The 121544-nt window shown below is 33.1% G+C and overlaps 3 protein-coding genes across 3 annotated transcripts; 2 read left to right on the forward strand and 1 right to left on the reverse strand.

Annotated features, from left to right (window-relative positions):
- Positions 1 to 13333: 13333 nt before the first annotated feature.
- On the reverse strand, positions 13334 to 48030 carry LOC140449858 (torsin-1A-like). The gene is made up of 5 exons (XM_072543241.1): positions 47717 to 48030; positions 47402 to 47661; positions 31807 to 32107; positions 27599 to 27746; positions 13334 to 13472 (listed from the first exon to the last, which is right to left on the reverse strand). The coding sequence occupies exons 1-5, from the start codon at positions 47850 to 47852 to the stop codon at positions 13337 to 13339; spliced, it is 981 nt and encodes a 326-aa protein (XP_072399342.1). The 5' UTR covers positions 47853 to 48030; the 3' UTR covers positions 13334 to 13336.
- A 425-nt stretch (positions 48031 to 48455) lies between these two features.
- Positions 48456 to 98041, forward strand: Rab11 (RAS oncogene family member Rab11). The gene is made up of 5 exons (XM_072543244.1): positions 48456 to 48776; positions 49015 to 49136; positions 80420 to 80768; positions 84502 to 84681; positions 95934 to 98041. The coding sequence occupies exons 1-4, from the start codon at positions 48737 to 48739 to the stop codon at positions 84636 to 84638; spliced, it is 648 nt and encodes a 215-aa protein (XP_072399345.1). The 5' UTR covers positions 48456 to 48736; the 3' UTR covers positions 84639 to 84681; positions 95934 to 98041.
- An 8113-nt stretch (positions 98042 to 106154) lies between these two features.
- Positions 106155 to 110254, forward strand: LOC140449862 (uncharacterized). The gene is made up of 2 exons (XM_072543246.1): positions 106155 to 106513; positions 108945 to 110254. The coding sequence occupies exons 1-2, from the start codon at positions 106279 to 106281 to the stop codon at positions 109841 to 109843; spliced, it is 1134 nt and encodes a 377-aa protein (XP_072399347.1). The 5' UTR covers positions 106155 to 106278; the 3' UTR covers positions 109844 to 110254.
- The last annotated feature ends 11290 nt before the right edge of the window (positions 110255 to 121544 follow it).

A 121544-nucleotide genomic window follows, 5' to 3' on the forward strand; every position in this document is an offset into this window, starting at 1 on the left:
AATTTAAAATGCTACAAGAAAATAGCTTCAGAACAATATTGGAAGACACGTTTCTAAATCAACATGTCACCGAGAGGCCCACAAATTAGGATTTGGTTCTTACAATGTAAGTTTTATAGTTGAAAAAATTGGTACGAATCGTTTTTAATAAATTTCATTTTATTTTAGGCTAAGGAAAAGCCACTTTTAACATTACAACAAAAGAAAAGACTAAGATGGTCAAATACAAATCCGACGAGGAGTGAGACAGGGTTGCGTCTTATCACCGCTACTCTTTAATTTGTATTCGGAGTCTATATTCAGAGAAGCATTAGACGAGGTAAAAGGCGGAATTAAGATTAACGGAATCAGCATAGACAACATCAGATATGCTGATGATACCGTCTTAATAGCAAGCAACGCACAAGAACTACAAAATATAATAAATGCGGTAGTTCACCACAGCGAAATGTTCGGTTTACATCTAAACGTTTCCAAAACTAAAACTTTAGTATTTTCAAAGACACCAATAAACGTACAGGTGTATGCCAAGGGTCAAATAATAGAACAGGTAAATTCCATAAAATATTTGGGAACAAATATCAATAGTCAGTGTAATCCAAAAAAAGAAATCCTGTCAAGAATCGAACAAGCAAGGAAAACATTCATGAGCATTAAAACATTTTTTACAAGATCAGACCTTAGTCTACAGCTTAGAATCCGAATGATCAGATGTTACGTTTTTTCTGTCTTACTGTATGGCTGTGAAAGTTGGACAATGGACTCCGAAGTAGAAAAAAGAATAGATGCCTTTGAGATGTATATATACAGACGAATGTTGAGGATTCCATGGGTACAAAGAGTTACTAATGTTGAGGTACTTCGTCGCATGTGTAAACAAAAAGAATTACTAAGAATAATCAAAGAGAGGAAAATGCAATACTTGGGTCATGTGCTGAGAGGCGAAAGATATGAATTACTTCAAGTTATACTGGAAGGAAAAGTACAGGGCAAAAGATCAGTAGGAAGACGCCAGAACTCGTGGCTGAAAGACCTGAGGAGATTGTTCGACCGCTCATCCGCAGAGATCTTTCGCGCAGCAGTTTCCAAAACTACAATTGCCATTTGGATCGCCAACCTTCGAAAGGAGACGGCGCAATGAGAAGAAGAAGATGGTCAAAAGAGCATAAAGATTGGACTCAGTCTCCAGGCGATTCAATATAATGAAGTGATGAGTCCAGATTTGAAGTGTGTGTTGGAGACAGTAGGAGTCGCGTCATTCGTAGGAAAAATGAACCTTCCTATCACGACTGTCTAAAGATAAAAGTCAAATTTCCTGCATCTGTGATGATCTGGGGCAGCATGTCGTCTAAAGGTGTAGGAAAGTTACATTTTATCGATGGGATTGTAAATACGGACAAACATTTGAATATTTTAGAAGAATCTCTTTTACCGATTGTGGAACACCGTTTACATCAGCAGAAGATCTTGTCTTTCAACAGGACGGCGCAAGTTGCCATACCTCAAAAAAGAAATTAAAATGGATTGAAGACCATGGCATACCACTTCTGCAATGGGTATTTAACAGTCCCGACTTGTCCCCGATAGACTTTGTGGCGCGAAATGAAAAAAGCTTTGACAAAACATCCTGCCAGGTCCTTCAACGAATTGAAGGAAAAATTGCAAGAAATATGGGATTCGTTTACATTAGAATTTTGTCAGAACTGGTTAAAAACTATGCCTCGAAGAATTGTGGATGTCATTAAAAATAAAGCGGTTGTAACTCAATGGTAAACTTTCACATTTTTTTTTTGTTATTATTCCATATTCTATGCGTTTTTTTTTAAATTTATTATTATTCTGTTTAATCAATAGTTTTCATTACCTACGTTATAAAATATTTTCTATAAATAGGAAATTCAAAAATGTTGTTCGATGCATTAAAACTTCCAAAATTTACGTTGAGCTTTAATTTTTGTTCTCTAAAATTGAATATTCTTATTAATCTAACGTTGGGCCAACTGATATGGAAAGGGGCAGGTATAGGGAGCGCTATAGCTTAATTATTTTATAACACAAAAGTTGCCCCTAATTCAAAGCAATAAATACGGGGTTGAAACACTTCTTAAGCAATTATTTTTATTCCTTCATATAAATATAATCGGCAGACCATTTAAAATTAGATCTCCATCTTTTTAGAAAAAAGTTCTAACCCTGTAAATTTTATATAAATTTAAGAATTGTTATCAACAATTAAACGTATCTCAAAAAGGAATTGACCCATCGGATCAGGAAGTCTCATTCGATTTGTATTTAAAAGAGCTCCAATATAATGCTTTTTGCATAAAAACAGTTATTAACAAGTTATTTCAAAAATTAAAAATTCCCATTTTTGGACTTTTAATCGTTAATTCAAATTAACGTTTTTTTAAGTAAAAAAAACGTTAATTTTGCATAAACTATTGGGTCAAATTTATTGTAGCATAGCTAAAATTAAAGCTTGTTCTTATATACTTTCATTCAACATTCAGCGGATACTGGAATGGAGACCAGGAGATGATGCCTACCGAAGCAGAGGTCGTCTACCAACCCGTTGGATTGACGATCTGAAACATTGTCATACGAAATAGGTTCAACTTGAAACGACGTTTACTCAAAATTTGCTTTTTGTCACTATAAAGTTTGATGAATCTATTCGCATAGTCAAAAATGTATTATCTGAAAATAAGTCAGCGAGTCGTCACCATGGACACTGAGTGGCACATACGTGGTATCTCCATATAAGAGAAGCTATGGTGCAGTGAATAATAAATTCTGTAATAGTGATCTTGGAATTCCGGAGACTGATGCCCTGGAAGTCCCAAGTAATTAAGAGCGTAGGCGTAAAACTTCGGGCCAATGCTTTTTAAATGCATTCGTTTTTTTTCGAATCCTGAGAAAACTAATAAGTATTTATGAAACATTTAAACGCAGATTGAAAGATTACATTATTACTGAGGGCCGTTTACGATAAAAACGTCAACGACCCACCTTTACTCGTTACCTCGGTCCCCAAGTGTGATTCGGTGCTTTGACCACGCGAGACGAGACGTTGCCAAATAATTTTGTATGAAGGTTTTTTATTGCGGCGTCATATGCAGTTTATTATTTTTATTGGGAATAAGGCACAATGTGACTTTAAAATAAGCTTATTTTGATGTTTAGATTTTTAACACGGAAATCGTACTTAAAATACGAAACATTAATAAATTTTATTTATATAAAACGATTTCCGAAGTGGAAATCAAAATGTTATATTACACTTATATATTACACTTATACCTATTCCCAATAAAAAACAGTAAGCTGCCATTTAAATCCATTTCGCCCAAATTTGATTATCTTAGAACATTGTTCAAATGCTAAAAAGACAACAGGTCAAATAAAACCAATAAGTTTGGCAACGTTGAACTTCCCCTTTTTTATTATATCCACTCATGCATGTTCGGCGATATAAAGGGCGGACCTAATATACCTCTCTCTTTTTAAACAGGTGTTTCTCACTCCATCTCACGTAAGGTCCATACCGACCATAAACTTTTACTTATACTGTATATATATATATATATATATATATATATATATATATATATATATATACATATAAATAAATCTACTATCTACAAGTGAAGAAGACATAGAAGATCTACAGATTGATGACAACGTAACAATCAAAGGAAAGGATAAATTCAAATTTAAGATTCAGATTAAAAACAGAGGAAGAAATTACACAAAGATTAGGACAAACAAGAACAGCAATCCGACAACTTAACTCAGTATGGTGGGATAGACACCTAAATATGAAGACAAAAACGCAGATTTATAAAACATTAGTGCGAAGTATTATGACATGTGGGGCCGAAAATTGGATCATAAACAAGAAAAACAGCAGTAAGATAATAGCAACAGAGATGGAATGCCTGCGAAGATGCTGCAGAGTAACAAGAATGGATAGGAGAAGTAATGACGAAATAAAGCAAAGAACATCAATAGAAACAGACATACTAACATATATAGAACAAAAAAGACTAAAGTGGTATGGACATGTAAGAAGAGCTAGCGACAGCAGATGGATAAAAAGAATAACCGAATGGAGCCCCATAGGAAGGAGGAAAAGAGGACGACCCCGAAAATCCTGGAGGAACGAAGTAGACGACGCCATGAGTAAGAGAGGACTAAACGATGGAGAATGGAACAACAGAGAGAGATGGAAACGGTTGAGCGAGGGAAGGCGATATATATATATATATATATATATATATATATATATATATATATATATATATATATATATATAAATAAATATTGAATTAAGTTTCCGCGGGAAGTCTATGTGATTTCTGTAGGACTTCCGCGTTGAATAATTTTCATCATAATCATTCTCAGCATATTCTACCAATTATGGTGTAGCCTCCTTTACATATTCATTCTTCATATCTGCCCACGATTGTCTAAAATTCGATTTTCTATGCCATGTTGTACCGGCTTGTTTCCTTGTTCCCATCTTAAATTTGGACCTCTTCTTGGTCTCTTGACGCCTCTTGGATACCACAGTGTAATTCTAATGGACCACCTATTGTCAGTTCTTATCGATAAATGTCCCGCCAACTGCCATTTTAAAGATTTAATTCTATGAATTACATCAATAACCTTGGTTTTATGTCTGACCCATTCTATTCTTTTTCGATCTCTCTTTGTTATACCTAGCATACATCGCTCCATATATTATATCGTTCTTTAGTGTCCAAGTTTCGCAGCCGTATGTCACGATTGGTAGTATACACTGATCGAATGCTTTTTTCTTTAGATGGATTGGCATATTCGATTTGAATATAACTGAATTTCTACCAAAAGATGTCTAAGCTAGTTTCACTCTTCTGTTGATTTCTGGAAGTAAGGAGCCAGATTTATGTATTAATTGTCCCGGGTATACATACTCGTCTACTGTTTTAAATGCAGTGTTGTTTATTATTACATCTTTTACATCCACTAGCTCGTTGTACATGGTTTTTGTTTTTGTCAACTTCATTTTTAGGCCAACTTCATTGCTAGCTGCATTTAAGTCGCTTATAAGTTATTGTAGTTCTTCAGGATTATTAGTAATCAGAACGATGTCGTCTGCAAATCTTAGATGGCTGAGGTATTCTCCATCAGTGGATATTCCTTTGTTCTGCCAGTTCACTTTGCTGAATATATTTACTTACCGCGAAAGCCATTCCAAACAGATTATTTATATAAATGCATACGTATACATAGAGTAAAGATATAATGATAGATTAAAAAAAGATATAGATATTTACAAAAAAAGCTTTATAATACAATTTATGTGGTTTCCCAGAAGATAATGATAAATTTAAAACATACTAACCTCTCAACTTCCGCGTTTACAACCAAAAGTATTTATAAAATTTTTTTATAATATATATTTTTATAATAAAAAAGTATTTACAAAAAGTATTTATAAAAATTACACTAATTTCAAGGAAAATACTTGTGCTTTGGTCGATAGAATCTTTACATTCTAAAAATCAAGAAATCAATAAAGATGTAAGAAATGATAGAAATGAAAAGTTTTTAAAGTAATTATAGTAAAAAAATTCTTAAGCTGTTTCTTGGTAATGCCTAAATTTTTTCAAATATCTTTGTGGAACAAACCATAAATTATAAAGTTTGAAAATAACTGTTCGAGACTTATAAATGAATAAAACACAATAATAAAAAAAATATCAAAAAATATGGCGTATCCTAAACGGTATGTAAAATGTTTGTAAAAAGGTAAGGACAAAATTTAACTTGGTACAATGTGTCTCAGAACTAATTAGAAAAACATATAGGTTGAGCCAAAATAATGTTTTAATGATCTTCAAAGAGATCCAAACTCAAAATAATCTTAAGGTAGTGATTAAACAAAAAATCGTCAGCTCACGGGCACACCAGTGGAATAAAACAAATCTAAGCTGCACGAAGTTTAACTTAACTTAGTTTGGCGCAAAATGTCATCTATAAACAGGAAAAAAACTGGTACACTGGCGTCATTGGTACAGTTCTTTTTCTTCTTCTTTTGGCATCATAACCCTGGATGGGTCTTTGCCTGTCTGGCTATGTCCTTCCATTCAGATCACTCTTGGGCCTTTCTCCTCCATTGTCTTATATTCATGGTTTTCAGGTTGTCTTCCAACCATCTCTTCCTGGGTCTTCCTTTTCTCCGCTTTCCACTGTAACATCTTCTTTGTCGTTTTCGCGTCTTCTTGTCGCTGAACATGTCCCAGCCATGACACTCTTTGACTTTTCACAAATCTTACAATGTCACACCCTTCATTCAGTTCATTAACCTCGTCGTTTGTCCTGATTCTCCATGTGGCGTCTTTCTCTTGCCCCGGGCCATATACTTTTCTCAGTATCTTTCTCTCGAATGTCCTGAGTTGGACCTCCTCTTTTTTAATCATTACCCAGGTTTCACAACCATAGGTTACTACGGGTCTAACCAAAGTTGTATTGATACTAATTTTCATTCTTTTGTCTAATAATTTCGATGTCATCAATCTTTTATTAGCATAGTATGTACGATTTCCACTGGAAATACGTGCATTAATTTTGCTACTTACGGAATTCTTCTGATTGATTTCTTCTTCCTACTTTATAAATAGGCAAAATGCCTGTTTTCGGTTTTTTAGCCTCAATTGACGTTGTCTGACCATCTTTTCCTCGGTCGTCCCAATGATCTTCCATTTGGCGATTTGTCTGTTGCTATTCGTACTATTCTAGTTTCTGTCATTCTTTCGATGTGTTGATTCCATTCCACTTTTCTTCTTTTGGTCCACGCGTTTATTTCCTCTATAACACATCTCGCTCGTATTTCCTTACTTCTTACTCTGTCTCTTAGAGTTTGGTTTGTTATTTTCGTAAGACTTTCATTTCTGTTGTTTCCAGCAGTCTTTGTGTTTTCGCCGTATCTGCTCTTGTTTCCGCTGTGTACGTCATTATCGGTCTTATTGTTGATTTATATATCCTGGTTTTCGTTTCCGTTGTGAGGTATTTGTTTCTCCAGATTGTGTTGTTGAGACATCCTGCTGCTCTGTTTGCCATGTTCACTTGTTTTTGTACTTCTTCTTCCACTTTTCCGTAGCTTGACAGTTTTATTCCCAAGTATTCAGTTTCCATTACTTGTTCTATTATTTTGTTATTTACGACTAGTTTACATCGTCTCGGTTCCGCTGATATCACTATCGCTTTAGTTTTCTCTGTTGAGATCTCCATGTTGCATATGAGCGCCGTATCTTTGAAATCTTTAATTAATCTTTGTAGGTCATCTTCATTTTCGGCTGTTATTATGGCGTCGTCGACGTAGCATATTATCCTTATTTTCTTTTCTCCCATTCTATATCCTCTTCTTTTTTTAAATTTCTTTATGATTTTATCCATTATCAGATTAAATATTAATGGGCTCAGCGAATCTCCTTGTCTAATGCCAGTTTCATATTTGATAGGTTGCGATAGTTTTCCTTTACATCTTACCATAGTTATGTTATCTTTATATATAATATGATTGATTTCTGTGCCCAGATATGTGAAGGCATCCACACGTTCAATAGTATAGTTGTCTATTGCTATATTATTTTCATTCTTAGGTGTTCTTTTGATGTTCATGTACTTAGTTTTTGTTTCGTTTATTTTTCCTCTTTTTTGTGCTTCAGGATCAATTTCCTTGAACGTTTCCATTAGTCGTGTCTTGCTTCTACTAATAATGGCGACATCGTCTGCATATGCAGTAATTTGTACTGTTTTGGTGTTTATATGGACGGTTACATTGGTTTTTCTGATGACTTTTTCAAGAACCTGGTTGAACAGCATGGTTGAAAGTGCGTCTCCCTGTTTCACCCTCATGTTGATGCCAAATAGGCGAAACAGTTCTCCATCTATTCTATCTGCGGCTTTTGAACCCTGCAACGTCATTTTTATGAGGCTGATATATTTTTTTGGTATACCTAGATTTCGGAGGTCTTCCAGCATTTTGTCTCTTTTCACACTATCAGAAGCTTGTTTAAAGTCTATATACATATTATATAGTTCTATGTCGTATTCATAAGCTTTCTCTTGTATTGTTCTAAGTATGAATATGTTGTCTGTAGTGGCTCTATTTGGTCTGAATCCATTTTGATAATCACCAATTATATTTTCGAAGTATTCTGACAATCTAGTGTAGATAATGCCAGAAAGGATTTTGTATATTACATTTAGCAATGTAATTGGTCTGTAATTCTGGCATTTCCTCTTATCTTCTTTTTTATATATTGGCTGTATAAGACCAACTGCCCATTCCTCCCGCATTTGCTCCTTGGTCCATACCAACTATCAGGCAATGGATTCTTTCCCAGAGTTCGGGTCCTCCATATTTCAACAATTCTATTGAAACTCCGTCCGTTCCTGGGGTTTTACTGTTTTTTAGTTTCTTTATTATTTGAACTCTTCATAACTCGGATTTTCAATGTGCTGCTCCGCCGTAAAATATATTGTTTCGTTTTGATCATTTCCATTGTCTGCATTTAGACATTTAGGTACAGTAGTACTGTAGACTATCGCGAAGTTTCATACTATGTTTTGTGTATTTTTAAAATTTAATTAACATTTTTAAAATTCAATAAATAAATTTTATTATTTATTTATTAATTTTATAGATTTCAATATTGATATTTACATGTTGTATAACGACTCTCCTCGTAACGTAAATGGACTCTTCCAAATGCCTACTGTGACAGCTATTTCGTAAAAAGCCATATTTAATATGTGCTACTTTAGAAATCTTTCCCAAAATATAGATATGAAAATTCAACTTAAATGTTTTACTAATAACACTGTTTTTCACATTTCAATCTTCTTCTTCTTCTTCTTCTTAGCCTTCTGTCGTCCATGTTTGGACACAGGCCTCTCCCAACTCCTTCCATCGGTCTCTATCCTGAGCAACATATTTCCAATTTGTTCCGGCTATTCTTTTAATGTCATCAACCCATCTCATCTGTGGTCTTCCTCTCGGTCGTTTACTTTCGTAAGGTCTCCAATGTTGTATTGTAGTATTCCAACGTTGGTCTTTTTGTCTAGCAGTGTGGCCCGCGAAGCAACATTTAAATTTGGCAATTTTCGTTGCTATGTCCTCGACTTTTGTTTTGGATCTTACCCAGTCGTTCCTTTTTTTATCTGACAGTCGTATACCTAACATTGCTCTTTCCATTGTTCTTTCTGTTGTGGCTAGTTTATTCATGTTTGCCTTGGTTAGGGTCCAGGTTTGACATCCATATGTCATGATAGTAAGGATGCATTGGTTGAACACTTTGCTCCTCAAGTATTGGGGTATTTTGCGGTTCTTAAGTATCTAACTAAGTTTCCCAAATCCTGTCTATGCTAGTCTTGCTCTTCTACTAATTTCCGCACTTTGGTTCTCTTTGTCAAGTCTCAGGATTTGGCCTAGGTAGATATATCACAATTTAATATAATAGTCGAAATGATAATTTTAAAAATCCGACATATTTATATGAAATTATTTTAAAATGAGAAGTGTCATAAAAATTTAAACAGATGATTCAATATTTTTATTAATTGGATGTCATTTATTACTATTCCAAAATCGTTACGAATCGAATTTTAGTATCGATCTTTTATTTTTTTATTTGTTTTACGACATCTTTTATTGACGCCAAGAAGTCGCCACTCCTGTCGATTCCTGGCAACTTCCCTCCATCTTCTGAACCTTAGAATCTCTAGGTCTTGAACATCATCAATCCATCTCCTTCGTGGTCGTCCCCTACTTCTTGTGCCCTCTGGTTTTGAAAATGTTAATCTCTTCGTGTATTCGTGATCTGACGTCCTAGAAATGTGTAAAGCCCATTTATGTTTGCACTTTAACGAATTTCACAATATCTGGATCGGTGTATAACTGAGATAGTGTATCTTCGATGCCATAGCCCATTTTCATTTACGGTCCCAAAAATATTTCCAAGAACTTTTCTCTCAAAAATACCAAGAAGTCTTTCATCATTTTGAGAGAAGGTCCACGTTTCAGTCCCATATATCAAAACCGGTCTTATTAAAGTCTTGTATATATTGAGTTTTACTGCACGTTTTATATTTTTATTTTTTAAATGTTTCTGGAGACCGTGAACTCTGTTTGCTATTGCTATGCGTCTTTTTATTTCGTCGCTTGTCATGTTTGTTGCGTTTACTAGCGATCCAAGATATGTGAATTCTTTGACTTGTTTTAAGGTATGGTTGTTTGAATTTTCTGTTGGATATTTCCGGGTTTTTTAGAAACCAACATATATTTGGTTTTTTCCTCATTTACCACAACTCCTAATTCACTTGCCGCCTCCGCAAGCCTTGTAAAACAATGCACCATGTCTCTCATACTTCTGCCCACTATAACTATATCGTCATCATTCTAATATTTAATTGTCTGATTGCCTTTTCCAAGACAATATGAAAGAAGAGACACGCCAGCGCGTCCCCCTATCTTAGACCATTATTAATGTCAAAGAACTTTTCCTTCAATTCTAACGAATAGCTTACGTTTTGCATTGTTAGTTGGATCAACTGAACTAACTTAGGTGGGATCCCAAAGTCTATCATTGCATTATATAACGCAGTTCTTTTCACACTATCATCGGCTGCTTTGAAGTCTTGTTTATTCTAATGACTTTTCTAGAATCTGCCTATGTGCTTGAATTTGATGTGTAGTTGACTTTCCAGCAGTAAATCCGCATTGATATTGACCAACAATATCCTTTGTAAAATGTGAAAATAAAAAGTCTTTCGAACAATACATCTCCGAAGATTTTATACGCTGATGCTAACAAAATAATGCCTCTATAGTTCTTACACTCCAGTTGATCACCCTTTTTATGCAACGGACATATTATTCCCTTTAGCCACTCTTCTGGTACCAATTCATTCTGCCATATAAGTAGTATTAGTTTATGGATTGCTGCAAAAAGTTGATCCCACTTTTTTTATACATTTCCAGATTTCATCGATTCCTGGGGCTTTATTGTCTTTGAGTTTTAGGATGGCATTTGAGACTTCTTCTCTTATTGGGTCTTCACTGTGTAGTTGACGTTGTAGATTTTGTTGATTGTCTATATTGTAACCTCCTTCAATATCGTTTATATTTAGATGTTCGCTGAAATGTTGTGCCCATCTGTTAAGAACTGAGTTTTTATCATGTAGAATTTCACCGGTAGTATCTTTACAATTTTTTAATCGTGGTTTAAATTCTCGACGGCTATTATTTAAGGATTTGTAGTATTTCCTCGTTTAATTTTTATCGAATAAGTTGCCACTGATATTCCTGTTAATAAAAACAGCGAATAACAGCTTCCATTGTAGGTAGTGTTTTGTAATCGATCATACACCTTCCAGATAATTTGTTTTTTCTCTTGTGAGACGGGTCTATGACGTGGATGTCGTGAACTTATGCCACTGGGTATGTCTATTTTTATTCTATGAAAAACTAATGAAATATACGGCAAATCGTCTTTGTTTAGCCTAATATTTTGTCTTATTCACAATAAACATTTAATTAACAAATTAAGTACAAAAAATATTAAGATCGAACACAAATTTAACAGCCGATACTATTATTATTAACAGTGATTTTTTATGCAGTTTTTAATTTAAACCTGATGAAACGAATTGATGGAGAGTAGTTAATCGATGTGAAGACCGATATTTCGTGATGCTATTTGAGATGCCGTCTCGTGGCGCTTCTTTCGTCTTCTGAGACTTCTTTGCCTCAGCATTTTACTATAGAGAAAAAGTAATATAATGCCAGTATAGAAGCTTCGCTTCAAAAAAATTCTGCCCCAAGAAATCTCTGCTTGGGGCGGTTGAGTGTGTACTAATATTAAAAATAAAAACGAATATAAAATTCTAACTTTTTTGAAGCCTAGATCTCGTAAACGAGAGCTTGTATTAAACATTATTTTGACCCAATCTATATGCACCAGATTTTGACTATTAGTCTCGGGACACGCCCTGTTCGCTATGTGCAAGTTCCGAAGCGACACCTACTGGCATAAATCAGTCAAGGTGTTAACACTATTAATATTTTAGTCTTGTATTATCTGCAAATAGAGTGACTTAAACTTGTTTATTTCATACAATGATTATTGTAATATGTGTAAAAATTCTTAAGTTTTACTTTTTACGTTTAAATTTGATTATTTGACATTTAAGATTGAGGTTATGAGGTAATTAAAAGGTATGACCAGGAAAGATCATAGGTAAGAGAAACGTTGGCCGCAGGAGGATTTCCTGGCTTAGAAACCTTCGAGACTAGTATAATTGCAGCTCAATATACCTCTTCAGAGTAGCTGCAAATAAAGTATGACCAGAAAAGATCATAGGTAAGAGAAACGTTGGCCAAAGGAGGATTTCCTGGCTTAGAAACCTTCGAGACTAGTATAATTGCAGCTCAATACACTTCTTCAGATTAGCTGCAAATAAAGTATGACCGGGAAAGATCATAGGTAAGAGAAACGTTGGCCGAAGGAGGATTTCTTGACGTAGAAACCTTCGAGACTAGTATAATTGCAGCTCAATACACCTCTTCAGAGTAGCTGCAAATAAAGTATGACCAGGAAAGATCATAGCTAAGAGAAACGTTGGCCGAAGGAGGATTTCCTGGCTTAGAAACCTTCGAGACTAGTATAATTGCAGCTCAATACACCTCTTCAGAGTAGCTGCAAATAAAGTATGACCAGGAAAAATCATAGCTAAGAGAAACGTTGGCCGAAGGAGGATTTCCTGGCTTAAAAACCTTCGAGACTAGTATAACTGCAGCTCAATACACCTCTTCCGAGTAGCTGCAAAATAAAGTATGGCCAGGAAAGATCATAGGTAAGAGAAACTTTGGCCGAAGGAGGATTTCCTGGCTTAGAAACCTTCGAGACTAGTATAACTGCAGCTCAATACACTTCTTCAGATTAGCTGCAAATAAAGTATGACCGGGAAAGATCATAGGTAAGAGAAACGTTGGCCGAAGGAGGATTTCTTGACGTAGAAACCTTCGAGACTAGTATAATTGCAGCTCAATACACCTCTTCAGAGTAGCTGCAAATAAAGTACTATAACCCACCACGGATAAGACAAGGAATCACAAAAAGAAGATTTCAAGCGTCACCTTACTAAATTATTTTTTTGTTCACGATAAATTAAGTAAATCTGGAGTAACATATGACAAACTATATAGATAGCACCCGTTAGTGATAAGTAGTTCGTTCGAAATTAGTATTTTTGTTATTTAAGCTATGTGTTGTTCTTGATTTCGTTCTTATAATTCATATCTCAACCTATCTGCATATTTTTGGATCACTAGTTTGCTAACTTTTGCGCTGATTCTTTTACATCCAGTCTTCGAAAATAAATTGACACCCTCTGGTCCCCAATCGATGAATGTCATTATTTCCCTGAAAACAAAAAAATTGTACAATACAATCGATTAAAGGCTATAGCGAGATAAGATGGTAAAAACTTCACTCGGCTGTATTCTTAATTGAGACTGAGCACTAGAAAGTACAGCTGGTTCCTAAAAAAACTGATACGACTCTTAGTAAGATTTGATAATTTTGAGCAGTGTATTTGATTGGTCTGACATTATATTATATTTATTATGACAGACAAATAATAAAATAAACAAACAAACAACAAACAATTGATTACATATGTTTATTCATATTTTGAAATAATTATTAAGGTCTAAAGTTTGATATTATTTTGAATTCCTGCATTTTATAAAGAGTATATAAATGATAGTTTTTACATAAAATAGGGTTGTTGTTATTATTTTTATTATTATTAAGGAATAAAACAAACGACTTAACCCAACAATATATTAAAGCAAGAATTGTAACCAAATTGAAAGATAACTGGGCACTATCAGAGGCAGCAAAACATTTTAACATAAGCAGAACCACAGTTTTTCTATTAATAAAAAATTGAGGGAACAAGAAACTGTCTAAAGAAAGCGAGGATCTGGAAGACCAAAACTATACTAAATTTAGCTATGTAAAAATAAAATTAATATCTTGTAATATCTCCATCAGCATTGATAACAGCTTGTAGTCTTAGGTCCATCTGCGTGAAGGGAACTATGACATTGTCGTCTTTAGAGAGCTCTTCCCAAACCTGTTGTATACCGTGTCACAGCTATTCAGCATTTTGAGGTATAAAATAAGCCGGTAAACAATTTTATAATAACCCCCCACACATTCTCGATTGGGTTTAAATCTGGGCTGTAGCTGGGCCATGGTAAGGTTTCGATGTTGTTATTCTGGAGCCACTGGTTTATTATATTTGCAGTGTGAACAGGACAATTATCTTGTTAAAGGATAAAATTATTTGGGAAGCATGGTGTTTTCTAGAATATTCAGATGTCTGTCTAACAAACCTGCCATCAATCATCATCATCAGTGGCATTACAGCTCGTTATGAGCCAAAGTCTTCTTCAGAACAATCATCCATTCGCCCCTGTCTCTGTCAATTCTTCTCCATGTTTTAACTCCGATGTATTTTAGATCGTCCTCTATGTTATCTTGATATCTAAGTTTTGGTCTTACTCTGACTCGTCTTCTAACTGGTCCTCTTCGGTTGAAAATTTTTCTGATCGTTGCATCTTCATCTCGCCTAATTACATGTCCTATCCATCCTAACCTGCCATCAATACGCCATACCATTCCCATTCCTCTAGATAAAATCCATCCTCATACATTGGCGCTAAAATGACCAGCTGCTCAATATCTATCAACATATAGAGGATTAAATCTATTATTATCTGGTCTATACACTCCAATTTTGCCCTTTTTAGAAGATTAAAAAATTTTCTCGTCTGTAAATATTACCCTGTCCCAAAAATCTTGATTTTGTAGCTGATGGTTTAAAGCAAATATAAGTCTTGATTGCTTCTGTTGTGGTGTAAGAGCTTGTTTTTTGCTGCAGTTCTAAACCTAAGACGCGATGCTTTAATTCTGTGCCAAGTTGTTGTCTTCCTTCCCGGAAACTGTGACATATTTCTTGCAGTTTTCGCATCTTAAAAAGGATTTTCTTCTAATCTCTTCAAAAGCGTACGATCTTCATGAGCGGTAGATATTTTTATGTTCCAGAACCTTGCTTTCTTTCGAGAGTTTCTTGTTCTCTCCATCTTTTATTAATATTAAAAACTGTTGTTAGGCTTACATTAAAATGGTTCGCTACGGCAGATAGTGATCAACCATCTTCTAATTTCGTTACAATTCTTGCTTTTAGTTCTTTGCTAGCATGTGGAGCCATTTTTTGAGGTTGAACAGAATAAGTTATCTGACAACTTTTAAGATTTGGCAGTGACAGTGACAGTATTAAATAATAAGTATTTATCCTTTAAAATACACCGCTCAATTTTCTACAAAATACGCTTCAAGAATCGTATCAGTTTCTTTTAGAAACCAGCTATAGTTGAGCTCATACAAATTTTATTGAACATTGATTTCGCGCGCGTAATTGACATTTAAAATCGACGGTCTCTTCAAGCGTTGTTTGTGGGAGAGCAGTTCATTCTACAGAAAAAATGCTTATAAGCATTTTTGTTTAAAATTTTATGAGCTACATTTTTTATTTGAAATATTTTTTCTACGGTGTACAGATTCTTGGTAAATCCATTTTTTGTGTTTTTACCTCCCTTCGAGGGTAAGGGTACCCGGAGGTAAAAGTGGTAACCTTTTTAACATCTTTTTTGGGGTCCCGAAATTCATATTCTCGCCAAAATTTACCTTGATCGTATGATTTTTAGAGGTTCAGTGGCGTTTTCGTCTTTGACGACTGGAGTATTTATAAATTAAGTTAAGGTAATTGAAAATGACCTTAAAGTCAATAGTTTAATACGCTAAAGTATTAAAAAAAGGCGGTACTGTAGACTAGCAGAAAATAAGTAATTTTATTATTTTTGATAAAAAGATTTGAAAAAGTGTGGTACTTGGAGAGTGCCGACAAAAGTGAATACCAACTTCTTTATTATTAGGTGAATTACTGTATGTAGGTTAATGAAATTTTATGTCTGTTTTGAAATAATTAGGCATTAATACAAAATAATAATGAAAATGTTAATGATGAATAAATTCTATGGGTATTATATGTAACATTTTGAAAATTACTAAAATCATTAAACATAATTTTTAAACAAAAAAAAAAAAGATTTTTTAAATTTAAAAGAACTATGTGTAATGTTATTATAAAAACATATTAACAATTCTGTAATAAACAGACATAAAATTTCATTAACCCACATAGTAATAACGCGCTATAGGAAGTACTCACTTCTGTCGACAGTTTTTTTTTTCATACAACTAAGAATTGTATATTCATCATTGGCACACATATGGGTAATGGTCTCAATTAAAAAAAAAATGGTATGCTACTGTGATATTTCAAGCTAAAAATCATTTTTAAATTTTTCATTTATTTTATGACAAAAAATTTTTCTTCTTTTATTTTTCATATGGGGCGCCATTTTTATGCAAAAAAAATAAAACATCTTAACGCTTACTTTTCATTTCTTTAATACATTTTCAAGAAATATCTATTACAACAATACTAAACTTTAACTCCGCCTGCAGTTTTGTTGGGTGGATCGAGTAGCTCGACAGAACTGTTGCCGCTCCTAAGCCCGGATAAAGGAGGAGGGGGTGTAAAGCCAGGTTAGCACTATTTTAATAGACTTTAAAACCATACAGCTCATAGAAACAGGATTATACCTCTGAATAAGAATGATTTGATTACGACGACTAACGCGAGAAAGAGGACAACGAATTTACAGAAAACGAGAAATATACTTCGCATCGATACTTGGAACGTAAAGTCTCTAAACACAAGAGAGTAGGAAATTACAAAAGAGCTTGTAGAAAAAAATATAGACATATGTGTACTACAAAAGACGAAGAGAAAAGGAAAGGGTCAAATTATGTTAGATGACATTTACAGTGGTGTTGCGAAAGAAACCAGAGCCAAAGAAGGAGTCGCCCTGTTAGTACACAGAAAATTTTTACACCAAATACAAAAATGTAAATAAACCTCTGAAAGAATAGTAAGTGTAAAAGTTAAACTGGATGTCAAACCTCTGAATGTGATAAAAATCTATGCACCAGAGAACAACAGAGATACCACCACAAGGGAAAACTTCTACCAACACCTTCAGACTGTAATAAACGAGACCGCAAATGATAAATGTGTAATCATTATAAGTGATTTTAACGCCCGTGTTGACAATGATAAAGTTCCAGGAATAAAACAGCGATATAATGAAAATATCAGAAATGAAAACTGAGACCTTCTGACGGACCACTGCAGCATAAACGAGATACGTATTAATAATACATTTTTCCCTCGCAAAGAACAATACAAATACATTTTTGAAAACAGCAAAGGACAAATATCTATGATAGACTATATTCTGTCGAATAGAGATTTACAGCCCTCTCAAATTTTGTATGTAAGACCACTAACATCAGCAGAAATAGACAGCGATCATAAATTGGTATTGTGCAAAATCCGAATGAAAACACATATATGTGACAACAAAACACCAGAATAAGCAGAATGGAGGAGACCCGTGTCGTCAAAATAGCAAGAGATAATAAAAGAGGAAGAAGAAGACGAATAATAATACTAAACCAGAACGTTCTATGGCTCAGAGAACTATTGATCAAAGCTACCTCTCCGGAAAGTTTCAGTTAATCTAACTGAAGCACCCATATATAAGTAAATAAGAAATACACTCAGAATATATGCACGAATATGACAAACAATGAGACTAAGAGTTGAATCTTATGTCATATTTCAGAGGGTTGTTTTGAACACTTTTTTGTAGTCTATTTAAAATTTTATTAGTGGTACTTTTTGTTATTATTCTGGTTTAATGTTATTATATTAGATAGTTCTTGAGAATGTATTAAAGAAATAAAAAAATATATGTTCAAATGTTTTATTTTTTTGCATAAAAACGGCACCTCATGTGCAAAAAAAAGAAGCAAGATTTTTGTCATAAATTAAACAAAGACATTAAAAATGATTTTTAATTTGAAGTATCTCAGAGGCGTACCATTTATTTCTTAAAAAAAATTGAGACCATTACCCGTATGCGCGCTAATGATAAATATAAAATCTCTTATTGTATGTCAAAAAGTGCGCAATGATCAACATTTAAAACTCACCAAATTTCATTTGCATATCGCAAACGGTTTCAGAGCAATAAATTGTTAATTTGTAAGAAAAATTTTGACACCCCATATATCAGAAAACGAAGCATTTACGAGCATATGTTTATACAGCAAACTGTCATTATTTTTCATGCAGAATCGCTCCTTGAAGTTTGTTGTACTTATTCACTAACACCCTATATACTAATAATATCAACTCAATACTACGACTAGGTAACTCAAATACAACTCTTCTGAGAAAAACGCTTTTACAGATTATTGCAAAATTTGAATTCTTCTCTAGCCTAAAATTGACATAATATTAAAGCTATATTCCGTTTTTAACATTCTTACCTTCTTTACTCACTATCCATGAGGTTTAATAATGAATATATTTTCCAAGATTAGGAATATCAGGAGAAAAGTTAGAAGAGTCCCAGTTATCTAGTTGTTGCATACGTATGCTTTATACCAAAATCCCAGTTATTTACTTATTGTACTATACATTTTGTCCTTGTTCTTGTTTAAAAATAGCAACATTAGAACTAGTTAAAGTTATTTATTTATTTCTTATGTTCAAATTACATACTGTTATACATAAAAAATAAAAAAGCACCTACTAACATTTAAAAAAATAAATTATTTACCTACTTTAACTACTTTATAAAGGATAATATTGATATGAAACAATTTGAAATTTCTGAAGAGGCACAAATAGATAACTTCTTCAAGAATCACCTTCATAGTCTGGTGTAAAATAACCTGCAGGAATCTCCCAAAGCAGGTGATTTCATAGAAAATAATGACATCGGATCTTTATATTTTTGTACTGACATTGGAATCGGTTGTTGGTGCAAAAGGTTCCAAGGGCGATTGAATTGAAGAACGGATCCATTTGGTTAAATTCAAATGTCTAAAACGTTCATCAGAAAATGATTCTTTGAACTCCATAATGAACGGCTGCTAAAGCACAGCATATCCATTTTCATCGTTTTTCTGAATAGTTATGTGATCCTTTACAGATTTTTTAAAATTTTTTATGCCTGATTGATCCAAATCATGAACAAGATAATGTTTGTCTCCTTTTCTTCTTACTTCCCGAGCAATTTGCTTCCATCTTCAGGCCATAAGGCTTTCCCTACATGTTTGAATTATGTATTAATTGCAGAGTAAATAGAATCACGTTCCGTCTCACTGTGCATAGAAACTAAGAACTTGACTTCCACATCTGTCACTAAAAAAGGTGATACAGATTGTTATATATGGTAGTGATTTAACAAATATAAATTGCACTGGCTATTTCATAACTTGCTCGGGATCCTTGAGTCTCATTCCAAATGAAACAATCTCCTTGTTTACTGACAAATGGGGAAGTTGTAGTTAGCAAGCCTACGTTTATAAAAGAGTGCATTATTTGTTGGATCAGAGGCTACTAATAAAACTTGCTGTAGATCCAAATTTACACTTATGTGTGCTCCATTAGAAAATTCAGCATGAACTCGATCTATTTTTCTGGTTCTAGCTTGATCCTTAAGAAAGAGATGAGCTTCATAATCTACTTTCAGCAACGATTTCTCATTAGTGGTTGCAATTATATAATGAGAACAAACACGATACTGATCTTTTTTAGGATAATGAAAACCTAGATTAAAATTTTCATTAAAAATTTGTCTATACATTGCCAAGCTAACTTTCTCTTCAGCTCTTAAATCACACAACTCACAATAAGGTCTATATATCAGGGTAATATTTAAAGATTAATCAAGATAATGCCGTTCAATAGATTATCGAAAACAATAGGAATGCACAGTAGGAAAGCCTTCAATATGTGACTTAACATTTTCCAAAACTGTCCAATCAGTTATTTTTTTTCACGTGATTTCCCCTGTTATCACTCTCTGTTGTATTTTTAGATGTTCGCTTTTTTATGGCAATATCAATTAATACATTCTTAATTCCTAGTGTATTTATAAACATCGTCTTAGTACAATCTTTAATCCTTCATTACTCTTCGGAGAAAAAATGTTACTGAAAGGTTTCATTTAATCACATAATCTGCCAGTACATAGTAACCTTGGAAAATTCTCGTTCTGTCCAATTCAGTTAGTTTACTAATTCAGTTAGTTTACTATAACACTGGTTTTGACAGTTGGTGGGACAAGCCGGTTTCATAGTTACTTCGGGAATACTTTTATTTCTTGAAGAAACATAAGTTTTCCCTCTGGCATGTTCCTCTTTACGCAGATTTTGTTCCCATTTATCGAGAACACAACGTCGCATTCGTGGACGATTAGTTACTTCAGGAAATATTTGCATGTCATCTAGAACAATGTTACTTTTATTACTACATTTTGTTGATGAAAGCATGTTGTCAATTTCATCATTAGATGACTTTTCTTCTTCAGCAGGAAAATATTTTGAAAAAAAAGGTTCTGCCACAGCTTCAATGTTATTTGAATCATGGTCCTCAGTTAAGCCACCTGACTTAATTTAAAACTAAAATTTAAATAGTAGCATTTTCATTTTAATCTACACTTTTCATTTTTACAAGACAAAAATTATTCGCTATAATTTTTAATTGAAGCAACACTATACCTTGCCTAAACAATTGTAACACATTGTGAATAATTGAAAATATAGATTTGTACATATCATTCGTAAGTATTGCAGAACAATTTGCATTACCGCTGTGAACTACAAAATCACGTTATAGCTACATTATTAATTTTGCACTCACATTTTCGAAACAAATTAGTCCTTAAAATATTCAACGGACGAAATCTTCGTCAATGGTGACAACTCAATAGTAGTACTTTTCAAGTGAACTTACTTACGTGTTATAACTCGGTAAGTGTAGTTGCATAGTTGTTGCTGCTAACAGCTTACGCATTGAAATGTGCAACAAGTACAGTATTGTGCGAATTAATGTGAATAGAGATCGAAATTCAGTTTTCATAAAGTTGGCACACCTGCTGTGCCTATTCTGTCAACTGTTTTGTCAAAAAAACATCAAAACCTCATTAGTATATTGTTCAAAACACGTGCTTTGTGTTTTATATCATAATTATATTTTGTTGTATCTCGGGTTATGTGCAAGTTGGTGTTGTTTTCATTGATTTAACTGTGCAATCAGGTTTAACTTTTTAATATATATATATATATATATATATATATATATATATAAATCTTACCATCATTGCTGCATCATTTTATTATAGGTATGTTTGTGCGTCCACTCGAAAAATTGAAATATATCTAAATTTTAAACTGTTGTTGACTATCTTGCAACAATGGCTACTTCGGTGTCAACTCAGTTTTCTATATACTTTAAGAATAAAGAAGATGATTTTTACTTTCACTAAGATAGCAGTTTTGCATCCACATATTTTGCCATCGTTGGAACGTCCCAATATACCATATTATAGCACCCCGACATTTCTGTGTCCGCAACGGGTATTTTTGTTCATAGGAAAGCTGTTCCTGCATCCGCAACGTTGCCATTATCAAATACCTCGGTTGAGTTTATTATTCATTTTGATGTGATCCTAAATACTATTTGTACTCTGTTAGAAAATATGTCTGCGTAGAATATGCCAACTTATATTTTCAAGGTTGTCTGCTAGATAATGAGTAGCATCATTTTGTAAATGAAGGAAAGTACAGTACTCCATAATGACAAATCGAAAAGAAATCGTAAATCAGGAAAAACTGATATAGTGTTATTCATGACTCACAGGAATATCACTAATTTAAAATGAGAATTAAAGATATTAAAGAAAGAATTAAAGAAAAAGAAAAACTGAAAAAAAAATATTCTACTAAATAAAACCTAATATGTCAGAAAGTGATAGTTTTGAATATTAGGTTAATCAAAATATGCAGCAAATACTAACGCACTATACAGAATGTCCCTAATTTTCTAAGCAGATTTCAGTATTGCATGATATAATAATATTTTAATAATGGTGTCAAAACTAATGAATTTATTATAAAAATTCCAAAATACTCAAATAAGATATAATGTAAATTATGTTGCATCGGAAAACCTTTTTAATAAAACTTATTAACAATTATCAGTGTTGCAACTTTTGAAATAAAAGTAGAGTATCAAAAATAAAAAGTGAGAGAATAGAAACGTTCCTGTTTACCTAGAAAAGTTTCAGACCAAAGTTATTAGCTACATTCAGAACTGAATTGTTTATAAATAACATTTTTTTTATTATTAATTAGTTTTGAAGTAATGATGCTGTTTCAAAAACATATTTTTCCACTATTTGTAACATTAAAAAATATCTTAAATATAATATATTAGGCATAATATTAATCTTATAACTTTTATTATATATATATTTTAAATTTGAAATTTTTGAGATTTGAAAAAATCGTATAATATGAAAAAACATTTAATTTCCTTTTTTGGATGATAGAAAATGGTGCTTGTAATGGCATCGACATTTTTTAAACAACAAATCCCATTTTTTGTAACAAAATTCGAAAAAGCATATTATTTATATACTCAAACCAATATTAAATATAAATCATACAGTATAATTTTTGAGAAAAATGTAGTTGAAAGTTTTTTCGTTCTAATGATTACTTCAAAGTAGGTGAATATCTCAAAAAACATTATAAGTAGCAAACAGTTGTAACTGTGGTGATTATTTTTTTTAAACAATTTTTGATAAGACAAAAATTTAAAAAACGTTTCGGTATATTACGATTATTTCAAAATTGATTCAGATGAGACTGAATATTATTAATTAAAGATTAAGCTCTGAAACTCTGAAGATTGTTAACAATAGTAAACTAATACAAAATACATTATATTGAATAAAATACACTGAAAACAAAAAATAATTTCGAATGTGCTATAAGCACAGAAGTAAGAATAAATCGTAAACTAGTGGCAGGCATTAATGTATCTCGTGATTGTCAGCCCAGTGTAAAATTGCATCACAAATTAACTCAACCGGTAAATGTTTCGTATAAAAACTTTAATTTGGAGTCATGTTTTATTGCCAAAAATATTTGTATTTCTGGATTTAAGTTCTTCACACTCTCTTTTTTTTGGTGGTGTCTTGTTTCTTATGTGATCTGTAAAGATTTTTTTTGCAATTTCTTTTTGGTCTAAAGTCCATGGCACAAGAGTATGACTTTTTTTGTTGATAGTAGGGACATTTTTAGGTTCGACTTAAACTAACTCACTAGCATCTAATTCGACATCACTTGTTTCGTCATAACATCCTCCATGTTTAAGTTTATTTCATCTAAAGTCTTGCCTTTATATCACCCTGCTTCTCCTTTTTCCATCAGCATTAAGAGCTTGAAAATGTTTGCCGTTTTATATACGTCATCGGGAAATCTATACACCTGCTTATGTACGCCATTAATGTGATCCATAAAAGTTGTTAGTTGTTCGATATCATTCGGCGACATGTTGAAGATTTGGGTGGCTAAATGTTTGCATAATCTCGTCGATGTAATGGTACCAGGATTTTTTACTCCACTCATTTTGACATATGTTTCCTTAACTTTATAACCGGTCATCGGATTATTTGTACCGATTTTCGGGAACAAATATATATTTGAATCACCAACAAAGTTTTTTCTTCAATTTGTCAAAACACCTGTGTGTTCTTGTAGGCCAATGCTGAAGAGCACAGGAACACCCCTTCCTCGTTTGTCACGAATCAGAACTCTTTTGAATTTAGTTGGCAATGTTTTTCAGTATGTGTTATGGCTTCTGAAAACTCTTCATATGTTTGATGAGTACTTCTTTCAGAATAAACGTGAAGTGGCATGCGCTCCATTTCGCCAAAATCGTTAACTTGTTCCATTTCTTAATATTTAAATCTGCAGTAGCAACGGTTGATATCTCAAACTTCCAAGCATCCTCCTGTATCTGCTTAAAAGTTTTAAAATTTGACGCTGCTTTAGCTGTTGTCAACGTGGAAATATGATATTTTCGTTTCAGAATAAGCAATATGGCGATATCACAGCATTGTTTTAAAGAAGTTTGAATGTTCATTGTAATGTAGGATAAGCAAAAACTTTCCTGACTGCATCACATTTTGCTACTTTTTTAGTAGCGTCAACAAATAAATCGAACTATACTGGCTGAAGTGCATCATATAAATTTTTGATTATTGGTTGTAAAGTGTGTATTTCTATCAACGATTTAGTAAGCTCTCTCATTTTTCTCTGTGAGTTTTTAAATAGCGAGCTCGGAATTTACAAATCAATAAATCTTTCTTTGCCACTAAAGAAACTTTCCTTAACTGAGGATCTACTAATAAATGTTTAACAAATACGCACAAAAATACATCGAAAAACACTAGCGTAATGCGTAGAAGACACTTTTTTTTTTATTTTGTGGGGCTGTGCTATTATCACTGCATCAGTAGTAATCGTGAATGTACACCAACCTATCATTTTATTCTTCAGAGATGTTCCTTTAGTGATTTCATGATTTAGTATGGACCATTCATCTTTTAGCAGATTTAAAATTCTCTTGTTGATATGTTCAGTTTTCAGCCTATAGATTAATTGATACTGTATAAAGCAAACTCAATAAAACAATCTTTGTGTTAAATTAAGTAACGTAAATAAATCCATTTAAACTTGTGCATTCGTGTTTAAATTAAATATAAATAATTGTATAAAAATACACATTTTAGAAGTATTTAATTTTGTTCCGAAGGGATTGTTTAATTATCGTATTTTGTTCAATTCTCTACTCATAAAATAAAAGCTAACTTCTAACACCTATCTATTAAAATGTTAAAAAATCTAATGTTGACCCGTCGTGTACCTGACATCGCTTCAAGGTGGGTGGGTTATGCGACTTTCATCATCAGGTTTATCATGCACAAAAAGATATTAGTATCTAGTTTTTGAAAAACGTCTAAAAATCTGTCCCTGTATTTAAATTTATCTCTAATTAACCACCCCGAATCTGAATTTGTTCTTTTACAATATCGAAAGGTTTTTCGAATAAAAGTTGTTCGCAAGGTCAGCCCCAGCCGTGCACATGTCGGAAATATACAGTCTTAAAAAATCACAAAAAACAAAAGTACGAGAGTAAAGTACCACAACTTCTAGATGAATGTTGCTGTAAACATTTTCAAATGATGCATTTTAGTAAAAAGCTTAAATATGAAATTTCATCAAAGTAATATCGTAAAAATAATATATTTACAACTTAAACTCTATTACCTACATGTTACTGTTATTCCAATGCAAAACATCTATATATTTGATGGTATTTCAGACGGTTAGCAATGTTGCCAAATTGAAATGACGCAGAATAATCGAGAGAATGAAAATAATATACACCAATGAATTATACTCCATTGTTTCATGCGCCTCCTGAAGGAGATATCGTGAACTAATATATACACAAATATTTCATGCTAACACCATTGTTACGTCACTTAAAATCCTTAATATATTTGTTGCTATAACTCAGAACTATATGCAAGTTTGTCACATTCCTTGTTTGGATTACGAGTGTCTTCTGATGTCAGTTAGAAGAAATTGGTTACGACCATTTTTGAAATATAAGCGATTGTAATACTGCGTCCGTATATTGACGCAACAATGCGGCGGATGCAGCATTACATGCAAAAACATAAATGTAAGGACGCATCAATGTCTGGAGGATCTATATATATATATATATATATATATATATATATATATATATATATATATATATATATATATATATATATAATCACTCTTAGGAAAAGAGAAAGGATCATAACACTTAAAGAGCATACACCAATGACTCAGAAGGACATTGCAAAGGAGTGTTGTGTAAGTTTGGATACAGTAAACAAAATAACTAAACAAAAAAAGGAAACAGGGTCAGTTGCAGTGCAGCGGAAAGGAAAATGTGGAAGAAAACGGAAGACTACTTCTCGAGATGAAGCCTTTCTTTTGCGCGATAGCAAACTTCATCCCAGAAAAACAAGTTATAATCTCCAGCAAGATTTAGAAAAGGCTGGAATAAAAATTCACGACTCAACGGTACGCAGACGTCTCTTAGAAGGAGGGAGAAGAGCCGTGAGACCGCAGAAGAAACAACTTCTGACAGCGCCTATGATGAAAAAAAGACTAAATTGGGCAAAAAAATACGCTCATTGGAGTGCAGAAGGTTGGAGAAAAGTGTTATTTTCTGATGAGGCCCACTTCCTAGTGCAGGACCAGCAATCAAAATTCGTACGAAAGGCAGCCAATGACTCACTTTCAGCTAGCCATATTAACCAAACAGTTAAACATCCCACCAAAAAAATGTTCTGGGGCTGTGTTTCATACTCAGGAACTGGCAGTCTTATTCCTATTGAAGGTATGATGAACAGTGAAAAGTACAAAGCCATGCTAGGGCAACGCTTAGCTATAGAGCTTGACAAAGTACAGGCCGAAGAGACTGCAATTTTTCAACAAGATTCAGCTCCGTGCCATGTATCGAAGGTTATGATGAAATACTTCACGGATAATAATACTACCCTTCTTGATTGGCCTGGGAATTCACCTGACCTTAATCCTATTGAAAATTTGTGGGCAATATGTAAGGCTAAACTGCAAAAATTTGACTGTACGACAAAAACAAAAATGGTGGAAGCAGTGATTAAGGTGTGGTTTAGAGATGAAGCAATCACGAACAATTGCAAAAAACTTGTGGATTCCATGCCTAGAAGACTCCAGGAAGTCATAAAAGTAAAAGGGAGACATATTAAATACTAATTAATGAAAAAAATCTCATTTAAGTGCATTTAAATTTAACTTTGGCCTAAATAAATCATATTTACAAATTAATTCTGTTTGTTCACATTAATTCGCACAATACTGTAGATAACTTTAGATATCGAGTTGTAGTATTAAAGAAAGAATGATTTATAAAGTTATCTACGTTTGAAAGTTAGTTATATTGACTCAAAGGGTGCTTTGTAAATTGTCTGGTTGTAATATAACATGAAGACGATATATTTACATCTATTCTTAAACTTATCTCAAAAATGAAAATTTTCGAGTTATCTAGTTGTAGTATTGAGGTGACGTTATACAAATATGAATATTTAAGTGGACTAAAAATAGACACTTTGAACCTTTATAACTCACAAACAATTCATTTCTGGCTCTTGGGACAAAGAGAACTTCTGATCAGCATGACCAAAGCTACCTGTCTGCAAAGTTTCAGTCAATTTAACTGAAACAACTTTTGCATAAGAAAAGTGCCGAGCTTCTGTATTATTTGAAAAAAATTCGTCCTTATTTTTTAATTATACAAATCAACTTTGTAATAAACAAATATAATTCGTAAACTAATTAATATTTTAAGGGTATCGCAACCAACTAGTTCCACTTACTTTATATCCTCTTCAGTGGGATTTAGAATCCCTCGTTCTCTATATTGATCTTTGATACATTCTGTAACATGCGCTTCTTGCATAGGTAAAAATGGTATGTAATGATCGATTAAATTACTTTTTACGACATCTGAAAATTGAAAGCCGCCTACAAAGGAAATATTTATATATTAATTAATATATTGATTAATAGTCAAGAATACAATGTGCATGGTTGCAAGTGATCCCTTGCATCTAAGTTAGTTATTAGAGTAAACTAATAATATATTAAGTACATATATTATTCACTCTCAGGTGACCGTTAAGTAGCATCTCAATAATGTAATACAGATCGTTAGGATATTAATATATTTTCATCGCAGGAATTACAGTGGAATTTGGATAATACGGCCTCGGTAGTTCCGCCATCTCGGTTGTAACGTCAATTTTTAATAGGTTCGGCCAAAAACTATTCGATAACATTATCAAAAACTCGGTTTTATCGGCTATAATAAAGTAAGCCTCGTCTAAAGCGTCATAAAATTTTACAGTAGGTTGTCGTTTTTTATTTTATGAAGAATAAAGGCTTTGCGGCATTGTTCCTTCCAAGAATGTGAGAAAGCCCGATTATCCCTTCTATGTACAGTTATGTGACCTTGACAGTTCTATGTTTTCTCATTTATCAGTGCCATCTTAATAGGCAAATTTTCTGTTTCAGAACAGTCCGTTTAAGAAATTTTCGTTACCGAGAAATTGTGTTTATTGAAGAGTGAAATTTAGTAAGTAACTTTTTATTTTTTAATATAGCAAGTTGTAGTACTAAAAGGAAGGCTTTGTCTATTAACTGTCTAATTGCATTCGTGGTGATGTAGATTCAGCTTTACTCAAATGGTTCAAGAAGTGTCGCAGTTCTGATATTCCTGTGTCCGGGCTACTTTTAAAGGAGAAAACTACAGAGTTCGGAAAACTGTTTGGTGAAGATTTCACATGCTCTCACGGCTGGCTAGATCAGTTTAAAGCCCGGCATTCAATTTCCTTCGCGAAAATTGTTGGAGAGGCAAAATGTGTGGACGAGAACGTGACAGGTAATTGGTTACATTGCTAAAGTGGCGTGCCCTCCAAGTATAAAAACCTGGCAGGACCCTGGGCTACCTATCTTTCGACATACGCCCGTAGTGAAACCTCTGCCCCTACGAGTCCGACACCAAAGTGAAGGTGCCACGCCACGCATACCAAAAACGTCCCGTGGGTTACCCCGTAGGGTTACCACGACACGTCCACTATACACGTCCCGTGGGGGCTCCACCTTCCCCGTAGTACCTGTGTTGTGAGTACCTTGCCTACCCGTTATTCCCACACCACGGGCGGATAGGTTCGGCAGGCGGAGGAATTTCCACCTCACGCGTAGACAGGTCGCCGCCGAGGATCTCTCCTCTACCACTCTTGGATCTCCCGGTGGGTACGTGCCGGGGCACCCACACCACGCCTGACCAAGGTCAGGAGAGGTATATACGGGCCCAGCTCGTTCAACCTCACCAGGCTCTTTTGAAATGGGAGTAGAGTGGTCCCACGAGAGTCTCGTCTCGGATACTAGGAATGTAGACCGGTGACCGTGTCGCCGAAGCGACCGTGTGCGTTTCTACCAACCCGACACCTCAAGCGACGGCTCTCCACCTCCCGATTCCTACCCATTAGTCGCCTCTTACGACAGGCAGGGCTTTCTGACCCCGGCCGTATTCTTATCTCGGAGGGAGGGTAATTGGTTACAAAACACATGGTCACAACTAAGGCAACCATACAAGGATGAAGATATCTTCAATGGCGATGAAACTAGTGTCTTTTACAAATTAACGCCAGAAAAAACTTTAAATTTCAAAAATCAAAAATGTGTCGATGAAAAGCTTTCAAAACAAAGAGTCATGGTTTTTGTTTATTCAAACATGACAGGTACAGAGAAAAGAAAGCTTTTGGTTATTGAGAAAACACAACCAACAAAAAAACGTGGATGACTTCTGCTATTTTTGAAGAAGAATTGAGAAAGTGGGACAAGAAACTTTCTTCAAAAAAAAAAAGAAAAATTCTTCTCTTGGTTAACAACTATGCAGCAGATCTCAAGCTTAATTTAACCCATAGCAATCTAGTTTTCTTACCAGCCAACTGCACGAGTGTCTTGCAGCCTATGGACCAAGGAGTCATAAGAAGTGTAAAGTACCATTATCGGAAACAACTTTTGAAAAGAATGATTTTTTGTATGGGCAATGGGGAACCCGTGAACATTACCATCCTTGATGCAGTTCAGTTTTTAGACAATGCGTGGAGTACGGTTACGTCAGTGACAATTTATAAGTGCTTTCGTCAAGCTAAATTGACTGTAGTTTCTCCCAATGTTCAGGATATTGACGAAGATGACGAAAAGTGTGGATACAAAAATTTAATGTAAACCAGAGACTTTGGAACTGATCTTGATTCCTATGTATATTTCAGTAGACGATCAGGTAGAAACATATCAAGTTTTAAGTGATAAAGAAATGTGGAACAAGTGCAAAATGTGGCAATGGATGTTGATGAATATAATGAAGAAGAAGATTGCGTTGATTGTCCTAAAATTCAAGAAGCAATGAGACGAGCTGAGAACATTTCCAGGTTTTATCAGTTCAAAGAGGCATCCACAACTACCAAAGAAGGAGCTAAGATTATTAAGGACACTACAGAAAAAAAATTTATTTTTCGGAAAGGATTGTACAGAAGAAAATAACTGACTTTTTTCAGCCGTAAAGAACTTTTTCATAAAAAATGTAAGTTTCATATACATGATATGTTTTATTTCTTAATTTTTTATCCTAAATGCAGCTGTAATAATAAATAATGCTGTAATAAAATTTTGCCTCGTTAAAATTTCATTTTTTCTACTTCTTTTATAATGTAACTCTGATATAGCGTCATTTTTTACTGGACCCTTCAATGACGCTATAACCAAGTTCCATTACATACAAATATAAAGCACAACAATAAAAAATGACAAATCTGTATTACAAAATTAGTTATGGTATATACAGATCATGCAAAATATATATTCAGGGATTCTACAGTATTCACTGCCTTCCCTCGCTCAACCGTTTCCATCTCTCTCTGTTGTCCCATTCTCCATCGTTTAGGCCTCTCTTACTCAGGGCGTCGACTACTTCGTTCCTCCAGGATTTTCGGGGTCGTCCTCTTTTCCTCCTTCCTATGGGGCTACATTCGGTTATTATTTTTATCCATCTGCTGCCGCTAGTTCTTCTTACATGTCCATACCACTTTAGCCCTTTTTGTTCTATATATGTTAATATGTCTGTTTCTCTTGATGTTCTTTGCTTTATTTCGTCATTACTTCTCCTATCCATTCTTGTTACTCTGCAGCATCTTCGGAGGCATTCCATCTCTGTTGCTACTATCTTACTGCTGTTTTTCTTGTTTATGATCCAATTTTCAGCCCCATATGTCATAATACTTCGCACTAATGTTTTATAAATCTGTGTTTTTGTTTTCATATTTAGGTGTCTATCCCACCATGCTGAGTTAAGTTGTCGGATTGTTGTTCTTGTTTGTCCTAATCTTTGTGTAATTTCTTCCTCTGTTGTTGCCTTTTTCGTGATTATTCTTCTTCTCATTGCGCCGTCTCCTTTCGAAGGTTGGCGATCTAAATGACAATTGTAGTTTTTTCGTGATTATAAACCCCAAGTATTTGAATTTATCCTTTCCTTTGATTGTTACGTTATCATCAATCTGTATATCTTCTATATCTTCTTCACTTGTAGATAGGTACTCTGTTTTCGCGAGGTTAATATCTAGGCCAGCCTTGGTATATTCTTCTTGTAGTTTCTTCATCATGTAGCTGAGGTCGTCTTGATTTTGTGCAATCACTACTTGATCGTCAGCAAAGCTTAACGTATATCATGCAAGATAACTGTTATAAAGTAATCTATTGACCTTTTAAATAAATGAACACTGACACATTTTCTATCTTCTTGAATGGACAAGGCATTTGACTTTTCTTATGGTAAACAACATTGACAGATTGAAAATTCATCGTGTGGTTTAGCAACAATAAATTTTAGATGATTTTATAAGATTTTAGAGTTGGTCTTGGTTTCATAAAGATAAAATTTTTTCATCAAAATCACTTTTTTGTGATTTTACACTAAGTTAATGATAACTTTTACAAATACAAAATTAGAGCCTCAACTTACCTTTCTCAGTAAATGCTCCCCTCATGACTAAAGTCTCAAAGTCTGATAGTTTCATGCTTTCTCGTTGTTTACCAGAGTTCCACAAATCTAAATAGTGTTGATTTATTATATTGGAACCGGTATTTGACAAGAATATGAATATTGTTTGAGTATAATCTACTCCTTCAACAAGTCCTTTATGATCTAGTATTGGTTTGATAGCATTTAGAAGATCTGTGGGCATCTTATCAACCTCATCAAAAATAAATAGCTGTCTATTACAAGATGACACATTTCCTTTTATCCAATGGTATAAATCCCTCTAAAACAGTGGTAATATTTTTGTTTCTTTGTGGTATTATCATATATATTTTTTTTATTTATTTAAGAGAACAACACAAATATACATAAAACATTACAAATACAAATTGGTTCATTAAACAAAAAAAAAAGGAACAAATCGACACAACAGCTACACAGAATAATACAAAAATATTTTAGTAACAATACAAAAAATATAAAAAAAATAAATCACCAGTTACAATAGTTGCTTTACGCTTTGTCTACAGAAATTCCCAGAAGAACATACTGATAAATCAAGGTCTATTTTATTCCAATTTACAATTTCAGAGTATATATTATAATCATCGGCTGTATGCAATAGTGGCTTAACTCAAAAATTGACAAAATTGAGTTAACATCACCAGAGGGCTTGAAAAAGCCTTATTTATGACCTACAAAACTGACATAATAATACTAGCAAAAATATCCGCTAGAAGTCACTAGTGTCGCTATGACATGTCCGTTGAGATAAATTGTTTCTTGCAGTACTGACCCTTTTTAGTTTCGCACCAGAGAGAAAACACTACAAAAAAAAACAATAATAACGCACAAAGATAGTTCGTAGCTCAACAAACTCGTGGACAATCGCAACGTACAGCGTGGGCCCAGTTGCCTTAAGTGGACAAACTCTATGTTGTCATATATTTGTATATATTTTTCAATATTATAGTATATATAATAGGCATTGTACTAATTACCTATGACTTTTTGTTTCAGGTAACCTACAAAAAAAATCAAAAAAATACACAAAAAACGGCCTCGGCCACCAAAAAAATTAAAATTGCCCCGACAAAGCAAGCCGACAATAAAAATTAACAAAAACCACAAATCCCGGGCACGTATGGTCCAACCCCTTGAGCACCAAGTCTCCGAACTGAGCCTAGCTCAGAGCGGAGACTTGAGGCCCAAGTAAGCAATTTTTAGATAACAGGACAAGCCACATTAAGATAACAGGACCATAGCGACAATGCGCTGTTCTGAGTTTGATTTCGGTTAGGAAACCATGTTGGAGTTCTATTACCCAGGACTCCCACATGAAGAGAATTTGGCTGATAGTTGTGCCCCTATCGCGCATCAGAGTTCTATAGGGGGGAAAGGTATGGTCTGAAGCATTGGAGCTTGGTGGAGTGACTCCTGTTTTTCCTCGAGTTAATACACCTCGCTCCAATGAATTTTTACACCCGAACGTAATTCTTAGGGGTGAACATGTCTCATAGGCTGGGTTTAATTAAATTGCTTGCTTGCTTGCCCCTTTTTAGTTGTGTAGTAGAAATCGATATCAAGTTTCCATGCAATGCCGGCACTTTTGAGTTGCGTCACTATAGCAGACAATGTTAGATATTTTCAAACTGTATCAGCGAGAATTTTGGAGTTGTGTCACAATCAATAAAAGGAATAAATTTATTGTTTTAAAAATGTCAGATCCAAAGGGTTATCATAAAAGAAGTCAATTAATCATCTCGAGCAGGAGTACCTAACGTAAATAATAATATCAATATTATTTTAATGTATAATTCCAAATAATCGATTTAGTAGAAAAATTTAAACGATTTTTTGTTGACATCTACCGGTTTAAACAATAAATAAACTGGTGATCGGTCCAACATGAAGAACGTTACTTCTGAATGCATCGATGCAGAGGAGCAAATAGGTAAAGTCTATCTCAATGTTTATCGTCTTGAATTTTACCTCATTACTGTCTTATCTCCATCTAGGTATTTTATGACAGGGCGTCAGAGGCGGACTCCAAGTAAAAATAATAATATAGCAATTTCTTTTCGAGACATCTATTTTATTGTAAAGAAAATTACATTTATTTACTAGTATTTTAAAACTTATATTCAATACTGAGTGATAACAATAAGATATTTAAACTACACTGTAAAAGTTAAAAATTAATGATTATTAAATATCTATATTGTTATTCTAATACTTATTTATATTCGAAACATAACAATACGAGATTGAAACTTAATTAATAATAATTATTATTCTGTGTTATTATTCTAAGATTAATCTGTTTCACTGTCGGAGTCATCATTTAGATTAATCAGAATGGGCTGTATATTAAAACTTTGCGTAGACAAATAAGACTGTTCAACTTTTACAATATGCTGTACTGAATTTTTCCAGCTTTCAACCGATATATTATTTATAACAGTTTTAATCAACTCTATGACAGTCGCACTCAGGGTGAGAAACATTTTCCGCTCTTACCTTTGCTTTTACTTGGTGCCACATATGTTCAATGGGGTTGAATACACAATGGTATGGAGGAAGACGTAACACAGTGTGTCCCATCTGTTCTGCTAAGTTGTCACATACATATTGCTTTTTATGTTGACCAACCAATGCACCCTCAGACTGAGAGTTTTGTCTACGCTGATGACCTTGGTATAGCCGTAAAGGGGAAAACATTCACACAAGTAGAGTCGACAATGGAAGAGGCTTTAAACATGATGTCAACTTACTACAAACAAAACTCATTAAAGCCAAACCCTACTAAAACCCAAGTATGTGCATTCCATCTCAACAACCAACTGGCGCATGTAAAGCTGAATGTTTCTTGGGAGAGACAACGCTTGAAACATACTGATAGGCCCAAATATCTTGGAGTAGTACTAGACCGGTCACTAACGTATAAATTCCACTGTCAGAACACAAGACAAAAGGTTTCTACGAGAAACAACCTTCTCCGGAAACTTGTAGGGAGCAAGTGGGGTGCAAACCCCCAGGTCTTGAGGACAACAGCTGAGGCCTTATGTTTCTCAACAGGGGAATATGCTTGTCCCGTCTGGGGTAGATCTAGACACGCCCAACAAGTCACCACGGCGTTAAATGAAACATGCAGAATAATTACCGGTTGTATGAAGCCTACCCCCCTACCCCTACTGTACCGGGTAGCTGGATTCTCATCACCAGATGACCGTAGATGCGCCTCACAATATGTAGAGAAGTTCAGGCAAACTTTCGATGAAAGGCACCAATTATACGGGTTTGACGAACCACCAGGAATCAGCCGACTTAAATCAAGGAAAAGGTTTATGAGAAATCTCAGCGTCGAACCACCCGAACTGTTCCCCCTACATCCAGAACGACCTAATGGAATGAACCTGGACTGGATAACCTGGCGGACACTGAATCGCATACGCACAGGTGTTGCCCCTGTAAAACAGAACCTCATTAAATGGGGCATCAAGACAGACAGCGACGCACTTTGTGAATGTGGGGAAATACAGAACGTGGAGCACCTGAGAGTATGCAGACTTTGCCCATCATAGTGCACCCTCGATGATTTATGGCTCGCAAATACAAAGGGTGTAGACGTAGCCCCATATTGGGCAGAAAAACTGTAGTCGGATCCAGACACGAAAAAGTAAGTAAAGTAATTGCTTTTTAATAGTAAAAGTATTTAACACTTCCAGTAGTTGCTCTTTCTTGTAACTAAATTCAGAATAAATATTAGAATATTATTCAGAATAAAGAAGAAAGATAGTTCAACACGTTTTTGTATTGACTACCGACAGCTCAATGCGGTAACTAAAAAAGATAGTTCTAAAAGATATTCTATTCTTTGCCCAGAATAGACGATACTTTGGATACACTTTCTGGTTCTCGTTGTAGTAGACATGGAGCCAGCTGATCGCGAAAAAACCGCATTCTCGATAGGATCAGGGCTTTGGCAGTTCACTGTTATGCCCTTTGGTTTATGTAATGCCCCGGTCACAATTGAAAGATTCATGGAGGCAATTTTAAGAGGTCTAACATGGAAAACATGCCTGGTTTATTTGGATGATGTAATTGTAGTTGGAAGATCCTTCGATGAACATGCCAATAATCTGGACAGAAGTCATTCAACGATTGCGGGCAGCAAATTTGAAGTTAAGTCCAAAGAAATGTCGCTTGTTTCGACGAGAAGTGAAGTACTTGGGACATGTTGTAGCAAGTAATGGTGTAACAACTGATCCTGAAAAACTTGCAGCAATTAAGGATTGGTCAGTAACAAGAGATAAACACGAAATTAGAAGTTTTCTTGGCCTATGTACATATTACCAACGTTTTGTCAAAGGATTTGCCAACATCTCCAAGCCATTAACAAAATTGACAGAAGAAGGTAAAGAACACAGATCACCTACCTCTAGATGCTTCACGACAATACTTTAGTTAGATATGAAATTCAGCGCTCCAAGAGATTTGTATCGGAACTAATTCAAGCAGGAAATTACGCGGGAATTTCAAAATTTAATTTTGGTGGGAAAATTTATATAAAGCTTAAAATATTTAAATATAATTTGGTATTTAAAAAAAAAATTGCATTTAAAATTTTAAAATGTGCAAATTATTTTTAAATTAAAATATACACGATACCATTTACGAAAAAATAATTTATTTATTTATTTAATACATATAAAACAACTTTGTACATACATAAATTTAGAATACAATAGAAATATGCTTTATTACTACTGAGAATTATACAATTTTATGGACAAAGCTTACAAAAAGTCAGAAAAATAACAACAAAATTTAAATCGTAAATATCACAAAATAAAAGATAATAAAATACACAAATTGCAAAATTTAAATAAATTGCAAATTGCATAGTTTTAGTTGCTGCATGTGATACTGAAATATATATTTATACAAATACTTTAGTTACTTGTACATAGATTGTAGATTGTGCATCTCTACTTGTTGAAGAACTTTTAACTAAAATAAAAAGTTAATATAATAATTTATACCATGATTCACTTCAAATAAAATAATTTTTATTAATTACTTTTTACATACTTTTTATTAATTACAGGGTTACTTACTTTCTGTTACATTTGCTTCCGCGTACAACATTGAAATACTTCTGGGATGTAGATTAGAGCAGGAATCTAAAATCAATCAGCTATTTGTTCTCGGGAATTGCATTTTGGTACAAGCTATGACTCCTTGTAAAAGCAAACTTATCTTCAAAGTGGCTGTGGCATATTCGTTTTGTTTTAAAAACTGTAGTGGAATTGTGGAATTCATCATATCAAAATTAGGATTATTTAAAACACTAAGCCACTTCCTAAATCGTATAATCTCTTTAGCAGAATTTGGAAAGGCATGTCTAATTGTTGACGCATTGATACATTGTAGGATACAACATTTATTGTGAAAAACTATATTTAACTAATTATTATTGATCTGCAAAATACTATTTGAAGTCCAGGAACATTTAAAACACAAACTAATTTGAGGTTGATGCTAACAATAACCCAGAGATATTAAACCAAGTTTAGTTTGATTTTTTTGCAATAATAACCATTAAATCAAACAATTTAGACGAATAATAACCATCCGAAATCTGATTATATTGACGCTAATCAGCTACTGACAATTTGCGATTGACAGTTATAATTTTTAGTTTGGTTCTAAACCTAAACTGCAGAGTATAGACTATAGACAGAGTATAGCGACATCTTAAGATTTGTATCGGTACTACAAATGACATTTAGTTTAGTTTGACCTTGAGCTACCTGCGTGAAATGTCTAGTTATTAGTGGTCTGTGGTAAAGAATATACATGGAGCGAAGAGTGTCAAAGAGCTTTCAAATGGCTCTGACCAGCGCACCGATTTTAAGCTACCCTAGACATGCAGGAAAATTTGTGTTGGACACCGATGCAAGCAACAGTGCAATAGGAGCTGTTCTCTCCCAAATCCAAGATGGGCAGGGGAAAGTCATCGCTTACTTTAGCAAAGTCTTGTCGAAACCAAAAAGAAACTATTGCGTTACCAGGAGAGAATTGCTAGGCGTAGTAAAGGCTTGCGAGCATTTCCATAAATACTTGTATGGCAGAAAGTTTCTTCTTCGCACGGATCAGGCTGCTCTAAAATGGCTCCTACAATTCCGTAATCCAGAGGGCCAGATGGTTAGAACGATTACAAGAATATGATTACGAGATCGAACACAGAGCTGGAAGAGTTCATTTAAATGCTGATGCCCTTTCGAGACGGCCGTGCAGTGCAAATTGTAATCACTGTCTTAAATTAGAAGAACGTATTTGCCCCGTGAGACGAACCACCGCCATTAATGATCAATGGCAGCCTCAACAGCTACAAGACGCTCAAGCAGATGATCCATGTGACTATTGGATTGGATGCGTCGAAGTGAAAGACCTTCTTGACAAGACATTAGTGCATGTAGTCCGGAAGTCAAGTGTTACTGGAGCCAGTGGAATTGCCTAGTGCTGAAAGATCATCTTCTGTATAGAACCTTTGAGAAAGATGATGGTACAGAAACTAAGCTTCAGTTGATTGTACCTAAAAGTAAAGTGTCAGAAGTATTGCGTCAGTTGCATGACGGTGTATCAGGTGGACACTTTGGTATTACGAAGACTCTTACGAAGGGCGAAACTTCGAGTCAACCCTTTTCCAAAACGTTTGTAAATTGATTGGTGTCAATAAGACCAGAACGACACCCCTGCATCCTCAATCAGATGGAATGGTCGAGAGAATGAACCGAACAATGGGTAAACACCTGTCCAAGGTTGTATCAGAACATCAAAGAGATTGGGACCAGCACATTCATTTATTCCTAATGGCCTACCGCTCGGCCGTAAATGAAACTACAGGCCAGACTCCAACCTGCCTGATGTTAGGTCGTGAAGTTCGTTTGCCTTGCGACCTAGAGTTTGGCTGCAGACCTTCCGAAGAACATGTTGCAAGCGAAGATTATGTCGACCGCCTGAAGTTAAGAATGAACAACATTCATGAACTTGCCCGACAACACATCTAGTTAGCCAGTGACAGAATGAAAGATCAATATGATTCTCGATGCAAGAATAAAAGCTATGAAGTAGGTGATCTTCTTTGGCTTTATAATCTACAACGTCGTCGTGGCTTGTCTCCTAAACTGCAAAGAAAATGGGAGGGTCCGTATAAAATTAAAAAGAGAATAAATGACGTAATATACCGAATTAAGAGGTTGCCGAAAGGTAAACGAAAAGTAGTTCACATAAATCGTCTTGCACCTTATGCTGGCTCAAATGAAACGGAAGAAGCCCGAACCCTTCAATATGAGATCAAAGATGACCGGCGACCAAGCTTTAATTTATGTCAAATTACGCAGAGAGAAAGAGTGCTAGATTTGGCGTGATCTCAGAAGTTCAGCAGAATCTTTTTAGTGTTCCGCATAACGTCTCTCTGGCAAACTGTGTTGCCCAAGATCTTAGACGACTAAAGGAATCTCATCCGTATTTTATAAGAAGTTCGGTCGTTTAGACACGTTAAAAAATCAGCAGCCTAAAGTTGGGAAAGTACTGAGATTAGAAGATGGTCCTCGATCTTTGCTGTATATGGTGACCAGGAAGTCGTATACAGACAGAGCAACCTACGAGGATATATGGCGTGCTCTAACTAATTTGAAGAAAATCGTCTGCAATTACGACATCAAGAATTTGGCATTACTCAAGATAGGCCATGAACTAGATAATCTGGATTGGAAGATTGTCAGAAGCATGCTTGAAGTGATCTTCCGAGAAACCGGCGTAAAAATTACTGTGTGTTGCATTAATCCGAAGAGATCGTGCCCTTCAAAGACAGTAGACTACTGTTATTTCTTTCTGGGGGGTTCATGCAGAGCTGGAGAGTCCTGTAGATTCCGCCATCCTGGGCCTACATATAGAGTTGCTGATCGGGACGCTCAAATCTAAGAGGGGAGCAGTGTTACGAACATGGATTCGGCGTGGCCCGTGTAACGGTTGCATCTCGAAAACGACTAGAACTTTCCGTCGACATCGAGTGCGAGAGAGAACAACCAGTCACGTAGGCGAATTAGAGGTGGGACTACTTTGGATTATTCTAGAATAATACTTTTGGCATATATATGTCACGATGTTATGAGTTAGTTAGTTGATAAGATAGTTTCGTGCTGTAAACTTATAAATAAATATATTTATATAAATTCGAACCGCTCGTTTTATTTAAAAACGCTACAATATTATATATCTTCATTATTGACATAGTAAATTAAACCAGCAATGTGTTTGCATATTTCGCTTTTTAAAAATTGGAATGCTTTTCATATGATTTTTCTACTTTTATGCATATATATATATATATATATATATATATATATATATATATATATATATATATATTTTAAATTTAAATAACCCAGTTCTTAATACTATATCCATTTCATACATAAACTGGAAAAATATAATTATTAATAATTGTCAATTTCGTATGTATTTATCACATGTTTAACCTCAAATCGGGACGTCCAAAACTGTCAAATAAAGGCGGTAGGTGTCGCGTCAGTCAGAATAATAACCACCATAAGGAGAAAAACTAAAGTCGGGAACTAAAAATACTTGACAAAGAGAATGTAACTAACTTACAAAAAGTTGCTTATTTTGACCTACAAGCTGCTCTACCAAGACACCAAAAGGAGACGTTTTCAATTTTTATTATAAATCTAAGCTAAGTTCACATATTTTTCTATGTGTGAACTTCAGAAAAAGAGACTGGGAAATGTGCACAGCTATGTTTGGCACAAAGAAGGCAGCAAAGGTGCCATATAAATTGGTTTGTGCCTGCTGATGTATTTGGAACAAATGTCTATAAAAACCAATTCTGACGATTTGAAATTCATATTTTACTCAGACAATAATTGTGGTGGATAAGGAAAAAACAAGTACCTAATTTTAATGTATCCGTACGCTGTAATTCATTTCAAAATTTCTTCTATAACTTATCGTTATTTAGTTGTCGGCCACACTCAAAATGAGGATGACAGCTGCCGCTCTTTAATAGAAAGAAATATCACTAAAGCTTTAAAAGGAGGACCTATTTATCTACCGACTCATTACACTGTACTAATACGAACTGCTCGTTGCAAACAACCATTTGAAGTACACGAATTATGTCGTAATGACATAATTTTTTTGACATGAAAAAGTTAAATACTAAAACAACAACAATTTTCAATGAAGATGTCCAAGAAAATACTTCTCATTTCAACGGTATTTGTGAAATTCATGAAAAAAAAGCTCTGGTACTCACTACTATTGTAAAACTTCATTTGCACAAGAGGAGTACAGATCAGAAGAAAAAACAAGACAAGATTTAGAAAGCATAGATACTATAGAACTAGCAAAGGCTTACACTTGAAGCCTGCCAATAACTGAAAAGAAAAAAGACCTTACTAGCCTTTGTGAAGACAAGAGTGTTAGACCAACTTCACGCTGATTTCTACCCACATTTAAAACTTTGTTAATCATAACTTTTCCTATTATCATCAATATATACTTTTTTCCGTTCTTCTTATAGTTGTTAATAAACACATTTTCTCATTCAAGTAACTTGTATTCTTTATTGAACCTTTATTTCAGTTGATAGGAATAACAAAAAAATGCCAGTTTTGACTTTGCCTTAATAATTAGCTTGAAAGGCAAAATGTTGATGTGCAATAGTTAAACAACTCAAAATAAGGGTTGAATTTAAAAGTCTGTGTTAAAATTCATAAAAGGCTACCTAACGCTCTCCCAAATATACCAAAATTTATTTTTTTCAAAAAACCCAATCAATGTAGTAAAACAAATAAGTCAAAATTATTGGCACACAAACTTTAAACCCCTGTTTTGAAAAATTACCAGTTTTTATGTTGTGCTAGTATTGCATACAGCCGACGATATGATTACTTAAAACTGTAAAAGCCAGTGTAGTTTAAAACTTAAATACTTAATACATTTATTTTGAACTTTTTCGAGGTTTACAATATGGGTTTCATATGTGGCTAACCAAAAAACTAAGCAATACTCAAGAACAAATCTAACTAGAGAAATATAAATCAGTCTAATGGAATCAACTTTATGCAAACATAATTTAATAGAAGTTCGTACTATGAAACCTAATATATCAAATGTTTGATTGTTAACATTTAACATATTAAAAATGAGCACAGAAATTTAATTTATAATCTAACTGAAAACCTAATCTCTCAAATTTGATACAGTTTAAGTGTTTACAAGTATTTTATTTAACAAGATGAAAAATTGTTCACCTTGACAATAAAGAATCTATTTGAAAGGGAGGTGGTAAACCAGTTTAAAAACAAACCAGTAATTCCTAATTCCAATTTTCCCATCAGGGCAATATGATTAACTTTATCAAACACCCTAGAAAATCCATATAAATTTACATATATGTAAGAACATTCAACTATAGTTGGGCCGAACAGATAGAATTATCACGTGAACGCCATGCGCTGGTTACCAGTTGCAGTTCTCAACGTCACAAGTTCGATTTACACTAGGTCAAGAAGAGATATACAATTATCGCAGTAAATGCGGTAAAACTCATACATAATATACATATTGAAAACTTAATTGTATTTGTCACTGTAATAATGGAGTTATAATATTTATAATTTATTATTGATTATGTAGTATGAATAGTGTGACCAACTAGTCAGAAAAATCATCAAATTTAAATTTCTGTGTTTTAATTATCATCTTCTGAGAAGACGATTCAAAAACAATTTGTGTATACTCATGAATCATCTGTGTTACGAGGCATGCTGCATACAACGATGTAGTGATTGCTGATCAATGTTTTTTTTTCGCAGCCCTTCTCTGCGTTTAACTCCTCAGATGCTTTTTTATATGTCCGAACCATGCCAATTTTTTCTCTTTGATTGACTCGAGTATCGGTTTGATTTTGAGTCTTTCTCTTATTTCTTCATTTCTGATTCTATCAGTTCTCTTTACTCCTATCGTTCTTCTGAGGTATTTCATCTCTGCTGCCTGAATTCTGCTCTGATGTCTTTTGTTTAATATCCAATTTTCTGCTCCATATGTCACTGTAGGTCTATATATTGTTTTGTATATTGTCATCTTGGTCTTTGTTGATATTTCTTTGTTATTGAGGAATCCTCTATTTAGTGCTTGGAATAGTTTTCCTGTGTTTTCCATTCTGTTGTTAAGATCATCCTCGATGTCTCCTTTGTTGTTGATTACTGTTCCTAAGTATTTGTATGAATTTGTCTGTATTATTTTTTGTTGGTCTATCATTACTTCTATTTGATCTTCCGTCCCTTGTTTCCTTGATATTTTCATTATTTGAGTATTCTCTTTGTTTATGTTTAAGTTGTATTTGCTTGCTTCTAGGTTCCATTTCTCTAAGTTGTATTTCAGTTTTTCTGCAGTTTCCGCAATTAATACTATGTCGTCTGCAAATATACACATCTCAGCATTTATCATTTGCATTCTGTTCCAACCGATGCAGTATTTCTTGAATATTTTCTTACATTCTTTCACTATCTCATCTATTACATTTATGAATAGCACTGGGCTGAGACTTCCCCATTGTCTAACTCCTTGGGTTGTTTCAAATGGTTCTGACTGTATATTTAACATTCTTACTGTATTTGTTGTTTTCATGTATATACTTTTTGTTGCTTCTATCAGTTCTTCACTTACTTGTTTCTTCTTTAGGCTTTCCCATATATCTTTTCTTTTGACTGAGTCGAATGCTTTTTCCATGTCTATAAAGCTCAGATGTATTTCTTTATTTTTCTTTAAGGCTTTTTCTATTACTTGTTGCATGGTGAATATATGGTCTTGTGTGTTGTGTCCTTTCCTGAATCTACTTTGTACATCCTCTAATTTATGTTCTATTTCTTTTCTAATTTTCCTTTCTATTATGGTTTCGTATACTTTTGCTGCTACACATAGTAGTGATATACCTCTATAGTTCCTACAGTCTCTTGTGTTTCCTTTCTTGTATATAGGTATAATTACTGCATTTGTCCATTCTCTGGGTATTACTTTTCTCTTCCATATTAGGTTATATATGTATAACAATTTTTCTTTTGCTTTTACTCCTATATATTTCATCATTTCTGGTGCTACTTCATCGCTTCCTGGTGCTTTTCCAAACTTTATCTTTCTTATTGCTTCTTCCAGTTCTTCTTTTTCTATAGTTTCTGGATTTTCCGTGTTTCTCATGGATACTCTCCTGTTGTGGCTTTCCTTCTCCATTGTATTCGCTTGATTTCGATTCAGTATCAGCTGAAAATGTTCCCTCCATCTTTCCATTATTGTCTTATCGTCGTTTATTATTATTCCTTCCTTGTTCATTATTTGTTTCAGTTTCGTTTCTTTGTTGCTTCTTAGGATTTTCAGTGTTCTGTAAAATAATTTTACGTTTTCTGTGCTGTTTTCTTCCATTTTTTCCCCGAATTTTTCCCAACTTTTCTTTTTCTCTTTCTTAACTATGTCTTTAACTTTTGTTCTTTGTCTCTTATAATTTTCATATTTTTATTGTGTTTTGTCTTGGATGTATTCTTTCCATAGTTTCTTCTTTTCTTTTATTTCTCTTTTCACTTCATCGTTCCGCCAAGATGTTCGTTTCCCTCTGTTGTTATTTCTTGTGGTTCCACATATTGATTTAGCTGTTTTTATCATCGCATTTTTAAAGTTTCCTCATTCTTCTTCTATTGTTTCTGTTATTTCATGTTCATTGTCCATCTCTTTCTCTAGTCCTTCTGAGTATCTTATTCTCGTTGTTTCTTCCCTTAGTTTATAAATTTTTATTATTTCTTTGTGTTTTCTGTTTATGTTCTCATTTCTTTTTATTTCTTTTCTTTTGAATGTGGTTTCTAGTAGATAGTGGTCACTACCAATTTCATAACTTCTTTTTACCCTTACGTCTCTTATCCAATTCTTCTCTGTTTTTTGCACTATAGTATAGTCTATAATTGATTGTTCGTCTCTTGATATCTTGTGTATCCTTTTATGTTGGAAGTGTGTGTTCATAATCACCAGGTTATTGTCTAGACAGAATTCGAGTAGTAATTTTCCATTTTTGTTTAGTTTGTCTTCCCCATAAGGTCCGATGACATTGTTCCATTTTTCTGTTTCTTTCCCCACTCTACTGTTCATGTCTCCTGTGATCACAATTTTCTCTGTACAATCATTTATCACTTCTTGTAATTTGTCCCAGAATTCATTCTTTTCGTTTTTTGTTGTGTCTTCATCTGGTCCATAACATATGATTAGGTTTGTATTGGTTTCCTCTGTATCCATATCTATGTCTACTCTTAGTATACGTTCGTTGTAATATATCCAATTTTTTATTTTGTTGATACTCTCCTTCTTTATCATGCACGCTACTCCTGCCTGAGCTCTCTTCGTTTCTTCCACTCCACTGTATATTAGTAACATTCCGTTTTCTAATATTATTGATCCTTTTCCTTTTTTCTTTGTCTCTGTTATAGCTACTATTTCAATGTTCTCATCTCTAATTTCTTCCCCCAGTTCTATTTCCTTCCCATTTATACCTCTCACATTCCATGATGCCATTTTCCAAATTTTTTTGTTCTTTTCTGTGTTTAAGTTGTACTTCAATTTGTTTTTACTTCCGTTTGTGTTATTATCTTTAGATCTGCTCATGTCCCTGTTCTGTGCCTGTTTTGTTTCTCGGTCCGTCATTGTGTTTTCTTCAGCTAGTTTTTTGAACCAGTTGGTTCTGTATTGTATGTTATCTTTTCTATCTGGCTTGTTTTTTGATTCCATTTCCACTTAATGCCTTCAATAACTATGAAACCATATCCAATTTTTGTCCTTTTCCCATTAGTCTTTTCATCTGCTGCTATCTTCCTAAGATTTCTTTGTATCTCTATCTCTTTTAATGTTAGGTCACATTCTATATATACTCTATGTTGCTTATAGTTTATTAGTTTACCCTTGGCTTTCAGTATTTTCATTTTATCTTCGAATTTTTTACATTCGATAACACACATTGTTTCATTTATCTTTTGTACCTTATTTATTTTTGATTTTACTCCCATTTTTGTTTATATGAAGTTCTCCAGTTGCTCTGCTTCTATTGTGTCTATTGGTAAGCCTCTCATTATTAGGTTATTTTTCTTCTTTTCTTTCTGACATGCTTCCAAGGCTATTTCTATTTTATCTATTTTTTGTTTCATCGTTGTCATTTCTTTCTTTAGATTTTCATTTTCTCTTATTATTTCTTTCATTTGCAATTTGTATTCACTATTTTCCTTCCTAATTTCTTTTAGTTCCTCAATCATATTACCCATTGTATTTTTTATCTCTTCCAGGTCCCTGTTTTTCTTTTTATTATCGCTTGCTATTTGTCTCATTAGTTCCATCATTTCGTTCTGGCTGCTGGTTTCATTCGTTGTTGGTTTCGACCTGTCTGGCGTTCGGCTCACTTTTCTGCTCCTGCTAAATATGTCTATCTCCTCTTTGCTTTTTCTTTTACCATCTTCATCAACTTTACCATCCGCCATCTTTCTTCTTATTCAAATAATTAAAGTATTTATAAATATTATAAGTAACGGTTACGGATCTCGACAAGCGCTGCGCCTACCTCTACAGTTAAATCTTAGCAATTATTCTCGATCCTAACCAGTTTCGACTTCTACCACTTGTAACTACAAAATACAATCAATATCAAAACAGCAAATAAATTCAGCCTTTATAATTCTGTATAGTTTTACCGAAACCTGAATAACAGACCTATTGTTTTTGTTGATAATTATTATTGTTTATCGTTCTTAATCACCCGTCCAGCGCAAAAAGCTCAACTTGTTTCGACCACTCAGAAGTTTCACTTTTATCCGTAGGGCAATTAAAACTAACTATTAATTTAATACAGTTCAAAATCAGATAACTGATTATTTACTTACATAAAGGTTCTTTTTAAATACACTTTACACTAATTTGCATGCAGATTACACTCAAAACCACCCAAAATTGGAATTTAATTTCGGAGCGACACTACATACGTCCAACTAGTCTGACCGCGTGTTTATCTCTCCATCCATATTTAAAACAAATGATAATCTAACGCAAACTGATTTTATTTAATATGGTGCGTTGTGTACATGGCTTCTCCCGTTCGATTTCAAACGAATGTATGTCTGCAGGCAGCCAATCACAACTATGCAACTCTCCGACACTCAGTGATCACGCGATCTTGGAATTCTATCTGTTCAGCGGCCCAACTTCAGTTGATTTATCCTTGTGAAAACCAAATTGTTTATCAATTATAGTGTATTTAAACAATGAAGTCATGTATTTTGTAATAATACCATCAAAAAGGTTTGGAATATAACTAAGGCACAGTGGCAGCTGAGTTAAATTAGACATTAAAATATTTCTGGTGTTTCATTTCAATGAAGAATGCAGCCTACTTAACCACTGGAAGTTTCTCCCTTTACATTTTTAACTTATGCTATAAAAAATAATAAAAATACATACATACTTTATATTCATATACTCTTGAAGTTTCTGGAAAGTGTAGTCTTCCAATGAAAGTATGAACAAAATTGCTTTTAATGCCATGCTTGTACAAACTCTCTGCAATGAATGAAGAAACATAATTTTTCCCACTTCCAGCCCAACCATGAAAACTTATGGTTAAAGGTTTATCTGGTTTAAAATATAAATGACTTTGAATAGCATCTATAGCAGATTCAGCTAAATGTTGTCCATATACTTTTCTTTTAAATGTAGCTCTTAATCCTATAAATTGCAGAATAATACATAAAAAATCATAGCGAAGAATGTCTGTACTTACTTTGTATATCATCTATTATATCATCTTTATTACAACACTCTCCAAACCAACAAATAGGATTCCATATTATTGGATGTACTACTTGGATACAGAATGTGAATATAAGGAATAAATAAGTTACTTTGGATACGGCCATAACAACAAATTAATAAAAAACTATAAAAGCTTTATTTTATATGGTTAAAAAGTCAGATCCAACCTAACGGGTTAGTTTTGCAAACTACAGAATTCAATTCAATATAATTAAACAAAAACAAAACAACCTGCTGTGACAATGTGACAACGTGCCCTCAGAAATCAGCTGTCGACAGCTGGATCACAAATTGGTATTTCACACAGAATCTACTAGATAGGCAACATTGAATTCATACAATATGCAACAATTTAATAGAAGCTGGTAATTTTAACTCACAGGTGATTGATATCAATGCACAAGACTATTTATATCAACGTTAATTTATGGACCAATATTATAAAGCAAATGGAAAGATCATGTAAATTTTAATTAGTCCTATTTTGTAAGTTTGAGACCATTTTCTTGTCGGCTTAAACATTTTGTTGCCGTATTGTTTTTAAAATATTTCCTTACTATTTAAAATTATAAAATATCCAATGACAGCAATTAATTTTTACTCCTTTTATTTTTAATTCTATTTTATTTTAGTTCCGCATTTATCAAACTGATGTCACTGGAAGATACCAAGATGACAATTTTAGCGCATGCGTTTAATAAAATTATATTAAGTTGACGTTTCTTGTCAAAGGGGCGTACAAATTATCAACAAAACAGACGCCATTTTGCTAAAATTGAAATATCCAACAAAGTAGAAAGAGATTTGAAATAAATCTAAAACATCCAAGCTTTTTTTGGGAACGTATCGGAAGTAATGTGTCTGTGATAAATAGTAAAAATTATTAAAGCGATATTTTCGTCAAAACTGATATGTATTAAATTTATCTTTTGTGTTATTAAAGGGAGTTAAACGTAACTAAAGAAGAAAAACTATTAGTGATTTAAACATGAGTACGAAAGATGATGAATACGATTATTTATTTAAAGGTAAAGTAATAGCAATTCCGTATTTTTGTTGTTAAAGTTCAGCTAGTTACAAAAAAAGAAAAAAATTGACATGTCATCAAATCAGAGGTCAAGTTGTTTCCATAAAATGACAGCAAAAATATACAGACAAATTAAAATTCCTATGAGTCTCAAGAAATCAATAATTCTCAAAATAGTTCAGTCATAATTTAAAAATTATTTTTTGATCACTTAATTGGAACATAACTTTTGTTTTTAGTTGTCCTTATTGGAGATTCTGGCGTAGGAAAAAGTAACTTATTGTCACGATTTACTAGAAATGAATTCAATTTGGAGTCTAAATCTACTATAGGTGTCGAATTTGCTACCAGAAGCATACAGGTATGTACTTTACTTTATTTCCAAATTGATTCCTTTATTAGTCATACCTTTTATTTGCATTGCATTAATCATGAGTCAAAATCAAGTAATAGATTTTAATGATGGTTTGGTGATCCAAAAGTTTATATTTTTAATGAAACAGTTATAGATTTTAGAGATGACTATGCATGTATAAAATTATTGCTCTGTATGCACAAAAGTTGCCAGCTGACCTCTTACATGTGTGATCTGTATATAAAGTAGTATTTTGTAGAACACAGTTGGTATTTAACACATTTTATACATTTGTAAGGATTGCTAATGAGTTCAAACATGTTTTAACTGTTTATTGCACTTTATAAATATTTTATATATGTTTAGAATAATTAGTCTTAATCCAACTACAATTTAGGATTTATGCAAGTTGAAATTTAAAGCCTTAGTCATTATTTATCCACATTTTGTTTTTAATATCACTGTTTTCTTTTTGCTTTGTAGAATGCCAAATACATTTACTTAACATTTTTTTAAGTTGTTTGACTAAATTGATTCTGCTTCTTATCCATATAGCACAACACCTGATTTTCATATATAGGTCCCTTCTTTCTTTATCATTTGAACTTTATCTATTTTCTTCTTAGATAAACCAATTTTTGTTCTTTGTCTATTTATGAACTGTTAGTGTAAGAATTTCTGGAAATTTAATCGTCAGCAAAATTTAATGTTCCATTGAAGAAAAATGTGCTAAAATAAAATATTCATTAACGGAGAGATACATAACAAAGTGAACATTTTGAATAAAGTAGCATTGTCATAAGTTTATCAAAGCATAAAAACATACCATTTAAATTACCCAAAGTCTGAGGAGCTACATATGCTGCTGTCTTCATCTGGATTTATTATTATGGGTTTGATATGGTTCTCGATTATATTATCCAACTTCCACATTTTGGACTCAACTCTTTGTTGTCTTTGTTGAACATGTTACAAACATTTCTGCCACGTAGTTGGACTAATATTATTTATTGCATCCAAAAAAAATATTTTTCATATCTGCAAATTTAAAAGTAGTGTTTTTTACTGCTACATAATTTTTTACTTCTGCCCAGGTGAGCTCAATTGGATTGAGCTCACAATGGTATGGGGGCAGCCTTAACACTACTTTGTTTTGGCTTTTTGCCATCTCATCAATGATATATTTATTATATTGTCCCTTATGTTCCTTAACAATAGCCAGAAATTGCACTTTTAACATGGGAGTCCTCAACCCTATATTTTTTATTTCAGCCATGCTTGGATGTCAGCTTTTCTCAGATTTTTTTCAATGAGTCAATACTTTTTGAGTTATTTGTGAGTAAATATGTTCATTTTTGTTTGTTCAACCAAAAAAATAGCAAATAACTCAAAAAGTAAGTATTTTATGGAAAACAATTCTTAGCAAAAATTTTGCTTATAAAATAGCAAAAAAAGGTGTACATATAAAGCCAGAAGCACATTTGTACCTAATGAAAAATGGGTTATTATTTGTCAAATTCCAAATCGAATATTTCAGTGTGAAAGAATAAAAAAAAGACAAGCAATTTCCCTGATAGCGAGTTTTCCCCTTCATTTTTTTGATATTTTTCGTTGAAATATTCGATTTGAAATTTGAATTACTTTTCAATAGCTACAACTCTACTTTTACTGAGTCTACAGACTTCATATAGGTATAAGTACATCATTTCTTTTTTAACTTTTTTATAAGCTATATTTTTGCTAAGAATATGTTTTTTGATAAAATGCTTACTTTTTGAGCTATTTGTGGAAAACCGTCTAAAAACATGGTTTTTTTTATTGAAAAATGATCATATTCACTCGAAAATAACTCAATAAGTATTGATTTTGTGCAAAAACTGTATAAAATAAAAGTTGCTTAGAATTAGTCAGTTTATTCAATTTTGGACTTAATTTGAACACATGTTTTTTCACTCCCGAGAAGGGGTGATACTCACCCCATGGCAAAAGCACACATCAGCACAATATCACTTTTTTCTTTGCTGTTAGCTATGTATATGCCAAATTTCATGTCAATCCAAACGGTTCTTTAATATTTACAGCAAAAACCTGAAATAAATGTTTTTTTGAAACATCAATAAATTAAATTATTGGTTTCTCTTACCTTTATCAAAGTGATTACTGCAAGCTATTTTTATGTTTGATTAACAAATAATTTGTTTTCGGATACTAAAAGTTCACTACACACTATAAAACTTAATACTAATCACTTAAACTAAACTCTAAAAAATAACATGACCAGTAAATAACAACAATAACTACTACTTTTATTTAAGATACTTTTTGGTTCATTTAAAATTTACTTTTACTTTAGATACTTCTTAAAAGTATCTAGTATCCTTTATCTTTAAAAGTATCTTTAGATACTAAAAGTATCTTTAGATACTAAAAGTATCTTAGATACAAAAAAGTATCTTAGATACAAAAAGTATCTTAGATACAAAAAAGTATCTTAGATACTTACTCAGGACCTGAGAAATAGATACTTTTCATGATCCGAGAAGCTTCGACCTGTCGCGCCGGCCATAGCGGTAGAGACGATGTGTATTGTTCTTTGCATCCCGCCCGCCGGCCCGCAGCATTATCAGAGATACTGCTCAGAGATACTGATCTAAATTATTTAGCAGAATTATGTCAAATACTAAAACCGTTTGCTTTGGCACTTGACATTCTTCAAGGCGAACAAAATATGTACTACGGTTTCCTTCTACCATCAATCATAAGCTTGTTTGTTAAAATTGAAAAGCTTAAAACCAATAAGTTTAAATATGTGGAACCTATTTTGAACGCTCTGACAGTATCTTTAAACTCCAGATATGAAAAACTTCTTAAGTTGACTAACCAATCTACAATAATTGCTGCAGTTACTAATCCTTTATTTAAAACACGTTGGCTTACTGCATTTCGAGGAATCAGGAATATCGAAAATGACCTTAGTGAAATTAAGGATTTGGTAATTACAGAAGCTATAAAAATTATGAAGTAAAATGAGGAACAATTAAAACAATTTGATGTAAGTACAAATAACATTACTACTGTAATGAAAAGTAACAAAATGCAAAATGACTTCTTTGAATTTGATATTAACTCTGAATACTCTGATCTTCAAACATAAAACGAAAACACTGGCTATACTGATTTAGATATAAACGACAAGCTGAGCTGCAACTATTACAATATTTGGCCGATTCTGAAACCAACATACAAATGTTAAAAAAATATAATATTATAGAACAATTATTTAAAAAGTTCAATACGCCATTACCTTCTTCTGCAGCTGTTGAAAGAATGTTTTCTTTTGCAACTTTTATTAATTTACCCCGACGTCATGCCTTGTCTGATCATACTTTTGAAAATTTAGTTTTACTAAAAGCTAGTGGTTATAATAACTAGTTATTAGCTACCAAAATGTTGCTATTTTTTATATCCTATCCTATTGTGTTTAAAAATTTAATTATGTTGAATGTTCTGTTTTTAATGCATAATGCATCTTATGCTGTTCTTAACACACGAATTTATGTTTATTTTATATTGTTTTGAAAATTTAATGTTGGATTTTTGTTTTCAATACATAGTTATTAGTTTGTAATAACTTAACATCTTTTATTTCCTATCTACCCCAAAGCCCAAAGTATACCATTTCAAAGTACCTGCTGGCTGAAACTAAAATTGTATGATAATTTAAAGGGTTAAAATGATGTTTTTAAAACAAAAGTATCGACAATCTACTGTAGAGTAGTAGAGTACCAAGCACCTTATTATACCCTAAAAGTATCTTAGTTACTACAAAAGTATCTAAGTATCTTAGATACTAGAAAAACATCTAAGTATCTTTGATACATAAAAGTATCTTACATACTTAAAAGTATCTTAGATACTCAAAAGTATCTTAGATACTTGAAAGTATCTAAGATATTTTTACTCTAAATACTTTTTCGGTATTTTGTATCTTTAGCTACTTTCACAAAAAAGTATCTTAGTATCTTAAGATACTTTTTGCCTCAAGTATCTTAAAAGTATCTAGATACTTTTAAAAAGTATCTTTTACAGCTCTGAGAAACAGAAAAAATTTTCAATGTTCATTTTTTCAATTTCCCATTAAAATTGTCATTTTGGGAGAAGTTTTTTTCTTGACATTTGTTATTTAAGAAAAGGTTGCATACTGCTTTAGATTAAGCCACATTAATTGTGGCTTAATCCAATATAATCATAATATGCGGCAATAGTAATTTCTTACAATTTGCTGATACCATAGTTGGTCCATGTAATTTTCAAGAAGAAAGATTGTTTAAAATAATAACAATAATTGTGTACTAAAAACACACTATCCAAAAGGTTATCATTTTTAAAAATCACAACAGCAGCATCTATAAATATGAGCTATATATAAACTGTTTCCTTATTATTGTTTTTGTATATTAATGTTTCTGATAAAACGATTCTTTCTGTATGAACTATCTATTCAATTTATCTTGTTAGGTTTTGTAGTATTTATTAAACTTAAGACTTATTAAAAATATGTATACAAAATGACTGTCCATTTTTTTTGCACATTTTTGCATTAACAATGCATTTTTAAATTATTCTGTGATGATTGATTGAAAGAAACATTGCAAAGTACGCAAATATTGAGATTATGAAAATTTTACTTTTGGATTATAAAATCATATGCAAAATGTTTGAATGTTGAATGTTCACCCATTATTATTGTCAGTGGTATGAAAGTTATCCAAGCTTTTTGTCATATGGAAATAAACATAGGCTTTTATAATATCAGTCAGATTAACTCTATTATTTATTTATCGGTCTTAGCCCACTTTTAGATACAATTATAAAAATTTACAACCTCAATAGCAATACTAAGTATGCAATAATTTATACATAAAGAAAATACACTAATTAATTCAACTGTTCATTTGTTCAGCACAAAAATATTGTCACTGGTTACAAATAATTCAAAACCTAAACAAATTTCATAAATACAAAATAAAATCTAAAATTTATCTTATACTAAAGGACTTGGCTATATGTAGTTTCAACACACTTCTAACATGCTGAAAGTTATGTTAAAAAGTTCAAGATTATCTGCATGTAGGTTTGCAATATATGACACTCTAGATATACAGTGTGTCCGTAAAGTATGGAATAAATTCGGTATTTCCTAAATGAAAAGCCATTTTACAATAAAATTTCTTTATACAAGGTGATACACATTACAGTGATGAGGTCATCGGCTCTTTTTTTAAATGTAACACCCTGTATTTTAGGACATTTTTAGATCGATAAAAATGAGCTGATTCCAAAAAAGTATAATACTCAGGTCTAATGGATATAATTTGAAAGATAAATGCGCTTAGAAAATAAATTATTTATTATCAAATGCAAAAAAGTAGCCTACTTCTAGTGTTTCTTAAACTGTAATTATTTTTAGTAACGTTCAATAAAAATTAAGTAGTACAATAATTGTATTAATTCGTGAATGTTCTGTATTATTGCTTAGAATTAATTTTAAGTAGAAATGAATTTGAGTGTAAAGCAAATAATTGAAATATTCATGATGATTGGGTATGGAGACAAATTGCGAACTCAGATGGAAGTGTGTAATTTATTTAATGATAAATATCCAGAAATACCCATCACGCAGTCAACAGTAAGTAAGATTGAAAATAAATTTCAAGAAACTGGTACGGTTGAAAATGCATGCAAATCAGGTGGTTCCTCTGTAAATTAAGGTTAGTAGTGATCTCAATGTTTGCAACACAATGGTACACAAAGTACGTAAAAGTAAGTAAAGTAAGTAAAATGCACAGTTGTACAGGAATTAAACGAGGATGGTCCAGATAAAAGAATACAATTTTGCGAAATAATGATGGATAACAGCTTCCGAAACCCTCTATTGGTTCAAAATATTATTTTTTCTGATGAGGCTACATTTAAATTAAATGGCGAGGTCAACCGTCAGAATTGTAGATACTGTGCAAAAGAAAACTCCAACTGGATGCGGGAACATCATACACAATACCCGCAAAAGGTAAATGCATGGACTGACATTGCAAGAAATAAAATCATTGGACCCTACTATTTCGAAGGTAATTTAAACGGACCAGTATACCTTCAGTTTTAAAGTGGGTATCTCGTACCTACTTTAGTTAATTTATTCTCCAGTACAATTAATCTTGGAGGTTTTGATAAAAGTTTATGGTTTCAACAGGATGATGCGCCTCCGCATTATGCTTTAGATGTTCGAAGGTACCTAAACGAAAGTTTATAAAACGAATCCTGCAAATATTGGAGACTTAAAAACAAGAATTCGTAAAGAAATAAATAATATTTCTCAAGAAAGCATAAACAAGGTTCTACAAGAATTTGTACAACGTTTGGGTTACTGTCAAATACAACAAGGGTTACAATTCGAACATTTAAGATTAAGTCATGTATTAATTACTGGATTACTTTCAAGTCATTTATTATAATTTATTAATATTATAAATCAATAAAAATTAATTTTCTAAGCGCATATCTTTCAAATTATATCCGTTAGACCCCCCGTATTATACTTTTTTGGAATCAGCTCATTTTTATCGATCTAAAAATGTCCTAAAATACAGGGTGTTACATTTAAAAAAAGAGCCGATGACGTCATCACTGTGATGTGTATCACCTTGTATAATGAAATTTTATTGTAAAATGTAGAACATTAAATTTAAAAATCGACGTGTTTTAGATGTTTTTAAAAAGGCTTTTTATTTAGGAAATATCGAATTTATTCCATACTTTACAGACACACTGTATAGAGTACATTAAGTTTTAAATTAGATATACACCATATAAATGGCAACATTGCGCGCCATCGACTTTCTATGAACCTGCTTCGTTGACCCGTTGCCAATTATTTGTCATTATTAATGGTTGTTTAAAGCGTTAACAGCGTAGATCTTTAATGTAGTATTGTAAACAACATGTCTGTTTATATGCCCACAAAACAAGTTCAAATAATAAAATGGTTTTATAGAGTAATTCTGGACAAAAGTGTGTAGATTTATTTTCTGTGTTTTTTTAAAGGAGACCAATTCCTTGCTTACAGTAAATTCATAATATTGTTAAAAATTTAAGAGTTGTTATCGCCTTAAAAATTGCAGAAAATGTCACTCTCAAAAAGTGTCACCACGAAAGTGATAAATTGGGATACTGTTCAGCCGTAGAAGATCAAATATTTGAATCGTTTCTGTAGGACATAAAGAATTATTTCTTATTTTATTAGGAATTATTTTCTATTTTCAATAAGAGTATATTTTTTGTTTTATCTTTTTAAAGAAATCCTTTTTATTTTTAATTTAACCACAAAAAATTGTTCACATTATTAAAAACATATACAAATGCACTGCTTTGTAAAGGTCAGTGGATTTTTATCGAATTTATAGTTTATGGACTCTAAGAAAATCCGGCCCATTAAAGAGAGATGCAGGGACTGCTTTGCGTCAGTTTTCTCTGTCGCACTGGGGTAACAATGCTTTATTACAACGCCCAGTCTATTTGTATTATACACTCAGGTGCAAAAAAATCGATCCATGGGTATTATTTGCTGAAAAAAGAAAACGTTTGAAGATGTTAGTTTTAAATCAGGTATATAATTATGTATGTAAAAGTATATGTTAGATTAAAATAATTTTTACAGATTATCCAAAAAAATCATTTATTTATAGAGACATACGCCAAAACTCAAAAATACAAGAATATTCAAAACTGTCTGAAATTAAGAAAAACATTGATAATAAATCAATATCTAGTGTTTCCCCCTCGGGCCCTTATAACAGCCTGTACACGTCTAGGCATTGGGATAATCATTATTAACCTCTGGATATCAAATTGATCCAATTGGTCCCATATTTCTTGAAGAGCCGCTGTAAGTTCAGCCAAGTTATTTGGACGGGGTACTCGTGCTCGAAGACGTCTTCCCATCATATCCCATAGATGTTCTATGGGATTGAGATCGGGACTGCAAGCTGGTCAGTTCGTACGGACAATTCCCACCTCCTCTATATATTGGTTGACGATTCTAGCACGGTGAGGACGTGCGTTGTCGTCCATCAAAATAAAATTAGGTCCAATGAAAGGAGCAAAAGGTGTCACATGCTGATCTAAAATACTTGTTATTATCTTGCAGCAGTTATAGAACCTCTATCTACAATAACTAAATCAGTATGGGCTTCTGAACTGATACCAGCCCAAACCATAACGGAGCCCCCCCGATAACTTATTCTTTCCGCAATATAACATTGAAAATATCGCTCTCCGTGTCTTCTGCAAACCCTTTCTCCTCCGCCTGGTGACCTTAGACAAAATCTGGACTCATCTGAGAACAATACATTGCTCCAACCTGCATCACTCCAGTTTTCATGTTCTCTTGCAAAAGCAAGGCGAGCTCTGCGATATTCTATGGATAGTATTGGAGATAGGGCTGGCTCGACTAACACCCAACATTTCAGCTGCATAATATTGGCTACCACCATCTTGAACTAAAGTCACCGCCCTTGCAGCATCTGTCGGAGTTAGAGACTTTTAGGAAGGATAATTATATAAAAATATAACACGTTTTGAAAATAAAATCACTACACTAGTATGGTTGTTGAATTAAAAACAACATTCAATACATATCTACTTGCTTCAGACCCTTTTTGACAAAAACCTGAAATACCAATTTGTTTTAAGAAATATAAAAAGCAATATTAAAAATATTATTTTATTTCTCGTATACGAGGGTACACCTAAATTTACATACGTAATTTAATGTCTCTAAAATTATACAACTTCAAATAAATAAGGAATGTATCGATTTTTTTGCACCTGAGTGTATGTCTATGTCTCATAGTGTACCAGTAGTATGAGTTTTTCCTACCTATAAGAGCTTATTAGAGAGATCATAACTGTTATAGTAATTATCCATAAAAATATGATGACCTTTATCATCCAACAAAGTAAATCTTCACTTTTTCCAGAGTAAATATTTAGATTTAGCATGTAGCTGTACAGACAGAATAAAATTGTATGCCATATTTTGCTTTCTTCTTTTATATAGTGCCTAATGCTGTGTCGTCTACTAAAAAGCAAAAGTGATTTGTTGAGAGACAAATTTTCTTTGGGGACATATGTACTAAAATTATTCAACAATTTTTACATTAGTAGTCTAACTTATATTAGCTTATCTTAACGACCCTCAGGATTTTCATATTCATATGAACAACTAAAACACCTTGAGATTTGTTCAAGTCACCTTCTAGAGAGTAAACAATGAAAAGCAGGCTTGTAGTACAAAGGAACCATATAGCCAGGAACTGATTAGTTTCTTCTCTTATTTCTTTTTTATCTTCACATCTAAAATTTTTTCTGTGGATATGATTAGTTGTTCGTAGTAGCTCACCATAAACATTCATTCATTTATTATCAGATTTGTTACATCCCAATCACATAGCGTCGGCTTAGTGACACAAAAATGTAAAAAAAAACTTTTTTGTTCCGAATTATTAATCTTAGGAATGTATTATTTACGGTAATACAGTCATACGTTACAATGGATAAATTGTGTTTTCAAAATATCAACAATTAGATAAAGTAGCGGAGATGCATTTTTGTGTTCCTAACTGAAAAGTCTATTATTATAGAGACTTATGTATGTATCATTTTATTTAAGAAAAGCTTAATCTTAATCCTATTACAAAGTCATTTGTATTTGAGTAATATCGATAAATTTCGGGAGATGAACATACTGAGTGGCAGGTATAATAATTAAAAGTACAATAAATTAAAATTAATTAATCTCTACCTGGTCCGAAAACTTAACCACGCCATTTAAATACAAATGACTTTGTAGTAGGATTAAGAGTAAGCTTTTCTAAAATAAAATGGTACCTACTTGTAATTCTTTGTTGCTGTAGCATTTTAATCTAATTTCACAACTGAGGTTTACCCAATTTACTAATAATAATAATAAAAATAATAATCATAATTCATTTTATTATAACTTTATATTGTTCTGAAGCTAATTTCTTGTGTCATTAAATACTATTTAAACGTCTCGATGGGAATAACCACAATATATTTATTAAAAAAAGAAACATAAAATGTTTCGACAACGATTTCTAAATTAGAAGTCTAAACGCCAATAAAGTTTGTTTTTTTAATAAATATATTGTGGTTATTCCCATCAATAAATTTAAATATGTCGATCACTTTGCACATCTGGTTGATTAACCTTATTGATGGTGAGCAACGACTTATAGAAGAGATGATACTGGGAAGGAATAGTGCCTTTATTGCACAGCTCTTCTAAATCCTTATATTTTTCCTCTTTTATTGGCCCTTTTCCTTCATATGCCGTTATTAAGTTTGGCAAGGAAAATTTTCATTTTCCTTGTGAGAGGGTACCACATACCAGCAGAGTTGCCACAGACTTTCTGGAAACTGAAGATGTCACTGTTCTGACCTGGCCTGCCTGATCGCCTCATATTAATCCCATTGAGCATGTGTGGAACCTCATTAAAAGAAAGATTAGAGCTCAAAGGGATAATCCAGGTAATGCGGATCAGCTCATTCAAGCCGCTCTAGAAGAATGGGCAAACTTACCTCAAGAACAAGTTGACGATTTGATTAGAAGCATTCCCCGTCGGATTAAAGCTCGTATTAGAGCTAGAGGTGGCAACACTGACTATTAAAGTGAACAACAAGACTGTATCTTTCTTTAGTCAACCATTGCAATGTTTTAATTTGTTCGTGTTTTTTTTTGCGTTTTTGTTAATTTCAAGCATTTGTAACATTTTTTTAATATTGTTCTGAAGCTATTTTCTTGTGGCATTTTAAAGTAATTACTATTTAAATGGGAATAAGCCACAATTAAAGGTTAAAGTACGTTTATTGACGTTTCAATTTCAATTTTGATTTCCGAAGTGGAAATTGAAACGTCAATAAACCTTTAACCTTTAATTGTGGCTTATTCCCATTTAAATAGTAATTACTGTAACATTTTTTGATTGCTTTTTTTTTGATAGTAATTAAACTGGTTTAGTATAAAATGTAGTTCATTTTCCATTAAAAAAAATTTAGTAATACTTTTCAAAGTCGGAAATACTGGGTGATTCCATATAAGTTTGGTTGTGTGTATCTATAAATCCATTAATTCCCCATCATCTACAGTTCTTGAGTCAAATTGAGTTTTCTCAATTCCAGTTAAAATACTTTTTCGAAATGTCTTATTAAATAATTGTTCTGATTTGCTCCGTAAATCATCCCTTTATAAAATAGAATATAATTTTTTCCGATATATTATATATTATTATAAAAGTTTATTATTTTTCACTGCGTATGTACGGTTGTATAATATATTCACTAATTGTTTATTTTACATTGATATTTACGCTTTGTTGAACTATTATTTATATAAACAAAAACAATTTGAACATTTTTGAATTCTTATTAGTATTTATATTCAATGGGCTACATAAAAGTTATTTTTTATTTCACATTGTTTATTGAAATAGAAATAATTAAAACAACTCACTGAATGGTTGCCTTGTGTCTATTTATAGGGTCATAAATACTGCCACCTTCATCAATAATAAGTGTACCAATTGACTCGACAGAATAACTCAATTATGATTAAAATTGGACCCGATATAAAGTGTCCATTCATAGAGTTTGTACTCTTAGATCGTAATAAATATATTATATGGGTATATGCAGTCGTCTGATGTTACTGAATTCATTGATTTACATCATTTCTTCTACTAATACAATCCCACGTGTTACTGATAAAACTATGACGCCCGAGAACTACCAATTTGTTTTAATTTGCATAACTAAGGTAATTAATCATAAATCTACAGCAATATCGACAAGTATTTATCAACGACATTGACACTATTGTTTCAATTATAAAGTAGCCATCAGGTCCTTCTTAAAATAGTTTCTTTGCCTGTCTGTGTGACTCTTGGAAGAAAAGTTATCCAGTCTTGAAACTTGGTACATAGGTTCCTCTTGGTCCAAATATAGTTTCATAAACTTCTTCTTCTTCCTACTTTATAAATAGACAAAATGCCTCTTTTACTTCGGTTTTTAGCCTCAATTGACGTTGTCTGACCATCTTTTCCTCGGTCGTCCCAATGATCTTCTTCCATTTGGCGATTTGTCTCTTGCTATGCGTACTATTCTATTTTCTGTCATTCTTTCGATGTGTTGATTCCATTCCACTTTTCTTCTTTTGGTCCACGCGTTTATTTCCTCTATACCACATCTCGCTCGTATTTCCTCACTTTTTACTCTGTCTCTTAGAGTTTGGTTTGATATTTTTCGTAAGACTTTCATTTCTGTTGTTTCCAGTAGTCTTTGTGTTTTCGCCGTATCTGCTCTTGTTTCCGCTGTGTACGTCATTATCGGATCTATTGTTGATTTATATATCCTGGTTTTCGTTTCCGTTGTGAGGTATTTGTTTCTCCAGATTGTGTTGTTGAGACATCCTGCTGCTCTGTTTGCCATGTTCACTTGTTTTTTTACTTCTTCTTCCACTTTTCCGTAGCTTGACAGTTTTATTCCCAAGTATTCAGTTTCCATCACTTGTTCTATTATTTTGTTATTTACGACTGGTTTACATCTTCTCGGTTCCGCTGATATCACTATCGCTTTAGTTTTCTCTGTTGAGATCTCCATGTTGTATATGAGCGCCGTATAAACAAAGTTATAAACATAGTTTATAAACCATAAACAAAGTTATAAATAAGATGTGATTATATGCAGTTATGCAAGGGTAGCGGGTACTAACTCCTTGGGAGTCCCTTGGATTCGATTGGATAGTTATATCAATCCCTGCTCTCCGCAGATTCCAGGAGCTTCTTGACCCGGGAAGCTAGTATCTGTTAAGGGTCCCTTGTCCAGGGTCACGGATGAAGTCCAGAACGGCATCCAAGGCGTCGAGAATATTTTTGGTACGTCGAAGATGGCGGAGTTGCCAACCCCTGATTATAGGGATAGTATAAGATCACAAACCTAGAAGCGTCTGACCCAGAGCGGTCGGCCTCAAACAGCGTCGGTACTCACAATGAGCGGCTGAATTAAAAACTCAACAACCCGCCTTGTCAGCGTGGTGTTTTAAGGCAAATACCTCCCAACAAAATGTCAGATTTTAAAACAAAAACGGATGTACCCTAGATGAGTATAGCGAGAAATCGAAAGTCTCACACTGATCAGTCTGTCCCAAGGATTCTAGAGGGACAAAAAACTGACGACGCGAAAGACGAAAAAACCTTTAACACTCTTTATCTGTACCTACAATGCCAGAACATTATTATCTGAAGAAAAAGTCATCGAAATGAAAATCGAGATGTCAAAAGTAAAATGAGATATCATTGGAGTCAGTGAAGTAAGGCGACATGGAGAAAACCTGACAGCACTAAAATTAGGGCGAATATTTTACAGTATAGGTAGTGAAACCGAATCAATCGGGGGAGTCGGTTTCTTTATACACAAAAGACTTGCAGATAACATAGTAATTACAAGAAGCGTATCCACAAGAGTAGCCTATTTAATTGTAAAGATAAACCGAAGGTATAAGATAAAGATTATTCAAGTATATGCTCCAACAACGGACCATCCAGATAACCAGATTGAAGAATTCTACGATGATATCTCAACACTGAAAGAAACACCAACATACTACACAATTATATGCGATGACTTTAACGCAAAGATCGGTGTAAAGTAGGATGAACAGGAAACAGCACTAGGTACATTTGGATCCAAAGGCTGAAACGAGCGTGGACAAACACTACTAGAATTTCTATTACAACAAAATCTATACCAGATGAATAGTTTCTTCTCTAATAAGACCACAGAAGATGAACGTGAAAAGCCCTGATGACAAGATCAGAAACGAGATAGACTACATAATCAGTGACAAAAAACGTATATTCAACGATGTCACAGTTTAAAGCTTTCATTTTGTTGAATTTACCTCAATGTGCTTAAACGTTGTGTGGATTTATAGCATTTTGCTCCATATGAATGGATTTATTTCGTTGTACTTAACCATTGGTTGGATTTATACCATTTGCTAAATAAGTAAATACCTAAATGTCGAAAATAAACCACCAGTATACGAAAATACTATTATTTATTAATAAAACAAAGTTTCTGAAATATGCAGGCCTCTATGATATTCTAGACAATCACATTCCATTTCATCGCCTTTATTAGCGGTGTCATCTTCTCGGTTTTGTAGAATGTTCTTATATCATTTAAGGACTTCTTCTTCCCACGTATTTCTTAATTCTTGTAGCAGTAAATGTTTTAACGGTTTTTTTTTCTTTTCTTTTAGTGGTCTTCCTAATCTCGCGTCAACTGTGAGTCTTTTGCAACGTTTTAGGAAGTTAAGAGTTACTTTCAAACCTAAAGTGTTCAAAGCAAGTAATGGTTATTGGTGAATAATGATTTTTCTTCAATATAATTCTTTTAACATATCATATTCCATCAATTTTATTTAATTATGATTGCAATTGTTTAACATCATACAGAATCCAATCAGATGAAAGGCTTTTTACAGCTCCAAAAGAGCGGTACATTTCTTCATATTCTTCAGTTGTTTTTAAAGAAGCACATTTTCTTAAGGTTTTTTCAACGCGCCCAAATACTCTTGTCAGCTTGTAGCAAGCTGTGACCTCTAACAGGGAATGTAAGATGAATTTCAGTTACGTTTTCAGGCGATTTTTTCTTCAGCCAATAAGAGAGGGCATGGATAACATGGGCGTTTTTATTTTGCGCTCCACATCCGTCAGAAAATAAACGATTTTTGGTTTATTTTTAAGATTTAATAAATCTAGATGACAAAGTAAAGCAGATGATACTTCCTTCGATCCTTGTCCAGCCATACATTCTGTCCATGTGTAGAATAGGGACTTTTAGCGTGCATTTCGACACAGCACAAAACGTAAAAACTCTATATATATAATTTCGGTTTACAACGTTCTTCGACGTCTTCCGATTTCCAATCTCCATCTCATTCTATCGTTCCATAGATCGTCTTCCAGTTCTCTTTCTCTGATTTCTTTATCAACTCCTTCTCTCCAACTTCTTCTAGGCCTTCCTGGTCTTCGCCTACCTCTTGGTTGCCATTCAAGAATTTGTCTTGGTATTCTATTCTCCGGCATTCTCCTTACGTGTCCGTACCATCTGAGTTGTGTCGTTTTGATGTCATCAACAATATTATGTGTAACCCCCATGATTTCTCGGACTCTCTCGTTTGTTATTCTGTCGCGTCTGGAGATTCCCGCCGAGCGGCGCCAGAAGTCCATTTCTGTTGCTCTAAGCATTTTCTCTGATCTGTCTTTTAGGGGCCACACTTCGCATCCATATGTTGTGATACTTTTTATTATGGTGTTGTATATTCTTCTTTTGTTGTCTTTAGAGATGTTTTTATCCCACAGTACGCTGTTTAGTAAGGCTATACCTTTCCTTCCCTGTGTATTTCGTTCCTTAATGGCTGCATCTAATTTTCCGTCTTGAGTGATTTTTACTCCTAGGTATTTGTAGTTATCACATATTTTGATCTCTTGATTTTCCTCTACGAGAAGGTTATGTTGATCTCCTCCGATACTCATGTACTCAGTTTTTTCCATATTCACTTCCAAACCCCACTCTGTAAACTCTTCTAATAGTTTTCTCATCATGTAACTAAGGTCTTCAGAGTCCTGTGCGATTATGACCTGGTCATCTGCAAAGCACAGAGTGTACAAAGTTAAGTCTATTAGTGGTATGCCCATATTCGTACATTTTTTCTTCCATTTGTTGAGTGCTGCTTCGAGGTATATTTTGAATAATGTTGGGGATATACAGCATCCTTGTCTTAGTCCTTTAGTCACTTTGAATCCCGGTGTTATCAGATTTCCTGTTTTAATTCTTGTTGTTTGTTGGTAGTACAACGTTTTTACTGCTTCAATCAATTCTATATTTATATTTGTTTTCCCCAGTGCCTCCCATAATTTATCAAGCGGGATATTATCATATGCTTTCCTAAGGTCTACGAACGTCAGATGGACTTCTTGGCCACGAGCAACTTTCTTTTCAATTATCTGAGTAATAGAGAAGACATGGTCTATTGTAGATCGACCTGCACGAAAACCAGCCTGTTCTTCGGCTTCCATATCTTGGTATTCTTCTTCTATTCGATTTTTTATTATTTTCCCATATATTCTGCTAATACTACTAGTAACTGCAATTCCTCTATAGTTTTCAGGTTTCGATTTATCTCCCTTTTTATGGATGGTGCTCATATGCGATTCTTTCCATTCCTCAGGTATTTCATGTTTATTTATGCATTCCTGGAAAAGTTGTCGTAGTCGTTGAATTAGTATTTTGGGTCCATGTTTAATGAGTTCCGGAGCTACATTTCCGGGGCCAGGTGATTTGCCATTCTTTAGATGTCTGCATACGGTTTCGACTTCTCTCTCATTTATTCTGATTGGTGACCCTATCAGCCTGACGCCTTGTAAACCATAGTTCTCTATCTGTTTGAAGGGCTCTCTTGTCTCTGTTAGTAAATCTTTAAAGTATTCTTCCCAAGTTTGCGGTGATATGGACTGGATAATATCTCTTTTTTTGTTGTTTCTTAAATTTTTTAACAGTTTCCAGCTTTCTGAACTTTGGCTTCCACCAATGTATGTATTTATCATGGTGCACTTTTTTTCCCAGGATTCATTTTTTTTTTGGCAAATTTTTCTTCTGACCATCGCTTGCATTCTTTTGTATTCGATTCTGTCTTCCACATTTTTTGTGTTCAGATATTTTTGATACAATTTTCTTTTCTGTGTTATTTCCTGCGAAATATCTTGATCCCACCAATATGGTTTTTGTTGTCCGATCTTTTCATATCGCCCTAGTGCTTCTAGGGCAGCGGCGTGTATACATTCTTTGATGGTTTTGTATAACTGATTAACGTTCCTGGTATTATCTTCCGTTTCAATTAGTTTTTGTTCCAGTCTACGTTTATATAGTTTTCTAACACTTTCTTGGTGTAAACTATTCAAATTGTATCGTACTTCTTGTACTTGCTCCTTTGTATGGTTATCTTGCGGCGTTTTCTGTTCTCTTTTATGTGGGAATGAAATATCTGAACGTAGGAGGTAGTGGTCACTGCCGCAAGTGGGTCCTCTACATGCTCTTACGTCTTTTGTTTTCAGTCGACTTTTTTGTTGACGTAAAAACTCACTTGAGCATAAAAAGCATCATTAATAGGTGTTCGTAGTAGGGTCTGCACTTGCTGCATATCAAAGCAAAAGGTGATTGAATCGGGTGGCACTTCTCTTGCTAACTCATAAAAAGCCTTGTCTCTTTTATTATGAATTCTGTACTGTAACATCAAGTTGCTTTTTTCCTTGTCATCCTTTGCTATTTTAATTTTTTGCTTTAATCGAGTACACAGATAACAGCAATCAGATGCAGTAGAAGGAAATCCGATCTTGAATTTTGTTCTAAACATATTGGCAAACATCGTCAAAGTGGAGATACAGTTATTATTTGTATATTGTGAGTTATATAGTTTATGTAATTTTGATATATTTAGGTTGGCAGATATATAGATCATCTTTGATTTTGATTTGTTATAGTGACTTTCGGAGCCTTTTAGGTTTTCAATAAATTCAATAATATTTTTTTTATATAATTGATGGATTCGACCGTTACTTGATGGAAATTCATTTTATGTAACAATAAAACACTGAAAACTTTGTTTTCAAAACTTCCACAAAATTTATTTTAAATTCTTATCACTACAGCTGTTTCGGCTAATTGCCTTTCTCAAGTGATCTGTTTCTGGCATGGGTTTACACTTTATAGTCTCTAATGAAATAGGTTGAGGAGGGGAGAACTGTTTGTCTCAAGCTGGTCATTCAGAATTATATCTGTGTTTTTTAATTTGTTGATTTCCATAGATTCTAACAAAGATAGCTTAAGCTTTATTTTGAATGTGTAGAATTTTAAATTCGTCATTAAAAGAATGATTATGATCTAGAAGGTGAAGTGCGTATGTAGAATCTGTTTTTTTGATTATTGAAAGCCCTTTTATGTTCTGCTATTCGTTTTTTAAAATTTCTACCTGTTTGACCAATGTAAGTTTTTGGGCAGTCGCCACATTTAAGTTTGTACACACCACTGTGTAAGTGTTTTTTATGTTGGCTCTTGTTGTTTTTAATATATTTGCCTAGGTTGTTATTTGTTCTGAAAGCTGGTGTTATTCCTTTCTTTTTTATGTGTTTGGCTATTTTTGTTGATATTTTGCCTGTATTTGTAATCGAGCAGAAGGTACTGGGCTTTCTTGTGTAGATTTTAATTTAACATTTTATTAATTGTTTGTTCGTTGTATCCATTGTTTACTGCTATTTGCTTAATGATATTACAATAATGATATGTACAAACTTAAATGTGGCGACTGCCCAAAAACTTACATTGGTCAAACAGGTAGAAATTTTAATAAACGAATAGCAGAACATAAAAGGGCTTTCAATAATAGAAAAACAGATTCTACATACGCACTTCACCTTCTAGATCATAATCATTCTTTTAATGACGAATTTAAAATTCTACACATTCAAAATAAAGGCCTTAAGCTATCTTTGTTAGAATCTATGGAAATCAACAAATTAAAAAACACAGATATAATTCTGAATGACCAGCTTGAGACAAACAGTTCTCCCCTCCTCAACCTATTTCATTAGAGACTATAAAGTGTAAACCCATGCCAGAAACAGATCACTTGAGAAAGGCAATTAGCCGAAACAGCTGTAGTGATAAGAATTTAAAATAAATTTTGTGGAAGTTTTGAAAACAAAGTTTTCAGTGTTTTATTGTTATTTTTTTTATCTTTACTGTTTCATGACAAACCTTATCTCCCCTTCTTCGTTCTTTTAGTGCAACAGTATTGTGTTTCTTTGTACAAACTGTATTTACTCTTCGCTCACTGATTCCTAGTGCTGTTAACTAAACTAAACTAAAACTAAATATGGCTATTCGGCATATTTAGTTTCCACTGATTCTTCTTTATTCCTAAATGTTGGAAATTTACGGTAAATGAAAGTTGTAAAGACCTCTTCTAGAATTATGCTTCAGGGACGCTGGTTTTGTTGACTTTAAAGTAGTCGTTTTGACTCGTAGACCGTTCCATATTGCCACCTGTACATCCTACATCTGTAATTTAGTCCACAGGTCCAAAGGTTCTAGGCTTTTAAGAACAGAGAACATTCTTTAATAAGAATAACAGCAATCTCATTACCAGTCATTCCTGTATGTGTTGTCACCCATAACAAAGTTAATTTGTTGGGTTTAGCTAGTTCCTTAAGAGACTGTTTGCAGTTCCAAGCTGTTACGAACTCATTAGTGTTAGACTTCAGTGTCTCCAGTTCAACTTGACTATCCCAGACAATAAATATGTTTTTTTCAGACAATCTTGAGCGCAGAAATCTAATGCTAGAAAATAAAATTTATTGATTTAAAAATCCTTTATAAAAGGTATATTTAAACTACCCTATCGGGCTACATCACCGAACGTTTTCGTACTAAAAAGTCCACCATCAGTGTATTATTACCAGGTATACATGAGTCAAGTCACTAAATATCTGTGTAAAAATGCTTAAAAAGTTACAAAATTTGTTTTTTTTATCATTATTGTTAAAAATATGTTGTGATGTTGATCACAACATCTTTAAAAAGACGGAAAGGTAGATTACAGCAATTTTGTTTTTTTTTTTAATATGTTGTTCCTTTCGAGCCTTATATGGGAAATAATTTCACCTGTAACACTTATGAGATATTGTTTGTAGACAATTATGATTTCGTCAGCCCCTTCTGCTTGACTGCAAGATATAGAAATTATGGTTATTGATATCTGAAACTTGATAGACCAATATCAAATAGCCTGCTTAGTATCTGCATGCCTAGGCGATGTGAACCTGTTATTAAAAGTAGAGGGGGAAACAGGCTATATTAGTTTACGTTGTTTCTTTCTGTTTTTAAAGTTTTATTAACTGTTGTTATGTTTTTTTGTTAATTTAGCATTGTCTCAGTTAAAACAAATGTTAAAGAATAAAACCGTCTATTCTTTATGTTTTTAAAGATATCAGAGGAATTAAAAAACAAAATGTTCATTAAACGTAAGATTATAATGTGAACCCACCCTTGTACCTTGTCGTTCCTACAGGATTTCTCAAACTTCACGTTTTTTTCTACCGCCCGGTATAAGCCCAAAAAAAGTTTGAGTAAACCTTTGCCCATCCGTGTAAATATTAAAGAAAGTCTAAAATAATAAAAAAAAAAATTAGCGAAGTCCGTTAATCCGTTCACGAGAAAATCAACTATCAAAATGAGCATAATTTTTGGTGTTGCAAAACTTTTGCGGGTAAGTTTATATTTGTACATATAAATGCCGAAATAACTAAATATATATTTTATGTTTTCGTGTTTGCTTCATATTTATCACGTCACTAAAATTTCCATATCGTCTGTTTAACGTAACACATAATTAAATTCAAATGTTAAAATTAGATAGTGGTAATATAGGTATTTACTGATAATTTTTTATCTTTTGTGGTAATACATAACATTTCCTGCAAGGTAGAAGTCTCATTCCGTGCATTATTTTAAAAAAAGGAAACCGCAAATCTCTATATATAAATAACTATTACTCTCCAAACGATTGGTACAAATTAAAAATAATCCATCTTCCCTGTATAGATGACAATAAACTAAAAATAGAGAATTTGCGGGAGGAATCAATAAAACTACTATGTATATAAAAATGACTAAAAGACAAAAATGAACTTCATCGGAGATGTACACTACGTAGATAAAAACAGGATGAAGCTATAATCCAACAATATATTGGAACAACATACTCTCAACAACGAAATTTGACACCGTGAACATTTGAAGAATTCCACAATTCCAGCGACGTCCTTATTTAATTTTTTTGGGGATTTAATTATTTTAAAAAGGTTCTGAAACTGTTTTCTTGTGGCTAAGTTAAGTATTATGTGTATATGGAATTAATCCAAGTTGATTGTAGTGAAAATTACATTTTTAACTAATTTTTGACATTTTGATTTCACTTCGGAAACCGTTTTCAAAAAAGAGTATTTTAAAAAATTCTGCGAAAATGTACAATCCCTGCTTAATTTATTAGACTTACTTAGCAAATTCTAGTTTTGTGTGGTTTATAATCAATTATAATTATAAATATGTTATCTATAATCAAGAAACATAACATGATAGTAGTAACCTTTGTGCATATTTGTTGAACAAAAACAACGTAACTTACTACAATATTTTACTATAATAATAATATTTTGTTAAGCCACCCTTGCTGTTTATGCATTTTCCTGCGATTTCTTTTAAATTTTCGGTGTGATTCCAATGGAAAATGATTCTTTCTATCAACTAACTGAACCTTGTTGGTAATTATTTCCTTGGCTAACTCTTTTTAGGCACTCCCTGTCATTTTCAATTGTGAGTTGCCGGGCCATGGTAAGAGCGGAATTTCTTATTCTAACAAAAAATTTTTAATACTTTTAGCCGTATAGCAAGGTGCTCCGTCCTGCATAAAATATCTTATAACTGTTACCAAACTATTCGTTCACTTGTGGAACCAATCTTGTCTGCAAAACCTTTTTATATTGGTCGGTAACCTACGTCATACAAACATCCCATACCTTTGCCTACCGACCTATCATTACTGAGATGAGATATTTAATTGTATTAATTACACACCTTTTTTCATATTTTTTCCTTGGACGTCTTCGGACAAACTGGGCCTTGTCGTCCATAATTTGAAATGTGTCTTCATCGTCCATAATTCATCAAAAATAAAACGATTTATAATAATTTACCTTACGCCAATCATCAATAGACCAGTTTTTATAGATCTTGGCCCAAGCTAAGCGTTTTTTTGAGCATTTGTGGTGTTAGTTTTGGTTTCTTAACAGGTTTGCGACATCTGAAGCCCATGCCATACACATTTCGGCGTACGGCGGCCACCGATACTTAGCGTCCTGATTCTTCCAACTTATTTCTAAAAACTCTATGGGTGACCCTTCTGTGTGTTACAGCTTTTTTTTAAATTCGTTGCCTTCTGGGAGTGACTAAAGGTTTTTGCCACACCGACCCTTCCGAACTGACGTCACAGGTCGCTTCTCTTTGAGTTTTTTACTCAATATTCTCACGGACGACTGGGATACACCACATTTTCGTGCTCTCTCTAATAGAGTAGTAATAGAAGAGATTTTCTTAACACAAAGATCTTTAGATTTATCCATCAAAAAATTCCAATCCAAGATTAATCGTCTTGTTTATGATTAAGAATTAATCAAAATAAAAAGTAACACTATTATGTAATAATGTCAATACTTACTATAGTGTATTTTTATGTATGAGAGAGTAATAAAACAATAAATTATGTATACAAATCTCTAAACTGTTGATACGGGTGACTCAATGAAAAACAGATATTTGTCAACAAGTTTACAGAAGTATATAGGAAAACAATTTTAAATTGACTATGACCACCAGGTATAAAGGTTGGAGCAGAATAGAATACAATAGTTGTTAGGGTTACTAATCCCTAAATAAGGTTGCCAGTGTCGGAGTGATGGAGGTTAACAGGTACTAATGAATTTGCAAGAAATGTAAGATGTTTATTTTATTGGTTATATATAACCAATAAAAGTTTAATAAGTACCTAACTATTTGCAAAATAAAGTTTAATTCTTTAGATAAAATAAAACGTTTTATTTTATCTGAAATGAGTGCATTCCACGAAGTAAGGGTTTCAACAATCAAACATTTAATTCTTTAATTCCAGGAATCTACGACAGTAATTGACTAGATAATTACCTTCTAAACTTATTCCACAGAAAATGTGATAGTGGGTTTTTCCATTTTGTAGGAAGGTCCAAGTGGCGTATTCAAAATTCTTAACAGTTCACTAAAAGTAGGTACTTCAGTTGCAAGGTGCAGTTTATTGTGTATACTAGTGTTATGGAAAATTTGGAAGTGCCGTGTAAACGCCGAAAAATTGGTCCTTTAACAGTTAATGAAAAAACATTAATATTTAATTGTTTTAAATCATTTACAGACAAACGTTTATGTGAAAGTGTTGATGAGACCGTTGAGTTAGTTAGCAGTACACTTGGTGTTGGGAAATCTACGATTTACAGAGTTATTAAAGAAGAGAAATGTGGTAGTTTTCAAATGCCACGTAATGCTCCAGGGAAACCAAAATTTCAAATAGAATATCATTTTAAAGAAGGACTTCGACGGAAAGTGCATGAATTCTTCTTTAGACAAGAATTTACAACATTGGATAAAGTTCTTGTCTCAGTTCGAGATGATAAGGATTACCCAGAAATGAGTCGAAGTACGTTATGGAAACTTTTAAAAGAAATAGGCTTCCGCTGGAAAAAGAATCCCAGAAAGTCTATTTTATTAGAAAGAAGCGATATTGTCATATGGAGAAGACATTTTCTAAGAACCATAAAGGAAATGAGAAACCAAAAAAGAAAAATATTTTATCTTGATGAAACATGGATCAACGAGGGTCATACACCAAATAAATTTTGGCAGGATGAAACTGTTACAAGTCAAAGGCACGCTTTTGTAAATAACTTATCTACTGGTTTAAACCCACCATCAGGAAAGGGACGCAGGCTGATAATAGTACACATTGGCAGTTCAGACGGTTTTGTTGAAGGTGGTTTATTAACTTTTGAATCAACTCGTACCGGTGACTACCATGAAGACATGAACGCTGATGTCTTTCAAGAATGGTTCGAACAAATGATAGATCTGCTTCCTAAGAACTGTGTAATAGTAATGGATAATGCAAGTTATCACTCCAGACTTATAGAAGGACTGCCCACAACCAAGTGGTTAAAAAAAGACTTGCAGAATTGGCTGAGTTCAAAAAATATTACGTTCCATCCCGGATCTATAAGAAAGGAACCTTATTCGTTGTGTGCCCTTCATAAAGAAAAATTTAAAAAATACGAAATTGATGAAATTGTCAAAAATCGTGGAATGACAGTACTTAGATCCCCACCATATCATTGTGAATTAAACCCGATTGAACTGGTATGGGCACAGATAAAGAGTGAAGTTTCAAGAAAAAATACCACTTTTAAAATTCATGATGTTAAACAGTTGTTTTTGGAGGCCGTAAATAATGTAAAACCTGAAAACTGGGAAAAAGCAGTAAATCACACTATTAAAGAAGAGGAAAAAATGTGGAAGCTGGACAATATTACTGATAAAATGATCGAGCCAGTTATTATAAATCTTGGTTCTGAAAGTTCATCTTCTGAATCTGATTTGGATTTGTAACAAGTAGCTGTAAGTTTTATATTAATATTTTTATTCATCTATTTAACATACCTTAGACGGTTTTAAAAACTCTTTTTCTCTTTTGTAATTTTTAAAAATAAAAAAAAAATGTGAATTTTTTAAAACCCTTTTTAATGTAGGCCAGTCAGTTCTAATATAGTGTGTGATAAAAGAGGTCACTTTTGTTTACATACACATAACACTGAAATAATTCATTTATTTTTTACAATTATTCAAAGTAATTTTTCAATTAATCTTGAGCACGCCCATGGAGTGGTCGGAGGTACCAGTTAAAATTATGCTAATTACTCTCTCGTTCATAAAAATAAACTATAGTACAAGTTTTAAATAAACTGATCGCAGATGTATGTTTTAAGTAAAAAAACTCAAAATGTAAAACAATTAGTTACTCCACACTTGGAGCACATTCTACTGTCTTTTGTAAATTTTTGACAATTCTAAGAAAAATTTATACCATTTTCTACGTAACTGTGCAACCCATTCAGCACCTTAGTATCCAAGTGAACATACTTTCAATGCGATTGAAATAAAAAAAATTGAAATTTTTATGGTCTAATAGAGTCTAATAAATTGAGCAGGGACTGTATAACCAACATGACTAACAACTATGCTAGCTGAGTGTTTAGAAAAACCGACTAATTGTTCTACATCGCTAGTTCTAGGAGTGTATTGTTCCTTTGTAAAACGTTGTGCATAACTAAATTTAAGTGTGTAGGGTAGGAGGGGTAATATCGCGCGGCCAAGTAGTAACATTCAAGAAATTTAAGTTTTATTCAATAAACACTTGAGAAATTGGTAATTGTCACTTGCAATTATAATACACTTAAACCCCAATCGACCCATTGTGCATCCTCTCAGGGAATTGTCGTCCTTAGCTCATTGTCCAACCTTCCATTTCCAGGAATATTATTATTATTATTATTATATTACAAATAAGGGCAGAGGAGCGAGCTCCTATTATGCCCAAAAATCAAAAATAAAAAAACATCCTTATAAAACTAATACCAATTATAAAGTTAAGTAAACATAAACAATTAAGTATATCATACAAAAGTTGAATGGTGAGACAGTAAATAAATAAATAAATAATGCTGTCAAAGAAAAAAAAATCCTATAAATAAAATAAACCACTATCAAGTTTATTTTTAAAGATGTTAACACTAGTTGCCGATATGGTGTCTTGATCCAAATTGTTCCAGATATTAAAGATTCTATTTGGCAAGAAGTTCACCCTGGACCTTGCAGTAGTTTGTTCCCTTTTCAATTTGTATCGATGGCCTCTTAATCTTTCGTCTTGATTCAAAGTGAATATGGTGCTTAGGTTCCCAAAGTTATGTTTTAAAATACGGAAGGACATAATTAGATCACCTCGAAGACGTCGCTGCTCGAATGTCGTAAGATGAGCCATGGATAATCTATCTTCATAGTTAGGTCTTACACGACCGTATGCCAGTCTTGTAGCTTTACGCTGAACATTTTCAAGTAGGATCTTATCGCGAATGAGATCTGGATTCCACACTGGTCCGGCAAACTCAAGAATAGGTCTAACGTATATTGAGTAAAGTTTACTAACAGAAGTTAGAGATATACGTGTAAAACATTTACGGATCAAAAACAGTTTCGAGTTTGCACGTTTACACACCGACACTATGTGATCAGACCAATTTAAGTCACTATTAATTATCACTCCGAGATCATTGTGGGAGGTTACCGAGTTTAAGGGATGTCCATTAATAAAGTACGGTAGTGATGGGTTATTTTTGCCGATATGTAAAACAACGCATTTTTCAATGTTAAGCGGAAGTAACCATTCTGAGGACCATTTGAATACTGCGTCAAGATCTTGTTGAAGAACATGTTGGTTAATAGTTGGATTCACATATAATTTTGTGTCATCAGCGTAAATGGAAACCTTACTGGATACGATGAGCGGAAGATCACTAGTGTAGACACAAAATAGTAGCGGTCCAAGTACTGATCCTTGTGGGACTCCACTCTTGACTGTCTTATCTAGTGAGTGGTCTTCCCCAACACGAACCCTGAAGTATCTATCGGATAGAAAATCTTCAATCCAAATGTTCAACTTTTCGCGGATACCATAGTGATCCAATTTAGCTAGTAATCGACGTTTTGGAACACGGTCAAAAGCTTTGGAGAAGTCTAAGTAGACTACATCGACAGGATTCCAATTGTTTAAAGATAATGACCAATCATTCACACAATGAAGTAAGTTTGTGATCGTTGAACGACCTTTGATAAAGCCATGCTGTTGGTGAGGGATGATATTTTCTTGAAGAAGAAACTCAGACATAGCTTCTGAAATAATCGATTCCATGACCTTGCCGACAATAGGAACCAGGCTAATTGGACGATACTTATTGCAATCAAGTTTATTTCCTTTCTTGAATATAGGAGTAACCGAAGCCAATTTCCAGGACGAGGGGAGAGAACCTTGATTAAAAGAAGCATTCATTATGCATTCATTCATGCTAATCCAGGTGATGAATTATTTCGTAGTTTCCTTAAATGATGTTTAATTTCATCAGGTGTGAAAGATATATTGTCAAGAGTTTTAGACAAACGTGGGCACATTATTCGAGGAATGGTATCGTTAGGTTCATCTGTAAAAACCTGAGAAAAGAATAACGATAAACATTCCGAAGATTCGTTATTCGAAGAGCATAAAGACCCGTCAGCTTTTTGAAGTAACGGTATGGAGACTTTAGAAGATAAAGATGTACGAATGTACCGATAAACTTTTTTACTATTACCACTAGCAATGATAGATTCTTCAAATTCTGTTCTTAACTTTAGCAAAGATTGTTTGACTCGGTTAGAAAAATTACGGTGGGCGAGAAAATCATCAAGGGATCCAGTAAGTTTATATCTTCGCCAAAGCTTTCGCTTATGTCGAATTAAATGGGTAGCTGAGAGGTTAATCCAAGGTTTTAGTCGGTTTCTGTATAGCTGCCGTTCGGTTGTATAATCAGAAATTGTAGTAATAGCAGTATGAAGAAAAGAGTTCCACATTGACGATGGATCAGAGTGATTAAGAAAAATAGATTGCCGGTTTAACTGGGATAAAACTGAATTTACATTAAAGAAATCAGTAGTGGCATACGTTACGAAATTATTTTTGCAAGGCGGTGTTAAACTAAATTGAATGTGAGCAGTAATAAGTGAGTGGTCAGAAAGACCCACAGGAGAGGACACTTCAAGTGTAGAAATTAGTTGATCATCATTTGTGAAAAATAAGTCTAAAATTGAAGGATTATTGTTCGCTCTAAACCTTGTAGGTTCAGTTATCAGTTGTAATAAATTTGAGTTCATGACAAAGTTTCTAAACAAATTTTGGGAATTGATAGTATCAGTTTTGGAAATAATGGGCCAGCTTAGGTCTGGAAAATTGAAATCTCCAACAACAATAAGATTTTCAAGGGATGATAATTCCTCAAGTTTGTTAATAACATGACGAGTACCTCTATCTCTACGAAATATAGTGAAATTATCAATGTTTACAAGAGCGTCGGGAATAGAAGAATTAAGCCACGTTTCTGTTAGAAGAATAATGTGAGGTTTTAAAAGTTGAACTGTACTTATAAATTCATTAAATTTGGACATAAGTGAGTTTAGATTTGTATACATAAGAAGCCAATCCGTAAATTTTGGTGCAGAAGAATTATGAACGAAATTTCATTATCTTTGGACAGCCATTCACATATTTAATCGTAAGGTCATTTTCTCCATTATTTTTACGAGTTTCAAGCTCAGTACGAAGTTCCTTTAAACGAAGTTGCTGCATAGGTGTCTTGTCATCAATAATAGAATAAGTTTCAGTAGATTTGTTTTCCAAAAGTTTATTTTTGTTACGAAGAATTTTTCGAGTATGGTGTTCAGAACTCATTATCACTTTTATCATGCGGGGATAACGTTTATTTTGATCTGGTTTACCGACTCTATAAAATGTAACAGGACTTTCTTGACATCCAATGACTTCTAGGGCTAAATTTATTTTATTCTTATCATGATCTTTTTTATTTTGTGCGTCCCCTGTAGGTTCAGGGACGCCTCTAACCAAAAAATTTTTGGTACGAGATATGCGGTTAGCTGCTTCATTGACAATGCTGTCGGTAAATTCTGTTGTAATAGAATCAAGATGATTTAATTTATTGCTGAATTCAAATAATTTAATATCAAAGTTTTCAATTTTCTTCTTAATGTCCGCTTTAAACTCGACTAGTAAACTCTTGATTTCAGTAATATTCCCAATGTTTGAAGTACATGGATTGCAACGTATACATATACCACGTACTTTTTGTCTCGTAACTCGATCCTCGACCGACAGATCCGTACAAGAAATGTGTATTGGTTTCTTACAGCCATCACACTGGAGCTTTCTATCGGAGGTAGAAGTTAGCTTTGAGCAATTAGCGCAAAACGATGTATTAGGCATAATTAACTTGGCTAGTTTTAGATATGAATTGTAATTATTTGATTGATAATAAACACCAAATTTATCGTTATCACTTACTTGAATGTCTACAAACACAATCACAATAAATTATTTCTTTGGTTTTAAAATCAATTAAATTTTAATTTGTCGGAGTGTAGCAAAATATGACCGCTTCAATCGAAGTCTGATATTGGTATCTCAAAATAGTAAATAGCAAAGTATAGGTACTTCCCAAATAAATATCTGTAATCCTCAGCACAATAACCTTAATATCTGTAGGAATTAAACTTTAAAATGTGGAGAAACTTTTAAAATTTGTATAAGCACTTTGACAGTTATTTGACAATTTTGATATGGACAAGACACCAAGTGACATCTCCCTTAAGTGGGCAGGTGTAGGCCATGGCTCGTCGAACGCATACTCATGTATTGACGCTAACTCCGGACATTCCGAACATAGGACATGCTCTACAGTTTCGTTTTCTCGTTCACACTTCCTGTATAGAATTTTTTCTACTAGCCTCAGTGTGTGAAGGTATTAGATTAGAGTTGCCAATGACCAGTTAAAAACCAACTGTCAAGCGTAGGTTTTTCCTGGTCATTCCCAAGTACTTCTTTGATACTGACTTTTCAGGGTTACTTAGTGTTACCTTGGTAAGTCTACATCCTTGCCCTTTTTCTCGTCTCTTCACGGTTTGCATGTGGGAGTGACATTTGACAATTTCCGCTATTGTTGTAATTGACCAACCAAAAAAATCCCTAGGTCCTAATAATCTTAGGCCTGCCGCCTTCCTAGCTAGTTGGACAGCAGTATGTTTGCTTCTATGCTTATTGTTCCCTTTAACCCACCTCAGGATGGGTGTGTTAAATAGGGGTGAGTTCAATATTACCATCCGAAGCTTGAGTTAGTGGCTCGTGACATTCCATTACTAAGTCTGATGTGACACCAAGGTTAGTAGCGCTTGTCTGCTGTCCGTGCAGATTATTATAGGTTTCCTATAGCTCCGTAAGTTAGCATTGGGCTAATGACAGTAGTGTAAATACAGGCGATACAGCAAAACTGGATCGGCTCAGTTGATTTTATAGAGTTCTGAAAATGCTTAAGCCATTTCAAGAACATCAAATCGTTTGACCATACGTTGTCTGAACATGCATATAATACATCCTATTGGACCATATTTCTCTAAATGTGGAGATAACCGTTTCCTAGGATTAGAAAGGTTAGAATGGTATCCTAGGATAGAATGATCATTGGGCGATTCCCAATGAATTCCTCAATGGATCCCCTTCAGCATTGAAAGACGTTATACAGTTTATCAAATGGTGAACAGTGGAATGGCAAATCTGAAATATAAATTTCGAGAAGGGTTTTAAAAAAGAAGTGCCCTTACGTGATAGTTTACCAGAAAATTAAAAATTCTTACAAACAAAAAAAACAAAATGGCGGGCATTCGAATACCTTTTTCTGACTGATTTTTTCCAGTAAAAAATTTTATTATTTTTTTCGTTAAATTGTGGTAAACTCTCATAGAGAAAACCAAAACAAACAAAATGCATCCAGGGTTATTAAAATTGGCCCACTAGATCTGGAGATTAACTGTTACGACAGTTTTAAAAAGGTAGTTTTTCCCAAAATCGTTAATCTCAGGATCTAGTCGGTCGATTTTAATAAACTTTAATGCATTTGGTTTGTTTTGGATTTCTCTGATAGTTTACCACAATTTGATAAAAAAAAAATAATTAAAATTTTTTGACCAACATATAAAAAAAGTCAAGTTTCTAACAATTTTTTCTAATGTCCGCCATTTTTTTTAAGAATTTTAAATTTTCTGATAAACTATCACTTTTTCAACTTCTCTTTCGATTCCATTCTGACAATGCGACAATAAAGCATGACGTGCAACCTGTCGAAGGTTCAAACCGGTTTATTCAGATCATTACTGCAATTACTATTCCGCAACTAATGCAATGGACGGGGGAGTTTACAATCGCGAATTGTCGTGAGTCACGGCCGAGAAGTTTACTCCCGCTCACTACGGTCCACATCGTGGTTTCACACCTTACATGTTTACATTTTTTGTTAGTTTTATATATAATATTATGTATTTTGAGAACGATTTCGGAGGTGAACATTATAACGTATTTCCAGTTAAAATTCCGGTTTATTCCCATTGTTTAATGTCGATAGTAGATAATAATATAGAAATGCCGCAAGAAAATGGTGTCGGAACCATAACAGTACTTATAACTTATATCCGTAACTTATTTTTAATTAAATTATGATTTATATAAAGAAAATTTTGAATCTTGTTTTTATTTTTTATAAAATCAATAATTTAATTCAGTGTCTTTTCATTCAACAGTCTTTTTGTTTAAGGTGGATGGTAAAACTATTAAAGCACAAATATGGGACACGGCAGGTCAAGAGAGATACCGAGCAATCACGGCGGCCTATTATCGTGGTGCAGTTGGTGCTCTACTCGTTTACGATATCGCTAAACATCTGACATACGAAAACGTTGAACGCTGGTTGCGCGAATTACGCGACCACGCAGATCAGAACATTGTGATCATGTTGGTCGGAAACAAATCCGATCTGAGGCATTTGCGCGCCGTGCTGACAGAAGAAGCTAAGGCTTTCGCCGAAAGAAACGGCCTCAGCTTCATCGAGACCTCAGCTCTAGATTCGACCAATGTCGATAATGCTTTCCAAAATATACTCACAGGTAAGTTGTTTCAAACATTTGAAAAGTTCAGATCCGCGATACTCAAATTTCTTATTGTGAGTGGTAAAAAGGTCTATGTACAAAGGACACTGTACTGACACACTGCAGCTAACATAACACACATGTTAGCCCACTCTGCTTATGCTTATCTCGAAATGAAATACCAAAATATAGTACATCTACTTTCTTCACATTTTCCGCAATTAGTGTCTCTTGTAACTTTATGATAAATTTTTTACAAATATATCAAAACTTATCCAGAGAAATTTTACAACCACTCGTTTCTCTTAACTTTCCTGTTAAAAACTTTATTTATTACATCTTCTTCTTCGTCTAGCCATTCACGTCCACATCTGAACATAAGCCTCTTCAAGTCTTCCTTTCCATTGTTTTTTATTGTACGCTACTTGTAGCCAATTTTTCCCGGCAGTCCTTTTCAGATCATCTGTCCATCTCATAGGAGGTCTGCCTCTGGATCTTTTGTGTTGGTATGGTCTACAGGTTAAAATTGATCTGTGCCATTTGTTTAGATCGCTCCTAGCTACATGTCCAGCGTATTCCCATTTCAACTTTAATGATTTTTGCACCACATCGGTGACTTTGGTTTTCTGTCTTATCCATGTGTTTGTTTTCTTGTCCTTAAGTGATATACCTAGCATTGCTCTTTCCATCGCGTGTTGAGTGACTCTAAGTATATTCATATTCTTTTTTGTGATTGTCCATGTTTGTGCCGCATAAGTTAATATCGGAATAATGCATGCATCAAAAACTTTAGATCTAAGATGTAATTGAATTTGTTGATTTCTGAGTATATTGTTCAGTTTACCGAATGCTGCCCAAGCTAACTTTCTTCTTCTTTTTATTTCTTCAGTTTGAATTTCCCTATTTAGTATTATTTTTTGTCCTAAGTATATATATTCTTCAACTTTTTCTATAACTTTATCGTTTATTATTGTCACGGTGTCTTCGGAGTGCATGACTTTTGTTTTGTTTAAATTCATTTTCAGTCCTATTTTAGAAGATTCGGTATGTAGTTCTAAAAGCATGGTTTGCATTTCTTGTAGGTCAGTAGCTATCAGGATTATGTCATCTGCAAATCGTAGATTACTGAGGTAGCGGCCATTGATGTTTATTCCCTTATATTTCCAATTTAGGTTTTTAAAAACGTCCTCCAAAACTAAGGTGAACAGTTTGGGTGATAAAGTATCTACCTGTTTGACTCCCCTGTTTAATGGTACAGGGTTCGTGTGTTCATTTTCATTTAGGTAGTATGTAGCTGTAGCTTGGTTCATAGTTTCTTTTATTAAGTTAATATATCTGCTGTATATTCTACAATTTTGCATTGCGTTTATTACGGCCGTGTGTTCTATGGTATCGAGAGCTTTTTCGTAGTCTAAAAAGCTAGGAAAACTGAAAACTTGTATTCGTTACATTTTTCTATTAATATTTTTGTGGTTAACAGGTGATCGGAAGTTGAATCCTTTTCTAAAACCTGCCTGTTCATATGGTTGGTATTCGTCTAATTTCCTTGTTAGTCGAGTAGTTATGACTTTGGTGAGTATTTTAAACAGGTGTGACAGTAGGCTGATGGGTCTGTAGTTTTCCAATTTTCGACTATCACCTTTCTTGTGTAATAAGATTACTTTAGAGTTGTTCCAGCTCTTAGGGACTTTGCCCTGATGTAAACAACTGTCCACAATCTTAGTTACAATTGCAATTAGTTTACCTCCTTCTAATATCATATCTGTGGCAATACTATCTTCTCCTGCAGCTTTATTTCTCTTCATGTTTTCCAATGCTGTAGTTACCTCTGAAATTGTTACTTTTGGCATTATTTCTGATCCAACATTTTTTATTAATTTCCGTGCTGGTCTCATCTCATCATCTGGTTGATGTGTTCTGTAAAGTTCTTTGTAAAATTCTTCTATTCGTGTCAGTATGTTTTCTCTAGTTGTGATTTCATTTTCGTCTTTTCCCATTAATGATATCATCTGACGTCGTCCTAGTGTCGGTCTGAGGCATTTCATACTCTTATTTTTTTCAATAGTTGTTGTTATTAATTTTTCGTTTTCTTTTCTTTTTTGTTGTCTGATTCCTTTTCTAATCTGCCTATTAAGTTCTCTATATTCGTCGGTTCCCCTTTTGTTATATTTATTTAAGATCTTCCTTCTTTTTATTTGTAATATTTCTTTGTCTAATTCATTGTATGTTGTTTTTGGTTTTTTCAGTTGCAGAAGGCTTTTATTTTTCGGTAATAAGGTTATTCAAATCATCAATATTATTGGAGTTTATCTGCTGCATGCTAACTTGATTTAATGCATGCGCTATCTTTTTATTAAATTCACTATTTTTGATTTCTTCAGATGTCCATTTGTATCTTTTTTCATGTATTCTTTTTCTTTCTTCAGGTGTCCATTTGTATCTTTTTTCATGTATTCTTTTTCTTTCTAGTTTTTTGTTAATTATTAGTTTTGTTCTTATTAGTCTATGATCGCTTCCTAGGTCAAACTGATTTAATACTGATGTCTTCTACTAGGTTTCTATTCTTCGTTAAGATATAATCTATTTCATTCTTTGTCTTTTTATCGGGGCTCATCCATGTCCATTTTCTGCCTGGTTTTTTATTGAAAAAGGAGTTCATTGAGTACATGTTATGTTCATTCATGGAATTGAGAAGCATTTCTCCTCTATCGTTTCTTTTCCCGTAGTCATAGTTACCAATTAAATGTTCGTAATCTTCCTCTTTTTTGCCCAATTTAGCATTAAAATCTCCTAATAGTATTTCGTAATTTGCTTTATTTATATCTACAGCTGTTCTTATTTCATCATAAAATATTTCTACTTCTTTATCGTCGTGGCTTTTGGTCGGAGCGTACACTTGGATCACTTTCAGAGTGGTTCTTTTATTAATCCTGATGATGAGATATGCTACTCTGTCTGATATGGGCTTGAATTCTTCGATACACTGTGTGAGGCTTTGTTTTACCAAGAATCCCACTCCCGTGTATTCGCCACCTTTATGCATAAAATGTGTGCCATTTTTTAGTATTATATACTTTTTCTTCTGGTCTCGCATATACCAAGGATATCCCATTTTATATCCTTTAGTTCGCTTTCTATTTCTGGGAATCTATTGTCGTCCGTCAGTGTTCGAATATTGTAGGAGCATAGCCAAATTGTCATCTTGTGGCAGCCGGTTCTTACCCAGGGATTCTTAGCACCCCCCCTTCCGTTAGTTGTTTGATCGCTGCCGTGATCAAGTCTCTGGGAAGTGCTGGGCACTGGGGGCCTTTTCTTTTTTGTCCTGTACATTGACTTGAAGGTTTGGACCGTTATCTCCTCACGCTGGTCCAGTGCAGGTTGAGGAGGGAAGGGAAGGATTTGGGTAGGTCTGGGTTGGTGGGTAGGATTTAGGGGTTAGGATCCGTTTCTCTCCCGGAAGAGGATTGGGAGAAAAAGCCGAGCTTCCGTGGGCAGGGGCGCATCCCTGAAGCAGACCTGTCTTTACCGGGATCGTAAAGAGTGTCTACCCGCTACCCTAATTTATTATTATATAGAACTACTTAATTTGAGACTCAAAAGAAGGCTAAATAAGAGAATAAGTTTAGTATTACAAACTATTTTAGGTTATATTTTATGTTGTATTACTGTATTATTCTTATAATAAAATTATTTACCATGCTGTAAAATAATTTGTCCACTCCTTTTCATTATGGTTGCTTTTGTGTTTCAGAGATCTATAGAATTGTTTCCCAAAAACAGATCAGAGACCCTCCGGAAGGTGACGTAATCCGACCACATAACGTAGAACCAATAGATGTAAAACCTACTATGAACTCTGATGGCGTGCGCAAACAGTGTTGTCAGTAATAATAAATAATTAGCAATAATATGCATGTTACACTAAATATGGGTAAGTTGTTTGAGAGGTTTGTTAATATAATAAAATATTTTTATGACAATCGAGTCTCACATAAAGTTCACCTGAGTGTTTGGTTTTCATAAGAATAAAATATTTTGACGTATGAATGTTTTTTGATGACATAAAAAATTCAATCAAATTGACAGTAAAAAAAACTGTGAACATTTTCTTTTCATGATTTGCGATATGAGTTAACATTGCATTACAGAAGTGTGTCAGTAACCGACTGTAGAAACTTCTTCTTCAAGTTCCGCTCCTATCGGAGATTGGAAATCGTTCTGGCAATTATAATTTTGTTGGTTACGCGCCTGAATAGTTCAATTGAACTGCATCCAAACCATTCACGGAGATTGCGTAGCCAGAGCCACGAGATTTTACGTCTTCCTACGCTTCTTCTGCCTTTGATTTTACCTTGCATTATATTCCTTAGTAGTTCGTATTTTTCACCTCTCATGATGTGCCCCAAGTATTCCAATTTCCTGATTTTTATGGAATTTAAAACTTCGCATTGTATTCCTAGTTGTTTGAGAACTTGTTCGTTTGTTTTGCGATCCATCCATGATATTTTCCAAATACGTCGGTAACACCACATTTCGAATGCTTCTAGGTTTTTAATGTTGGATTTTTTAAGTGTCCAAGCTTCAACCCCATACAAAAGGGTAGAGAAAATATAACATCGGAGTGATATATTGATATCGCGATTACAAAAAAGTTTTCTCATTATATTAAAAGTTGCCCGTGCAATTTCAATGCGGCATCTTATTTCCTTTGTCTGATCAGTATCTTCTGTGATCCTTGCTCCAAGGTATTTGTACGAAGATATTTGTTCAATTTCTGTATTATCTAGTACTAGCTTAACTTTGATGTTTTGTGCTTTTGTAAACATCATGAACTTGGTTTTCTTCAAATTTATTTTTAGTCCATAATCGTTGCAATACCTATATATTTAGTTGTTCAGCAAGGTGTTGCAGTTCTTCTAGTGTTCCTACCAGAAGGATGGTGTCGTCAGCATATCTTATGTTATTAAGTGGCTCACCGTTTATTATAAGGCACTCACTGACTTCGGCAAGCGCTAATTCTGAGATGGCTTCACTGTATAAATTGAATAACAAGGGTGATAAAATACACCCTTCCCCAAACACCCCAAACAGTGCATCTCGTGTTCCCAGTCCTTTCCTAAATCCCATTTGTGTATTACTTATGCCTTCATCTAATTTCTTATGTATTGTGAATTACTTTTAAAAACAATTTTAAGACATGACTCATTAAGGCTATGGTGGCGATGTTCATTGCACTCTTTTGCATTGGCTTTTTTGGGTAGCAGTATTCTTGGGAGCCATTCTTTAGGTATTATACCTGTTCTATATATGGTATTGAATAGATCCAAAAGAAGATCAATAGATTCAGTATTCACAATTTTGAGTAATTCGATAGGAACTTCATCAGGCCCGGGAGATTTACCACCTTTAGCTTGTTTCATTGCATATTCAATTTCTTCTCGTATTATGGCAGGCCCAGTATCATCCTTAAATTTTTTTGGTGCTTCTGTTATCTCTTTGTCTTCAAAAAGTTGTGCTATATATTGTGTCCATCTCTGCATTTTTTTGTTTATATCTGTTATAAGTGTACCACTTTCATCTCTTAGTTGCCTAGTTTGAAGTGTTTTTCTAATTCCTATTAATTCTCTAATTCTTTTATGCATGTTAAAAAAGTCATATTTTTTCTCAATTTCTTCTAGTTCTTGGCAATGCTCATGTAACATTCTCTCCTTAGCTTCTTTTATTCTCTTTTTAATTAATCGATCAGTTTCATTATATTTAATTGGATTTTTTGTTTTGAATGATTTTCTTTCATTCATTAATAGTAGTATTTCTTCAGTCATCCAGTATTATGTTTTCTTTTCTTTGGTTTTAAGTTTTCATTTGCTATTTTAATTATTGCTACTTTTATATTTTCCCATTTCTGATCAATGTTATAACAACCCTTATTCAGTTCTTGGGCATTACATAAATTTTCAGTAAGAGTTTTTACAGTTTGTTCCTTTGTTTGTGGTTCCCTTAATCTATTAATATCAATTCTACTTTGTGTGGGTTTTTAACCAGTTTCAATTTGGTTCGTAATGTGACTACTATGGGGTTATGGTTTGAACCGATGTCTGCTCCAGGGTAAATTTTGGCAGACAGTATAGAATTACGAAATCCTTGTCTAATGAGGACAAGGTCAATTTGATTTCGGATTATTCTTTCCGTTGTGTCACCGGGAGATTTCCGTGTATACAATCTTTTTTTTGGTAGCTTAAAAAGTGTATTAGCTATTACAAAGTCTTCCGTCTGGCAAAATTGTATCAAACGGTCACCACGTTCTTTTCTATTTCCTCGACCATATTCCCCCACATATCCATCCACTCTTCCCTGGCCAACTTTGGCATTGAAGTCGCCCATTACTATTGTAGTGTGATGTTTCTTCATTGATTTTAAGACTTGTTCCAAATCATGGTAAAATAGTTCGATATCGTCGTCTTCTTTATCTGCCGTAGGAGCATAAACTTGAATAAAATTTACTATACCTTTTTTAGACAAAAGTTGTATTGATAAGATCCTATCAGAATAAGTAGTAAAACTTCTCACAGAGTAACTAACTTTTTTTGCAACTAAGATAGCAACACTATAGCGATGATTGACCTCGTTGTTACCTGAATAATACATGATTCCATTATTTGTAATTTGTTTGCCTGAACCTGGCCACTGTACGCCACTTATACCTAAAACATCAATTTGGAGGTTTTCCATTTCAAGCAGTATGTTCGCTAATTTACCACTTGCGTATAGACTTCTGACATTCCAGGTTGCTATTTTCAATGTCTTAAGTGCACAGGGATTTCTCTGGTTTACGACCTGGGAGGCCGTGTGATCTACAGTTATTCCTCCCCTGTCGGATCTTGGATTCCGTGCTCCATAATCAGTAAGTTTGTTTACTTTACTTGTCATTTGCCATTCATGACTTTACTAGGGGTACTCTATGAGTCTTCAATGCAGTGGTTCCCCGTTGCCTTCTGCATCCTTACACTGTTGACGTATTTTTCGATTCATCCGCTTTTAGGACCAGTTTTCCAACCCTTGGACAAAAGAGTGTCCTTTCACTTATTAACTCATCCGCTCGCAACCGTTGGTCATAAGTGGGGGATTGCTTATACCGGCAATCATTCGGTGAATTACCTGTTGGTCCACGGGAGGTATTTTATTTCCCTCCTACTCACCGGTAAACCGGGTCGGGCATTCCCCTATCCGCCACCTGAGGACGCGCTCTCTAGAGTTTATAAAGTAAATAAAGTTTAAAAAAAAAGACATACCCAAATCAAACAGCAAACGAAAGAAAAATTCCAAGGACATTCCAACATAAAGTCGCAGCAAAAAAAATTAGATGGAGAAATAGGTAAGAGACTGGAAAAAACAGCTGCCAATATCTGGAAGATGGGGTCAAACAGTCATGATACAGGGAACAGACCTAAGCATTGGAAAACATAAATGAATCAGAAAGAAAACTGGTATGATACCTGGACCAGAGAATTTAAACAAATATGTAAAAAATTAAGAAATATGTACAAAAATAAATATACTATGGCGCTAAAGAAAACGAATATGTAGACAAAAACGACAGAAGCAAAACAAAAAAGAGAAAACAACTGTTTTCTTAGGTGGACAGTTATTTGTGTGAGGAGAATGTGTTGTTAATCCTCATCTCGTTTCTCTCATTGATGGTATCTTTTTTGAATTTTTGTTTCATTCCTGGCAGTGTGTCATTGCCTATCCTAGCATTAAGGTGTCCGAACATGACTAGTTTTTGAATGTCATTAATTTTTTCGATAGTTATTTGCAGTATGTTGTAGAATGTTTGTTTATTCCATGGATTTAGATATGTCTGGGGTGTAAACACTTATTAGGTGCAAATTGGTCTAGTTAAGCTTTAGTGACCTGTAGAATTCTGTTGTTTGCATATTTTATTTGTTCAATACTGTTTATGTATTTCTCATGTAATAGAATGCCTATTCCTGAATACGCTCCGTCTTATTTGGGTTTACCACTATATATTAGGAAGAATTGTGCATAGTGAGTTGTTCCTTGATCTTTCTTTTTGGTTTTTGATAAGCCATATACATATATCTATTCTAAGTGTTCTCATTTCAACAATTATTTGCTGGCCCGATTTAGTTTGTTTGTCCTTTGTCATTACATTATTCGTCGTAAATTCAATCCGTCCTGGTTCCGAGACAGCTTCAGTTCTGTATACCTAAATGTCTTTCTGCAGGCAGGGTGCTAACCTAATATGGAGTCTATCCTCCTTTATCCGAGCTTGGGACCGACAGCATGGTCGTGAACTACTCAATCCACCCAGAGACATGCAGACGTAGTTAAAACAGTGAAAAGTATTTTTATTGTAATAAAGGATACTCTGATAATGCTTTTATGTTTCTAAATCAGTAGTGTCATACCTTATCGTAGAGCAGCTTTATATCTTTCTGTATCTACCAGTACCATATCTGAATGTTGTTTTTATAAGAAAATCTATATAGGGTAATGGAAGTAATCTTGGACACTTGAGGAACAATAAATTTTCTTTTTCTACTGGTAATTATTAATAATAAAGTATTTTATTAACTTTACATACCTGCTTGTCTGAGTCTGAGCAAATTGTTGCTCAGACTGTATTGAATGAATGAATTGAACTTTGAATGAATTGCTATAGTTTTCAATGGAGATATTTTTAAAGTAATAAATACCAGAGTTATTTGTTTCTTAACTTTATTTATATAAAATACATTTTAAAGAAGTTACTGCTCTAATTTGCAGTTTTGTATTTTAATTCAATTTTCCTCATCCGACTCTTCTTCGCTCTCAACTGAATCAACTTCGAGCTCGACTTTAGGAGGTACATAACTCTTTGAATTAAGATTTTTATAAAATTCATGGTACATTGTGGGTATTTTGCTAGTATTACACAGCCACAGTAATCCCTTCAGCTCTTTTTCTTCAATTGGTAATGGTGCATCATATAGATTCGGTGGAAATTTGATGGTAGTGGAAGCCTCTGCATTTTCGATTTAATTTTATGTCACAACTTTTAAAACCATCATCGAATTCGTATAAATAAACATTATAGAATTTTGGTTCTCATGCGAAAATTTTATTTCTCGTATTTTGCTAACTTTAATTGATTTTTTTTTCGTTGTCAACTTTTCGATTCTTGGTATCAGACAAGAAAGTTGAAAAAATTATATCCGTAAACAGCCTTGGGATATTTCCGTAACATCATAAACTCTTCCTGTAGTTTTAACCATTGTGATTAATGTGACCCACTCTTCTGTCACCCTCGTTCTGAGTGTGGCCTTTTTCTAGAAATCTGTGAACAATATCAATGTGCAAATGTGCAGCAGCAAAAGCGTCTATTATCGTATTAACACTATGGTTTTCCTTGAGATCTAAAAATTTCCGGAGGCAACTGGCAATTTCATTTGGACCTCTTTTAGCCACCTGCTTATGCCAGACATAGCAGTAATCCTGATTATTTCCAACATCATAAACTCTAAAGTTATATGTAGAATATTTGCTTTTGTAGTAAAAATCACTTACGTTAGACAAAGGGGTAGCTAAAACCTTTTGAAGGTAAAAGCAAGCCACACACAAGTTCTTATCATTTAGCGCAAGCTGTTTGTCTATGTATTTTAAGTTTCTGATATAGATCGGTTATATTTATTTGAGAAAAATGCCATAAGCATCACTATATGACTGGTGAAGAACAGGATAGTACCGACCTACATGAAACATAATGGTATATTTTATAAGAAATTGGTTCTATAAATTTGTATTGTTATAAACAAAGCTTAATAAGTCTTGATGATTTTGTGTAAGTTTAAATTACTTTGATCATATTTCTGCAATGCATTTTCTATAAAATGTTCAAACAATAATTGGTTTGTATACAAAAACTAATTAATAATAATTATTAGCAATTATTGAGCAAATGGTAGGTAGTGAAAGATAAAAATATATATATTTAAATAATTTATAAAACCTTGAAGTAAAAATTAAAAGTTTATCTAGTCAACACTTACTTACATTATTATTTTCTCTTAAGAACTTATTTTCAAAGATATAGATATTGCAACAATAAATGAAGTGTTCATAATAATTATAAATAATAAGGTCCACGTTTTTCTTGAAAAATTGAAGCAGTAGTTTGGTGTTGAACATATGTCGATAATCCCTACACCTGATTATGTAATAAAATATTTCGGGTAAACTCAGTATTGAGAGAAAGTTGTCTTGGCATTACACTTCGTCACTTTCTTTCTCTGAATCACTGTTCTCCACATTGATAATAATTTTATTTAGAACAGGAATGTTTTTAAGATATTCTTTTTCGATATTTTTTACGTGCTCTATTGTTTTCTTCCAGTTATCCTCAGATATATTTTTAAATTCAGAATCTATTGGAGTCACGACAGTGTTAAAACATTTTGAACTTACATTTTTTTGTCTAATATTATATTTCAATTGAGACCATAAAAACTCTATTGGATTTAAAACGCAGTAATATGGTAGTAGTCTTAAAGTTGTATGTCCATTTTTACTTGCTGCATCATCAATAATATATTCCTTTACAAATAATTTTGTAATATGTACCTCTACTAATTGGTCTTTAGTGTACCAATCTTCAAAATATAAATCTTGTGATAATAAAAAATCTTGCAATTCATCCTTTCTAGAGTATTTATTCGGAATTTTTTTAAGTGGTCTAGAATGATAGGATGCATTATCTAAAACAATAACACAATAACAATGAAACTTTTGTTAAAGCCGCAGTTTTTAAAACACTCTCGTGCCGTTCCAATTCTTCACATAATAATCCATTAAACACATTTAACAGAATTTCTTTAGCGTCTTTCAATAAATGTTTTTTTTCTGGCTTTTAATACTTCCTCTACTTGGTCCAGCAACATTTTCAGGATTATTTGGTGGTAGAATTTCCTCATTTTCTTCAACAATTTCTACTTCATTATTCTCAACAATTTCTAATGCACTATTCTCCCATGGACGCCACATTTTTATTTAGGTACTTAATATTTTTCTGATAGCAAAATTGTCACTAATAAAGAGTCTTTCTTCAAGTGCCATCTTCGTTCCGAAGGTTGGCGATCATCAGGGCTATACGTATTTTCGAAACTGCTGACCGAAACAATTCGTTGCTGCTACAGCTATACCATTCCCTTAGATTCTTTAGCCAGGAGTTTCGCCTTCTTCCTATGGACCTTTTTCCTGCTATTTTCCCTTGCATAATTATTCGAAGCAGTTCATATCTTTCGCCTCTTGTAATGTGTCCCAAGTATTGCAGTTTTCGTTTTTTGATCGTAAATATGACTTTCTTTTCTTTATTCATTCTTCTCAAGACCTCGACATTTGTGACTCTCGGTCCATGATATTCTCAAGATTCTGCGATACATCCACAGTTCAAATGCCTCTAATTTTTTGGTATCAATCTTTTTCAACGTCCATGACTCCATTCCGTAGAACAGCACAGAAAGTACGTAACATCTCATCAGACGAAGTTTCATTTCAAGGCTCAAATCTCTTCCGCAGATCTCAAATCTCTAAAGAGTCTTTACAGAGTTTAAACTAAAAATTATATGTATAACAATACCGAAAGCCACATCAATCTTGTTATCGGTCGTTCAGAATTTCCTGGAAATTTAAAAACCTTGGTCAGCACAGCAGGGCTATGACATGAACCCGACAATCGAGTAAGAGGAGTCATAAACTCATAAACTTTTATTGATAGGTATAAAAAGGGGCTTACATCGTCAAATTTTAGCAGTAGCGTAAATAAAAGCATTATTGTGATTAAAGATAAAAACATTATTTTGATTAAATAGACCTAACAGGTATAATTATTTAAATATAATATATTTATAATTGTACCTAATAAAATTATATTTTACAGTAATTATTATTTTTGCGTTTTTCTGAATACTATCCTGTAACAAGGCAAAATATTAAAGAGGAACTATTAAAACAGATGTCATTTGATCTAAGAACATGGATATATTTTGTTCGGTACCATTTTTACACCAATTGCTCCAGCCGTATTTAAAACAGAACAAACGGTTAAACTGGTCCTTTTTTTGTTAAAAGAACCCAATATTGAACTGTTCAATGAAAATATCTCTATACCGGCGTGACGTGGCAACTGTAGTAATTTTATTTTGTTTACAATACTCGTTGTACAATCGGTACATTTTCCCGATATTTAGCCCTTCTTTAAGGTATATCTTCATCGTATTCTTACGCGTATAATGGGAAGGTACTACAGGAAACTAATGTATATGATTTTTTACGTTGTCTATAAGTTGTGGTGATAGTTTATGTGGTCTGTTAGTGTGTTTTCCACGTTTATCTACCGCTAATTTTCCACCATCTTCCAGTTTTGTGGTCCAAGTTCTGAAACGTTAAGGGTTTCCAAGAACATAGTTTTGCAAACACGTTGTTCTTCTTTGCGAATGTAGAAGTAATATTCTCGAGGGTAATTTCTTCGAGACCGTTGTTCTGCAGTAATAGTTAATTGTTTTTTGGCAACCTGTCTCATATGACGAGCAATAAAATCCCACTTTCTCGTATTATCTTTTAACTTCCAAAATTCATTGAAAAAAAGTCTCAATAGCTATTTTGGTAGCACATTTTAGTCTACATGTGTTTGCACACCTATCTATCTTCCTTTAATTTTAATACCTTTTCGATTTTCATGTTCAAGTCTAAGATTTAGACTAGTTTAAGATTTTTCGTCCACCCACTCACTAACGTTTCTAATTATTTTCTTACTTTCTCTATATTGCCCCTGTTTCTTCTCTTTCTATTTGTGGTTGTCTCAGTTATATTCTTATTAGGTTTAATTGTTACTCCAGGGATGTTTTCCTCTTCTGTCGGAATTTAATCTGGGTCAGTATCAGAGTCTGCATGGGTTCCTTATCGCTTTCCTTCTAAATTATTTCATTTTCATTCCCATTGGCTTCATTCTCTTCTAAGCTTACTGAAATTAAACACAAAAGAGTTAAATTCATAATATTTTTCATGCAGAATTTAAACCAACCTGTAGAATATTTAGGATTAATATGTCTCGTGGTCACTATGATCCTCATTCGTCTTTTTGTATTTGCTTTCTTCTACAATACTTATAGCAATATGTTTACCTTAAAAAAAAAACAAGGGTTTTTACTTTGTTATTCATCATCATCATTGGTGCTACAGCCCTATAAAAGAGCCTCGACCTTCCCAAGTCTATCACGCCAGTCAGTTCTATCCATTGCCAACTGTTGCCAGTTTGCTGCGCCTATTTGTCTACCATCCTCATCTACACCATCCCTCCATCTGAGTTTTGGTCTATCCCTTTTTCTACTTCCCACAGGTTGTGGCATAAGGATTCTTCTAGGAGAGTTGTTCTGCCCATCTTAGTCTTCCTATTTTTATAAAGGATACTACGTCTTTACCACCAAATATATGTTTATATCTGTGATATATCTCGTAGTTGTACCTCCTTCTCCAAACACCATTTTCACAGATGCCACCAAATATTCTTCTCAGGATCCTTCGTTCAAATATAAGCAGGAGATTTTCATCTGCCTTGGAAATGGTCCATGCCTCCGACCCATATGCCAACACTGGTTGTATAAGGGTTTTGTATATGGTTATTTTTGTTTTTTGGCTTAAGTTTCTGCTTCTCATATGTCTACTCAGTCCAAAATAGCATTTGTTTGCTAGGATTATTCTTCACTTGATTTCTTCCGTCATGACGTTCTCCTTGGTGATCAGGGAGCCCAAGTATGTGAATTTGTCCACCACTTCAAAGGTAGAATTATCAACCGTGAATTGGTGGCCGATGTTTCTGGCTCTATTGTTGGGTGTTGATGCCATTATCTTAGTTTTATTTTCATTTACTTGCAGGCCCATATTTTTTGAGGCGTGTGACAAGGTGGTATACATTTCTTCTAGCTTGCGTGTTGTGCGGGCAACTAGATCAACATCATCTGCATATGCCAAAATTTGGGATGATTTATTAAAAATGTTTCCTCTGCTGTCTATTTGGGCATCCCTGACCGCCTTTTCCAAAGCTATGTTGAAAAGGAGACACGCCAGCGCATCTCCCTGTCGCAGCCCAACATGCGTTTCAAATGCCTGTAATTGTTCGCCCTGTATTTGGACTTTGCAAACAACTTTACGCATTGTAGCCTTAACCAATCTTATCAGTTTATCGGGGATGTGGAATTCATCCATGGCTTCATACAATTTATTTCTTAGGACACTATCATAGGCCGATTTAAAATCTACGAAGATGGTATGTGTCGATATTAAATTCATTGGTTTTTTCCAGTATTTGCCTTGACACAAAGATCTGGTCTGTTGTTGATCGACCAGGCCTTACTTTGTTATTATTTTAAATAAAGTTGATTATGAATTTACCTTCAGAAGAATGATAAGAAATATGTGTTTCAGTGTTTTTATACGCCTTCTCAGCTAATTTCAATATTAACTCACTTCTGGAACACATTATGGCAGTTACAAAACTAAACTTTTGAACATAACCTTAAACTAGCGCCGAATACTTTAGTAACTCATGTTACTATACCTAATGTTGTCACCTCGGATAACAACGAAAACTCTTGTAACTCAAGATACTATGATTTTCTACGGTTGTTTTTCATAAATCGGAGATAATATAAAACGCGTACACGTAATATTGGTTGCATAACTATATTTACTGAGATACTATTCTTAAGGAAGAGATCATTATGTTCTATTGCTTTGTGCTCGTAACTCAAAAAGTGGAAAATGCGTTTAATTGTAGATCCAGTATTGGACACCCAAAGTAAATCTTTTGAACAATAAAATCAACTAAAATCCAACTTAATTTTTTTAAGTTTGTGTAAGTTAAACAAACTGATTCACTTTCTTGCAACCAACGCTAATAATACAACTGTCGTGCCGCCAAAACTTGACGTGGCAAACGTATGTTCACTTTAATAAAACAAGCTGCATGAAGAGTTGCCACAGAGCAAAGATTATAGATTTCTATTAAAGGTTTTCCCTGTAAAAGATTCGTTGATATTATGCATTTGTCCAAAACTGGTTACAGTACCTTAATTTATTATCCAATTTTTGTTCTTATCTAAATAACTGTAGTATTTTTTTAATTTTCAGATTTCAGCCGGTAGTGCCGCCTTGTCCAACTCACTGTGGCTATTTATGATTTATTTTAAGTATTACCAGAAGCTCTACACTTCTCGTTTAGCTAAACAATTGGCAATGCGGATTACCACCAAACTTTCTTTATGCTGAGCACCTAGTATGCTATCCATTATAAGTTTGTACATTATATATCTCTCATTTGATACTACTTTGAATATATATGGAAAATATTATATATATAATAATTAAAAATAAAAGAGGTTTACATTATTTATGTTTATAAAAGTGTATGTCTTAGAATCGAAGACGTATATACTCTATTTGTATTTATAACCTTCTACAGGTGCATATTTATTGTTAAATTATGTTGAAATCATGTGTATTTTACTGTATTAAAATATGCTGGAATATCTATTTCTTTTTTCCTTAGACAAAAATGTAGCTTCCCTGGTTCCATTGATAAGGGAACAAAAAGATTTTTCAACGTAACTCACAATATGAAATGTTAACAAAACAGTTATTTTCCCTTGATCAAAAGATATTTTCTATATTATACTGATGATAATAGTGCTTCGATGGAAATAAACCTTTAAACAAAGTGGGTTCTCATAACTTCTATGAAATTCTGTTTTAAATAAATAATTTTCATTTTGATGGTCAATCCAGGTCTCGAGCTCGATTGTTTTATGATGTACAGTTTTTGGCAGTAATTCCGTAATTGCTGTAGCTCACTGTTCATCTAGACAGCAATCCAAAATATACGCTCTACGATCTTAAAATCTGCATTGTTTATATTATTTCGTTCCTAGATTACTCTTTTTGAATGCTTGTCAGTATAACATCATCTGCATACCTAAAGTTTCTATTTCATCTATAACCCATATATTTCTATGATCATCGTCATATTACCATTCACACAGTATTTGTCAAATTGGAGACAAGATATATCTTGGTCTACCCCCATTTGACTTGAGAAAATGGAAATTGGTTAACTACTTTTTAAAATTTGACTCATAATAATAAAACATTAATTTTGGAGCTACCTAAATCATTTGGTTAGCAAAGGGATCCACCAAAAAAATCTTTTTGTTCATATTATCTAAGTCGAACCAGTTTCTTTTCTGAGTTCTGCCATGTTAAATATTGTAACGACATTAACAAAAATGTACCACAGTTAACCTTACTTCAATTTTATAAATAATTACTTGACTGTTTAGGAAATTTACAATTAATGGATGGGTCGATTTATGTAGTAAGATTTCTGGATACAAGTTGACTGAAAGCCATTTAGATGGTAAACGAAAAACACCAAAGGTATATACTATATAACTCACAAGCCTAACAGTCTTTTGTGTATTACACCGAATGAATAGAAAAAATTAAAACTCTAATGACGTTTCAGCTTTGAGATCGGAATCCTTTTGATGGAAAAGTGTATGTTTACTTTCCGGATATCCACTTATTCGTACATTAGTGTGTCTTTTTAACAAAACCCGCTTTGAAGCAGTGAATTCCATTATTTCTTTCTAAATGTAAAATTTTAAATATCTAAAATTGAATCTTTGTTTTTTTACATATTTTCGCATTTATTTAGCCAAATATCAGTTTTCTTAGCGTGCAATTACTTTACTGTGTGTGGTTTTTCCAAATTGGTTACGCTGCCTATCTTGTTTTGAATTTTCGTTATCTGTTCTAAGTAAACCCTTATAATTTCTCTCCTCTACTGGAAAATTTTGAATGGTTATTCTTGAATCTCCTGCTGTGATGTTCCTAATAGCATTAAAACAATGTTGTTATAGACTTTGAGACATAAGACGCCTATTGGAACTGGTAAATAAAAATAGTTCTATCTACTACATAAATTGATCCACATTTTGGCAAAATCTGCACACTGGACGATTTCTCCTAATACCTAAGCAGTGTGTAAGATTGTATGTGATTTTTGTAGGTATTGTAGACATATTCATAAAAGTGTAGATAATGTTCTGTTACATAGGCCATACCGATTACTATTTTATTTGGACATCTTGAACAAATGGTATCATTGTTGTCAACTGTAATATAAGCTTCTTATTAAAATTATAAATTTAATTTTTAAATAAAACTTTCTGTAACACATATATTCCTTTTTCACGAACCTAGAACTTTCTTGGTTGCCATACAAGTATTCCTTTAACCTTTTTTCCCTTTTCACCCTCTGGCGATACAACGAATTTTAATACATACAGCTTCGCAAAGAACTGGGTCATGGCCGTCACATGAAAATTTGGCAACAGTGAGTAGAGGCCCTTAGAAAATACCTGTTTGTGTTTATAAGTGCATTCTGCTGGTCACAATAGTGATTTTATAACTTACTTCATATGTAATAACATGTTATGATAATGGCATAATACAAGACCTACATTCACTGGTTTGTTGATAAAGATAAAGTCGACTTTACACTACATGATTTATCATGTGATTTGTCATATGATTTTGTCATGCGGCTCGTCATAACTTGTCACAGGAGAATAGGACAATTACAATAAATACAAGATATGATATTTGACAGGTGGCCCAGGAGTGTGACGTAGTCAAGACTGCTCGAACCCATTATTACAGCTTAACGTACACATTAATTTTGAAATTATGGTCAAAAATGATCGAATTTTTTTAAATGTTTTGTTTTTTTTTATTTTTCCTGGGGTACAGGCGAAATATTTATTTTTGTTTTCGTACATATACTAATAATATACGCACTCTTTTTGTATAGGTAAATAGTATTTTGATTCACTGTCATTCATTTCCAAGCAGTTTTACTGAAATAAAAACAAAATAGATTACAATAAAGAAAAATCTGATTTATAATTCAATATGGTATTTTAGATTTATTTATTTTTAAATTTAGTAAAATAAAAAATATACACATTACTATAACCCACCGATTATTATATGCAAAATTTACTTACCAAACAATATATAATATGAAAATAAGGCACACATTAGTTCAAACGCAAAACACAATAAATATCGACTTGATGATTTTACACCGGCAAGACAGAAGGCTTGTATAAAAACAAAAGTTCGACAATAATATCGGTTATCAATTGTGACGACTGCAAATTGCAAGTTATGAGATAATAAATATATTAAAGTAACTCAATACTGACTGAGTCATCTATTTTATAATAGAAAAATAATTTAGATCTATGCTGGGTTTATCTATCTATCTGGACTTTTTAAGTGGCCAAGCCAGTTTAGTCTTTGTGACTTTACAAATCTAACGATATCTGCGCTCTGCAGTAATTCATCCAGCTTTGTATTAATTCATTTTTATTCTTCATGAACCATCGCTATTTTTGAATGTTTGTTACGTGTTAAAAATAGGTGCTTTTCATGGTTCATTGTACCATGGGACGGTACCTATTCCGCATGATAAAATCATATGATTTTCGGTAATAATACCGGTAACACCAACATATTTAAATATCGCGCCTTATTCTGTCAATTCAGCGACATTCCCTAACCAGAGGTAACATCCTTTATTTATTTTTTGTTTGTTGCATTGATATTGAGCCTATTGTCTAATGTGTGCTATTGTGTCTTATTTTTCTTTTATTATTTATTTAGTTTGTTTTATTCTTAGTTTAGTGTTTTATAGTCATCTTACTCATAATTTTAGTTTAGTTTATTAATTATTTTTAATTTCGTATAATATCAACACTAAATTTGATATACCCCGTCCACTATTTCTTCGTAAGAGCCACCTGCGAGCTCAAAGGCGGCTTATCTTTTTCTTCTTACTATTAGCAGTTGTTGCCGGCGTATTATTATTAAAAGTCCGGAAGCCAATGCAAGCAAAGATTTATTTTTCATTATAGTTTAAAACTCTAATAGTTGTTACCTATACTGTGTCTAATATCTCTATGACAATAAACAAAAAGAAAAATCAATAAAACCTCATTGTCACTCATATCATAAGTTATAACTTATAATTCAGTGTAAACACGATTTTTTAAAACATAGAAACGAGGAACCATAACAAATCTCATGATATTGTCATATCGATGGCGTAGAGTGAAACCCTCATATGAGGGTCCTAGTAACAAAGTCGGCAATCTCCATCATTTTGACTTTTGAGTAAAACGCAAAACAATTATACGGCTGTATTTTAGGTGATATCGAAACAAATATAGTCTAATATATAAGACAATGGCAAATGACAGCAAATGGTGAAGAAGTTTTACCTAAATTATTAACAGTTTTTTTTTTAATTGAAAAAAATGATGGAGAATGCCGGTTTTGATACTAAGAGGTGTATATTGCCGGTTTTGATACTAAGAGGTGTATATTGCCGGTTTTGATACTAAAATTCGGCAAGAACATAATAAAAGTAACATAAGTATTTATGTTACCTTGGAGAGTTTTACAGGTAATTTTATTTATGATAGCTCATAAAAATAAAACAGCTTTGTTTTCAGAATAATGTAATTTAAGAAACAAAATATTATATAAATATTATACTAAAATAGAAGGAAGTTCTTCAAAGAACTCACAAGTTGCTTCCTCCATTTTTTCAGTATCTGGAACTGTATCAGCACTTCCTTCCTGAACTGCTAGCTGCTCTAGTTGATTATTATTAAAGATAATATCTTCAAAAAATTTGAGTTCTTCCATGGTTCTCCAAGTATTTCCAAAGTGCTTGGTGAGAAGTTTATCAACATCTTTAAGCTTAAGTGAATTTACTTTTTGCAGACCACTTTCTATAATAACGGGGTCAATCATATAGATCGTACAACCTTTCTTTAAAACACTTTTAAATGTTTGCAAATCAGTTCTGTAATTAATTTCTCCTCTAATGGTAATATTTCCAGTGTTGCATTTTCTTAGGAAAAAGCGCTTTGTATTTTTAAAAGAAAAATGTCATGTACCAGTGGGTCTAAAAACACTTGAGATTGTTTCTTTCCAATTAAACACTTTGCAATTTTGCCCTAAGTGAGTAAGTGTAGCTATTTTTGAAAACAATTCCAAATACGTTTTTGGGTGCGATATAACTTCCAGTTTTTTAATATCTTTCTCAATATTACCAAAGACCCTATCAGCTGGCAAGAAAGAATGGCCTACCACCGGAAAAATTACCTCGATGTTTTGTACATGTGTTGGTGCTCTTGATGAAAGCCATTTGCAACACATTCCAATTAGCTTAGTGTTCTTATTTTGGCCACTGCAGCCATCTGCCATTAGTCTAATGGTGGTTACTTCAGAGTGAAAGTCAATTTTGTTAAGCCTGTCAAAAACGGCGGAAGAAATTTCGATGGAACCTTTTCCAAATTCGTCCTCTGTCCAATAATACGAAAATACATTTTTTTCAGTAAGCTTTGATTGAGAGGTTCCCTGGACTATGGTAAAATTATATAAATACAGTTGCCTAGAGTAGTAGGCACTTTGGTCGGGGACCTTAGGAAGTACAAGGTTTTTTTGACAATCAAAAGATAGTGTTATCAAATCATCTCGTGGCTCTTTAAGCAACTCAAAAAATGCATTAGCCCTTGGCTTATGAATTTTTCTTTCAACAATCAATTTTTTCTTCTCTTCTTCATCCATAGATCTTTTAATTTTTTCTGCAAACTCAATGCATAGGGAACACATATCCGTACGGGGAGTAGTAAAGCTAAGGTTGTACTTAGTATTAAAAATCATTCTAAAGTATGATGGTTTTACTCTCTCTGGAGAACACTGATTAATATACATTTGGAACATCTTTTGTATTGACAAATCAGAAGAAAGGTAGCGCATACGTGTGGAAGAACGACAATAATGCGATTCAATACTTTTAAAAGTATTAATAAATTTTTGAACTGATTCTTGTTTTCCTTTAAAATTTGAAGTTTTTCTGTCACCGCCTCTTTTTTCCTTTGGTGCTTCTCCTGTTTTTAAAAATGATTTCATAATGTAGGTGAGGCGATGTTTCGTAATATTTAGTATGTTTAAAAAAGCTTTCTGGCACACTGGAATATTTTGCTTTATTACACTATTCCGTACAAAGCATTTCACAGACGTTGTTTTTGCTTCATGTCTAGAGTTTTTTGGACGGTGACGTTTAGGTAGTTGAACTGTACAAAATTTTAGAATAAAGGAATCTTGACTAAGCTTGTCCTTAACTGCGTAAAACGCATCATGAAAACACTTGATATCTCTCATTGTTAGAGAAGAACATTGATAGGCCTTCGTTTTGTGGCCGCAAGTAGGGAATTGTGGTAACTGTGATGAAGAGTACCTGAAAAGATAACATATTTCAAAAAACTAATTATAATACTGACCTTATAAAATTAACAGTAGCTTGAACAAATCATTTGTTTTTTTATTAGTTTTTTATAATATGTAAAATAGTTTTAATAATAAAATAAATCAAAAAATTATATGAATAAAATCTGAATACGGATGACATGTGCTCTTAAACCTAACCTTTCGAGTAAAAACTACAACTAAATTTTAAAGAACGTACCTCATTTTTTTGCGAGCTTTGTTGTTTTCAACAGGAGTTGTAATAATTTCCATTTTAAAAAAGTAACAAAATAAAAAACAAACAGCTTGGCACCTTGGTTAAAAAGAAACTACGAGAAATTATAACGACAGCGACTCCAGACGACTCCTAGTGGTATATCACATGGTCACTACGAGGATTCTCATTGGTCAAACAGGACATTGCCGACTTTGATTCTAAACCGTTCATGGAGATTGCCGTGTTTGATTCTTAGGCTAAATTTATATGCTATTTTATAGGCGGATAATGCCGTTTTTGATTCTTATTCTCTTTATTTATGTATAGTGTTTTAAAATACGAACAATTTGGTGTAACTAACTCAATTTTGGTAAAAAGTGGAGATTGCCGACTTTGATACTAGGACCCTCATATGTCAAAAATTGCAAATTTTACAAGAAACAGTTAAAACTATATTTTGGTTTAGAATATGGAAAAATTTAAATATTTTATTGGATAGTATGGGCATTAGATAGGGCATTACTTTTTTGGGTTACACATTACTTTTTTAAGAAATTATTACTATGGCGTAGTACCGTGACTTACGTGATTTTCACACAACTTGAATTAGTATTTATACGAGTATTTCATGCATTATAAAATAAGCAATACAATATTAAGCGTAAACTTTTATTAGTTAAAAAAAAAATAAGTTCACAATGCGTTAAAACTAAAACTGATCTTTTAGGATAAAATAAACAAATAATAAATTCTTAAACCAAACAAAATTAAGAAAAAGTTTATTGTTAGTGTAGTAGCTCATCATAAAATGAATGAATATCTTTTGGAATGACCATCTTTAATTCTTGAAGATGATTGAATTTATGTATTTTAATAGAATTCCTTTTGGTGTATAATTTCATAAAGTTGTCAGAGGCTTCCCGTTTTTTAATGCGCCTGGGTAAATTCTCGTAAGGATCTGAGAACTTTTTCTTCACTTGCATCGTACCTTCAAGATGGTATTGTATTGCACACAAATCCACTACAACAGGATCTCCAACACGGTTACCAGGACGTATTGAGTTTACATAAGGGACATATTTAAATTTTAAGAAAAAGTCGTATTCCAAGTACCTTACTTGGTATGGTCTAGGATGCATACGAGCTGTCTTGTACACTTCTATGTATCCTGCTGGTGAATAGATCTCCATATTTTTTAAATGTCGTTCAATCGTGGAGCGCATTGAGTCACGCTCCATTTGAGTGTGACCCTTTTCTAAAAACTTTTGAGTAATATGTAATCCTGTTTTTACTGACGCCAGAAGCAATCCATTAGATAAAATTGCATTGCGGTTTTGGTATGTACAACCATCGTGAAGAAACCAGTGCCGACGCTTTTAAAAAAGGACAAAGTAGTACGGCTTGTAGGTCAATCGTAAACACCACTACAGATGGATCTTGATTTTCCTTGTCCTTGTCTTTCTCCTTTCTCGCCTCATCTTTACGCTCAATGTGCCTATTATAAAAAATCTCAGTAATATTTTTGTTCTGTAGCTACAGCAGATATCGCACTGGTCTTTTTTAGGTCGGAATAAAGATAAATTCATTCCATCAAAAATTTGCCAGAATACAAATTTAGATACTGAATGCTGTTGTTCATTATTTATACCAAGGAAGTTTACCTAAGTATTTTGTATACAATTTATATTCTGATTGCCACATAGGCAAAATGTGGCATATAACATAATTTGGCATCTAAATAGCATTTAAATAAATTTTATGTGAATAAAAGCCTAATTCTGCAGAAGGCATTTTACTACAATTTTAGTCGCATAAATTTACAATTTAGGGCTCTTAACAACACTCACCCATTTATCAAACATATCCATATAATTTCGTGGACTTGGAAAACGGTAATGCTTGCTAGTAGTATCCATGCAATCTGGAACACATCTTCTTTGTTCATTTCTTCGTTTTTCCATTGGTATTCCATATAATGTGTTCGAAACCATAACAAAAAATCGTCTAAAATTGTACCTTTTTGCACTACTTATATAAAAAATTTTAAATTATAAAATAAATTGTAAAAAATAAAACAAATACAAATATGGCGCCGTATTTGTCTAAACTCAACTTTGAAATTAACCACAGCACACTCCTTCCGCGCAGGAACGAGACTAGCAGCGCCACCAAACGAATGGGAGCGAAATCCGAATGTGATTTGACCTTGGCTATCTCTGTTACCAATCTATAATGTAATTTTATCCATGGTACAATGAATACACTGTATTCATTGTACCATGAATTTTATCTATGGAACACAACCTCTTCTTCTTTGTTCATTTCTTCGTTTTTCCATTGGTATTCCATATAATGTGTTCGATGCCATAATAAAAAATCGTCTAAAATTGTACCTTTTTGCACTACTTATATAAAAAATTTTAAATTATAAAAAATAGAACAAATACAAATATGGCGCCGTATTTGTCTAAACTCAAGTTTGGATTGACCACAGCACACTCCCTCCGCGCAGGAACGAGACTAGCAGCGCCACCAAACGAATGGGAGCGAAATCCGAACGTGATTTGACCTTGGCTATCTCTGTTACCAATCTTAGGTGTAATTTTATCTATGGGGAATACTTCAAATTTTATTGAGAGTTAAGCGTGTGGCAAAATTGTATGAAGTGTTGCCGCTTTTTTAGAATAAGAATTTTGTTTATTTTTGATTTCTTACACAATTTGATCATAATATAATATATATTAATAAAATGTATTTATAAATACATATTAAATTTAGATTAATAGCTTTAAAAACTAATTATTGTTGTGTATTATGATTGTGCTATGCCAAAACAACTAAATAGTATGTTGAAAGCTGATAAGTTTTCATATAAGATAGATTATTTTGAACAAGAAATAATGGCGGGACGTTTTTACTATTAATGATCTGAAAGAGGTAAGTTTAAAATTTAGAATAGATAATTTTGTATTAAAATGTTTGCTTATGTATTTTAGTGTGTTGCAGAATCTTAAAACTAAGTGTATTTACTGTTAATATAGTAGTTTGACTAATAGTTGACATTTTAAAAATTCCTTACTTACTAACTATTTTGATGTTTTGGCAACGCTGTGGGATTCTGACGTTGTAAATCTTGAATGACGTGTACGCATTTTTATATGAAAAATACTATATGTCAACACCTTCACCAAAGAACAGACGTTCGTCTGTTCTCTGCCTTCACAGTAGATTAAGGAGATTATAAAGTTATTTCCATAGATAAATAATATAATATTAGAAAGTTATTTCATTTACGGATTTTGGGGCAATACGAAATTTAGTACACTCTAACCTAACCAAATATATTTTCCTCAAGGCACCGCGTCACAGTGTTGCCGTATTTATTTTAGTAAAATATGTATATGAATGTTACAAATATAAAGTTACTTTTACGAAATAATAATTTGTGTTATGATAAGCTACAAATTTTAAATACATATAAAACTTGCCATATTTTTTTGTAAAATGTATATGAAGGTTTAAAATATAAGTTACTTTTACGAAATTATAATCTGTATTATGAGAAGCTACAAGTTTTAAATAAGTATAAAACAAATATTTTCTGTTACTTTAAATGCAGTTAAATATTGTAAATTTAACTAAAATCTATGAATTTTTATATGCATTTCTATAATATTATGTGAGAGTATGAAAAAACTGGAGACTTGGCAACTCTGATACCATTTGTATGTCAAATGTCATATAAAAGCTTGGTTAGGTTAGATTAGAGTGCCCTGCCCTGAGTTCTGAATTGCGTATTGCCTGGCTTTTGCTGTATGGTACTTTCTTTGGTAGCAAATTAGTATTGATTATTGAAGAAGTACAGAACATAATAAAATGGAAGTTAAACAAGAATTTAGTGAGGACACCTGTAAAGTAGAAATAGAGTATATTGACGTAGATGATGCTTTTATAGATGGCTTTAAATGTGAAATTAAGGAGGAATCCAATGGGCAATGTACACTTGACACATATTTAGATTTAGAGGAATATAATACAAATACTGAAATACACCAAGATAGAAATAGGGTTCCGCTTAATTCATTTGAAGAAAACCAAAAAACTGAAAAAAGTTAGTAACAGTTATAATAACAAGTAGTATAAATAGTAATAACAAAGAATATGAGTCTATGTTCATGTAATAAGTTTGAAATAATAGTTTGTAAATAATTATTTGTGTTTGAGTTATACGTAAAAAAGTGATGTTAAGACTTAAATACATATAATTTTCATAATATTTTTGTAAGGATGGTAAAAAGAAAATAATAATATTGACATTGTCTTTGGCTTACAGTAGTAGTAAATTTGCCTATTAAAATGGTAACAATAAACATAAATGTACAAAATTCACCATAAATTTTCTTAGAAGTTTGTAAAAGTACATGAGCGATTTTAGTAATTTTACAAAGTGAGAGGCTATTTTGCACTTGGCAGCAGGTAAAAATGCATACAATTTTATTAGGTTAAATTTACTGATCTTAACAGTAATATTATATTTGAGTATTAACATTGGATATTTGGTATTTCTGGTACTTAACCTTAATGACAGTTGTTCAACTAGAAGTTTTGCCATTGTCAGAACTAATCTAAATATATAGAATATATATATATATATATATATATATATATATATATATATATATATATATATATATATATGTATATATATATATATATATATATATATATATATATATATATATATATATATATATATATATATATATATATGTATATATATATATATATATATATATATATATACACATATACATACACACATATATACATAATTAAATGGCCAAATATATGGCCTAGGAGGACAAATTCGTTAAACTTTCCTTGCTTGCTCGAATCAGTATCAATAAAGTGTTATGATCATTTCGGCCTATCCCAGCTTCATCAGACACTTGGGCTGATACAAATTCAAACTCGGAAAGTCCAACGAATGTCTCCCAAAACTTCACTACAAAAGTAGTTAGCTTACAAAGGCGCCACCTGCTTTGGAGGCCGTGAACGAAAACGATATGATAATATAGTTTTCTGTATCCTCTGTGCTATGCTAAATGTGTAAAAGATAAAATCTTTTAGCGAAAGCCGCTATCGCTTTATTAAATTAAATTGCCAAATGTATGGCCTATATATATTTGGCCATATAGCGGCTTTCGCTAAAAGATTTTATCTTTTACAAATACAAATATATATATATATATATATATATATATATATATATATATATATATATATATATAAATTACTATTACTGTTTTAGTATTTTCTTTTCCCTGTTCAGCATATTTTAGCACCCCTTCATCTTGCATCTTCCTAGATTGCTCTTCTTTATCTGGTTCTTCTTCCCATATATTTCTTGATTTCTGTTCTGTATGGCGTCATTACACTCGTCATTGGACTATTCTCTTGTTTTTGTCTTTTCTTTTTGTGTTTATGATCTTTTTTGCTGTTTCTTCTGTCTCTTCTGTCTCTCTATTTCTAGTTGTTCTGTTGTTTGTTCCTATTTGTAACTCCTGTTTATCCCTCTTGTTTCACTGAATTCTGCATCTGCATTTTATCTGTACTTGGAGATGTTCAGATCCACAACTTGCTTCTCTTTGACTCTTCTATCAAAACAATTGATTTACACTTTGTATATGCTTTATTCCATTATATAATACAGCTTACAAAACTTACTATTCATACAGCAAGTCTTTATAGAGCTATGTAAGAAAATTCAAGATTATTTTGATAAACAGTCTATAAATCGAGAAGTAGATCATTCTCCCAAATTGTGTTCAAAAATGTGCTCAGAATGTGTTGTTGAGCATGATTGGTGACTTATAGAAGTTTCATAGTCATTATGGAACTCTTGTTTCCAGGACCATCATCATGCCACAATAGTATTATTCTGACAGAATAATCTTCAAAAAAATACCGCTTAATAAATGAGAACGGATCCTGGCATCGTCAATATAACTATCATATAACTATAATAGTTACAAAGAAATGTCTGATGCTTAAGACTTCTTTAAAAATCAGAAGCCGAGGGTGAATAGGATATCCAAAACCAAGTTGAAGTTAAAGCTGCACAGTGCATTATATTGTCAAAAACTGAGAGAACTAGATTAATAGATTGAGCACGGTTGAGATGAAGGAGTGGAGCAGATAAGAATGCTACAAATAATGTTTTACCAACTGACATCAAGCTATAAGGAAATGTCCACATATAACTTCGGTCACAGCCAGCATGATGTTGATATGATGATTGATGTTAAAGATGGAATATTGTGTTATCTTAAAGCTATGATGGACTTATTGCCAAAGGCTTGTTTATAAGAAAGTGGCGTCTTGCACATCTACAAGACAGAAACTAAGGTGCCAAAACATATTTATTATATTATTGGCTAGACTTTTGCTGCCTGGCATTTGATGTGCTTTATATTATTTATTATTCTATCTGCATTCATTGTTCTCCTGTAGTAAATGTTTATAGTTGGTTTATATTTTAGGTGTTATTCATGAGGAGAAGAAAATTAAGATTATGGAAACATTTTGTGAACATGCATCACAAAAAGGACGTTATATGAGTCAACATGCCGATGAAAAAACTATAAATAACAGTATAAAAGCTCAGACTAAACCTTACAAATGTGCAATTTGTTTTAAACAGTTTAACAGAACAGGTAATTTAAAAACACATTTGAAGGTGCACACTGGAGAAAAACCTTACAAGTGTGAAATTTGTTCAAAGCAGTTTAACCAAACAGGTAATTTTAAAAGACATTTGAGAGTGCACACTGAAGAAAAACTTTACAAGTGTGAAATTTGTTTTAAGCAATTTAGTGAAGTAGGTTCTTTGAAAAGACATTTCAGAGAGCACACTGGAGAAAAACCTTATAAGTGTGAAATTTGTTCAAAGCAGTTTAACCAAACAGGTCATTTAAAATCACATTTGAAGGTGCACACTCGAGAAAAACCTTACAAGTGTGAAATTTGTTCAAAGCAGTTTAACCAAACAAGTAATTTTAAAAAACATTTGAGAGTGCACACTGGAGAAAAACCTTATAAGTGTGAAATTTGTTTTAAGCAATTTAGTGAAACAGGTACTTTGAAAACACATTTCAGAGTGCACACTGGAGAAAAACCTTACAAGTGTGAAATTTGTTCAAAGCAGTTTAACAGAACAAGTAATTTAAAAACACATTTGAAGGTGCACACTCGAGAAAAACCTTACAAGTGTGAAATTTGTTTTAAGCAATTTAGTGGAGCAGGTGCTTTGAAAAGACATTACAGAGTGCACACTGGAGAAAAACCTTATAAGTGTGAAATTTGTTCAAAGCAGTTTAACCAAACAGGTCATTTGAGAACACATTTGCTAGTGCATGCTGAAAACAATACTCAAGTGTGAAATTTGTTTTAAGCAGTATTCTTGAACAGGTCGTTTGAAAAATCATTTTAGAATGCAGACTGGAGAAACATTTTTTGAAATGTAAAATATACTTTGAGCAGTTTACTGCAGTAACTGATAAAAAAACATTTGAGGGTGATGTGCGAACAATCCAACGTTTGGCGAATTCTTCTAAAAATTGTTCAAGTTAAATTTAAAGAAGCTAAATGTTATCAATCGACAATAGGAAACTTAACAAAGTTGTCAATATAGAGGAAGGTTGTAGCTGAAAGGGTTAAACACAATAATCGGGAAAAAGTGTTGGTACCAAATGTTAAATTAATTAACCAGTAAAATTTTACTACAAAAATTAACAAGAATAGAAATTTGATATTGTATATATGATATTTCAGAATATATTTTTAAAAAATCTTTCTGTAGTTTAAATATTTGTAAGGAAGTAAGGGGCATAACCCCCTTTTGGACCTGTATAACATTGTCACGGGTGAGAGGTGGATGGGTGTATACGGGGCTTAGGTTATGTCCACATGTTTGTTTATTTTTTGAACTTTTGCAAAAATTTTTGTTATACAGTGCAAAATATTATGTATGCTGTTTCATTGTGTAAAGTTAGAGTGTAGCAACTTGCAAAATTGTTAAATTTGATATTACTCTGGTTTTAGAGGCATATTTTAAATAAAGAATATATTGAGGTTAAGTGTACCTCATTCATTTGCAAAAATAATGTCTAAGTTATTTTTTAAGTGCAACAAAGACGGTCATACCGACAAATGCAGCAAAACAGGCATTTTGGCTATCCTAGTGACATGCTCGAGATTTGTATGCCATATTTGCACAGGCTTACAAGTGCAAGAAATTCGGTGCATACCCAGCCCATCTGGGGTTATGCTGTTTGTCTGCCCGGATTGTCGCAAAAACATAGCACCTGGTCGCCCCAAAGCCTCAGTTGACATGACTGATGATGTTTATGATGTTAATGTCCCTGATTTTCCTAACACCAATGTTGACATGATTTCAAACAGTTTAAAACTTTGATTGATTCTGATTTGACACCAAAACTCAAAGCATTGATTTCTTCCTTTAAAGATGATATCATTACTCATATTACAACAAAACTGAGTGCAGCCCAGGAGGCTGTGGCGAATAGTCATTCAGTAGCACTTAAAAATCACTTGGATCAAGTTTCATCGGATGGTTTGAATATGGCTATACAAAAAGTCCAACAAGAGATTGTGCTGAATAGACAAACCTTACTGACGAGTAAAATTGATAATGAACCCACTCAAAATCAGAGTGACATACCTTCTACTGCATCAGTCATAAGTTCTGCTGTGCCGAGTGTTATACAGTCTCTCTTGAGTAATCCCAGGCCCAGTGAAGCTACCCATCATAATGCTCTCAGAAAATCTTCATATGCACTAGTTTGCGGTACTGGCGCCTGCTCAGACCAATTAAAAGGTGTGTCCAAAGCAAATCATATTAAACGCTTATGGTTTTACCAAGGTAGGATGCAAAACTCTGTTTGTGAGTCCGTTGTAAAAGATTACATAAAAAGCTGCTAATATTGGTAATGAAAAAGACATTTATGTTAAACTGTTAAAATCTAATGAAGAATTTAACTCATTTAGATTTGGAATTCCTACTGAGTACGAGACAATAGTAAATAGTAGTGATTTTTGGCCCCCATATGTCCTTTTTAGGAAGTTTGTGTTTAACTACCACAGAAACGTTGATTATACCGAAATCCAGTCCTTAGTCAACTCATCAAACAACAGTTAACCTGCCAAAAAACTGAGAAGTTACCTAAAATTTTACCTTCATAATGTTGGCGGACTTCGAACTAAACTCTCTCAGTTAAGGGACTGTTTGCTACTAAATGATTATATTGTTATTTTGATTGAATCGTGGCTATCTGAAAAGTTTCTGGTTAGTGAGACTGATCTATTAAACTATAATGTTTATAGACAGGACGGCTATCAGCATGGTTTGGACATTGTGGGCGGAAGAGTGTACATTGCAATCAAGAAAAACCTATCCTCTAAACTAATAAGTAAGTCAAATTTGTTTAACATAGAACAACTTTTTGTGGAAGTTAAACTGAATGATGATCAGCTTATAATGGGAGGAGTCTATATACCACCTAGTTCATTAGCTGAAGCATATGAATATCACTGCACCTCTCTTGAGGAACTGATAAGTCAACATCCACAAAGTTCTATGATCTTGACTGGCGATTACAACCTGAGAGATGCTCAATGGGCTAATGATCAAAACGGGGTTTATTTATCTACCTTACTTCCTGATGGCTTTCATGCGAATACAGTATGTGGATCTTTTGCATTTTTAAATCTCCATTAGTGCAATAAAATACCAAACAGACATGGAACATTCTTGGATCTCATTTTTTCACATATACCTGATCCAAATGTGTGTAAGTACGCCGGTCGATCCATTGTTTTGTGAATCATTCAGGGTAAGCCATATGAATTTTTTATCCCTATTGGCTATTTTAAAGAGTCGGTTTTTTATGAAGACTAACCTTTATCTGTGTTCCGTTAATTGGGATGCATTATACCATTGTAATAATACAGGGTGGGTCATGAGGAACTTTACATACTTCTACCATATATAGTCCTTCAGGGAGCATATCATGTGGCCACTAAAAAATGTCAACTCCTCTTTATTAATTAACAGGGTGATTTGTGTAATTGACCATTTATTTCATTTTACTGTAGTGTTTATACGGCTCATTTGATTTTTTTAATTTTTGCATGATACAGTACACTACTATCAAGCATTCGACTGGTATTAGCTAAACTAAAAAATTCCAGGACTGGCTTTGGAAAAATTAATTTAGGGATTCGTATTAAATATTACACCCTGTATATATATTTTTTAAAATGCAATAAGTGATTTTCAAACTACATAAATAGCCAATGAAAACGACATATGCGAAAATGTTGTCGCACTTTTATTAAATTTTTAGTGAACGATCAAATCTTACCAAAAATAGAACAACCATAATGAAGTATCAAATTATAAGGTAATTAATTTAAACAAATGTTATAAATTTCAAATATTTTAATTGAAATGATAAACTGAGTCACTGCACAACAAAAAACAGTAACTACTAACAATAACGAAGAACAATTTAAAAAAAAACTAAAAATATGTACATAGTTATGATAAACCCATAAATTAGAACTGGAAAAGATACAATAATGGTAACAAAATAAAAATAATTCAAAATAGATTTTCGAAATGGAACTCTGCAGCCTGTACACATTTTTGTTGCCGAATTGTTAATTGACGTATTGAATTACGGATACTCTGGGGATCGTTTCTAATAGTATTACAACAATGTATAATTCTATCAATTAATTGTTGTCGTTTATTAATATTCACTGCGTAAACTAGTTGCTTCAATCGTCCCCAAATATGGTAATCAACGGGATTGAAATCAGGGGATCTTGAAGGCCACGAAATAGGACCTGCACGTCCTATCCACCTGTTGCCATAAACATTATTGAGATGTTGTCTCACTGCCAGTAAAAAGTGTGGGGGTGCCCCATCATGCTGAAAATACATCCCTCGGATAGCAACGTTCGCGTTGGTAAGCAAATTCGGCAAAATATTTTGTAGAAAGTTCAAATAGACCTGCCCTGTTAAAGGACCATCAAAAAAGTGAGGACCTACTAATTGGTTATTTATGACACCAATCCACACGTTAACCGAAAACCTTAACTGAGAACGACGTTCTCGAATAGCATGGGGATTTTCTTCTGCCCACACATGTGAATTTCGTTAATTATTTATCCCGTCTCTGGTAAATTGGGCTTCATCTGTAAATAGTGTCCTGTATAGCGTTGGTCGATTATTGTTAATCCATCTACAAAATTCCAACCTATCGATCTCATCTCCAGCATGTAGTCGCTGAACCATTTGAATGTGATATGGGTATAGATTATTTTTTTGTAAGACTACTTACTTTTGATTGAGTAACATTGAGTTCTCGACTTACTTGTCTAGTGCTTATTGTAGGGTTCATAGTAACGGCGTCCATAATGTCATCTTCCCGCGCTTCATCTACATGTCGCTCTGTTGTTCCATTAGGAAAAGTGCCATTTTCTTGCAAATAATTAAAAACTGACCCAAATGTTGGATGACTGGGAGTTCGACGATTACTAAATCTCCTGCGATATTCTCTACTAGCAGCCCTACCATTCCCATTACATAATCCATAAACAAATATTAAGTCTGCATATTCTATGGTCGAAAACTGATGTGGCATTTTGAACGAAAGTAACAAAAGCTCTACCAAAACTAACACAATGTACTTAACGTAGATATGACAGAAGAAATATGTATTCTTGTACACATAAATAACAATTGATAATGACAATAATGACAATGGGTATAAAATATCAAGAAACGTCAAACGGTCAACGCCAACCTTCATTTTAAACTTTTTTAGATTTATTTTTATTTAGTACAGTTGATGCAATGTATTATTATTTGACATAAAATTTTAATCATTTACAATCAACAAAAAGTAACACATACAAGAGGTTTGACTTTTTAATCAATTTAATTTATTATTTATCGAAAATAATTCCCCAATACGATCTATGAGTAAAAATTTAAAATTGAAAAACAATTGATTCTATCGTAGAGATAATACAAAGTGACAGTAAAGATGTTAATTTTCTACGTATTAGATTATGTTGTAGGAACTCATTTTAATTAAAATGTTTGAAATTTATAACATTTGTTTAAATTAATACCTTATAATTTGATACTTCATTATGGTTGTTCTATTTTTGGTAAGATTTGATCGTTCACTAAAAATTTAATAAAAGTGCGACAACATTGTCGCATATGTCGTTTTCATTGGCTATTTATGTAGTTTGAAAATCACTTATTGCATTTAAAAAAAAAATTATACAGGGTGTAATATTTAATACGAATCCCTAAATTAATTTTTCCAAAGCCAGTCCTGGAATTTTTTAGTTTAGCTAATACCAGTCGAATGCTTGATAGTAGTGTACTGTATCATGCAAAAATTTAAAAAATCAAATGAGCCGTATAAACACTACAGTAAAATGAAATAAATGGTCAATTACACAAATCACCCTGTTAATTAATAAAGACGAGGAGTTGACATTTTTTAGTGGCCACATGATATGCTCCCTGAGGGACTCTACATATGGTAGAAGTATGTAAAGTTCCTCATGACTCACCCTGTATAAATGAGGCTTGTCAAATATTTTACAGCTATATGTATCAGTGTTTAGATATTGTTGTTCGTATGAAGGCTGTCAAGTGTTCCTACAAGTTCCCAATTTGGTTCTCAATAAAACTTAAAGATCTCATTATTTAAAAGAAAAAAGCTCATCGGAGGTTTAAATTATCTAAATCAAACGAGGATTACTTATTGTTCTCTAATCTGCGTGATCAATGTAAAGTTTGTCAGAAACAACATTTTTCGTCTCTTGAAAAAAATTTTAGTAATAACCCCAGGGCATTTTGGGGATACATTGGCAGACTTCGTAAATTTTCGAGTTACCCCCAAGAAATGTATCTAGGTGACAGAAGGGCACAAGGTAATATCGAAATTGGTAACCTTTTTGCTGAGTTCTTCTTTAGTGTATATGAGAATGATAAAGGTGCTCCCATTCCAGATTTTGAAAACTGTGTCAGACACATTGGCCCTGTAAACCTAAATCAAGTTGACACTATATCAGTGTTTGATGAATTAAGAAAACTTCCAAACAAATTCTCCTCGGGGCCTGATGGAATCCCACCGGTATTATTAAAGCACTGTCTATGCTCTCTTACTATGCCCCTAAAATATCTTTATAATTTATCTCTTATGACTGGTGAGTTTCCTTCTTTCTGGAAGAACAGTTATATTGTACCCATTTTTAAGTCAGGTAGAAGGGAAGATATTGAAAAATACCGAGGAATTTGTATACAGTCAGCAATCCCAAAACTTCTCGACAAGCTAGTGACTTCTCACTTATCAAAACTAACAAATAATATAATACCCCAACAGCAGGGCTTTCAAAGGGGTAGGAGCACAGTGTCAAACTTGTTGGTTTACCAAGATGATATATTGGGTGCCTTTGAGAGGAAGTACCAGGTGGACAGCATCTATACTGATTTCTCAAAGGCATTCGATAAAGTAAATCATCGTTATTTAATCAGTAAATTAGGAGCCATTGGTATAGCTGGCAAATGGCTTGATTGGTATGATAGTTTTCTTGTGGGTAACACCCAGAGCATTAAGATAAATGGTGTGTTGTCTCAATCTGTTGACATTCTTTCTGGAGTACCACAGGGGTCACATTGTGGTCCTCTACTTTTTGTCCTATTTGTTAACGATGTTCAGACAGTCATTAAGTATTCATAATTTCTCAACTTTGCTGATGTTAAAAAAAATTGATAAAGTCATTACTTGTCAGTATGATCAAATTCAGCTATAAGAAGATCTCAGCAGATTTAGCGATTGGTGCAAACTAAATGAAAAAAAAACTGAGCATTGATAAGTGTTAGTTGTGTTATTACTTTTCACAGGAAGAAAACAATTTTAAATTACGATTATAGCATTGATAACACTCAGCTGTCTAGGCAGGACTGTGTTAAGGATTTAGGTGTTTATTTTGATTGTAAATTAACATTTCGTAAGCATCTAGAGGTCACAGTAAACAGTGCATATAAACAATTAGGGTGTATAACTAGAAACACTTCTCAATTTTCATGTTTTGTTTTACCAATTCTTTTTAATAGTCTCATTCGCTCCAGACTAGAATATGCAATAGTTGTACCTTACTATCAAACATCTATAGACGAGCTTGATCGTGTTCAGCATAAATTTGGTAAACACTATCATTACCGTAGTGCTTTTCATGACCTCTCTGTCCCATACAGTTATAGTATGATAGCTGATCACTTGAAAATGGTTTCTATGAATCGGCGAAAAGATTATTTTTGCCTAATATTCCTCTACAAAATTGCTAATAATTTGATAAATTGCCCTCAACTTTTAAATCGATTAGGTCTTAACACTCTTCATGGAACTAGGCATACTTCGTTCTTTCATCTACCATTTCATCAATCTAATTATGAATACCTACTTCAAGCCTGTTACTCATATGGTGAGACTATATAATAGGTACCAAAGTGATCTGGACTTATTTTTCCAGTCCTTAGAACAAATTAAAAATGTGATAAAGAGACTGCTATTTGTACAATATCAGTTTGTATTCAAGGTAATTATTATTTTTTCTTAAATTTTACTAATTATTTTCCAATGTTATGCTTACTTTGAAAAATTTTATATATTATATTTTGTTTCAATGTAAATGGTATATCCGTTAATAAATAAATAAATAAATATGTGATCACGACTCCTCTGTTAGACTGCGTGCGGACTTGCCATTGCACTATAGCATTAAGGAAACAAACCCTTCAATTAATTAATAATTTCTAACATAGTTTAAATGTAGATATTTACTTTCGTTTGGAATTGAAAGTAGGTCGATAAAAATCAAATCTTCCAAATGATGAAGTGCGACGATGAGATTGAGATCTAATTACGCTAAAAGTATGCATGATACAGCTATACATTATAATAAAAGCTGTAGGGGTTAGATACAGAAATGTCTACTATGTGAAGAACCGCTATTTTGTGACGTCTAGTCTCAGCATTTTACTATATAAAGAAAGAAGTAATAAAACGCCAGTATAGAAGCTTGGGTTAACTTTACCGAAAGTTCAAGCTGAATACGTTGTGTTGGGATGTTTTTATAATGCATATGTTGTATGTTTCATATAGGTATAACGAGAGAAAGCATTTAAAAAGTACATTTTGATTATATTATGTTATGAATTTTGTACTTATAAAACACTAACGAGTAAATATTTGTCTCTTTCGAAATTAATTGTAAACATCTGGCAACTGGTGGTTTGAGGGTTCTGACTATTGATAATCGCTAACCTATCAGAGCTAACCTAAAGAGCAATTACCAAAAAAAATTCTAATAATTAATTGCAATTAATATAAAAGAAACAAATATTAATTATATTAAATGTAGGTGCCTTTATTGATAATGAAGAAGACGAAGACATAGAAGATGCCCTTCTTCTCCATATCTTGCACGACTATACGGCCGCTTTAATTTTGATACCATGTCTGATATAAAATGTAAAAATATTTTTCGATTTGGATTAAATTACACCTTTCTGGATGGTCGTAAGGGTTCTTGCCTACGGCTTCCTTCAACAAAAACAAATCATCTTCATTGCTGAAGTGAATTCGTTTTCTACTGCTTTCCACTATTTATAAAAATCAAAACAAATATACTTAACCACAGATGTGAAAAAACACGTACCACGTGTGCTTATGAAATGTGGATGTTGAAATACGGAACAACTATTACATCCTTACCAACCATTACCACAGTATATTGCTTAAAAAGAATCTGTAGGTTCACTCTGCCGCCAGTCCTTTGTTCTTCATGTTCCATTTTTTTCACGCGCATAATTTCCACGCGCAGATTAATTCCAGTTTTCGATACACTGCTCGAAAATAAATAGGAAAAGTGTGACTTGTGGCGACCTAAAATTTAATTAGATTTTCGGAATAATAAATACTTTCCTAAATTTAGCGTTTTCGACAATTATCAATAGTTTCCCAAAATAATTATTACTGTTTGTCCTTCAAAATGTATTATGTTGAATCCATCAGTTTTGTTGAGGATTATAGATTCAACCATTTCGATTTTCTCTGGGCCAAAAACATAAAGCAGTTGTATGATAAAGTTTTGAAAATTCTAAATACATACAGAAATTAATATGAAATGAGCTTTTTGGAACTAAGCTATGGCGTATTATTACATGCTGGTCTTCTTTTGACCAAGAAGTAAGCAATTTTATTCTAACCTAAAATTAATAAAAGATATTGCCCAACTATGTCCTTGATTTCATTCCTATTATACTTTTTCCATTGTCAATTTGCCAAGCGTCGGCTTTTGAGGTTCTTTGATGTCGATGCCGACCATTGGCGTGGAAATTAAGAAAAGGGATCAGTTATCAAACGCATATTTCAAGAAAAATCATATAATTTTTATTAATTTTTACATAATTATATTCAGGAAAATTTCTCAATTTTTGGGCAGAAATTGTTTAAACAATTTTTTAAACAAATTCAAAATATCACCTTTTGTGCTCCAAAAAATATTTTTTAGGTTTTTGGGTGACTCTAAATAAGATCTATGTCATTTTTCTCAAAAGTTAATAGTTTTGGAGATATAAGCGATTTAAAATCCGAAAAATGCGATACCTAATATGCATTTTCGAGGCTTGAAAAATATGTAAATGAGTATTTTTGAGATTCAAGAGTATCTAAACTAAAGTATCAACATTGATTTTGGTGAGAAATCGGAGCAATATTTTCCGTTGCAGAAAAAGGTGATCTTTTGAATTTGAATTGTTTCCGGCAAAAATGTCCGGCACCCTTTAACCTTCGATTTGTTTAAACGGGGCATTTTTGAATAGGACTCTTCAAAGGACGGAATCAGTTTTTTTTTCAAATGGGAGCGGGCTCACAACACCGAATAAATAACAAATTAATTCTTTCAAATTAAAGCTTGTTAATTTTAGTGATTTATAAGAATATTGGACTTATTATTTAGTTTTTACATAAACCATAATATTTTTTTACAATTATCTGTAAATAATGGCTCATTCTGTCAGAAAATTTTAAAACATTGTCTATCCAGCAATTAAGATAGTCAACTGAAATTTAATTTTTAAACACGGCCTACTGTTAATGCACAAACAGGGTGAATCTTCAATATTTTGCTTCGAGTTAGAGATATCTGAAAAAGTTATTTGGAAAAGATGTTCCAAATATTATTTTAACCCCACATAACAAAGTTTTATGTCAAAATTCGCACTTTTACTTTTTTCATTAATTGAAGAGCTTATTTCCAGTGTCTTAAATCCAAAATTTCGATTTTTTAAATTTTCTTTTTTTAAACTTTATAGATTTCTTCAAGTCTAGAATAAAGTTATATGTACCAAAACAACTTCTTATTTACCATTTAAAAGTGCATATGAAAATTGTAAAATTGTATAATTTGTATGTTAAATTTGTATGAAAATCTGTAATTTCATGGATTTCATTATATGGATGTAAGACACTTTGGAAATAAGCTCTTCAATTGTAGTCAGGATTCTAAAACGGACAGTTGGCTGTCCCGAGATGCATCTTTAGACAGCCAATTGTAGATTTAGGATCGAGATTACAAATAATACTGAAAAACTAAAATTGCGAATTTTGTCATGAAATTTGGTATGTGCGTTTACAATAAGTGGAACAACTTTTCCAAATAAGTTTTTCCGATTTCTCTAACGCGAAGCAAAATATCGAAAATTTACCCTGTTTGTGGATTCGCAGTAAGCCGCGTTTAAAATTTAAATTTCAGATGACTATCTTAAAAAAATGTGCACTAACAACATGTATGACTGTGCAAAATGTCAAATCTGTATGTATTTTAGTAGCTGATATATAGAGTTGTCTTCATCTTAAATGCGACACACTGTATAATAATGAATACTAGTGTTCAAGATGCATCGCGATAGCTGTAAAGAAATTAATTAGAAGGACTGAAAAGAATCGTCAGTGTGCCTGTAAAATTGTAAACTGTTCGCTGAATAACGTCTTTTGCAGCAGTGTCAATCCTACCCAATTTTTTATTTGGTCGCTTTCGTTTTAAGGAATGATCTGTAACTGTGCCTAATTTAATAATTGTATATATCGTCTTATACCCGATTTTTGTAATACATGAATTCTCGAAACAATTGCATTATCAGCCATCCCAATATTTTCTTTTTTCAAACACTCATACATATTTAAAACTATTCTTTGTGATTGTACGTGCAAATCTTTATTTTTTAATTCAGAGCTGTCATTAACATAATTGTCATTATTTATTGATAACACAGAAGTTGATGCATCTTAAAAAATGCCATCCTAGAAAAATATAATATTACTTATAACTTATATTACCTATACCTTATAAGCCCCCGCCTCTGCAATAGGAAATATTTTAGGGTATCGGATAGCAGACAACAGGTGTTCATTAGAATTTATTGGTTTGCGCTTCGCGCTGTTGCCATAATGCATGAGTTTAAAATTAGTGAATATAACCTTAATACCATTATTAATATATCTGCAATTTTTCATGTTTCCAGGTAAGGTATAAAATCAATGAAATTTGGAAAAAAATAATACAATTCTTGAAACCGTTTTTGAGAACTTGGATTCTTAAAAGTTGTCTGATTTCTTAAAAGTCGATCATTATATCTATAAAAGTATTACCGCTAAATTCACCAACAGGGCAACGTCGAACGTTCAAATTCTCTCCAGACTACAATGTTGCCAATATTCGAAAATTACTTAGAATATAAGTAATATATACAAAGTTCACGGTTGCTTTAATTCATTAGTGAAGAGTCCATGGAAATATTAGTACCTAGTTAATTAATTTATATATATATTTTTGAGAATAAGTTCATATTATTTTTTAAGAGTGTCGTTCGTTGACTAGCAATTGAATAATAACGAATAGAAAATAGAGAATATTTTTTAAATATAACCTTAGGAATTTTAGGAAATATGTCTGACAACCTTGAT

The sequence above is a fragment of the Diabrotica undecimpunctata genome, chromosome 9 (genome assembly GCF_040954645.1).
Source record: "Diabrotica undecimpunctata isolate CICGRU chromosome 9, icDiaUnde3, whole genome shotgun sequence".
Lineage (NCBI taxonomy): Eukaryota > Metazoa > Arthropoda > Insecta > Coleoptera > Chrysomelidae > Diabrotica > Diabrotica undecimpunctata.

What these genes read in the sequence shown, in the direction of transcription:
- LOC140449858 (XM_072543241.1), bottom strand. Translation starts at nt 47,852, where the DNA reads ATGGCCGTATCCAAAGTAACTTATTTATTCCTTATATTCACATTCTGT. An exon ending in TATAATAGATGATATACAAA is followed by an intron (nt 47,662 to 47,716) that starts GTAAGTACAGAC and finishes TGCAATTTATAG; the next exon opens with GATTAAGAGCTACATTTAAA. An exon ending in CCCACTGAAGAGGATATAAA is followed by an intron (nt 13,473 to 27,598) that starts GTAAGTGGAACT and finishes TTTTGTTTTCAG; the next exon opens with GGAAATAATGACATTCATCG.
- Rab11 (XM_072543244.1), top strand. Translation starts at nt 48,737, where the DNA reads ATGAGTACGAAAGATGATGAATACGATTATTTATTTAAAG. An exon ending in TTGCTACCAGAAGCATACAG is followed by an intron (nt 49,137 to 80,419) that starts GTATGTACTTTA and finishes TTTTTGTTTAAG; the next exon opens with GTGGATGGTAAAACTATTAA. An exon ending in TTTCCAAAATATACTCACAG is followed by an intron (nt 80,769 to 84,501) that starts GTAAGTTGTTTC and finishes TTTGTGTTTCAG; the next exon opens with AGATCTATAGAATTGTTTCC.
- LOC140449862 (XM_072543246.1), top strand. Translation starts at nt 106,279, where the DNA reads ATGGAAGTTAAACAAGAATTTAGTGAGGACACCTGTAAAGTAGAAATA. An exon ending in AAACCAAAAAACTGAAAAAA is followed by an intron (nt 106,514 to 108,944) that starts GTTAGTAACAGT and finishes TTTATATTTTAG; the next exon opens with GTGTTATTCATGAGGAGAAG.